Source organism: Monodelphis domestica, chromosome 3 (assembly GCF_027887165.1).
Source record: "Monodelphis domestica isolate mMonDom1 chromosome 3, mMonDom1.pri, whole genome shotgun sequence".
Lineage (NCBI taxonomy): Eukaryota > Metazoa > Chordata > Mammalia > Didelphimorphia > Didelphidae > Monodelphis > Monodelphis domestica.
This window is the reverse complement of record NC_077229.1, coordinates 342,553,342-342,697,520: the sequence shown is the minus strand read 5'-3', so window position 1 is coordinate 342,697,520 and position 144,179 is coordinate 342,553,342. Positions and strand designations below refer to the sequence as shown.

General features: G+C 37.2%; 1 long non-coding RNA gene and 1 pseudogene across 1 annotated transcript; both read right to left on the bottom strand.

The window, feature by feature from the left end:
* Positions 1 to 48,414: 48,414 nt before the first annotated feature.
* On the bottom strand, positions 48,415 to 52,016 carry LOC100616738 (60S ribosomal protein L9-like; annotated as a pseudogene).
* Positions 52,017 to 60,891: 8,875 nt separating this feature from the next.
* On the bottom strand, positions 60,892 to 120,382 carry LOC103092995 (uncharacterized). The gene is made up of 3 exons (XR_008917763.1): positions 120,093 to 120,382; positions 65,300 to 66,902; positions 60,892 to 61,887 (listed from the first exon to the last, which is right to left on the bottom strand). It is a non-coding gene; the product is annotated as an uncharacterized LOC103092995 (long non-coding RNA).
* Between the last annotated feature and the right edge of the window lie 23,797 nt (positions 120,383 to 144,179).

Genomic DNA, 144,179 nt, shown 5'->3' with positions numbered 1-144,179 from the left:
CCTTTTTGCATAATATTCTTGATGTTAGACCTATATATTCTTGATATTAGACCTTGATATTAGACCAGTGTTAGACCTAGAGTCAGGAGGACCTGAATTCAAATCAGACCTCAGACACCTACTAGCTGTGTGACCCTAGGCAAGTCCCTTAAACTTTGTCTATCTCAGTTTCCTCAACTGTAATGAGGATCATAATAGTTCTTACCTCACAGAATTATTAGAAGAATCAAATGAAATAATATCTGTACAGTGCTTGGCACAGTGCCCAGCACATACTAAATGCTTAATAAGTGCTTATTCCTTTCATCTCACCTTCTCTAAACTATTTTAGCTAGTTTTAAAAATAATATGATTAAGACAGAAAGGAGGATCAGTGGAATAGACTTGGGATAAATTAAGTCAGCAAGACAGTCTATGACAAACCCAAAGACCCCAGCTTTTGGGACAAATATCCACTATTTGATAAAAAACTTCTGGGAAAATTGGAAGACACTGTGGGAGAGATTAGGTTTGGATCAAGACCTCACACCCTACACCAAGATAAACTCAGAATGGGTGAATGACCTGAACATAAAGAAGGAAACTATAAGAAAATTAGGCAAACACAGAATAGTATACATGTCAGACCTCAGGGAAGGGAAAGATTTTAAAACCAAGCAAGACTTAGAAAGAGTCACAAAATGTAAAATAAATAATTTTGATTACATCAAATTAAAAAGGTTTTTGTACAAACAAAACCAATGTAACTAAAATAAGAAGGGAAGCAACAAATTGAGAAACAATCTTCATAACAAAAACCTCTGACAAAGGTTTAATTACACAAATTTACAAAGAGCTAAATCAATTGTACAAAAAAATCAAGCCATTCTCCAATTGATAAATGGGTAAGGGACATGAATAGGCAATTTTCAGTTAAAGAAATCAAAACTATTAATAAGCACATGAAAAATTGTTCTAAATCTCTTATAATCAGAGAGATGCAAATCAAAACAACTCTGAGGTACCACCTCACACCTAGCAGATTGGCCAACATGACAGCAAAGAAAAGTAGTGAATGCTGGAGGGGATGTGGCAAATTTAGGACATTAATTCATTGCTGGTGGAGTTGTGAATTGATCCAACCATTCTGGAGGGCAATTTGGAACTACGTCCAAAGTGCGCTAAAAGACTGTCTGCGCTTTGATCCAGCCATAGCACTGCTGGGTTTGTACCCCAAAGAGATAATAAGGAAAAAGACTTGTACAAGAATATTCATAGCTGCGCTCTTTGTGGTGGCCAAAAATTGGAAAATGAGGGGATGCCCTTCAATTGGGGAATGGCTGAACAAATTGTGGTATATGTTGGTGATGGAATAAAATTGTGCTAAAAGGAATAATAAAGTGGAGGAATTCCATGGAGACTGGAACAACCTCCAGGAAGTGATGCAGAGCGAAAGGAGCAGAACCAGGAAAACATTGTACAGAGACTGATACACTGTGGTACAATCGAACAAAATGGACTTCTCCATTCATCTCAATGCAATGTCCCTGAACAACCTGCAGGGATCTAGGAGAAAAAACACTATCCACAAGCAGAGGACAAACTGTGGGAGGAAAAGCAACTACTTGACTACAGGGTTTGAGGGGACATGATTGAGAAGAGACTCTAAATGAACACCCTAATGCAAATACCAACAACATGGAAATGGGTTCGAACCCAGAACACATGTGATACCCAGTGGAATCACCCGTTGGCTATGGGAGGGGTGGCAGGAGGGGGGGGGGGGAGAAAATGATCTTTGTTTCCAATGAATAATATTTGAAAATGACCAAATAAAATAATGTTTAAAAGTAATAATAATATGTTCAAGCAGCTAAAGTGGCAAAGTAAATAATGCGCAGGGCTCAGAATCAAGGAGACTTATCTTCATGAACTCAAATCTAGCCTCAGATACTTACTGGCTGTGTGGCCCTGGAACAGTCACTTAACCCTGTTTGCTCAGTTTTCTCATCTGATAAATGAGCTGGTGAAGGAAATGACAAACCATTCCAGTATCTCTGCCAGAAAAACACAAATGGGGAGATGGACATGACTGAAACAACCACAAAAGATTTCACCATGCCAATCCCTAATGACTTGTTAAAAGTAAATTCATTTTCCATTTGTGTTGGACCCTTGGTGACCTCATTTGGGATTTTCTTGGCAAAGATACTGAAAGGGTTTGCCATTTGCTTTCCCAGCTTATTTTACAGATGAGGAATGGAGGCAAACAGGGTGTTATAAGGTTAAAATGGTTGAGGTTATAAACTGTAATGAGTAAAATAATGGAAGATATAAATTATAGTAGATATAAGAGTGGGTGAGTAAATTTGTGACTGCGAAAAATATGTTTTCAAGACAGTGTCTTGTTTTAAATCAAATATAAAGTGGTCACCAGGGAAATATTCTGAATTATGAATATACCCAAGTCAACTGAGTTTTATAGAGAATTTAATTAATAATACAATGAGGAATTAAAGAAAGAGAGAAAGAGTAAGAAAGGAATAAGTATAAAGGGCCTTAAGCCAACATGGCCTAGACCTGAGTCTTAAGAGAGAGAGAGATCAGTCAGTCCTTAATCACTTACCACAAGATCTGTCCAAGCAAGGATTCTAGTGACACCAGGCCAGCATCATCTCAGCTGACTTCCACCAGTTCAATGCCTCTATCTGAAATGTCCCCGAGAGAATCTCAAGAGAGACCCTTCAAGGCAGCCTTTCCCAGCTGACTCTCCTTAGAGGGAGTTCCAGCCAGAGTCCTTCACAAAGGGAGTTCCAGCCAGAGACTGTCCCTTGAGAGACCTCCTTAGAGATTGTCCTTCAAGAGATTCTTCTCAAGAGCCCTCCTTAGAGCCTGTCTCTCAAGTGCTCCTTCTCAAGAGATTCCTTTTTCTTATATAGGGGGTTTTCTCCTATGTCACCTCCCCTAAGTTCTTCCATCTACCAATCACAGTAGACATTTTCCAAAGGTCAGCCCATTCTGAATTCACAGCTGAGTCAATAATCCTTTTAGTAAGTTTGAACCAGAAAAAACTTCTGAATAAGTTTTCACCTCTTTGCTCCTTGTAAATTCACAAGTTGCCTGACCTTTATAGGTACTTAGCACCCTATTGTATTAATTCTAAAAATAGGCATGGCTTAAGTATGGGTGTAAGCATTTCTCATTGTTCAGCAAGGAGTTTTCTCCCCTAAAGCAGTCCTAAGTACCTGTGGAGTAGAGGTCTTCCCATTTCTGATCTAAGTAGAGTTCTCACTGTCCAAATGGGGAGTGTTCCAAGTAGGGAATTGTTCCAATGGAGAATTCACCAATGGGGAAATTTTTAACATTCACAAGTCTGAGAAATTTCAAGATTCACAGTGTCTTGCCTAAGGTCATACTGCTAGAAAGTGTATGAAACCAACTTTGAATTCTGGAAGATGAGTCTCTCGGTCTTCAGGCTGGGCACCACACCCACTCTACCACCTAGCTGGTGAAGTCTTAATATATTTTAAAAGATTAAAGCCATGTTAATTAAAATGTAAATCACTTTTTACTCAAAATCTTCATCTATTGTCTTCTGGTATATTAGTTGTGAATGGAGATGTTGAGCAAAAGTTGGCCTATTTTAACTAACATGGCTAGTCGTTTTGGCAAATAATAGTTCTTCACCCAGATGATTCCTGTAGACAAATCCTTCCCTGTTGGGGATACTGATTGGCATACCACTCACTCACTTTAAGTAGAATTATGTAGCTAATCTCAACCTAAGACATACTTTTTTTTATCAATATAACTATTTTCCAGGGTAAAGAGAGTAGAAAAAAGATACAAACCTATTAATTAAAAAAACAACTTTCATAAACATTTTGACCCGACTGCATTTTGACTTCTCCACATTTTCTCTGCTCTAAACTTTTCTTTAGACACACAAACATACTATTTAGGGATCATCATTTATCTGAAATATAATGCAGATTATAGCCTATCTCCATTTTTGGTGCCCACATAGCAATTATGTTTTCTAGTGGAAAAATAACCAAGAAGAGATAGAAGAAATCCTTCTTAATCATTTTAGATTTTGCTGGAGTTTTCAGAAGGCTTTGCAACATTTCAAAAGATCAGTGAAAGCTTATGCCTATTGACATGATGCCAGTAAAGTATTTTTTCCTTGGGACAGTGAGGGACTCATAGTTACATTCTTAGAGGTCAGATCTAGATTTGTTTTTGGATAAAACTGGGTGGAAACATTAAAAATTAAGTTTAAATGGATATTTTGAGCACCTATTTTGTGGTCAGGGTACAAGACTCATGTATAACCCCATTGAGTTAGTTTTAGGACCAGCAAAGAGTAAGTCTAGCTTAGGGATGAGGTTATAAGGATTTCATTATGCACCTGCTGTATACTGCCTGCTTGCCCAAGCCTGGGATGTCTATGCTAAATGCTTTATTGATATGGGTAACAAACCATGCATCTGAATGGCTGAACAAATTGTGGTATATGTTGGTGATGGAATATTATTGTGCTAAAAGGAATAATAAAGTGGAGGAGTTCCATGGAGACTGGAACGACCTCCAGGAAGTGATGCAGAGCGAGAGGAGCAGAACCAGGAGAACATTGTACACAGAGACTAATACACTGTGGTATAATCGAACGTAATGGACTTCTCCATTAGTGGCAGTGTAATGCCCCTGCACAATCTGCAGGGATCTAGGAGAAAAAAACACTATCCATAAGCAGAGGACAAACTGAGGGAGTAGAAACACCGAGGAAAAGCAACTGCCTGACTACAATGGCTGAGGGGACATGACAGAGGAAAGACTCTGAGCGAACACTCTGATGCAAATCGTAACAACATGGCAATGGGTTCGAGTCAAGAACACATATGATACCCAGTGGAATCACGCGTCGGCCACGGGGGGTGGGAGGGAGGAAAAGAAAATGATCTTTGTCTTTAACGAAAAATGCATGGAAATGATCAAATAAAATTAAAAAGAAAAGAAAAGAAAAGAAAAGAAAAGAAAAGAAAAGAAAAAAACACTAGAAAGCATAGGAATAGAAGGATCGTTCCTAAAAATAATAAACAGTATATATCTAAAACCAAAAAAAAAAAAAAACAAACCATGCATCTTCCAAAGTACTTAACTTGGTCTCCATGTTTGTTTTTTGTACTTGCAATGTCATTGGTAAAGGGAGATCCCTGTGAGGAAATTAATGAGCACTTTGGCATCTGCTGGGCAACTTCTAACATTGGAGAGTTAAACAAGCAATGAGGAGTTTAATAATTTACTCAAGGTCACACAGCCAGTGTGTATTAAAGGCAGGATTTGAGCCCATGGCATTCTGATTCCAAAGCCAGTTCCTATATCAAACTTCTCTCACATAAGCTTTGCATGTAGTACATCCTTAGTAAACATTGGTTTAATTGTTCTGTGGTACATTAGTATTCTTTTATTTTGCATATTTTGCATGTTTATGGTTTTTTCGTCTTATATCTTCTCCACTTTAGGGGGAGAAATGTAAGATTTGATTTGTTCATGTAATCATTTCCCTTTAGTGGTTGCCTTGTCTAAAACTTCTAGCTAGGAATCTTTTCAGGGAAATAGCAATGGATTCAGGAGAACCTGAATTCAAATTTGTCCTCATACACTTGTTGTGTGACCCTGGGCAAGTCACTTAATCCTGTTTGCCTCAGTTTCTTCACCTGTAAAAACAAGCTGGAGAAGGAAATGGCAAGCCACTCCAGTATCTTTGTCAAAAAAAACCTCAACTGGAGTCACGAAGAGTCTAAAACATTGAACAATAACATGGAATGTGTACATTCTCTGGCATTCTCTGGAAGGAGGGCTGCTCACTGGGTGGGGTTTCTTAACTCTAAAGGTTGAATGTGAGTTCTGTCCAAATGATTTTGTATGGGGGAAAAGAGAAGTATTTATGCATCTCCAAAAGCTTATAACATCATAGATTAAGAACTAAAAGAGACCTCAGACAGAGATCTGTCTTTAATTCAAACCCCTCATTTTACAAATAAAAAAAACTGATTCCAAGAGACACCTATGCAAGATCTTCTGGAGATGAATAGCAGAAAAGGAATTTGAACCCAGGACCTTTGACTATTCTTGCATTTCCTGGTGCCACAGAACCCTTCCTTAAGGCAGTAAGACTAGCAATTGAAATCCCATGATGAAATTTCCTAGGTCACAAATGACAAACTTTGTCAATATTTACTCATTGGCATTATGAATAGAATATTGCTATTTATGATTCCTGCTTATTTTGGAAAAGGAAAATTAAACCTTTGTTTCATAAACTTTTCTTAAGTGACAAATTTTTATTTACATTTTTATAAGGTGAAGGGTATCAGTTTTAACTAGTCAGTTTTCCTGACACAGTTTTAAATATATACATGGCACAAAGGCACATTTGCAGTGATCTGTGACTAAAGTGGTCTGTTTGTGGTCCTCATTCCTCGACTCTGTGCAATAGCCTTCTAATGTCACCATTCAATTAAAGAGGTTCCCTCCAAATTTAACTAACAATCTTTTATTAATCAGATCTAATGTTCTTTTATTTGTCAAATCTAATCCTTCTTGACATCACCTATATTTGATAGTGTTGGCTACCCTCTCCTCCTCAACAGGTATTCCTTTCTAGGTTTTTGTGATCCTCCTACCTGTCTAACCACTGGTTCCTTGCCTTTGCTAGCTCAGCAGTACTCTCATGCCCAAAGAATAGTAAGAGTACCACAAAGATTTGTCCTAAGTCCTCTTTTCCTCTGTCTACAGGTTCTCTTGATGATCTCATCAGTTCCCATACCATTATCATCTTTATAAAAACAACTCGGAGATCCATATATATTCAGCCCTAGATTCTCTCCTGAGCTCTAGTCAAATATCACCAACTAAGTCCAATGGACAAATCAAATTTGATATACTGGAAGCATCTCAGACATAGAGTATCTATAACAAAATTTATTATCTTTACCTCCCAATTCTCCCTCTATCAAACTCCCTTTTTCCCCAAGGGCATCACTATTCTTTTAGACCCACATTGGCAAACCTATGACATGAGTACTGAATCCTGCTGGAGGAGGCTACTCTCTTCCTCTTCTCCCGCAGCTAAGGACATTTCTCATACCACCCACCCCTCTGCCCAGCAGCCCATTGGGAGAGTTTCCTCCCTCCCCTACCTGTAGTAAGGCGGAGGGGCTCACATGCAGTATAAGGATTGCATTTTGGACACTCAGTCTCTAAGGTCTCTTAAAGGTTCACCATCACTGTAATCTAGACTTTCAGTTTCATAAGCATAGGTACAATCTGCACTTCCTCATTCTCCCTCACCATGTTCTATCCATTTGCCAAATCTTGCTACTTCTACCTCCTCAATGTTGCTGCTATTTGACCCCTTCTCTGCTCACAAAGCCGCTACCTTAAATCAAATCTAAAATAGCTCTCTTCTAGATCATTTCAGTAGCCTTTGTTACAAGGGAATCACTTTAAAAGACTGATATATATTAATTTAAGGTCGCCAAGGAATTCAGCTATGTAATTCCTAAATGAAAAACTCAAGTCAGCCATCAGCCTTTTTTGGAGTTTAATTACAATAGGAGCAAGGTTTACACCTTCTAATTCATCCTTTCTACCCCAAGTCTTTTTCAACTCCAATATATTCTCCTTACACTTACCAAAATGATTGTTCTTAGTCTCAGAACACCTCCCTACTCAATAAGTTCCATTCATTCCCCTTCCTATTTTTCTAGCCTCATTAAACATTTCTCTCCTTCCTATCCTCTACAGTTTAGGTTCTTGTCCTCACACATAGCACTTTGTCACTTGTTTTTGTGTCTTTTCATTGACTTTCTCTTATGCCTGGAATGCACTATCCCTTTATCTCTACCTCATACAATTCCTCACTTTCTTTAAGATCCAACTCAAGCTCTATGTTCTTCTTGATCCCTTTCCTTATTTCTGCTAATACTCTTGTTCCCCAAATTCCTTTTATGTGTTTTGTATTTATGTAGTTTTAATTTTTCCTATATATTTTTTCTATAGGTACTTATAGATAGGTTCACATGTTTTCTTCCCAGTAAAACAGAAGCTCTTTAAGAACAAAAATTACTTCCATTTTTATCTTGGCTATTCTATTACATTGTACAGGGTCCTCTAAAAAACTGACTAGCATTGCTATTTATTAGTCAAGCAAAGCCCTACATTTCATGAAGCATAATGGCATTGTTGAGAATGGGACAGCCTTGGGAACAGAAGACTGACTCAAGTTATATCTCTGACATATTCCAATTCAATGCCCATGGAAAAGTCACTTAACAACAAGAAGCTCTTTAAATCTATGAGTTACAAGTTCAATGGGTAATGAGAATTTTTACATTAAGACTAACATAAGTGAATGTCAGGGCTCACCTCTCTCCCCAAAGTCTTACACTTTTATTTACAAAATCATCTTCATAAGTATAAGATCGAGGATTTTTGACTAGATTAAAAACTCATGTGAAAAATAAACAGGAACTTTAGTGAACCAAAAAACTCAATATGTCAATAGTATCGCATGACAATTAGAAAAGTGAAAGCAATCTTAGAACAAAAATGTAATGAGAGAATTTATCATTCCAATGTACTTTGATTCTACTCATCATTAGTTTTGTATCTTGTTATCAGTGCCACTGAACAGAATGATGTGCATTCAGAAAAAAGTCACCACTATGGTAAAGGGACTCATGACCATGTCATATAAGGACTGGTTGACAGGAACTGTGGATATTTAGGCTAAAGAATAGAAGGTTTGGAGAAACTGTAATATAAATTTTCAAATATTTGAAGGATTATCATGCAGAAGAACTAAATTTGTTCTACTTGGTCACAGAGGGCAGAAAAGTAGGACTTATAAGTAGTAGTTGTCAAGCAGGAGATTCCAACTTCATGCTTAGTTTTAAAAAAACTCTCTATCAATTAGAGAGAGAGCATTTTATGGTTTATCTATCTCTATGCCCCTTCTTTCCAGGTTTATTCCACTTGGAATGTTATTCTTTTTTTTTTTCCAATTCCAACTTTCAACATCCTTCTTCCAAAAAGCTTTTCCTATTGTAAGATTTTTAATAATAAATAAGAGGGAGAAAAGAAAAAAAGGTTCTTTCAGTCAAGTGGGCAGAGCAAAAGAGCCAGAGATTCACACATATAGGACTTTACCAAAAGCACAAGCTCTGAAAAAAGAGCACCACAGTATGGATCTGTAAAATGGAGATTTGAACCCCAGACTTCAATTCCCAGAATTGGGAACTTGGTAGTTCCCAGAATTCCCTATAATATCACCTGAGTCCTCACCTGAGTATGATAACACAATTTGTATTTAAACTGACTCTCTGCCTACTTTGGCCCTCTCCCTGCTTCTGCTTCTAAGCACACGCGTCTCTCAAGATGTAGTAAGTGAAATTGAATGGGCTTTTCAGCCCTCCTAGACACATGCTTTTCTTATTTTGTATTTTCTTTATTTCTTAATCTTTAATGAACCTCATAAAAATGCAATGCTTTTGGCAGAGAAACTAATTTTAACTGTTACAGTTCTCAGTGAAATTTATCTCCTAAGCATCCTTACATAAAATGAGAACGTTACTTAAAAGGATGCTGAGAATGTAGCTCAGGTGTTTCAAATTTTCCAGCTGCACATCACTCCCTGTGATCCTTTGGGAGATCAGTCTCCCCAATGGATCATTTTAAACATAATTTAGGTACATACAATTTTATACACTATCTTTCCATGTGATTTTTCTGCCCTCTAAACTCATATACTAGACATATGAGTGCTGAAACAGATAGAATGCTCAAAATTTAGTCAGGAAAATCTGAGTGCAAAATGAACCTCAGACATTTATTAGCTGTGTAAGCTTGGGCAAATTACTTAATCTGTGTTTGCCTCAGTGTCTTCAACTATCAAATGGGGATAATAACGGCACTTACTTCACAGGGTTGTGGTGAAGATGAAATGAGATATTTGTAAAGTGCTTACTGGCACAGAGTAGGTGCTATATAAATACTTATTCTCTTCCTTTACTCTTCCCTTTATTTTTACCTTTCATGTAACATTTATAAATTCTACTATAGATTGAAGTGATTTTTAACAAATAAACACCTCCAAAGAACTAGTTTTTTTATAAATCTATTTAATGCTGTTATTATTACTACTTGATTATAAGCTCTATGAGGCAGGGGATCATATTTGCTCACATCTTTGTCTCCTCTTACCTAGCACTTTGGCTTCTATACAGAAACATTCCAAAAATTGTTGTTTAAATCAAATTATCAAATTGAATAAATAAATAAATTCTATAAATGATTTCTTAATATATGCCACATGAAATCCTCTTGGCTTCTAAAACATTTGGCTTTTAAAGCCATTCATCACCTGGCCCCTTCCTATTCTTTCAGTCTTCTTATGCCTTACCCTGCCTCCACATACTCTGAGATCCAGCCGCACTAGCCTCCTGGCTGTTCCTTGACCAAGACATTCCATTTCCTAACTGAGCATTTTTGCTGACTGGCCCCCATTCCCAGAACTCTTCCTCCTCAACCTCAACTCTTACTTAGCTTCTCTGGCTTGCTTTAAGTGTCAGCTAACATCCCACATTCTGAAAACAAGCCAAAAAAAAAAAAAACCCAAGCCTTTTACCAAGTCTCATTAGTGTCCTTCCTCTGAAATTGCTTCCCCTTATCCTCTATTTACCTTATTTGTACATAGTTATTTTTGTGTTGTCTCCTCCATTAGACTGTGAGATCCTTGAGGGTGTTTGGTTTTTTATCGTTCTTTATATCCCCAGCATTGGCACATCAACTCTTAATAAATGCTTGCTTACTTGACATTTGATAGTATTTTCCATCTTGACAAATGATTCAAATTCATTATCTTATATCATACTCAAAAGGTCCTTTTGAAAGTAAGTAATTCAGGCATTATTGTTCCTATTTGACAGGTGATGGAACCAAGGCTTTTACCTCCTTTTTTTCTCACCAAATCAGGAGAATTAATGGAGGGGAAATTATTCCAGTATATACAGGATGTATAAATGTCCTTTAGTTCATGCAATATTAGCTATCATTTATCTTCATTGTCAGGGAAAATATTTTTTTTAATTTGCTTGATTATTGACCTATTTAGTTAAACATAGTTTTCATTAAAAATAGCCAGAGCACAAAGAATTGGAAATTGAAGTCATGTCCATCCATTAGGGAATGGCTGAACAAATGGTGGTATATGCAGATGACAGAATACTATTGTGCTATAAAAATGATAGGCAGGATAATTGCAGAAAAAGCTAGAAAAATCTACATGAACTGATACAGAGTAAAATAAGCAGAACCAGAGAACATTGTACATAGTCACTGCAATATTATATGATGATCAACTACGAAAGACCAAGCTACTCTCAGCAATCCAGAATAATTTTGAAGGACTTATGACAAAGAATGCTGTCTAGTTCCAGGGAAGAACTGTTGAAGTCAAAGTATTCTATCTTCCACACTAGTTTAATTACAATTTTATTTTAGGGGTTTTGGTTTTACATGTGTATAACATTACAACAATGACCAATATGGAGCTATATTTTGCATGTCAATACATATGTAATCCAGATCAAATTGGAAAGGGTGGGAGATAATTTGGATCTTATAATTTCAGAAAATATATGTTGAAAATTGATGTGGTCTTTTTAAATTCAGATATTTTATTTCCCCAATTACATGTAACAACAATCAGTTGTTGTTTGTTTGTTTAAAAAAACCTTACCTTTCATCTTAGAATCAATATTGTGGATTAGTTCCATTTCAGAAGAGTGATAAGGAGTAGGCAATGGGAGTTAATGACTTGCTCAGGGACACAAAGCTATGAAGTGTCTGAGGTTGATTTTGAACCCAGGACCTCCTTTTTCTAGGCTCTCAATCTACTGAGCCACCCAGCTGCCCCCAATCAGCTGCTTCTTAAAGAATTTTACATAGGATCTAGGAAAGGAGTAGGACAGGTTCAGGAATATATATAAACAGGGAAGGTAATAAAAACTAATATTTTAAGGGATTACAAAAATGGGAAATGATGTAGGACCTTCTGGATTAGAGTTCCATAGTAAACAAGTGTCTGTGTGGCATACTTCTGAAAGGCATATTTCAGGTGTATATCCTAGTATCCAATTTTCTGCCATGTTAGAGCAAAATGAGCTTTTGTGCCTTTCCTCTCTAAATAGCAAACTTCTAATTGCTGATTCTACCTGAGGTAATTGAGGCAAACTGAAAGATTTCCACCTGAATATTATCAAGAGTAAGCTGTTACCCTTCTCAGTTTCTTTGTTACTTATTTCCCTCATTTACTCTTCAGTTTTTATCCTGACCTTGTTTCTTTGCTGTGTCTGAAAAGAAAATCAATTTTCGATCAATTCTTTAAAAAGGAATTTGAGAGGCTAATTAGTGCCCTATGCAATAGCCAGTCAGCCAAACTAGCTCCAGGATATTGAAAAATGATACATGATGAGATGATGCACCTGTTATCCCTGGCAAACCCAGAGTAAAAGCACTTACACCTCCATCGATTGATGTATCCTTTATGTGCCTTTCACTTGAGCCAACTGCACTGGGCATTCTAATTCAGGAGACCCTTACTGAAGCAGTAGACTGAAAAGATGGCTTAGAAAGGGCAGTTACATGTAGAGTTCAGTACCTGAAGCCATACCTCACACGATGTGAATGCAAAACTTTTCTCTCTGCTACCTTTTTAAAATTCTTTCCTCATCTCTGAAATGTTGCTAAAGGCTAAAAGGACCTAGGAATTCTTACTTCAACCATTCATTAGATGAGATTCTGCATTTGAAGGTGTTTGGGGAGCTGAGACCTTAAGGATCATATATTATAAAATCAAAGGATTGTAAAGCTGAAAGGGACTTTATAGAGCACCTTATCCAATCCTGTCATTTTAAAGAATAGGAATTGAAAAAAGCATCACTTAGCAAAGTCACTGAGATAGTACTTGCCTAAACTCAGGGAAATAGGATTTCAGAGTATGGAGAATTTTCAGAGATTCAAATTCAACTTGTACTTGAATAGAAATTCTCTTTACAATATCCTTGACAAATAGTTATCTGCTAGTCATTTGATGGCTTCTAGTAAAGTAGAATCCAATTGTTTCCCCAAAGGCAGTCTATTGTACTTTGGCACAACTCTAGTTTCTGGAAATTGTTTCCTTAAATTAAGCCAAAAATCTTTCTCTTTGTAATTTCTAATCATTTCTCCCAGAATTAAGTTTTAGTTTTTTAGTTTTGTTTTGCCCTCTGAGGTAGCATGGAATAGTTCTAACCCAGAGATGTACTATTAAAGATTTAACAACTAGCTTCCTTAGGGAAACTGTACCCATGATACATTTTAAAGTTTAACCTGAATTTTTAAACATTTTCTTTATTTTTTTTCTTAAATATAGGCAATTGACAAAATAATCATTCAAATCCATAATTGTAGTAGTTGCTGATTTCCAAGATACATGAATGCTCTCTCTCAAAATTTAACAATAGGCTTTCTGAAGATGATTAGATCACACCTTTCCCACCCCCACCAAATAGTCTTTACTTGAAGACTATTGTCTGCCCTTCCTCCCCGCCCTCAGTCTTCTCTTTTCCAGGTTAAACACTCTCTGTTCCTTCAATTGTCATTTCTTTGACATGATATTGAATCCTCTCACTCTCCTGGTTGCTTTCATCCATACAAATTTCATTGCCCACATTCTTCCTAAAAAATGGCACTTTAAGAGAACATCATATGTTAGCTGCAGTCCGCCCAAACAGATCACAATCAAAATGTTCCCTCCTCACTCTGGACCATATGACTCTGGACATTAGACATCTTGACATTACATTAGGTTTTTTGACAGTCATGTCCTAATGTTGACTCAGATTGAGCTTATGGTCCATTAATGCTCTAGATCTTTTTCATGTAAAATGTTGTCTACTCATACCTCCCTCATCCTATAATTATGTACTTGTTGGTCTGAGTCCAAGGATACAACTTTACACTTATTTTATGAAGTTTTATCTTCCCAAAATAAAATGAAAAATAATTTTAATCCAACAGAAAAAGTTCAGCCTTAGAGATGATCTCCAATGAAAGAGACTCCCAAGGAGTCATAAAAGATTCTTTGATAGATGTAACAACAGAGATGGCCTTGATCCACACTCCTCTGATGCTAAATATCAAGCAAGGCATAAATCAGAGACTTGAGTTTATTTGCCACTGGAACGTACACAGCTCAGAGCCCTAATAGAAGAATGAACCCTTATATATGGGGAGTCCAGTGGCCTCTGTTTGCACATGCCAGTGTATGAATTATATCAGGTCCTGGAACTTTGAAGATACTCCTAAATGATATTCACAATCCTTCAAAAGAATTTTAGCTAAGAATCTATATACAAAAAGCTAATTAAATTGAAAGAGAGCTACTGTCCAGATTATAATACCCAGTTTGATGAACTAATCCTCGAACCAGGTCATCAGTAAATTTATTTTGCAGATGTTTTGTCTAGGCCCACAAACTGAACCTTGAATTAATTAAGAGGAAGTGAAAAGGCTAAAAATTTCATTTGGAAGATTGCATAATAATTCTTTCTGTAAGACTACATATCTATTAGAGAAAAAAAACCCACACAATCTCCAAAGAATCAAAATTACAGAGAATACAAAGAGCAAAGGAGAGAACAAGTTCAATAGGAATAAATGAGTTGTACAATAGAATCAATACTATGTAATGCATTATCTATCCTCCATTCCCTTTTGGGGAAGATTTGGGAAACATGAAAGACATAAATATAGAGTGTTAGACTGGGAGTCAGTAATTCAATTCAATGAGTATTTAGTGATCCCTAGATACTGGGGTACAAAGGCAAACCTAAAAGTGTTTCTTCCCATATATACACAAGGTAATTTAGAGGAATGGGGAGTGTGCTAATGACTGTGGAGCCAAGAATAGTCATTTGTAGGATGCAACACCTGAACTTTGCTTTTAAGGAAGCTATGGATTCTGTGAGATGGAGAACATTCAAGATAGAATAGATAAGTTTAGCTAAGAAAGTAGAGTGATAGAGTGTGAGAAGAAGAGCAATGTGGAAAAATCTTAGGATGGATAGTTTGTGTTTTATCACAGAGGCAAAAGAAAGTCACTGAAGCTAGAAGGAAGGAAAGAAAGAAGGGAGAGAGGAAAAGGAGGTCAAAAGAATGAGCAGCAATTTCGGTTGAATGGCGGTCTTAAAAGGTAGACTGCAAGAAGTTGAGAAATGAGTGGGATATGAGGAAGTAGATACAAAAATTTTAGATGAGTTTTTATATTCTTGTAGTGAAAGGAAGAAGAACTATACTATGATAGTTGAAGGAGATGACAGGATAAAATAAATGGATCAAGTTATTAATTAACAAACAAGTATTTATTAAGTGCTTACTATGCTCAATGTACTGCATTTAGTGCTGGGATATGAGAAAAGCAAAAACAAAAATAAAACAGTCCCTACCTTCAAGGAACCTACATGCTAATAGTAGGGAAGATAACATTTATAAAAGTAAAGACCTGGATTCAAAGCCTACTTTAGATATTTAATGACTGTAAGGCCATGGTCAAATCATTAACTTTTGTGACCATTTTTCCTCTTTGGTAAATAGGAATAATAGCACCTACCTTAAAGCCTTATTGGGAGGAACACTATCTTGCTCTTATTCTTTAATATTTAATGTTCTGTGTGCTATTGCACAGATGGATAAAATAACTGCTTTTTGTAATTGAATAAAAAAGTATTAGGATATAAGCTTCTCTTCTATAGACACTGAACACATTTTGGATACTGTAAAAAATAAATTTAGTTTATCTACTAAAAGTATTATATTTTTAGATTTTTTTATTTTTATTTTATTAAATATTTTATTTTATATATATATAAATATTTTATTAAAGATTATTAGAAATCAAGGATAAAGAAATACAAAATAAGAAGGCACATGCCTAGAGCACTAGCCCATTCACAATTCACTTACTACATCTTGAGAGACTCGTGTGCTTCAAAGCAGAAGCAAAAAGCGCAAGTGGGTGGTACAGTCAGTTTAAATACCCATTTTGTTCTCTGCCCAGGTGGGTATCTCCAGTGAGATTTTAGGGCATTCTGGGAAGTGCCAAGGACTTCTGGGGATTGAAGTCTGGGGTTCAAATCTCCATTTTTACAATACAACTCCACTACCAGATCACATTGACAGATATCGATATCACACTATTTCCCACATGATTTTGATTTCTCTTTCATTCCAAATCAGTTTATATAAAGGTGTGTAGTATGGTAGTATTTTTTTTTTTTGAGTCATTCTAATTTTTTGTGGATCAATGTTACATTCAAAATATTGTGGGTGATAGTTTGGAATGTAAAAATAGTCCTATTCCATAAGTTTGACTGAATTCCCCAGGTTATTCCAAGGTCTATATGTATAGTATAAAGACGTGTCATCTCTGCTCCTTGAAAGATAAGAAGCTTCTGATGAATACTTCTAGCTTAGGGCCATGTCTTGTTGAAATTTCAGTAGATATCCATTTTTTACAGCCGATGAGGATGTGGTAGAGCCCAATCCCTTGAATAATCTACATTAATCACCAATACTGGCAAAGACATGGTCCTGAACTGCCATTATAAATCCTTCATTTCTAAAAAACTGATGCTTTTTTTATTGACCAGAAACCCCTCACTATCATATATGTTCCTCTGCTCCAAGTCGCCATGTTGCCTTGTTTTTTACCTTTACAAATATATTTCTTTAAGTTAATGAGGTCCTATTTCTAAATGGATATTTACCTAAGAATGTTGACAGATTAAGTGACCAACCCATAATTTCATTTCATACAGTATAAATTAGTTCCTTTCCTTCTAGAAACTAACTGATACCAACCGCTGGCATTAATGAACTATTTGATTACAATGAGCTAGAGGGAAGAAGAGGCTGGGGTAATTTTGTGCATGGGACATGGCATATAGGAGCACAGCTATGAGTGGATTTTCACAGTGTGGTCTTGGGAAGCCAGAGCTCTATATGAAAATAGAACAGATTGGAAAGGGGTCCAAAGACGAAGACCCAAGAGATTTCATAAGTTTTCCTTGCCCCTTCCTGCTTCTTGGATTCAGCACCAAGATTGGAAAACTCTCCCCACTTAGAGCTTTGGCTCTCAAACACTTTCCCACAGCAATTCTCCTTCCAAAGTAGGTGTATGTTTTCTCAAAGGGGAGAATTGGCAAGAGGTACATAGAAGCTTCCATGTGTTGTTGGGTTAGAGATGAACATGTCTTGGTCCCTGACCAAGTGGAGCAAGAATCCAACCATAAACTGGCCTTTCTTTGTCACTAGGATATTCTCTAAGCATATCCACTTTGAGGGCTATGTGGAAATAAGTATACATACACAGCTACATCTGTATACATTTATGTATGTATATATATATATATATATATATATATACATATTTGTATATGTATGCATGAATAAAGGTAAATATGTGAATGTCTATATTGTGATATAGCTAGTGTTGTCATATTTATATACTATATGTGCATGTGTGTATATGGTAGACACATGCATACACATATATATGATTACAAACCTCAGAAGATTCACAAGATAAAATACACATACATAGATATGCCCCCCTTATGCTTGTCTTCTTTGCACCCCTTTCCTATCTGTTCTTGTCTCCATGTAGTCTTCTGTCTACTCAAAGACCCTACTATGATGTTCCACCCAGATTTGCTCTCCTCAAGCCACATGCCTTGTAATGTTACAATTGTCTGCTTTGCCCTCCCACCTCACTCTCACATTTACTTACATATAAAAGAACTAACCAGGCATATAATTTTTAGAGGAGCCAATGAGTTTAAACATTTTCAATCGTTTATATGAAAGGGAAAAAACCTGTTTGTGACATTTATAGTCTCTGTTCCCAGAGACAACTATTTTGTGCCTTTCTGTGTCTGCTTTCTACTAATTCTTTGCATTTTTACTTTAATTCTTAAAATGAAATTGTAGAATAAGAGGTAGAATATTAGATGTAACATGATCTCTGGGTCAGAAAATTATAGACTTAGAACTGGAAGGATCCTGGAAGGCCATCTGGTCAAAGTCTTCTGTTTTTCAAATAAGGAATTTAAAACCAAGAAAGGTAAGAAAATGTGTCCAAATTCTTACAGACAACAGAAGTGAGATTTGAATCCAGTTTCTCTCATCCCAAACTGGGTTTTTCTTTCTCCGAATTTGACTTTTTTCTCCTCTGGTAGTAATCTGAATGGATTACACTTAATCTTTATTTACCTAACACTAGCGTAACATTTAATAACTTTCATTTCTCTTTACTTCAATATTCTTTCAAGTTCAAGAAACTTTGTAAAAGAAACTTTGCTGTACTCAAGAACACAAAAGATACAGAATACAAGGAATTTATATTCTATTAGTCTAATAGGGCTTCTTAACTGGGGATTTATGAACTTAGAAATTACTTACAACTGTATTTTAATATAATTAATTTCATTTGTAATCTCTTGTATTTTGTTTTATTCATTTAAATGCATTATTCTGAGGATTCCACGGATTTTATCAGACTGCTAGAGGAGTTCATCATAATAATGAAAAAAAGCAGTTAAGAACCACTTCTTGGAACAGTATAGATGAACAAATATGGAATAAACATGAAGCAGTTTCAGGGGAAAGAAAAAGAATTTTAAAACCTGGGAGGATGAAGATGAAGGAGGCTGTCTTTGAGATAAGCCTTAGGAGGACCAAGAGATTCCAAAATCCAGGAATGAGGAAGGGAGATCATTTGTTCCAATGGTCCTGACCTCACCATTTTTCTTCCTACCTGCCTCTCCAGTCCTTTGATTCTGTACTAGCACTCCTTACTTTGGCCAGTAAATGTGCTTAGGTCATGGATCACAAACCTGGCTGAATGTTGAATCTGGCCCTTCTCAACCCAAGCATGTGACTTTTAAAAACTCCACTACCATTTGAAAGTTCACACTTGCTTAGTTTTCCTACTGGAAGACATAAAAGGACAAAGGAATTGCAAACACTGTAGATTATCTTCTGACATTCCTTAGAGCCATTTCCTTTTACTGTGAAATCTCCAGTATTTAGCTGGTTTTTATGTTACTGCAAAAGAGGGAGATATGACACTGTGAAATTCTTTCTGATTTTAGCTGTTTACATGATAGATTAACTAGACAAAAACTTGTCAACCTTTAAATTTTTTTAAGTCTTTAGATATCTTGGATCTCAACTGTGCAGAATGTGTTATTCATCCCTGAGGGGGAAATGTTTCAGCCTGATGAACTAGTCAAACCAAAATCCTAGCCTAGAATCATATTTATATAACATTCTTTACTCAGCTGAGGGACAAATAGACAGGAAAGGCTGAAGGTCATGGCTATATAAGTGAGCAACTAACCACAAAGGCTGAAGCTTGGTTCTTTGCTTTTCCTCATACCTTATGATCTTTAAAGAAGGTAACTGAGCAGTTCTCTCTTCATATCTGCATCAAGCCCACCAAAGCTACATTATTCTCTGTCTACACTGTTGTTGTTCAGTCTTTTCAGTCGTGTGTGACTCTTGGTGACCTCATTTGGGGTTTTCTCGGTAAAGATATTAGATTCATCTTTCTAAATTCAAATCTGGTCTCAACACTTACTAGGTATGTATTGGCCCTGAGCAAGTCACCTAACCCTGTTTATCTCAATTTCCTCATCTGTAAAATCAACTAGAAAAGAAAATGCAAATCACTCCCGTCTCTTTGCCAAGAAAAACCCAAATAGGGTCACAAAGAGTCAGGCATGACCAAAACAACCAAACAACAATAGCCAAGCAGATTATATCCCAAGGAAATGTGAAGCTTATATCTTGGGTGGGCTAGAGATTGGCATGAGCCGTGGATAGAAAACAGATCCCAGAATTCCAGCTGCTTGGAGCACTGGGTGATGATAACAAGTAGGGGAAAAGTCCTTTATTCCCTTAATGTGTCTATGCTAACAAATGTACTAAGTCCAAAAAATGTCATAGACAAGGGGTCCTTAACCTTTTTTCTTTCATGCAGCCATTTGACAATCTAGTGAAGCCTTTGGGAACTTACTTAAAATAATGTTTTTAAATAATTGAATGAAATGCTAAACTTCAGTTAGAGATTAGTTTAAATAAAGATGTAATTTTTGCCCATTCAAATTCAGACTCCTTAAAAATCTATGCTTGGATCCCCACTAGGATCCTGGATCCCAGGGTTAACCTACTGTGGCCAGAAAGGAGTGTGATGTCTACTCAGTTCCAATAGTTAAATTCTTATTCTCACTTATTGATCTAAATCTAAATTTAAATTATTTAGATTTTTGAAAATAATTGTAAAAGGCAAGCTCATAAAATCCTGGTATCAGGGTCTTATATTATTAAAATTTGTTTGATGAAATTCAACCATGATATAGATATATATACATATAGACACATATATGTATATATATATATATATGTTTATACACATAGTATGTATTGGTAGGAAGCTATTTTTAAAACAGTAACTAATCACAGTCACTCTGATTTCCTTATTACTCAGAAGGTAAGGATTAAAAAGAATGGTACTATAGTGTTAGCTAACCTGACCTAGTACTATTAGTGAAGGATCATACTAAATTATCTTCATTGAAATATCTAATAATAACAAATAAAGATAATAATAATAAATAATCTGTCTCTAATACTAAATAACATGAAAGATGTCCCAGCAGCTCATATTATAGAAAAATGCCTTAAGAACTAAATGGTTGGACATCCAACTCAGGAAAGCATATCAAGGAAGGAAACAATAATTTATTAAGCACCTATTATGTTTCAGGAATTCTGCTAAGTATTTTACAAATATAATCTCAATTGATCCTCACTTCCTCCACACTGAGAAGTAGGCACTACAATTATCTTTATTTTACAATTGAGAAAATTGAGTCAAACAGACGTAAAATGACTCATCCAGGATCACACAGCTAGTGCCTGAGTATCTGTAAGTATATTTGGTTGGATCTGAACTCCTGTCTTCTTGACTCCAGACTCTAGGCACTGAACCACCCAGCTATCTATAACATGAGATTTTCTGTTTCTAAATGTTAAAGACTTAATGGTATTGCATAATGGAAAAGAAAATGCAATTGCAGGCACAAGCCCTGAACTGCAATCCCACCTTCTAGTTGTATACCTTAGGCAAATGTTTTAGCTGCAGTTTCCTTCTTCACAAGTTGAGAGGGCTGGATTAGATGATGGACCTCTAAGGACTCTGCCAATGCTCTGTCTGTGATTCTGGGTCAGCAAAATCTCAGCTGGAAAATGTCAAAGTTCTAGCCATGCACTTTTGAAGATGTCTCAGAAATTCTTCTGGGATGCTATTTCCAGGTCCCTGGTTGCTAGAAAGGAATTGAGATTTTGGAGTGCATCCATCAGTGTGGGAGCAAATAAATTATGAGAGACATTTAGTAAAAGTAATGTTAAATGTCCTATAGGGTCTTTGGCTGAGATCTGAAAAAAGTCATGGGAAAATAAGAAATAGAGACCCCCATCTGTTTTTAGTCGATAGAATGTGTGTTTATGAAAGTCCTCTTTCCCCATCCAACACTCATGTGAATATCTGTATAAAGTCTTCTTTGATAGCCTCTTCCACCTTAGTTTAGGAGTATAAATTCAGTTATAATTTTCTTAAATATTACCTAGCATGATTCCCTTTTGTAGATGAGGAAACTGAGGCCCAGATAGCAAGTGATTTATACATGGTTCAATAGGTTTTAAGTGGAAGAATCTCAAAACCCAGAGAGTCTCCTTCCTACTCCTTCAAATATTACCTCTTACACTGATGTGATCTTTGGTAAGTCACTTAACCTTCATGAAGCTCAGTTTTTGAGAGGCAGCTAGGTGGCTCAGTGGATAGAGCACAGGGTCTACAGTCAGGAACACCTGAGCTCAAATCCAGCCTCAATTACTTACTAGCTATGTGACCCTGGACACTTAACTACTGTTTACCTTAACCCCCTGGAGAAATAAATGGCAAACCACTGCAGTATCTTTGCAAAGAATAACCCACAGACAGTAGCGTCTCCATGGCCAAGAAGAGTCAGACATGACTGAATGACTGAACAACAAACCCTTGGTTCCCTTACCTGTAAAATGAGGAGGCTAGAGATCCTCAGAAGTCCCTTTTAGCTCAATATCAATGATCTCTTATTCTTTTGAATCCAAATCCAGAGTTCTTTCTTCTATACCTAACTGTCCTTTTTTTCATGATCTGTGTGAAAGTACTTGGTATGGTGGCTGCAGCAGAGGATTTAGAGACAAAAAAAAAAAAAAACCAGGGGCTGAAACCCACTCAAGGCACTTAATGTATGAACCTAAGCAGGTCATTTCATCTCTCTGGCCTCAGTTTCCTCATTTGTAAAATAAAGGTGTTGAACTCAATGACCTTTAAGCTCCCATCTAAATCTAAATCTATAATCCTACCTAAAAAATGCTTTATAAAGTTTCACTGAGTGAGAAACAGAAAAAAGAAGGGCAAGACAGGTAAAAGACAGATATTAATAGTATAAATGGACAAATACAGGAATTCTTTCCATTTTTAAATCTGAAGTGGTGCTACTGATAAAGAATTTATTATGACATTTAGATACATAATGATCATTTAAGTGCTGATGCTGGCAATTATTTGCACTTATTGTAGTTTAAGAAACAGCTCATTTCCTCCTTCTCTGCCTTCTCAGACCTGAAACCTCCAGAAAAGTTTTCCATTTTGATACTAAACCACTATATATTCATTGTTAACCCAAGAGAGCACAAGGCAAAAAGACACTTTTTAATTTAAAAAAATAAATTCTTATTGCTTTCTTTTGTTTTATTGCATCTAACTTTCTCCTAGTATCCATCCCCTATAGAACTATCCCATAAAATACAGATTATTTTTAAAGGACAAAAAGAAGAGAAAAAATCAACAAAACCAATCAATATTTCTAAAATGTCTGAAAATATATACAATGTTCCACACCCATGGATCTTCCACTTCAGTAAAAGAGTCAGAGGAGATGTAGAAGAGGTTTGTTTGTTTTTTTTAATATAATGAAGGAAATCAGAAGAGTTCATGATCAATATGGTGAGCCTGACCATTGAGGAAGATATATACCTTAGTCTGTGGGCTTCTGAAACTAGGACTAATGATTAATGAATAAACACAGAAATAATGGTTCATTTACTGTGGCTCAGGAGAATGAACTCTTTAGAGGAACTGCCTGCTCTACAGTCTATAACAATGAGCTATGAAATTGTTCCTCTGTTTTCCTCTGTTCTTTTCTTGTACTTTCTCTTCTTTGTATGACCAGAGTAGCATATAGGAAGGGCAAGAAATGGGGAGAATTTCTCTTTTCTTCTACTAGGAAAAGAAAAAAGTGAGTTGTATGGGAACTGGATGGCAAGTTGTCTATGCATACTTACACAATCCAGAAAAAATGGAGTTCTGCACCACCAGTTCCCATTTGCCTTCTTCTGCCTTTTGGGTTCTTTTTCAGGACCCAGGATGAGACTGGTGACTCAGAGAATGTATGTTCCCAGGCTTAGGGATTAATTTATGAATAATCCTAAATTTATAATCCAAGAATTGGCATCCCATGAGATTTTGTTGAAAGTATGTTTCTCAGAGAAAGAGGGAAAGATCCTTCGCTGAAGAGTGGCTTACAAGAGTAGGGGCATTGATGCCACGAGAAGCCAGAAGAAGCCAGATTTTGCTAAACTTCCACAATATTCTTTTTGCAATTGGCACTAAGCAATTCTGCCCAGGGTCACACAGCTAGGATGTATATGAGGCTAGACTAAATCCAGGTCCTCTCTCCCCCCAGGCTGGCACTCTGTTTACTGAGCCACCTAGTTGCCCTTCCTCCATAGTATTCTTGTGAGTTATAAGGACAATACAAGTAAGGCAGTTAGTAGGAAGTATGTGTGCAGCAGGCTCACTAAACTATCTTTACCTCCTGTCCTTCTAGAGACTAGTGGGTTTAATAGACTGCTAGAATATTGTGTATTTCTACAAAAGTGCTACATATGTGACATTTTATATTTCTGTGTTTATTCATTAATCATTATGCCTTTTTTAGTATAAAGTGAGTTCCTTGAAGGCAGGGACTCTCACTTCTGGCATTGAAGCCTCAGTGCCCAGCAGGGAATGTGGTTCATGGTAGTCAAAGCGTATAGAATTACTAATTATTATTTGCACATTCTACTTTTGGAGTGGATAAAATAAAGACTTCCCCATGCTCAATACCCATTTTGACCACTCAGTGCCTATGAAAGACTTAAAGACATTGTCACACACTTGGTACAAGCCTAAACTCTAATTAGGAGATTTTCCTGGATTAATTCTAGATGGAGGCGAAGAGCCAAAGAGAGAAACTCAACCCCTTGGGGTCCACCTCCAAGACAGAATGTGGTCCATGTGACCCCCGATCCTTAGACAAAGGAGGGACATTATGAGTGACTCGGTATTTCTGTAAAGCCATGTAGAATCTAGGGAAGTCAAGGCTCTCAGTCAAGGAAAGCCTTTTTGTAGAGTAGCCAACAGAAGACAGTTAGTCTTAAGCACTGAAAGCTTACAACTTGTTTCAAAAAAAAATGTTAATCACATAAATAAGAGATGACTACAAAGCAAAAGCATTTTCTATTATGTCAGGAAAATGGCTTTTGAGTCTCTCTCAATTAGCTAGTCTTTGCTGCAGTCAGCACCCATCCTGAAAGCAATGTTACTAAAAAGGAGGGCAGATAGGATTATAGATTTAAAATTATAAGGGATCCTAGAAATGTTCTAGCATAATACCTTCACTTTATAAATGAGGTAATACCCTCAGTGGTTAAGTCATTTGCCCAGAGTCACACACTTAGTGAAATGTCAGAGTCCAATTCAAACCCAGGTCCCCTGATTCCAAATCCTGCACTTCTCTAATGTACAATAATACTTTCTTGAAGAAATGAAATGCTGTTTTTGCATATAGTAAAGGACTAGTCTGGGATCCATCCTATAGAGTTAGATATGTGCTCCGGTTCCTAGCTGAGGGGCAAAAACCTTGTTGAAATAACAAGAAATTCCTGATTGGTCCTCAGTGACAAAGACTTTGTTGAGACAAAGAGGCAAGAAGATGGACTTTGTCAGGAGGATCTGCCCCCTCCACAGTCTAACAGCTCCTCCCTTCTAATTTGGGCACCTTCTCTCTTGAGATTCTTTTCCAGCATTTTCTTTCCTGTAAATTATCAACAAGAATAGGGCAGAGGGTTTCTCTTCCCTCTCCACCTCACAGATTCATTGGAAGTTCATAGCAAAAACATAAGGCTGCAAGAACATGGGCTTACCTAATTAAGTGAAACCTGGCTATTATCTTCCTTAAAATCATGCACATCCACTGAGAGAAGGGACTTTCTTTTCAGAAAATGTAATCTTCTTAAAAGTAGCATTTAATATTTGTTTGCCAACATATTTTTGTTTTATCACTTTGGAATTTGGATTACTGGATGGTGTCAGGATATTATGCTATGAAATGTTTGTCACTGTTTCCTCAAAAAGGTTAGCTTATACTATGCAACATTTGAAATCTATAGATGGAGAGGTAAGCAAAGAACTCAAAAATAATCTTAAAAATGCAATAGATCCACTCAGTCAACAAGTCTTTGTTAAATACTATGTGTCAGACAGTATGCTAAGTCCTGGGGAAATCACAAAGAAAAGCAAAAAAGCAAGTAAAAGAAAATAAGTGCCTGACCTCAAGGAGCATACATTTTAAAGGGAGGATACAATGGCAAATAACAAGATATATAGAAAGGGGACAAAAATAATCTGAAAAGGGAAGGCATTAGCAACTGGAGAGATAAGGGCTGTGAATGGCCTCCTGTGAATGATAAGCTTTGAGCTGGATCTTGAAGGAAAACAGAGAAACAAAGATATGGAGGTGAGTGACCACAGCATTCAAGGAATGGGTTAGTCAGGGAAAAGACACAGAGATGAGAGACAGAATATAATGTTGGAAAAAATGCAAGTAAGTCAGTGTGCTATATTCTAGAGTGAATAGAGGGGAGTAATGTGTGAGTAGACTTAGAAAGGTAGGAAGAAGTGACGTTTTGAAAATTAAAATGCCAAACAAGACTTTATCTTAGATTCTGGAGGCAAAATGGAGCTGGTGAACCTCCTAAAGCAGAGGGTAACATGGTCAGAAAGGATACTTTGGTACCTGAGTGGAGGATAGAAGGGAGTGGGGAGAGACTTGAAGCAAAGAGACCATTTACAAAGCTATTATTGTAGGCCAGAGGAGAAATGGTAAGAACTAGAACTAGGGTTGTGGCTATTTGAGTGGAGAGAAGAAATATGTGAGGGATGTTGTGATAGTAAAAGGAAGCTATTTGACAATAAACTAAATAAATAGAGTGAGCAAGAGTGAGAAATTGAGGATGAGACTGAGGTGCAAGTTTGAGAATGGTTGTACTCTCAAAAAATAATAGAAACAATTAGAAGAGAGAAAGATTTTAGGGGGAATGACAACGGATTTTGTTTTGGACATGCTGACATGGTAAAAGAAGAAGTTAAGGATGCATGTGATGGAAGATCTCAGGAGAAACATTAGGGCTAGATATATAGACGTGGAAATCAGTTTCATAGAGATAATGTACCCCTTGAAACTTATGGAATTCCCAAAACAAAAAATCCCCCCCAAAAAAACAAAACAAGGTAGAAATAAAGTAGAAATTCTGAATCTTTTTCATGTCATGAACCCCTTTGATAGTCTGGTGAAGCCTATAAACCCCTTCTCAGAATCATATTTTTTGTCTACATTCACAATTGAAGATGTCAAATTTCAGTTAGTGGGTAAGTGAAGATAAAGATATAACTTTTCCCTATCCAATTTCACAGACTCCCCCACTAAAATCTATCCATTGACCCTTTGGGGATCTGTGGATCCTTGATTAAGAACCCATAGTATAGAGGGGAAAAAGATGATGACAGAATCGAGCTCAGGGGGACACCCAGATGAAGACCTAGCAATGAAAACTGAAAAGCATTGGGATTTGGGGAGATATTATTCAAAGGTATTTTATTTTCCAAATTACACATAATAATAATTTTCAATATATGTTTTCCAAAATTATAAGATCCAAACTATTTCCTTTCCTCCCTTCCCTCCCCCAACTTGGAGATGGTAAGCAAACTGATCTGGCTCATACATATACTATTATGAAAAGCATACTTCCATATTGGTCGTTGTTATAAGAGCACACTCATACAAAACCAAAACTCCAAAATAAAACCATAAATAAACTTATATGAAAGATAGTATGCTTTGATCTGCATCCAACTTCAGCAGTTCTTACTGAAGAATATTGTTCATAATGATAAGGAAAGAACCAGGAGAGAGCAGTGTCTTGAAAACCTAAAGAGAGTATCCAAGAGGAAATGGTGGTCACCACAGTCAAATGTTGAACAGAAGTCAAGAAGAGTCAAGAATGAGATTAAGTCAAAAGTCCAGGTCTAGCAATTAAAAGACTATGGGAAACTTTAGAAAGGACTATATTATCTTAATGATGAGGTTGGAAGCCAGATCTCAGAAAGTTTAGAATTTAGTGAATAGATAGTAAAGGCACTAACTCTAAAAAATGTATTCAGTTTATCCATGAAAAGGAATAAGATGCAAAGCAATAGCTGGAGGCAATGATCAGATCAAATGAGGGATTCTTAAGGAGGAGGAGACATGGCCATATTTGTGGGCATAACATTGACAACTTTGTCCCCCTCTGCTTGGAAAGTAGACATATGTTACATTTCACCTTTCCCCCAGGGATTTTGTAAAGAGATGTTTGGGGTAGCTAAGCTCCCTAGCAATGACTCTAGACCTTATCAATAATGATAACTAAATTATCAGGGGTCCCTGCCCCCCCCCCAGTCTATTTATCTCCTCAACAGTCAAATGAACTTTTTAAAAGAAATATTTGCTTTGATGGTGAAATAAAAAAGCACAGTTGGTTTCAGCTCCTATGTAACACAGTTTCAAGTTCCAAGTCCAAAACCCACCTTGAGTTTAAGTCTTAGACACCCTGGTTTTTCAGCATTTCCTTGCCAGAATGGCTGATTGAAACATATGGCCCAGGGTCCTGCCTCCAGGGTCATCATGGCTCAAACTTTCAGACCTAGTGAGGATTATCGCTAACACCTAGAAACTAGGAACAAATGAAACAGAAGAAAACAAATATCCCAGGCCTGGTTCTTAAAGCCATGAAATAAAAAGAAGAGAGGGAGGGATGTTCGTGCCTCCTAACTCAAAGGAGAAATGTGATCTTCATCCTCTAGACACAGGAAGAAAGAGTACTCAGAAAAAAGAGCTAGATTGTTCCAATCTGTTATTTGTAAAGATGCAGCCTGTTCCAAAAACTCAGCAAATCAAAAGAAACTTCTCCCATGAGTAAGGGAACCTTAAAGAAGCAGGATGCCTTCTGGGTGTGTGCAAAGTAAGCCCCCATTACATAAGCAGTAGGAGAGGAGTCAATAGCTAAGGATATAGAAGAAAAAAGGAAGGGTAGACATGAAAGTGGTGATAATTTGTGAAGAAGATACGTGTATATGGAGGAGTTTAAATAAGAAACAGAATGAGATACAAACTACTAAAAAAAAACAAAAACTTCTCAATGGAAATATTTAGTGACACCTTTACTGTTTTGTCCTCAAAATTATCAGTCTCTGAATTCAAAGGGGAGAAAAGGTCCTCATTAATTACTTTATATGTCTTTCTTCTGAACAACTTCAAAACTTTACCTGAAAAAAAGTAGATGATATTTCAGCCTTTCCTAAGGCACTTTGTGCTTCTACCATTCACTCATTGGGACTCTGAGTCATAAAATATGTTCTACTGCTTCTTAAATCTCGTGTGTGAGTGTGGACCTTGTCTCCTCAACTAAATTTTAAGTTCCCTGTGAGCAATTACCATATTTCTTTTGTGTCTTCCCACTATACCTATGACAATGCTGTGCACCTAGCAGGAGCTCAGTAAATATTTGTTAAATTAATGAATATCTTCAGATCATTTGAATGTCTCAGATGACAGCAAAGACATTTTCCCTGAAGAAATATAGAGAAAACAACATAAATTAAGGAAAAGATTGCAAGTCCCACATTTCTACAACCAAAGTCAGTTCACCAACCCTGAGAACCCTCTGAAGGCAAGCCCCAACATTTCTAGTTAAATCCCATGGCTTAATGCTGGTACATCATGGGCTAAAAGACAAACTCTAGCCAAAAGTTCATTGAATCACACCCATCTGCAGTCAGTAGGAAGGGGATCCAAAAACTTACAGTGGTTTTCCATAATTTCACAAGTAAAGGCAAAATATTTTTTTGTTTTACCATCCACCATTTTGATGATTAAGCCAAAATCTTTACTGCTGACTGTGTAATCTTAGGAAAGTCGCTTAATTATTGTTGGCTTCCATTTCCTCATTTTGGAAATGAGGAGATTGAACTAGATGGTCTTTTAGATCCTATTTGATTCTAAAGTCTATGGCTTTGTGATCTTACATTTCTAGCCTAATTCTCCATGACTCCTCTATGCTTTAACCAAACTAAATTATTTATCATTCCCCATATATACTCCATTCTTTTTCCTACCCCTTGTCTTCAATTTGAGAAATATATATTAAATATCTACTAGAGGAAAAAGTACTGTCTGTCACAGTACTGGGAATACAAAGACAAAAAGGAAATAGCCCCATCCCCCAAGGACCTTCCATTTTACTGGTGAGTTACAACATGAAAGCAGATGAGAAAATCCAAACTATATAGGAAGGTAAATTCTATGTGATTTCAAGAGAAAAAGAATAGTAAAAACTGAGTGGCAGAGGGAATATCAGGGAAAATCTTGGAATAAAAGGTAACAAACAAGTCTAGCCATGAAGAAAGCTTAAGATTCTACAAGGTAGAGCATTCTAGGCATTTAAGTAGTCTGCACAAAGGTATTAAAGATGAGAGTTAGAATTTCATGTACAGATAATAGTGGCAGGCTTTAAAAAACCAAGCCAAGAGAAACATACTAACAAGTACATTGAAAAATATGTGAGTAATAAAATTCTTCTGAAAATCAACAAATATCTATTAAGTCTCTACTTTGTATAGAAAACTGTTAGGCTCTGAAGGGACATACAAAATTTAGATAAAGCAGGATCTTTTATCTCATGGAGTTTAAAGCTTAATAGGACATATATATACATATATATACATATGTATGTTTTATATACATACATCTCCACATATATGTATGAATAATTGTAATATAAAACATAAGAGAAATGGAGAATCCCTAAGGTCCAAGGTGGTAGCAGTACTTGAAGAGAGTCTAGACTGTTCAGCATGCTGTGTTGTCATTCATTTGTTTCAGTCATGCCCAATTCTTCATGATCCCATTTGGGGTTTTCTTGGCAAAAATACTAGAGCTGTTCTCTGTGCCTACATCTGCCCTGTGCCTACATGTAGAAGGTCTTTACCTACTTATGCTTTCCACATCTTACTTTGGAAACAGTATTCAAATCAGCACTATTATTGCTTCTGGAAAGAAGATGAAAATCAACTGTCCTCTGAGTTCAATTACCATTCCTGTGACTCCCTACACCAAAACTCCTTTGCCAGGTAACTACTTCCCTACATTGGTTATCACCCTATATAAGAATATAAGTTGCCTGAGGATAAGGAGTGTCTAAATTCTTTTGTTTGTTATATGAAAAGTGCCTGGCTTGGAGTAGATGCTTAATAAATGCATTTTAATTGATTCCTTCATCATAACCTCCATGCAGAGTGAGCAATGGCTATAAACCACATTTCCATAGAAATATAGGGTTGTGATACAGATTATTTTGTAAACAGTTAAGGCACATAGGGCAAACATTATTATCTCTTTATTATAAATGAAGAAATAAAGACTCCTAGTGAATGAATGATTTACCATTAACTGCAAAACTAGGAAGTTGTAGATAGAGTTGTATCTCAAACATGTAGCTTTTGACTCCAAGTATAAAGGGAATTCGACTATAATACATGACTACATATGCACACCTATAGTCCACCTCCACTCCCTAAGGAGTAGATACAAAGTAGAGTTCATTAGCCTTATGAGGGAGGAAAACATAGGCAGAAGGAAGTGACACATGATCCCAGAACAAGTCTGCATAGAGGCTTCTAAAACTAGTACATACCTGACATACTCAGACATGGAGAAGAACCCACATAGCTCTGGGGATGAGCAGAATGAAGAGTGCTTTACCTTTTTGATTGCAAATTAACTCTTCAGTATTTACTCTGGAGTAAAGTCTGACCTGGGATGACATGATGAGGATGATGATGACAATTGGTGGTAGTAATGTTGGTGACTATGGTGGTGGTGATGATACCATTTATATAATGCTTTAAGATTTGATAATTGCTTTACAAATGTTTTCTCATTTTATTCTCACAACAACGCTAGGATATAAGTACTATTGTTATCTTTATTTTACATTTGAGGAAATTGAGGCAAGCAAATGTGTCTTGCCTAAGTTCACACAACTAGTAAGTATCCGAATCAGAATTTGAACTCAGGACTTCCTGACTCCAAGTATGCTTGAGAAGTCTAAGGAAATTTCTTAGGCAGGAGAGTCCATTTAGTCAATCATGTCTTCTAAAGTTTTTTTTCTCATATGCATTGTAATGGAGAAGGTTTCTGGGTGGTAAAAAGAAATAGGATCTAGGAGAGGCAGCTGATGCTTAAGGTTGACTCAGAGAGAGGAGAAGGGGTTTGAAGAATTTTCCCCCTTAAGCCTTCCCTCCTCAGATATGGCTGCTCTCACAGATTGGCTCTTGTCCCCCTCCACTACTAAGAGCCTGAAATGTTTCTTCTCAGGAAGATGTCTCTCCCCTGTTAAGCTGCTCCACTCACACTTGATTAAAATTTGGGAAAGGATAACCATTTTAATGTAAACTAGTTCAATTAGGGTAATACAAAGAAAATGGCTGGCAGGGAAAAGAATGGAAAAGGAAAAATGGGGAAAGGGGCCCTTTCTGTAACTACTCCTTTCCCTCCTCCAGTTTGAGGAAACTCAGGCTTTGGCAGCCTGAGCCCCCTGAGAAATGACCCTGAGTTTGGCCCCCTGGCCACAATTCAGATCCAGGGCACCAGGAGCTGTAAGGTAAAGTTTTGACCAAGGCTCAAAATGTTTTCTTCAAATGTTCCTTTAGTTTGAGAATTGGTGGGGGGAGAATGTCCAGTCACCAAGAGAGGAAAGAGGTGGATATCTCCAGGAAAAAGGCTTGGCCAGACCTCTCCTCCTAGGCTTCTCAAGGTTGAGAGCTATCCAACTGAAATCCTATCCAGAATCTTCTGTCTCCTCAACATTCCAGACCTCCTGGGACCCCTCCCCCATCAAGGTGAGCAAATCCACAAACTCTTCAGCCTGGAACTTTTTCTCATGTGCAAACCCTCTATCACAGCATAAGCAGGAAGATGCTCAGATATACTAGATGCTATTAATTTGGAGATGTGGAAGATGCTAACTTGTCAACTCTCTATTCCTCTAAAAGTTGCAAATGTGGAAAACTGTTGTATTTCCAACACATGGATATGGGGATAAGGTGGGAAGAAACAAACCACATCTCTGCAAAAGACCAAATCCTTGAGAAGCACCACCTCTGCAGCCATCCAAGTTCTAGGTCTGGCAAAATTCCAATCAGCAAAAGTCTGTCTTCAGTGCACAAGCCTCCTTCTCCTTCAGTCTGCTGGTGGCTTCACTTTTTCTGCCAGATGCTTAGGGCTCTCTTGCTTGTTCCATTGATTTATGGCCAGTTCTTTCCCAGGTTAATGTGTTTTTCCCCCAGGCAAAATTGTACTTCTTTAGGTCTTGAAGTCCTAAATTATTACAAAATATGTTAGAAGGAACCTTAGGGATCATCTAGTACAATGCATGCCTTATAAAACATATCTTCTACAGTATGACCAACACTGACTTATCAAGTCTTTATTTGAATCCTCTTATAAGGGAATCCATTACCTCCTGAGAAAGCTCATTCCATTTTGGGACAGTTCTCATTGTTAGAGAATTTCCCTTTATATTAAGATATATTATATTATGTCTGATTCTGGAACCTCAATCTCATGTTCCTATGTCCTGCTCTCTATGGCCAAGAATCTAAAAGGCACAAGGTGGATTTGGAGTAAAAAAGATGAGTTCAAATCTGGCCTTAGATATGTTGTAGCTGTGTGATCCTGACCAAGTCATTTATCTTTCTTTGTCTCATATGTAAAATGAGGACAATAACAACACCTACCTTTCAGGGTTTATGTTAGGATAAAAAGAGAAAATATTTATAAAACACTTTGCAAAACTCAATAATTGCTGTCATTATTAATTCTAACCTTTCATTCACAAAAGCTATTAAAATTCTTGACGTGGTCAGGAACCCTCTTCCTCCCCTTCCCCCCAAGTTTTCTCAGGCCAAATTCCACAAATTCTTCTAGCCAATCCTCATGTGGCTAGATCTCAAAGGCTTTAATCATATTGATCATCTTCCTCTCTCCCCTCTCCAGTCTCTCAATGCCCTAACTAAAATGTGGCACCAAGAGCCAAACACAATTCTTTCCATCTAGTCCAACCAGGGAAAAGTACATTGAAACTATTGCTTCACTGGTTCAGGATATTATATTTAACAGTGAAAATTAAGACCACATTTGACTAAAAGAACCTTCAAAAGAATTCATGAAGAAGTTGGCAGGTTGTGTTGGATATTGGGTGAACGAGAACCAGAGAATGCCCTCCCTAACTTCCTTTCCACATATGAGGGTAGAGTCTATGTTCTTAGGTGGCTTTGTCTATCACTAACCAAGTCCTTTTCTTGGAAGCAATATTTACTTATCACAGCCTTGAGACAAATAATTTCCCCATTCTAGGAACAGAAACTCTCTAGGAAGCTCTGTCTTGCTTAGAGGGCTTTCCATCATCATAACATAGCTATTAACAGTTATTCTCTCTCATTTCCTCCCAGCTGAACCTGACTTTATCACCATGACTGAACCAGGAGCTTTTGCCCTTTCTGTCTTTCATTTTCAGGTTCTTTTGGTGTGGTGTTTTGCCTCATTAGAATTTAAGCTTCAGGGTGGAACTATCTTTTTTTTTTCTTTCTATTCTTAGTGCTTAGCACAATGCCTGGCACATATTAAATATCTTTAAATACTTGTTTCCTTCCTTCTTCCCTTCTCTCTTTTTTCTCCCCTTTCCCCCCCCTTCTTTCTTTTCTTTCATCCTCCTGAAAAATCCTCATTCCCAATAATGCTCACCTACCAAAACAAATGATTCTCTACAGGCATGAAGATGAAGAGGGAGAAGAGTTATCTTTCTATAAAGTCATAGTTCTAGCAAAATGGGCAGCTAGGTGGCACAGTAGATAATACCAAGTGCTGGGCCTGGAGTCAGGAAGACATCTTACTGAGCTCAAAACTGGCCACAGATTCTTACTAGCTATGTGACCTGAGGCATATCACTTAGCTCTGTTTGCCTCAGTTTCCTCACCTATAAAATGAACCAAAAAAGGAAATGGCAAGCCTTTCCAGTTTTTTGCCAAGAAAACCCAGGCGGTTTCATAAAGAAAATGACTAAACAAGCATTCTAGCACAAATACCTTTCTGCCAATTTCTGATATGGGTGATAACTAGGAACCTACTTTCCCTGCCAAGTAGCTATTGCTGTTGGTTCTTGAAGATACTCCTGAAATATACTATTGGTGATGCTGTTTGGTACCAGTTAAGACTGCCTACTCATAATCATTCTCAGAAAACTGAATAAACCCTGAATAAAATTCATATCTCTCCTCTTAAAGGTTTTATTATCATGCCAGACAGTGCCAGGCTACACACATATGATGTATGAGATCAGCTTTGTTTTTCCCTCCTAATTGGGTCTGTCTTAAAGATTGTAAGCCCTCACAAGTTACTAGTAGATGCTGTCTTGAGTAAATATTATTATCAATTTTGCTCATAACATCTATTTGGTCAGTTTGGATGCCATTTATCTGATAAAGGCAATCATTCTTGTACTTCTTTCCATTTTTTTCTACCTTCACAATATCCTCTTTATATATACCTTTTTCTTCATTCATGCAACTTCCTTCATTGAACATGGGCTCATCCCCTCTCCCCTGTACTATCAGAATAGCATTCTAGTGAGTTCTCTGTTTCAAGTCTCTCCACACTCCAATCCATCCTCCACTCCTATGCCAATGATTTTCCAAAGGTCTGAAAATGCCATTTTCCTATTCAATAAAGTTCAGTGACTCTCTGTACCTCGGAGACCAAGTAGAAAGTTTCCAGTTAGCATTTAAAGCTCTTTATAACCTGGCTCTTTCTGGTTTCTACTTCCTACTTTACTGTCTTCCATGTAATCTATGTTCCACCTAGGTTAGCGGACTTGCTGCTTCTCACACGTGACCTTCCATCCCTGGTCTCTATGCCTCTTTACTGTTTGCCATGCCTGGAATGTGCTGCCTCTTCAACTTTATCTCTTAGTAGCTTTGGTTTTCTTTAGTAGTCAGTACAAAGCATACCTTCTTTAAGAGGCAGCTGCTAGTGCTTTTACCTCTGAGATGATTTTCCATCCATTCTTCATATGTCTTGCATTTACCTGTTGTCTCTCCCCTTAGAAAGTAATCTTCTTAAGGGCAGGGGCTGTTTTCACCTTTATTTGATATCCTCAATATTTGGTACAGTATGGGGGATATAGTAATATGCTTACTAAAAGAATTTTACTGGCTGGCTGACTGATATTTCCTTTCCTTTCATGGATTTCTCAAGTCAATACCATTTTAAAACTTACCACAGCTTCCTGAATGTACCTTTATGCTTTGCTGTGTTTAGCTCATCCCTTGTATTTACTTCTATCATTACTAGACATCTCTGTTTCCCCCTCATCACCTATTCTCTGCCCTGATCTTCTCGCCTACCAATTCTCATTAAAGACAAAACAAAACAAAATGAAGTATAGTGCCACATGAGTGAATCGACTAGGAAATATCCAATTAGTTGACAAATATTACCTACTTACTATATTCCAGCCACTGTGATAAGGGATGGAGATAAAAAGAAAGTCAAGAATAGTCCTTGCCCCAAAGAGCTCACAATCCAATGGGGGGAGAGGAATGTAGAGATGAAGGCAACAAGGAAACAACTATTTATATACAAGATATATAAAATGCACTTTAGAGAAGCACTCTAAAAGGGAAAAAACTACAGAAGTGAAGAAGGGTTTATGCAAAGAAAGGCTTCCTACAGAAGGTGAGGTTTGAGCTGTCTTAAAGGAAGCAGAGGCAGAGTGAGGAGGAAGAGCATTCCAGCCATGGGGCACACTAATTCAAATTAATTGCTTACAGATTTTTCTAATTTTCAAAAGCTAAAATTATGCTTTCACTCCTCAAATTTTCCTAGATAAAAAATTGTCTGCATTTATCCTTTGTCCCCTTCACACACTTGTGTTTATGTATGGCACCCACCCCATCCCTATTGATTGTATAGGTGTATTTATTTGATATTGAGCCATTAAAGATTTTTTAATGACCACATGATAAAAATAAAGGTAACTTCTTATTACACTAGAATGAATCCTTATATGTACTCAATAATCTATGACTTAAGTGACTGTTGTTATTTCTTGGCAAAGGGCATTTTAAAATGATAATTGTCTATATATTTTCTTAATATAAATATTTAGTATCAACATGTGTTATGGATCATTGCATAAAATTAGAAAACAAAGCAAAAAGATAAGAAAACAAAAGTGTTAATAATCCAGAAGTCTGATTGCAGCTACCTGGCATATCACTATTAAGGTGTACAAGAAAATTAAATATGGTGAAAATTTTCTTCAGTTTAGGTTTATCCCTAGTGTACTCAACCAAGTATATGTTATGTTACCAGATCCATAGTCCTGGAAAAGATTAATAAAACATGTTCAAAGAAAATTAAATAAATTAACAAACAAAACCTTTGAATTTATTAATTGAAAATGGGATGAAATGAAACAATCTCCCAAAATACAGGATTATATAAATAAGAAGAGAAATGAACACTGAGACAAACAGACAGAAAGAAAGAACAGTTGTGTCAAGAGTAATAGAGTGTGAGGGTTAGAAGGAGTCACCTCAGAAATCACATGATAGGATCGTCAAATCTTAAAGAGAGTAGTACCTAAAATACCATCTTTTCCAACAAAATCCTTTTAATAGCCTGACAAGTGCTTGTCTAGCCTTGGCTTTAAGATTATTATTTATAAGGAATTTATTACTTCTGGAGGCAACTCATTCCATTTGGACAGCTCTAATTACAACATTTGGCCTTCCCCCCCTAAGAAATTGAGATGCAATCTGCTTCTTCTCAAATCTATTACTCTTACAGAGCTTGTACCCACAAGGTGACTAAACCAAACAAGTCTAATTCATTTTCCTATCAAAGACTTTGAAATGCTTGAAATAATCATTTCCCCCCTAAATCTTCTCTTCTCCAGGTGAAACATTCCAGTTCCTCCACTAGCCTCTGTTCCCTTTATTGTCCGACCTGTAGTCCTCTGTATGCAGTCAAACTCATCAATGATTTTCCTAAAATGGACACACAGAACTGAACACAATAGTCTAGATATGGTCTAACTATGGCAGAGTAAGGGAGAAACCTTATCTTCTTCATTCTTATGTCTTTATGAATGCAACTAAGATATTTAATGTAGGGCCAAGACAATGAGTGCAATATAACCATGGCGTCAGGATTGCAACTGGGTTAAAGATCCTGCCTAGGGTTCATATTAGCCACAGACCAGTGTCAAGTCATTTAACCTATCAGTTTCCCAGGCAACTGTCCAAGTCTCTAAGTTACAGTTTAGTTTGGGATCTGCCTGGGCCCAGGGAGATTCCAGATAAGAATTCTCCATGATGATGGCATTTTGCTATACTATTCCTCCCTCCAAAGAGACAATTTTAGTTTCAGTAGCTACTTTTGACTCCTAATAAGTTTTTAGTCTACTAAAATCTCCATTTCTCTGTTTGTTTGTTTGTTTTTGTTGGGTTTTTTTGGAAAGCTTGTTCCCTAGTTTTGCTTTCTCCACTCTATATTTAAATAATTGATTTTTTTAACCTAGGTGGAGAACATTAAATTTGTTTCTGTTAAATTCGAGCTATCATTCTAATCTGTTTTGATCTTTGCTTTGCATCCTGATATATACTTTTTTAAAAATTAAAACCCTTGCCTTCTGTCTTGGGGTCAATACTGTGTATTGGCTCCAAGGCAGAAGAGTGGTAAGAGTTAGGCAATGGGGGTCAAGTGACTTGCCCAGGGTCACACAGCTAGGAAGTGTTTGAGGCCAGATTTGAACCTAAGACTTCCCATCTCTAGGGCTGGTTCTCAATCCACTGAGCTACCCAGCTTCCCAGCTGGCCCCCCCCCCCATATACACTTATTGATAGCAAACAGTTACACTCTTCTAGCCCCTAAATTAAGGACACCAAACCAGCCATGTCTCATTTCTCTCCAAGCTGCTTTCAGGACTTCCTCTAGAATACTCCTCCTCTCACTCTAATCCCTACTGTGTACTCCTCTTTCAGTTTCCCTTTTTTTTGGTTGTCTTCCCCATTAGAATGTAAGCTCCTCGAAGAGCAGGTATTTCCTTTCTTTCTACTTGAATTTGTCTGCTTTTTATGCCTGTGAAACCTGGATAGTCTACCACCACTAATATGCCAGAAAATGAAATCTCTTCCATTCGAATTGTCTTAAGAATATTCTGAAGTTTGCCTGTTAAGATAGGCAATGGACACTGAGATCCTCTTTTTGAGTGCAAATGCCAAGCATTCAAAAACTACTTCAGAGAGCCCAAATCAAATGGCCTGCCCATGTTGTCCTAAGGCAAAATTCAGATGATCTTAAAAGACTATTTTACAGAGAAATTGAGCAAGGCTAGCTCTCACATGATGGTCAGAAAAAAGCATACAAGGACAATCTCAAGGTATCTCTGAAGAACTTTAGTATTGATTTCATATGAGACATGGGAGACACTGGAATAGGGCCATGTAACCGTTAACATGTGGTTTGCGAAGACTGTGAATTGCCAAAACTGTAAAGGCTTCAGCCAAACTGTAAAGTAATTTTTAGTGTCTTGATTTAAAATCTAAATTTAAGTGGTCTCCATGGGAAAATTCCCAAATATGAAAATACCCAAGTCAGCTGGGTTTTATGGAAATTTTAATTAATACAAATGAAGGAATTAAGGGAAGGAGAAAGAGAGAGAGAGAGAGAGAGAGAAAATAGTAGAAAGGGGCCTACAGGATAGCGAGTCAGTCTTCAAGCAAGCTCCAGTCCTCCACTGAACTCCAACTCCAACTAACTTCCAATCCAAAAACTAAACTCCAACTCAATAAGTCCCTTTCTTTTAAAGAAATTTTCTCTTATGTCACCTCCTCTAAATTTTCATGTCTATCAATCATAATAAATGCTTTTTCCCAGGACTGCCCATTCTTAATTCTCATCTTCTTTTCTTCTCACCTTCTCTGGTTAGATTCAATCTACTGAGTACTTCACACCTCTTTTGTTAAGCTTGCCTTTTGTAAGTTGCTTGACTTTTTAGTGATTAATTTAACCTTTATAGGTACTTAGCATCATTTTGTATTAGATCTAAAAATAGACCTAGTTTAAGGTTGTAGCTTTACTACAAGATATGACATGTTAGGGACTTTTCATTGTTCAATCAGGAGTTTATAATTTTATCTTCCCCAATGCACTGTCTGAGTAGGTTGGAGTAATTTTAAAAGTTCTCAATACATTCCTGATCAAGTACCTCCATTGTTAAAATGGGGAATAGCTTAATCAAATCTTCAAAAGTAGAGTCTGAGCAGTTTTAAGATTCACAGCCACCTGGCATTGATGAAGGTGCTATACATACTTCATGAGCACAGGAGAATCACAGTATCACAAAGGAAATGGGAGCTGTTCAAATTCAAAAATATCTCCATCTTAAAGATTCTACTGTGAATGCTGGAGGGGATGTGGCAAAGTCGGGACATTAATTCATTGCTGGTAGAGTTGTGAATTGATCCAACCATTCTGGGGGACAATTTAGAACTATGCCCAAAGGATGCTAAAAGACTGTCTGCCCTTTGATCCAGCCATAGCACTGCTGGGTTTGTACCCCAAAGAGATAATAAGGAAAAAGACATATACAAAAATATTCATACCTGTGCTCTTTGTGGTGGCAAAAAATTGGAAAATGAGGGGATGCCCTTCAATTGGAGAATGGCTGAACAAATTGTGGCATATGTTGGTGATCGAATACTATTGTGCTCAGAGGAATAATGAACTGGAGGAGTTCCATATGAACTGGAACAATCTCCATGAATTGATGCAGAGATAAAGGAGCAGAACCAGGAGAACATTGTACACAGAGACTGATACACCATGGTACACTCGAATGTAATGGACTTCTCTACTAGCAGCAATGCAATGATCCAGAACTATTTGGAGGGACTTATGAGAAAGAATACCATCCTCATCCAGAGAAAGAACTGTGGGAGTAGAAACACAGAAGAAAAACAACTGCTTGATCACATGGGTTGATGGGGCTATGCCTGGGAAAGTAGACTCTAAACAATCACCCTAATGCATATATTAATAATATGTAAATAGGTTTTGAGCAATGACATATGTCAAACCCAGTGGAATTGTGCATCAGATACGGGTAGGGGGTGGGGAGAGAGAGGGAAAGAACATGAGTCTTGTAACCATGGAAAAAATATTCTAAATAATCTAATTAAATAAGACTTTTAAAAAAGAATTAAAGATTTTACTGAACCATTTGTGCATGACCTGTGGTAGAGCCTTCCAAACTCATTTTGGACTGATCAGCCAGGTGGAATCCTGACCCCCAAAATGTGACGTCATTGGTCCAAACAACAATGACAACAACATTAATTTGCATACATAGCATTTAGCACTGTGTTTGGCATATATTTAGTGCTTAATAAATGCTAGTTGACTAGGTGACTGATCCAGAGCTTAGAACAGTAACTGGCAAAAGTAGGCATTATATAAATGTTTGATTAGTTGATTGATTTTTGGATATGTATGAGCCCTATGTGTTGGTTCTGGCTCAACTAACTAACTAACTACTAACTACTCACTTTATGTTGGACAAGTCACCACCACTTCTCTCAGAACTATAAAATGAGAGTATTTCCTATATCTGAGTACTTAACTTTTAGTTTCTTTATAGTTTCATCAGAAGAGATATCAGTTGAGAAAGAGTAATAAGTTTGGAAGGAAGGGATAGAAAATCAACACTGCATGGAGCAAGAATATTTTTAGATAATTTTTATGGATATCATCTAGAGTATTATGTTAAACCCTTGATTTTGTTGGATTTTGTCCTGAGTTGAATTCAGTTTATAACTATGAAACTAACTTCTATATGATGTTAGTTTTGATATTTTTCTATCTAATAAAGAGCTGACTGTATGTCCCCTAAGAATTTGTTGAGTATCTAAATCTTGTGGATAACAGTAGTGGTATGTGTAGAAATTCTGATTTAAGAGTTAAATAAATTCTGACTTCAAGCCATGGAATATCAGTATCTGAATACCAATATTAGATTTATTTCCTAAGGTGATCAGAAGAAAAGCATAAAAACTCTATGTTCTAAGAACTGGAAACTGAAGGGATACCCACCAATTGGGGAATGGATAAATAAGTTATGGCACATGATAGTGAAGGAATAATACTGTTCCATAAGAAATAAAATACAGGTTAATTTTTTTAATGGAAAGACCTACATAAAATTTGAAGAATAAAACAAGTTGTGTGAAGGATATTAACCTGCCCCTTTTCTGGGGTCACATGGGTGACATCAACTCCTGTCGACTATCTGCTGACCTGGAGTTTGCCTGAACTTGACCCAGAGGCTAGGACAAGACAAGGGGAGACAGGAGGTTATAAAAAGGGCTAACCAGCAAGTTCATGATCTCTGTATCTCGGGTGTTTTGCCATGGAACTTCCATGCTGGGGTCTGCTGGAGCAGCCATGTGGAAAGTTGGATTAGGGCTCTCTCACTCTCTCTCTCTCTCTCTCTCTCTCTCTTTCTCTGTGTGTGTCTCTGGGTCTCTGGGTCTCTGTGTCTCTGTGTGTGTGTGTGTCTCTCTCTCTCTGTCTCTCTCTGTCTCTCTCCCTCTCTCATATTCTACCTATTCAAGTAATCCTAATAAATATTACTAAAATCTAAGGACAAGAGTTCTAATTTTATTAAAACAAAGCAGAACCAAGACATTATATACAACAGAAATATTGTTTAAAAATAGGATACAATATAAATAGAAACTAGGATACAATATAAAACAATATATATGAAACAAAATTAAAATATACATGATATAAACACAAAAAGAATGACTTATGTAGGTATAACTCCTGAAAAGAAAACTGATAAGTGGAAATAAGTAAGAAAGTTTAAATATATATATATATATATATATATCCTTTGGTCAAATGATGCCTTCTCTAACTGGAGGAAGAGAGGGAAGGAAGAATTTGTAACAAGCAAATAAAATTAAATTTTAAAAAAGAATTATGAGTGATTATTTCTGTGTATGAGTATTTCTGAAATATGAGTATTATTTCTCAAAAGGTAATGGAGTGGTATATGGTCGGTGGGTGCAGGCTACTAAGCATTATAAATGAAGAATTACTAAGCAAGGTGACTTTCAATGATGTGATCAGGGGAATGGATGCCCAGAAGGGAAAAAAGTCAGTCAGCAACAACAGCATAGTTAGCATTATTTAGCTTTTACTGTGTTCTAGGAACTCTGCTAAGTCCTTTACAAGGAACTGTGCTAAGTCATTTACAAAAATTATCTCATTAATAGTGAGAGGGAGGGATAACAGATGGTCATGCTATGGGATCTATCATATCACACAATGTTGAGATGCAGAGCAATAATGTAATTGCAAAGGGCTTTACATACATTATGTCTGTTAAGCCTCTCTATAACCCTGAGAGCTCAGTTGCACATCTCCATTTTAAAGATAAGAAAACTAAGGTTCAAGAAGGGTTCTTCACCCATGGTCCCACAACTAATAAAAGTCAGAGGTGGTAATTTCCTGGGCTCTAAGAAATGGCGAATATTTAACACAGAGAAGCATGGAAAGTCAGGAACTGAAGTAAGGAAAAATAAACAGAGCCAAGAAAGCAATTATGAAATGACAGCAACATAAATGGAAAAAACAAAGAGATAAAAATAAATGTTACAAAATTGCATAAAACAAGCTCTATTGCAATAAAGAAAAATGAGAAGATACTCCCTTCTGCCCCATCCCCAACAACTCTCCTGCATTAATGGAGGGTCCATGAGTGTGATGCATTACATACATCGATATATTTTCAGATTTTTTTCAAGGTATTGATCAACTCTGCTCATTTTTTTCTGTTCTTCCTCTTTTTTCTTTATTTCTTTTTTCTTTTTAAAACTTTCTTTGTTTTAAGAGATAACTCTCTGAAAGGGAAAGGGAGAAAAAACCATGAGCTGAAAGATAGGAGAGAGTAAAACGAGAGATATCAAATCTAGCTTTAAAAATTCAAAAGAGTCAGAGGTAAGATATGAATCAAGGTCTTCGTCACATCAGGTCTGACGCTCTAGCTATTACTCTCCTAGGTTCCCAACATATTGGCAGATTTATGGGAAAACGTGGACAAAGAATGGGAAGGCAACACAGACAACAAAAAACAGTAAATGGATTTACTATATGCTCCTGTCTACGACTAACTCTTTGGGCAATTGCAAGGAACTTTTTGGCTTTTAATATTCTAACCTGAGAAGTAAATAAATAGACTGACGGATTGTTGGTAGTTAGAGAAATTAATAAATGCTTAACTATGTGTCAAGTACTGTACTGAACAGTAGGGACAAAAATACAAGCAGGAAAATCAATCCCTATCCTCAAGGAATTTATACTCTAATAGGAAAGACAATTTATAAAAGAAGGAGGAGGATAACTGAAGAGATATATGGTATAAAAATAAACCATGAAGTGCAGCGGGCTCCAATAAGATATGGTGGGAAAAGCTCACCTATTGGAGGTAGGAGATGTCTAGGGGTAGTAATTGTTTATTTTTTGTTCAACTTTTAAGTAGGATAGAAATGAACAGAGATTAGGGCCATGGTGAGGGATAGCCAAAATATTTAATAATACAGGATTAAGTGCCAGATTTGGAGTCAGAAAAACTCATGTTATGAAGACTAGGACATGACTGAAAACAAAAAAACAACAAAAATTGTTGAACAGGGTATCTAAGCAACCTCAACAAGGTATACTTAAGTGCAGACCTCTGCTCAAACTTCTAAAAAGGCATTTGAAATTCATAACCATTCATTATAAGCTTGTTTTTTTTTTCTCTGACCTTTCCAAGTTTGACATTTTATAGACTAACAACACGAAATAAGAAATAATTTGATGATTTGGCCAGGTAGTTCAAACCCTGTAGAGAAGACTCAAGATTTCTTATTCCTGCAGGTCTTTGAGAAATTACACACTAGACTTGCTTGAATAACAACACATTTCTGTATATTATCTCTATCATAATAACACTGTTTCATATTCCTCCAAGGAAAAGGTCACTTAAACCTCTGTTCTGGGTGTCTCATGAAGGGAATAAAAAAATATATATATATCATCAACTTAGCCAGTTCCTAAAACATCTTCAGAAATTAAAGTCACCAAGTTCCAATTCCTGTTTTCCTTATTCATATCACATTTCTAGATCTGTCTCCTACAGTACAGGGAAAAGTCACATTAATGTTTTATATTCTTCATAAAGGATGTATGGCTATTAGACTTCTGACATGGAGCCAATGCTCTGGTGTGTTGGGCACTCTGCCATAGGAAGCCTTGACTACACATCTCTCTCTCAGACAAAAAGCTACCCTAGTCCATATGAAAATACGCCAGGTTCTAGAAAGACTTATGGAGACTGGAGCTGGAGATCTAGGTAACCATTAGTAAGTCTTAGGAAGGGAAGGGAATAACTCATTGGGATCTTATTGTTCTGCCCATAGTTATATTCTCAGTTTGCCTTCAGTGGCTACATAATAATCCTTTTGTGTCAGGAGTATGTTGGTCGACTGAAGTATTCTCTCACCTCAATCAGAATTCCATACATCAACATTTTAAGAGACTGGAGGCTTCTTGAGAAGTTTACGTTTAGAATATTTGACTTATTACCTAAGAATTCCATTTTCTACATATAATTTATGAGGTGGTTTTTGTTTTTTCCCCTGGACCTATGATTTCATCAGCACAGAGAACTCTGTTTGGCTTTTTTTTAACACTCACATTCTGTCTTAGAATCAATACTAAGTATTGGTTCCAAGGCAGAAGAGCTTCCTGACTCGAGGCTTGGCACTCTATCCACTATACCACTTAGTTGCCCTTCACTGTATTTAGTGTAGAGGAAAAAAGATGCATCAGGGACGCATCTTTTTTTCCACACAATAAACTCCAGTGGCTCCCCATTGCAACCAGGATAAAATATAAAATCCTCTGTTTGGCTCTTAAAGTACTTCCTAATTTAACCTATTCCTACTTTTCCAGTCTTCTTATCCTTCACTTTTCTCTACTTCCTCTGATCCAATAATACTGGCCTCTTTGCTATTCTTTGCTAAAGACACTTCATCTCTGAGCTCTGCATTTTCACTGGCTGTTCCTCCTGTCTGGAACTCTCTCCCTCCTTTCCTATGCCTCCTGAATTCCCTAATCTCAGCTAAAATCTTACCTTTTACAAGAAGACTTTATCAGGCTTTGCCAATCAGTTTGAAAGTTACTACTTTCCCTCAGAAATTATCTGAATTTATCCTGTATTCCTCTTGTTTGTATATAGTCATTTGCATGTTGTCTCCCCTCCATAGGCCACCAATGTCTTTATCTTTTATCAACAAAGCTTACCACAGAATATGGCACATAGATACTTAACAAATGCTTATTGACTTGATTTTTCCAAGGCACTGAAAAGATGGATCTAAAAAATGAAAGAGTAGCCCTTAGACTAAGTCCTTGAGCTACCTCTGAATAAATGGGTGCTTGTCAGACCCAAGACCAGGAGTAGTCAAAGTAGGGTGCTATCTAAGGTGTAATAATAAAGAAAGCACAATAAATGCATTTGTAAATGATATTTTTTTTATCAAAAACGTTTATTAAGTTCTTATTTTGTGCCAGGCACTGTGTTAAGAGTTTTTAAAATGCATATATTCTTAGAGCTAAATAATTCCACTCTCAATGGTACATGCAATGTTTACTTTACATTATAGTGGAAGCTCAAGCTCTCTGGGGGCTAATAACACACAGGAGGCCTAATTTTCCAATGCAGAATATGTGTGTATGTGTGTGTGTGTGTGAGTGAAATTTTCAAACCTTGCCAAGTGAACATAGATGCTAGAACTGGAGCCAAATTCACCCAAATGGTTATTTTCTAACCCATATGAGTCATTTTCTGACTATCCCCTGAACTTAGGAAATCCTTGGCTCTTCAAGACATTAATTAATATTGACAATGTTAATGAAGAGCCAGTTTATCTATTTAAACTAGCCACTATTTAAATAGCAGTGGTACACCATTTAAATGAGAGATATTCTATAGAAAATAAATCCAGCCTGAGGAATTAGAATCTCTGCCCTGACTGCTAAAATGCAGATGTCTTGAAAACAATTTAGGAATTGTTACATCAATAATATGGGAGAGCAAAAGAAAGAAGCTGTATCTTCTCACTAATTGCAAGATAGGTAGAGGAAGAGAAGAGAAGAGAAGAGAAGAGAAGAGAAGAGAAGAGAAGAGAAGAGAAGAGAAGAGAAGAGAAGAGAAGAGAAGAGAAGAGAAGAGAAGAGAAGAGAAGAGAAGAGAAGAGAAGAGAAGAGAAGAGAAGAGAAGAGAAGAGAAGAGAAGAGAAGAGAAGAGAAGAGAAGGAAAAGATGGAAGGAAGAGCTTTGTGATCATTTAAGTAGTAATTGTTTTGGAATTGGTCCAGGACTCCAGGCATCCTCAGCTCATATTCTAAAGAGAAGAGAAACATTCCAAATGCCCCCAAATAAAAAAAATCTGATTAAGCAAAACACAATCAGTAACAGTGATAGTACATAATAAAAAAGAGATAATCATAACAAATACAAAAGAAATTACAATGACTAATGAGCAGACCCTTCTGTTGATGATAAACATCACTCCTAGTTCCCTAACTGCCAGCTCCTTATCCAGGCCAAGAGAGCCTTCCACAGCCACAGTGAGGGTAGTAAAAACTTGACCCTAGCTTTCCAGACTGGGCCAAAAGGGGAACTGGAACAATAGGACCCTCAAAAAGCAATTGGGCCCATTGGCTACTTGCCCAATGGCCCATGAGACAATGGACTCTTCTTTCCACCTTTCATTGTATAGGAAGTCACTATAGTTCATGAAATTTTGGCAAGAAACCTCTCTTATGAGTTACTTTTCTAGCTAAACTTTATGGTGAATCTCAGGCTACCTATATGGCACCTTCTTGTTTTTCCTGCTTGATTCTTCTGTTTAATTCTTCCAAATGGCTCAACTACAAGATCATTAAATAAAAAAAAAAAAACTTCTTTCAATTAGTTATTAATAATTAGTTTGTATTAGCTCCTACTTTCCAATGAACTGGTCTAGATCATAGTGGTAACTCAGTGCTTAGACTTGAACCTAGAATGAAGTCAGTTGTAAGCTCCATTAAAGTAGGAAGCGTGTCTTATCTTCTTCAGAGTATAGTACAAAATAGGCACATGTTAAATATTTGTTCTATGAATGAGCAGGTATTTTGTGATTCAATGAGCTGTTTCCTTGCAACGAATCAGGAATGGGAAGGACAAGTCACATTTTCTTTTTTTTTTTTAACTCTAACCTTCTTTCTTAGAATCAATGCTATATTAATTCTAAGGCAGAAAAGTGGTAAGGCCTAGGCAAGAGGGGTTAAGTGATTGCATAGCTAGGAAGTAGATGAGGTCAAATTTGAACTCAAGACCTTCCATCTCTAAGCCTGGTTTTCAATCCACTGAGCCAAGCCAGCTGCCTCCAAGTCACATTTTCTTATTTAAGAATTCAAATCACTGGGACTGCTAAGTGACTCGGTGGATAGAGAGCCAAGCCTAAAGTCAAGAAGATCTGAATGAAAATAGAGCTTTTTGGGGGGAGACTAAAAGTATTTTTATTTTGACATCTGAATAAGTGTTGATTCCTCAGGACACTGCCTTTGTTACCTTTTCCAACTTATTCATCAACTTGTCGCTCTGTGGCTTTCTCAGAAACATAGATGCAATCCAAAAATTTTTTGATTTCTTATCCTTGTTTTTGACTATGGTGGCCTCTTGTATCAGGGCAGCTGAGTCTGATACAGGTTCAATATCATTTCCTTCAAGAATTAACTCATCTTTCTGGGCTTTAGAAACAGCACAAGCCACATCTGATATCATGCACGCTATTCAGATATATTTTTCAGTCAAACAATTTCTGATTTCAACAAGTAAGCCATTTTCTTGAATGATAACATTGATGGGGAAGTGAGCATACATAGACTTCATTCTATTTTTTATTTTTAACCCTTACCTTCTATCTTGGAATCAATACTGTGTTTTGGTTCCAAGGCAGAAGAGTGGTAAGGGCTAGGCAATGGGGGTTAAGTGACTTGCCCAGGGTCACACAGCTGGGAAGTGTCTGAGGCCATATTTGAACCCAGGACCTCCCATCTCTAGGCCTGGCTCTCAATCCACTGAGCTGCCCAGCTGCCTCCTAGACCTCATCTTCTAATGAAACCCCAGGGCTACATTTTAATCATGCTTTGTATATGACTAAAGATTGTGTACATGATAGCAAGTTCTTTTCTATTTCACTACCACTTGTCCACCTATAACCTTTTTTTTTCCCCCCAAAGAGATTGAGTTCAACTTTGATACAGTTGAAATCCCTTCTGAGGATTTCCTAGCTTTGGGTCCTGGGCAAGTCACTTAACTCCAATTGCCTAGTCCATTCCACTCTCTACCCTAGAACTGATATCAATTCTTAGAAGGTATGTGTTAAAGAAAAAGAATTGAAATCACTAAAATGCTTATAAAAATATGTGTTATTGTTGCTTTTGTATTTTGTATCATAATCAAAATTATTTTTACTCATGGTGTTTGTTCAGCATAATACAAACATTGAGCTACAAAGATGTTTGGAAAGAAAGGCAAAACCCAAATAAATAAATAGATAAATCTTGTTAGAACTTGAAAGGATCACACTTCTAGCCCAATGTTTCCTTTTTATAGATGAGGAAACTGAGATAGAAAGAAGTCAAATGACTTGTACAAAGTCATATATCTAATAAGAAGCCTTATAGCAACTAGTATCAAGACCAAAAAATTTCTCTGCTGATAACTCTTTGACTAAAGTCTCAGGCCAATAAGTCTACCATGTTCCTTTACTTCATGTGGTATAATAGAAAGAGTTTTTGACTGGGATCTAGAAGATCTGAATTCATGTCTCAGTTCCCCTACTAACCAGGTATCATTTCATCTCTTTGAGTTTCAATCTGCTTATCTAAAAAGTCATGACTACATGATCTGGAAGGTCCCTTCTACCTCTAACATTCAATTAATCTAAATCTCTCCCTCTATGATTTGGGGTTTTGAGGGGTCAGGCATGAACTAGAGGATGAAGAGTGAATAATAAAAAGGCTTTTATATATATTTATATTTATTTTAATAAATTTATTTGATAATATATAATATTAGTGCTCTGCTTTTCCCACACCTGGTACTGCCCTTTTTTTTTATCTTGAGAAAATTTTATTTAGTTAATTTAGAATATTTTTCCATGGTTACAAGATTCATGTTCTTTCCCTCCCCTCCCATAGCCCATGTGCAATTTCACTGGGTTTGACATGTGTCATTGATCAAGACCTATTTCCAGATCATTGATATTTGCATTAAGGTGATCATTTAGAGTCCACATCCCCAATCATATCCCCATCAACCTAAAAAAGACTTTTTAATGCAATGCAAAGATAGGAAGTTTTATTAATATTTAAATGTGAATGGTATTCCACCAGTTGGGAGATGCTGTGATCTAAACCATCACCCTGGAAGTAACAGCTCTTTAAGTACTACATTATGCAAATACACAGTCCTGTGGGTTTTAGATTGGATGCAAACATGCAGCAGGTGGCATGCTTTTCGTGACAACACATTAAAAAAAGGAACAAATGTATGCAAACAGCTCAAAAGCAACAAAATGTGGTCTCAAGCACATAACATGGTGGCCAAGTAGTATCTTGGATACAGCACTGTTTCCAGAATCAGGAAGACTCATCTTCCTGAGTTTGAATCTAGCCTCTGGCATTTAACTCATTTTATGACCCTTGGGCAAGTCAATTTAACCCTGTTTGGTTCAATTTTTTCATCTGTAAAATGAGTTGGAGAAGGAAATGGCAAACCACTCCAGTATGTCCGCCAGGAAAACCCCAGATCGGGTCACGAAGAACCAGACGTGACTGAAACCACTGAAAAACATTACAAGAGCCAGGTCAGGAGGTACATCTATGTACAGTTCTAACAGTACATGGAAATAAACATAGAATAATTATTTTATTTTCTTCAAGTTGACTCAGAGTCCTAGAACACCCCATGCATGCTTTAGGGACTGTGGAGAACACAGTCCTTTTAACTGAGGATCCTGAGTCACTTGATTCTTGCTCCCCCCTCTACCCTCATGGGAGCAGATATTAATGGAAAAGAAATAAAAAAAGAAGGAAGCATTTATTAAACACCAACTATGGGCCTGGCACTGTACTAAGTACTTTACAAATATTAGCTCATTTGACTCTCATGTCAACCATGGGAGGGAATGCTCCTGATATCTTCATTTTATAGTGAAAAAAAACTGAAAGAAATGTTATGTTATTTGTCCAGTGTCATGTAGCTGGCAAGTGTCTGAGGCTATATTTGAACTCAGGTCTTCCTGACTCCAGGTCCAGTGCTCTATCCACTTTGCCCCCTAGTTGGGTGGCCTTGCCAAACAGTGGACATGTATATTCTCTCTTGGAGAAAGGATGCTCATGCTTGCTTTGGGTGGTAGAAAGGACACTAAAGTTGGAATCGATTTTTGGCATTTTACTTTCAAATAGAATCAGGGTCTGTGATAATCACTTATAAGGTGTCACCAACATGCCAATTTATGCTGGATGAGTCCTTATGAAGCGAAAATTGGGTAGAGTTCCCAATTACTTTCCATAATGGCTAGACCAATTTACTGCTGTACCAGCTATGCATTAATATACAGAATGAGACATTTTTGAACACAGTCAATATAGGGATATGTTTTACTTAACTATTTGCATTATAAGGATTTTCTTTTTTTCCTCTTTTTTCCAAAATTGGAAAGGGGAGGCAATTGTATCAGGACCTGGAAGAGATAGAATATAGCTAGGTAGGCAGGTAGGTAAGTAGAGTGTCTCCTCGCCCCTCCCATAACAAAACTTACTCCTTTTTAAAAATTTAATATAGATGACAGCTGGGTAGCTCAGTGGATTGAGAGCCAGGCCTAGAAATGGGAGGTCCTAGGTTCAAATCTGGCTTCAGACACTTCCCAGCTGTGTGACCCTGGGCAAGTCACTTAACCCCCATTGCCTAGCCCTTACTACTCTTCTGCTTTGGAACCAATACACAGTATTGATTCCAAGATGAAAGGTAAGGGTTTTAAACAAAATAAAAAATAAAAATTAAATATACTTTCTGTACATTCCATGCTCTTTTTTTTTTTATCTTGGGTGGTGTAGCAAGGGATATTATCTTCTGTTGTGTTGTGGCAAAAATGGTGGCAGCAGATGTCAGCATTGCTCTTCTCCTTTCAAGGTTTCTAGTGCCTTGTCCAGGCTTATCTTGACTAGAGTTTGCATGATGGAGCAATAGTGAGGAATGGAGAGGATCTGAATATTTAATCTCAGATGCCAAGAGGTCCAGTGGAAGAAGTTGGGTGGCAGGGAAGGTGGAGGAGGGGACGTTGGCTTTACCCAGAGATTGGGAAAAGGGAAAAATAATTCAGTGACTCTACTTCGACTCTTTGTTGAGCTGAGACTCTTCTACTAAGAAACATGAGTCTAGAGATCTTGACAGTTATTTGAAAAGTCCTTTTGTGTGCTGGTCAGGGCAGTCTGTAACACTGACAAAGAACAGAACTAGAAATATTCTGTTGGGTAGTGCTAGGGCATGTTGGATTTTACCTGTCAAAAGGAAGGGCTGGAGGAATCTTTGATGGCCCTGAGTTCTTTTCCCCAGAGTGGTATGGGAAGGAAAGGGTTCAACCTCAGGTTAGTTTTACAAGTCTGAAGGAACTGTATGAGTCCCAGGAGGAGGTAGAGTGCCCTATTCCCTTTCCCATAGCAAAAGTTAATCTTTTTAAAAATTTAATATACTTTTTTTACATCCAAAAGTGGTTGGGTTTTTTTGTTGTTGTTTTTTAAATCTTGAGTCTGGCAAGCAAATTAAATGTGTTTGAAATTTGTCATAGTCTTATATTCCCCAGAGGGATGAAACAGCACAGTGTTACTATTGTCAGACCCTCCATACTAAATCCAGATTGACTGACTTCATCTGCCATAAAGGTTACATTTTTATGTGGTAGAAACTGGTTGATCCCCAAATCAGAGATTTCAATTTCACTAAGACCTAAAACAAACCCAAGTTTTCCAAATATCAAGAAAAAATCCAATATATATATATTAGATCTTCAAGAGCCTAAGATGTTTTAAAATTCAGAAACACACTGAATGAAGCAGTTTAAGCAAGAAGTGAATCTATGTGCTTTCAATAATATTTATAGCAGAATAAATCAATAAATCAAGACATTCTGTAAATGAAAGAAGTATTTCATTCTGTTTGACTCTCTACCTTTCACTCATAATGTTTTCATTCTACCTTGATTCACCCTCTTGCAGCTGTGCTGTCCTGTGCCAAGGGCACCAAGTAAAAAAAAAAAAGGTTAATCCTCCTACCTCCTGGCCCTTGCTGTGTAGATGAGGACACAGAAAGAAAAAGGGACCAGACTAATTGAGCACCTACTTTTCATAATCCCCTAGCTGCCATTAAGCACTAGACAACATCTCAGTTCAAGTCAATTCTCCCAGTGACTCTTGGAAAAGCCTGAGAAATGCACCCTTGGCATGGAAGGAAAGATAATTACTACCTCCTTTAAAAACCACTTTAAAATTGTTAAGACCTGCTTCTGTTCTAAGTCACAATCTCAGCTCTCCTGGAGGTCAAAGACTATGCCAAGAGTGGCACAAATACAAAGCTGAGAAATGGCTTTTTCAAGTAAGGGTAGGGCAGAAGTATATGACAAATCCTCACTGACTTAATAAAATCATAGCTCTAAAATTCTGTGGTTCTGAGATCAGTAAATATTTAACATCAGTGAGCTAGCCTTGTTAACAGTGAAATTCCCTGCTTTCTTGTCAATTCAATTCATTATAATTTGACAAACTTTTATAAAGTAACTGCTATTTGCCAGGCACTGTCCTAGCCTCTGGGTAGAGCAAAGATAAAAACTAAACAGTCCCTGTCTTCAAGGGGCTTATGATCTACTGGGACATAATATGTGCAGGGAGTGGTAAGGGTGAAAGAGATATAAAGGATAAAGTGAAGCAGTATTCTTGGTGGACAGAAGAAACACTATCCCCATCCAGAGGAAGAACTGTGGGAGTAGAAACACAGAAGAAAAACAACTGCTTGATCACATGAGTCAATGGGGATATGATTGGGGATATAGACTCTAAATGATCACCCAAGTACAAATATCAATAATATGGAAATAAGTCTTGATCAATGGCACATGTAAAAACCAATGGAATTACTCATTGGCTACCGGAAGGGGGAGAAAGGAGAGGAGGGAAAGAACATGAGTCATATAACATGGAAAAATATTCTAAATTAGCTAATTAAATAAAATTCTCTAAAAATCTAAAAGAGAGAGAGAAAGGAAGGAAAGGAGATCATTTGAGGCAACTCAGAGACTGTGTGTAGCAGAACAGTTCCTGATCAGCATTGATACAGTTTCTTTGAACAACCACTCTCAGACAACAACAACAACAACAAAAATTTCAGAGGAAATCAAAGGAAATTCAGGGTGAAATGAGAACAGTTCTATTGATAGGTATCCAGGGAAGATCTTGGAGGAGGTGGTACCTGAGCTAAACCTTGGAAAAGTAGGAGATGAGAAGGAAAAGTATTTTAGTCGTGGACACATTGATGAATTATTGAGTTCAGGAAACAGTGTAACATATAGGTCTCTGTCCTTGGAAAAAACTCCTTTATACGTGAAACCTTTCTTGATGTCTAATATTTTGTTGGCCTTTATTGTTTCAGAGTTAGATTGGTTCCTCAAAGAACAGTAAATGATGAATCATAAGTTACTTTCCTGTGGTATGATTTAAAAAAATAACTCAAGGCTCTTCATTTTGCATATTAAATGTGAGGGGGGGAAATGCCTAACCTGGTACATGTTAAAATTCATTGGTCAAATGAAATTGCATGTTGGATGTAGGAAAGGTGAGTGTAGGGGAGAGAGGGAAACAATGTGATTATTGTAACCAAGGAATAATGTTCTAAATTGACTAAATAAACTAATTCAAATGGGGAAAAAAAAATAAAAAGAAAGTTGACTTTGGAAAAAAAAATTCACTGACCACCTTTCAAACATTTGCACAGATTGAAAAAGTCTTCTTAAAGACCATTAGCTTGACTCTTTTCTCCCTGGAAGAGTTGAATGCTGCCTGCACAACTCACAGAGCAATCAATGAGTATAATCCATCAAGTATAGTTTTAGAGTAAATGGACTGTGAGGTCCCTTCCCACTGTGAATTTCTGTAATGCTGTAAGGTATGCAAATGCTACTAACTCAAAAGCAGGTCCTTTATGAAGGCTGGATTTGAACTCATGTCTCCTGACTCTAGGTCTAATGCTGTATCCCATAAACTCCCTAGCATAATTGTGTCATTGTGATTTTCTAGCCCAATTGCCCTTCTAGATGATTCCTGAACAGCATTCCATATTCTATTTCCCATCTCCTTGCCTTTTCATTATCTCTCCCCTATCCTTAGATTATATCTCCTTCTACCTCTATCTCTCAGAAAACTTAGTTTCCTTCCAAGCTCAAGTCAAATGAGCCCTCTTCCAGGTAGCCATATTTCATTCCTCTGGGTGTGAATATTTTCTCCTTCCTCCAATTATCTTGTTTTTATTGGTCTGTTTTTGTTGCTGTTGTTCATTTGTTTTCAGTCATGTCCAATTCTACTTTATCCTATTTGAAATTTTTTTTTTTGCCTAAGACACTGGAGGGGTTTGCCATTTCCTTCTCCAGCTCATTTTATGGATGAGGAAACTGAGGAAACTTAAACAGAGTTAAGGGATTCTCCCAGGGTCACACAACTAGTCGATGTCTGAGGCCAGATTTGAAGTCAGGAAGAAGAGTCCTCCTGACTTCAGCCAAGTGCTCTATCCATTGTGCCACCCAGCTGCCTCAGTCATGACATGTTGAATTCCCAGCAAAATATAAACTATTTGAGGTCAAAGATTGTTTCTGATTTTTGTCCTTGTGTTCTCAGCACCATACACAGAGAGTGTTTAATGAATGTTGAACTGAATTCAACTGAACTTCAATTAAGTTTGCACTAGACATTTCTAAAACATAAAGCTGAATTTAATCACATTTCATCATCGAAAGATACACCATGCAAGAGAGGCCCATCCTCTCCTCTCCTTTCCAATGAGTGACTATTTCGTTGTGCAGAACATAAAAAGACGTGACTGTATTCAGCGAAGACTCGCTCTCAAGCCTGAATGCAGCCAGCTTTCATGAAATCACAGGTGGGTGAGCCTTCATCAGGTTTGCATACTTCACAGCAAGTCAGCAGCTGAAGCAACAGAGACTTTTCTACTCTCTTTCTTTAACACATAAAACTTGAAAAAATTCAAGTCATTAATTTGACTTTTAATTCTCAGTAAAGCAATGTCTATTCTTTTTTCATTTATACTTCTAAAACTAATCCACTACTTTGTAAGAGGATATTTGCAGAACCAACGAAGGAGGAAGACTGGAAAAAAATAGCATCTGCCTTTCTTAACTTGTCATCCATTAATTATAAAATAATAGGGATAGTAAGATGCCTCAGTGGGTTCAAAACCAGGCCTGGTTATGGGAGGTTCTGGGTTCAAATTTGACCTCAGACACTTCCTAGCTCTGTGATCCTGGGTAAGTCACTTGACCCCCATTGCCTAGCCTTTAGGACTCTTCTGCCTTGGAACCAATACATAATATTGATTCCAAGATGGGAGGCAAGGGTTTTAAATATAATTATAATAATAATAATAATGTTTATATACCATCTACTATGTACCAGGCACTATGCTAAGTTCTTTATAAATCTTGTATCATTTGATCCTGTGAAATTAGAATCTTGCACCCCTGACTTCATTTCCCAGAATCCCTTTCCCTTCATGCCCACTTTACATCCTTACGTTGTATTAATAAAGTTGTGTGTAACTCCACCCCTTTCATTCTCTTCTCCCTCATGTGCGGTCTGGGTAAGCTTCTCTCCTCTACTTCAAGTGATTATTAATAAATCATAAAAAATATAATTTGGAATATTGGTATTAATTTTTAATCTTACAATCCTCATATGCTAGGAGGTAGATGCTGTCATTATTCTTATTTTCTAGTTGAGGAAATTGAGGTAGGATGTGGTTAAGGGACTTGCCCCTAAATCTAGATTTGAACTCAGAGCCTCCTGATTCCAGGTCTAGTGTTCTAACCATATAAATACCATTATAAAGTCATGAAATAGAATTATATAATGGGCAGAGAACCACACCAGAGTCTAGAAGGCCAAGTTTAGAATCACTTCTCATGCTGACTAGTTGTATGGCTCTTAGTTATTTATTTAATCTCTTTTGTCATAAGCAATTCCCTAGGAAGTATCTATTAAGTCCTAGATGGACTTCAGGTATTGGTTAAGCAAAAGGAGTTCCCTCACAATACAAGCTGTTAAAATCATAGATTATTCTTGTACTCTGAAGACGATGTTATAAATAAATTGTGAAGTTGACTTTGCCAGTGACTCACTTTGCAAATGCCCAAAGAAGAGCTCCTTTGCAAAGAGACAGAAAAGCACTATTCACGTGTGAGCTAGTCAGTAGCTGAACAATACTAAATGTCTATGATGTGCTCAGTACCAGAGTCACTTTATGGAAAGATGAAACGGGATGTTGCCTAGGAAGTAGGACATGAAGGCTGCCAATTTAAATTGCCTCTTCCCACTTTCATCCAATCTAAAATTATTTCCTCTTGTTACTGGACCCTCATTAGGCACAGGACTGAAGTTACACCATTTCTGTAGATATCAAAACCCTAAGATTTTTTTTTTTAAACCCTCTCTGAAGGTTTTTGTGACAAATAAAATCAAGGGTCATGATATACTTGTCTTGCACTGTGTTAGGCCTTGTGAGGAAATATGAATGAAGTATAAGAAATAATGAACACAATAATGAAATGGACATTTACTATCCAGTAGGTTAACAATTAATTTCACATATATTGTCTCATTTAATCTCTATAAGAACACAATGAGGTAGGTTAAGTGTTAATGATCCTAATTTACAAGATGGGGAAACTAAGGTTCAGGAGGTTAAGTAATTGTTCTAGGTCATAAGGGAAATATAATTAGAAAAGCTGAAGCCTGACCAAAGACCTTTCTGACTTCCAGTCCAGGATTCTTTCATATTCTGGGATCATAAATTTACAGTTGGAAAGGCCTTAGAAATCAAGTCTAGGCCCCTCATGATATATGGACTTTAGCTAGCTTCCATAAATATAAAGAGATTTTATGTGTTATTTTAATAATCTATATTATCATAAAATAATATTATATATAGTTGTTAGATACATATAAATCAGAATCCTTAGGTTCCATATATAATATACTGTTTTGAAACAGTTTTGAACAGTTTTTCTATCTATTTTGTGTAGCTTGTCATTATTTTTTATTTTTACAGTAATTAGAATCTTGTACCCCTGGACTACATTTCCCAGAATCCCTTTCCCTTCATCTCCACATTGCGTCCTTATGTTTTCAAGATGTGTGTGTAATTCCTCTCATGCTCTCTCTCTCTCTCTCTCTCTCTCTCTCTCTCTCTCTCTCTCTCTCTCTCTTCCTCGTGTGGGTCTGGGAAACTCATCTTTACTAAGGCTATCACTTTCCTCTACTTCCAGTTATTATTAATAAATCTTGCAGAAATATAATACTTGGAGTATTAGATATTAATTTTTAATCTTATAATATATAAGCATATATTCATATATTTTATGTAATGTATATGAACAGAAACTGAAGATTCTGATATATATGTACAAACATGTACAGAGAGTGAAACAGAGACAGAGAGAGAGGGAGGGACAGAGAGGGAGAAAGGGAGAGGGAGAGAATAACTGATTTTCCTAAGGATGTATTTCCAATAGCCGGTATTGCACTAATTTGGTCTTGCAATGCAATACTACAGATTATAGAATCACATGAATATCACAAAGTATGATGCTGAACTCAAACTCAAACCTCCCTTTGAATGAAGAGGAAGAAGAGGAAAGCACTCTACAAATATCTCATTTGATCCTCACAACGACCCTAGGAGGTAACAATCATTATCCTCAATTTATAGTTTAAAAAGCTCAGGCAGATAGAGATTGGGACATGCTCTGGACCATACAGTTAGTGTTTGAGAAAGGATTTAAACTCAGGTCTTCCAGGTTCCAGACTCAACATTGTACCTACTGCTCCATGGTTTGTTGTTTTTTTTTTAAGATCCAGAGCTATAATTTCATTGGTGAGGAAATTCCCTTCATCCATATAGATCATCAACTCTTCTGCAATTTAATGAATCTTAGAGTTGTTTGAGCCACTGAGAACTTCTATGATTTTCTAGAATCACACAGCCTTTGTATGTCTGAAACAAGACTTGAAACCAGTTCCTTCTGACTACAAGGAAAATTCTCTAGCCACTGCATCATATAACCAAAAATATGTTTGTGTGTGGGTGTCTTTTCAAACTTGTGTTATTGTTCTTTTTAATGTATTATTCTTCTGAAAATAAGACTTTAGGAGAAACCAAGGTAGCATCCTACTTGGAAATCTGCAAGATTACAGAGGATAAACAATTAAAAACTACCTTAAATTAAATGAGCTCCTCTGAAATTGTTTGTCCTATACTGTGTATTTATTGATATCTACGTAATTACTAATATGTTTAAATTTTCACAGTTGCCATAAGATTGGTGTTTTGTTTTCAATATTTAAAAATGAGGTATATCATTGTCAAATAAAGAAAAAAAAAGCAAAGATTAGAATTAGGATGCAGTCACCACTTGGATTTATTCTTCCAACTTCTTAAGGTCAATAAAACAGAATCATAGAAGAAGAAAAAACAATTTTAAAAAATCCTTCTGGGGGCAGCTGGGTAGCTCAGTGGATGGAGAGCCAGGCCTAGAGACAGGAGGTCCTCCATTCAAATTTGACCTCAGATACTTCCCAGCTGTGTGACCCTGGGCAAGTCACTTAACCCCCACTGCCTAGCCCTTACCACTCTTCTGCCTTGGAACCAATACACAGTATTGGTTCCAAGGCAGAAGGTAAAGGTTTGTTTTTGTTTTTGTTTTTTAATAATAATAATAATTCTTCTACAAGGTGAAAAAAATGAAGTGAGAGAAAACTGGTCAGAAAAATAAATTGCATCACTTATGCTATACAAGGTCATTATTGGCCCTTTCTATTATTCTTCAAGATATTTGCAACAAAAAGTATTTGCCTGATAATTAACATTCTCTTGAGATGCTCAAATTCTTGATCCCCTTGGGCCATAATGGTATCTGTCATTTTAGACACTTTGCAGTCTAAACTTTGCACAGTGATTGATAGTGATCTCACGTGTAGAACTTCTGCTTAGAAAAAGACAGGATGAAATGAATCATCAATTGCAAATCAGTTGCCATTAAAACTTTCTTTAAAAACTGAAATGTATGCAGAATTAAATATAAGGTAATCAGTTCCAAATACATTAGTGAAGGGCAATTGCTCATTTGAAAGTCCTGAGCAAGACTGTCTTTTAATAGATATTTTTAGATTCTATCCTACTTATTTCTCTGGTACCTATCCTTCTTAGAGAGTAACAAGCCACACTTTGCTTATTCTCATAACACCTCTGAAGGAAAGTAGTACATATTGTCAACGGGAAATCTGGACACCCCAAGTTTATCCCTGCCCTTTGAGAGACCCCAGTACCAAGCACACCTGTTTGAGGTGGAACTACACACCTTAAACTGTCTGGGGAGCCTAGTGCAGGTCTTTGAACATAGTCAAAATGTTGTGTGCCTTTATTTGGTTTAGAAGCTTCTCCCATTGTATTAGATAACTCTCCGGAAGCCCAGCTCTTAGTTTGACCGTTTCCTGGCTCCCTGATACCCCTGAGGCTGGCTGCAGAGCGCTTTGGAGCCTGCTTACAGTTTATCTGTGCAGGGTTGCCAAACCTAGTTCTCCAGAGGGTATAAAAGACCCCCAAGTTCTGACCCTCTTCAGAGTTGTCATCTAACGTGGTGTCACTCCCAGGGATAATGTCCCCAGAGTCCCAGGGTGTAGGTTTTGGTGCCGGGCTCCGAGTAAAGAGCCAAATATGGGATTTATTCCTTTCTTATTAAAGACTTGGTTTTTCTGACTACTTAGGTAGTTCTGTGTTATTTCCAAGTTAACAATACATAGAGCTAGAATCTATAGCTGGGAAATGGCAATCCAAAGATAACATATGTTCTTCAAAATCATACAATAATAAAATTTCAATTTGGGTAATGGCAAATGGAGAAATGACTAATTTACTAAATGCCTACTATGTGATAGTCACTGTTTGTAAAGATTAAAATTTAGGGGAGACTGAGGCAACTGAGGCAGGTAGAAATTAGTTTCTCTCTGCAAGGAGTATTATATTTTTTAGAGGTTTATTAGAGATTCAGGATTAAAGAAAATACAGGATAAGAAACACATGCCTAGGCCAGAGTGGCCTAGACAAGATAATCTCACATCATGGAAGAGACGCCTCTGCTCCAAAACGGAAGTCCAAAAGAAACCACAAAAGCCTTTACAATCAGCTTAAATCCTTCCTCGATCTCGGCCCACCTCAGAATTGCGTGAGATTACAAAGCATTTTGGGGAAGTGGAGCAAGGGCTTATGGGGATTGAAGTCCTGGATTCCAGTCCATTTTTACATGTTTTAAGTGCTAGAGATGCAAAAGCAAAAAACAAATTTGTCCCTAATCTCAAGGAGCACTTGGCACAAGACATTTGACCTGACTCTTCTGACCAAAATGCCTATCTTCCCCACTATTGCCTTTGTAGGCAAGATATAACAAAAACAAATGTACAAATATTTTCCCCATCACACCCTTGGGAGAATTGACTCAAAACTTAATTCAGTTCCTTCATGGCTTTGGTAACATGAAATTCACATCCTGATACATCATGACTACTTAATGAATCTTCATCTAAGTTCCAATGTCATAGATCCAAAAGGTTACTCCATTGTTTCTTGAGGTATTTTTGATGCTGAGCTGGCTGTAAAATCCAGTCCCGAATGCTGACGGTACTGAGGAAGGTCACAGAGGCTCCACTCCCTTCGCCTAAATTGGAATAGAATAAATTCAGAGATTAAAGATGAAGGATAAAAAAAAAGATGATGGCCCATTTCTCTGGGGCTATGTGACCTAATAGGGAAGATAAGGAAAGGGAATAGAAGGGAAAAAGCTTTGCTAAATGGTTCTTAGGTGCCAGGCATAAGCACTCTAAAGATATTTTCTCAGTCTTCAAATCTCTTTAAGGTAGGTGCTATTATGACCCCCAATCTGCAGTGGAGGAACTGAGACAGGAAGAGGTTAAATGACTGGTCCAGAGTCACAGAGTTAATCAAGTGTTTGAAGCTGGACTTGAACTCAGGTCTTCCTGCTTTAGACTTTATCCACTGTACTATGTGATAGGTAGAAGGTCTTTTTCCTTTCAGCATTGTGCCTCACTAGACTCTGTGAGAAGAGTCAGTGAAAAAAGCCAAGAGAGGAGATGAAGCAAAATGGAGGTAGCTGATGCTGGTGGATCTTTCTAAATTTCTTTAAAGCCAATCAAAGTCTTTCCCCACATACTTAACCAGCTGGGCTCATGTTCCAACCTCTCACCAAGACCCTTCTGTTATATTTCATTATGATTCTCCTCATCCAAACTCTTTGCCTGCTTCTATGTCCAGAAATTGCACAGCTGAGTGAGCTGATAGGAATCTATGCAAGAACCAGAAACTTATGACACTAGTGTAGCTTTCTCAGGATCCACATGTGAGGAGGGATCCAGGATCTATTTTTGTTGACTGCCTGAAGATCAAATGAGTTCTCTATGGCAACATTTTCAAAATCCTTACAAATATAAGAGATTAGAATAGATGTTGTTGGGTGATCAGAACACAAAAAGGGGAGCTAAACCCTTACAGATTCCTATTTCAACTGACCTGCTTACTTACATGTTCCTTTTTGCTTCTCTGTCTCCTCAACTGCACACAAGATAACGTTCAACTGAAGTTTCTTGAGACTAAAATGCTATAAAAAACAGTTCTTGCCTATATCCTAAGGTTCCTAATTGGTTGATGGATCCATAAAGTGTAAGGGAATAATGTTATGTTTTAAAATTCATTTATATTCCACTATACATCACACAACTGACTCTGAAAGGATTCCCAAAGGAAGGTAGTGCCTAGGAGATAAGGACTAAACAGAAAATTACATCATCAGAATTCTTTAGTAGAAGACAGAATAACTCTATTTAGGGATTAAGTCTTTAGAATTATTTCTTCAAGAACTCCAGCAACTACAGTGAGAAAGATTAACTGATCTTATGCTTTGAGACAGCAATATGAGACATATCTGTTAGGGACAGATTAAAATAATATTCATCTTTAATCTTAGAATTGTATGTCAAGGGGGCAGCTGGGTAGCTCAGTGGATTGAGAGCCAGGCCTAGAGACAGGAGGTCCTAGGTTCAAATCTGGCCTCAGACACTTCCCAGCTGTGTGATCCTGGGCAAGTCACTTGACCCCCCATTGCCTATCCCTTACCGCTCTTCTGCCTTGGAGCCAATACACAGTATTGACTCTAAGACGGAAGGTAGGGGTTTAAAAAAAAAAAGAATTGTATGTCATAGCTCAAATTTCTCCTTATTTTTATTATGAAAATCTTTGTGCTATAGAGAACCAAGGGCTAGAGAAAAGGTGGTAGGAGGACATAGCTTCAAGTAACAACTCTGAGGAACTGGCCATGTGACCTTTTTTTAATTACATTTTTTCCAATTACCTTGAGCTTGGTTACTTAGGCTATCTTCTCTCCAAGACTATAAGTTGCTAAGAAGATTCCAGCCTGATTTGGGAGAGTGAGTTCAATAACCATTGTTAAGGTCCTAGCCTATCTTATTTTGGGTACATTTTTCATTTGTAAAAACAATTTCCCCTATCAGAACTGAATAAATTGAACCAAAATATAAATAAGGAAGAAGTAAGGGAAGTGAATGAAATGTTAGAAAAATTAAAGCTAATAGATATCTGAAGAAAATTGAATAGGGATAAAAAGGAATATATATCTTCTTTTCAGCAGCACATGATACATATACAAAGGTGACTAGGTACTAGGGCATAAAAATATAGCAAACAAAGGCAGAAAAGCAGAAATAATAAGTACAACTTTTTCAGATCATAATGTGATAAAAATTATTATTAATGAGTTCATGGAGATGGAAATTAAAAATAAATTGGAAACTAAGTAATCAATTTTTTCAAAACTGGTGGGTTAAAGAACAAATCATAGAAACAACTACTGATTTTATTGAAGAGAATGACAAGGAGGAGACAACACATCAAAATCTGTGGAATACAGGCAAAGCAGTACTTGGGGGAGGGGGCATGCAGGAATTGATATCCACCACTGCTTTATATCAACAAAATACAGAAAGAAGAGATCAATGAACTGGGCATGCAATTTTTTTAAAAAACTAGGAAAAAACCAAAGCATTTATAAAAACAAGAGTTACCAATTATTCTTATTTAATTCATATACTCTTGTTTTATTTAGGTAGCAATGTATGCATATAAATGTGTACACAGTGTTGTTTCCAAAACAGAAAGTGCATGCACAGGGAGAAAAATAGCACCCTTCTATTTATAGAGCTTAGTTCTTTAATTATAGTCCTTAGTAAAGGGAGTGAAGGATTATTACCTTGGGTTTCTAAGCTGATCACAGACCAGATTTCTAAGAATATATCCTACTCCTTTGAACTTGTGATAGTGCTATCTGTCCAAATTGAATGTATATTATTGCCTTGCTCTTTCTTTCCTGCCCAGAATTCAGGAGGTCACTTAAATCTCCTTAAGAATGAATGTCTTAGAATGGGGTACTAAATTGTATGCAGCTGTTCTAATCCTGTTGCATCAATAAAACTCTTACTGATTACTGGGTGAGTCTCAGTAGAACAACTTCCCCTTTCCCCACTATAGTTTAAAGCAGGGATTCTTAACAGTTTTGTGTGTCACAGACCCCTTTTTCAGTCTGAAGAAGTCAATGGACCCTTTCTCAAAATAATGCTTCTAAATTTCCTAAGGAAATACTAAATTTCAGTTAGAGGTTAGTGAAAAGAAGGATGCATATTTGTATTTTTCTCCATCCAAGTTCATGGACTTCCTAAAATTGACCCAGAGATCCCTTGAGTGTGTTTTCAACTCAGGGTAAGAATCTCTGTTTTATGTTAATCACATAACAAAAATGTTGAATATTAAAAGTGTTTCCTCACATCTCAAGAAACTCAGCTTGAACTAAACTGAAGAACTGAGTTATAGAGGATGAAAGTCAGTAAGAAACTGTTTATAAAATTCTCAGATTCCCATTATAAAAAAATAACAACAAAACCCTTATCTTCTATCTTAGAATTTATACTAATTATCATTTCCAAGGCAGAAAAGCAGTAAGGAATAGGCAACTGGTTATAAATGACTTGCCATGGGTCACTTACCTAGGAAGTATATGAGTTCAAATTTGAATCCAAGACCTCCTGTCTCCAGGCCTGGCTCTTTATCAGCCACCTGGCTGCCTCCTCCATTATGTTTTAAATTGGTTTCTTCATATTTATGAGTGAACTTCATAGAAAGTAGAGTTAAAAGGACTTTATTTTGCTTTCTTTTTTAACAAGTCTTGATAGCAATTTAAAATAAAAGTAAAGGTATTTATAGAAAGATCAGACCCTTAAATAAAATTATACTTGGTTTAAAGCAGGTTTTCTATGACTTTTATTACACATAGGATGAACATTCTCCCCTGTTCTTCTTTCCTTTTTGTGTGTTTTTATTGTATTTTATTAAACAAGTTCATTTAAAAAGTCAGTATTTGACATCTAGTACAAAAACTGATAATGTTTTAACTATGTTTTTATTTTTGCATTTAATTCATCATTTTTTAATTTTTTCATTATATATATTTTTTTCTTTTTTAATAGAAAATAAAACCCTAAATACAGAGCTTCATAGTTCAGGAAAACAAATTCCCACATTGTCTGTTTAAAAACATGTCTTTTTCTGCCAAGTTTATCTTTCCACTCGGCTTAGATTTTCATCCCCTCCACATACTCTTTAATCAAGCAACACTCTTGCTGTTCTTTGCACAAAATGATGCCAAGCTTTTTCTCTGGCCATCTCTCATGCATGGAATTTTCTCTCTCTTCATTTCTGCCTCCTAGCTTCCCTGACTTCCTTCAAGACTCAGCTAAAGCCCCACTTTCTGCAAGGAGCCTTTTTAGTCTTTAATCTTAGTGCCTTCCTTCTAAAAATGCCCCAACTTATCCTTCATATCTTGTTTATACCATCCTTTTTAGCTTCCTTTTGTATGTTGTCTTCTCTACTAGACTGTGAGCTCCTTGAGAATAAGGACAATCTTTTTGCCTTTATTTGTTTGGCATATTATTTGGCATCATGCCTAACACATAGTAGGTGTTTAACAATTGCTAGTTGGCTGACCAACACTGTATTTTAATTTAAATTCATCACCTCTCAATCAGGTAAGTAGTATGTCATCACACAATAAAATATTATTATATATTATGTATTATCTACTCTGTTTTAGTCTCTGTTCTAAAATCTGGAGAAACACATAAGAAAAAGAAAGTCACTGCCCTCAAGGAGCTCAGAGTCCAAAGGGGGAAGACAAGACATAAAAGGAAGCTAAAAGACAGGGTGGAGAAGAGGGATGGAGAAGGTACCAGGGATCAGGGGAATGATGATAGTGGAATCAAATCTAAGGAAGAGAAGTTGATAGGAAATGAAGAATTGGCTGGGCTTCTGGACCTTCTTTATTTGAAAATTTGGGAAGGATATTTTTCTCCTCTTTTCAGCCATCCATTCACAGGGTCAGAGGCTACTGAAGGGCCAAGAAGTCCAAGATCAGTCTTACAGTCTCTGGGATGATGCGTTTTCTGGTCCATTCTTTTGGACTCATGGTTTACCATTGCTTTGCTTGGAGTTCTAAAGTTTTTCAGCCTTGCTTCAAAAAGATGTTATCATTTTATAAGGTCTTGTTCTTCTCACTTCTCTCTGATTAGTTCACAGGGCTCTTCTCAGTTTCCTCTGAAATTGTCAAGTCAAAAGGATAGTATCTATTATTTTCATTTTTTATTAAAACCCTAACTTACTATCCCAGTAACAACTCTAAAGCAGAAGGGCCAGGACTAGACAAAAGGAGTTAAATGATTTGTCCAGGGTCGCACAGTTAGGAAGTATCAGAGGTCAGATTTGAACTCAGGTCCTCCCAACTCAAGGCCTGGCTCTATATCCACATAAAGAATAACAGCAGAAAGAAAACATCAGATTCAATATGGTGCAATAAAATGTTAGATCAGGGTCAGAGGAGTGGAGTTCAGATTTCAGTTCTGCCATTTACTAGTTTTGGGACCTTGGGCAAATCACCTAATCTCTCTGTGTCTCTACTTCTTCAGCTGTAAAATAAGTGACTTAAACCAGATAACTTCTAAGGTTCCTTACAGTTCAAAAACCTTAGCTCATAGAGTGGCCAAAGACTTATTTCCTAACTTTCTTTCTTAAGACTTACATCAGATATTCACATTAGAGTTCCTCTGATAGACCTCCATTGTTTATCACAGTTCTTGGCACATAAAAGGTACTTAACAAAATTGGCTAATTTCATGCTTTCTCCTTAGAGTACGGTAGTATTTCCCTAAAAGTCACAACCTCATATTAAATGGTCTGTTTTTGGAGAATGCCTAAATTATGCAGTTCTACACATATCTAGCAAGCTGAATAAGAGTGAGGATGACATACTTAGATGTCATATATGACTTTCTCTTCCTTTCTTGTTTTATTTTTGTAAGATCAGTTTCAAAGTAAATTTTTACAAGTCAGACTTTATATTATTTCAGTCCTGTAATTCATCAGTAGAGATATATTCACCAGCAATGCAGGCTATAACCTTGTTCACAATCTATCTGTGATTGTTGCTAGAATAAATGACTGAGTGAATAAATGAATGAAAAAAAAATTTTAATATGTAGTTCTAGATTTTTCTCCTCCATACACCCTCCTGTATTTCACTTTTCCAGAATAAGGTAAATGGCATTAACTTAAGCCTCCACAAATGTGTTGGACCAACAGAAGGATTTGGTTTAACATTTACTTTAATTGAAGGTAAATACACAGCCTTTAAAGTCTAATTGCAGTGTTCAAAAACAATAACCTTGAATCACTGACCCCACATGTACATTAAGTAGCAAAATGACCTCATAGCTCTCCTCAAATGGTTCAGCTTCACCATTTTCCCACCAGGCCTTAATTAAACAGAGAATCATGTAAGGTCACTACATATGAATAAAGTAGAAAGTTAGGAGACTACTCTAATCCCATTGGCATTTCTTTTTGTGTTCAGAATTACATGTTTTTTTGAAAGATACTTAAGAGTTCCATTTCACAGTTGACTGCATTTTCTAAGTGTTGAAGTTAGGCAATTTGCCATTTCTTAAAGCTCACTAGGCAGCCCTTTTAGGGTATATCATAGGGCCCAAAAACCCTGGGGGAAATACACCACCATAAAAAAAAGTGATTATTCAGGGATAAGGAAAATGGTGGATATAGTTGAAAATAAGATACAGTCACATATAAATTCTCTAACCCACTTTTTTCCCCCAGAGATATAATACAAATGCACTCTTCAACTCTGGCCACTTATCTCAGAAATGCACTACCAATCACAGAAAAAACTGAGTTTGAAAGTACTAACTTCCTCTGGGAGTATTCTTTGAAGTTGTGAAGGAAATGCCTGAAAGGACCCCCTTTTTGAGGCAAATTTGTTGCCTCAATTGAAAGCTCAAGGAAAAAAAAACTAGTAAAAGATGAGACTTGGCAATACTTGTCAAGTTGATAGGCCAAGTAGCTGTAAGGAAAATAATTTCAAATCGAGGGGTAGATCTGAGAAGCAGACAGGAAATGATTCTATTTATCTGTGGACCTGAGTGGCTAAGAAGAAAAGAGCTGAGTTTACTTCAGCAGGAGAAAGAGGATGAATTAGCTAGAAAGGAGAAGGGCTCTTAGCATCAGAGTGAGATGAAAAGTCTGCTGAATAGAAGAGGAGTGAAAACCTACAGTACCTAGAAGAGACAATGTAATGCTTTTAACCTGGTACAGACTGAGTAGAAGGAGACTGTGCCTCCAAATATACCTGTACTAGATAAAAGCATATTGAATCATAAGGTAACTAGCTGGTTCCACAAAATTACAGCTTCAAGGAAAATAACATTATAGAGAATAGTTAGTATCACAGGAAAAAAATAGTTGTAGACAGGCTTAAAACTTATTTCCAGCAAAATATACATAATGAAATTGAGAAGAGCCTGAGGAAGAAAATGGCTTCATCTAGGGTATTTTGCCCCTTTGCCTTTTCATTTATTTGCACAGAAGCCAAAAAGAATCATGGGATTGGTGAGAGGAAAAAAAGGAACCCAAAACCCAAAGCACACTTGGATTTTTATTAAAAAGGAAGCTCTTAAAATGATTCTGAAAGGGTGCAGTCTGACAATTAATTATACATTAAAAAGGAGTCATGAGGATTTATTGACTCTAAATCAGATAACAATTTGGAACAGAGAACATGACTTTGGTCAGAAAAGGAAGACACTGTCTAGTTTTGCTTCAAAGCTGGCTACCTGTCCTACACTCCAAAAGAACGTAGATCTTGATCCATCAAGACATGTCTGTCCTTTTGGATGGGAAAATTTTTTATTATAACCTATGTTCTGACAATTGAAAGACTCTCCTTTTAGGAAGAAAATCGCACCTCAGGGTTTTTTTCCCTAGTCTGAATGGGTCTAAGTCCATAAGCGAGCCGAAGTCCCCACGCTTTAAGTTAAAAGAGATGACAAAGACTAGTCTTCTGGGGCTAAGGTAGCATTTCAGCTGAGAAATCTAGCTGCAGCTGGAAACTGAAAGCAGAGAGAATTCCCACAAAATTGTGCCAGCTTGTACACAGTTGCTGCCTGGCAACAACTGGCTATAGAGTTGAACTGAGGCAAAGCATTGAAGAATGAGAGTAACTGACTATAGCAAATCCTTCGAGCTCAGGATCCAAATTTTCCCTGCCACCATAATATCTACTACACCAACTATCATACAGTTTGTTTTGACCCGGCAGACACTTCATAAAAAATAACCAGACAATCCCTCCTATAATAGCATAACTGTCCAAAATCAGTTCATTTCTTCTTAAGAAAAAGGGATAATGTATCCTTTAGCTCTGGCAGTATGTGTGACTTCAAACGCTAATTGTCTGCAATTAGAGTTGCATTGCTTCTCCAGGGAGACTGTTATTTACATTGTACTCCTAAATACTGCTCTTCCAGTTCTGCTTTCTTTACTGTTTCATCTTATATGTGGCTTCTTATGACTCCCTAAATTCTTATTGGTTACTCCTTCTGGAAGGAAAATTAATATTGTGTTATGTTCAATGATTATAATTAGTTCAACTATTCCTTATTCATCCCTTAAAGCATCTCTAGGTGGGACAGCAGATAGAATCCTGGGCTTGAAATCAGGAAGACTCATCTTCATGAGTTCAAATCTAGCCTCAGACACTTGCTGTGTGACCTGGGCAATTCACTGGTTGTCTCAATTCCTCATCTGTAAAATGAGCTGGAGAAGGAAATGGCAAACCACTCCAATATCTCTGCCAAAAAAACTCCAAATGGGGTCACAAAGAGTTGGACACAACTGAACAAGAAAAACTTGGGAAATTACACAACTGTAACTATTTAACAACAACAACAAAAAAAAACAAAACACGTTCTACAAACATCTAGAGGGGTAGAGTAAGACAATCAATGAAAGACTTTGAACTAGCATCCCTTAAACCCAGAGATACAAAAGTCAAAAACCTGCAAACTATTTTAAAAGCTTTTTTAAAGCACTTTGAGCGGTTTCCCCCCTTTGTGTTCTACAAATATAGGTGGTGCATTAACTTGACCATTCCATCAAATTAATGGTCAACTCCTAGGGCATTAACTTGAGCATTAATTTCTTCTGTGTTTACCAGTTGAGTAAAATATTAACTCTTTCTAGTGAATAGAGCTGCTTCTGAGAGTTGAGAGCTCTGTTTGTTAATGAATTATTTGTGTTTAATATCTCAGTGATCTTCCACAATCTGATTATAGTGGGTTTTTTAGGTGAGGGTTTTACAATGCCTTTCTGTGAAAGGTCAGTCTCACAGAATGGTGGACTAGGAATCAATAAACATCTATTAAACACTTACTATGTACCAGGTACCGATGCTCCAAGTGCTAAAATTGGGGAGATTTTGAATTCTGTCTCTCATACTTACTGACCCTACTTCTTTGGGAAAGTCACTTAATCCTCTCAATCTCAGTTTCCTCATCTTAAAAGATGCATGAAATTTGTGTCATTGACCTCACAATGTTCTTATGAAGATTATTACCTTATATAAATTATATAATCATATTATATATTATATAAAATTATATAAATAAATATTGATCAGAGAGTAGAGTGAAAGGATCTATATATACAAATACTCTATACTCCATTCCCTCAGGATGCAAATAACATGATTCTCAAAATGCAAGAAAAGTGAAAAAACATGGCCCAAAGTAAAAAATAAAAATAAAACAAAAATTGAAGATCAACTCAATAATCTTTCATTTGTGGCATCCTTTGTCCTAGTCCTGCATTCTTTTATTTTCCATACTTTGAAAACTGGTCAGGGATAATCCTATGTCCCTATACCTGTAAATGCCTTATCACCACATGTGGAGGAGAGCTTTTTCTAGTCCCAGGGCAAGGAAAGGCCCCATAAGTCTGAATGTTGCTACCTTTGGTTCCCCTCTTCCAAAACCCAGTAGCCAGATAGCCTTCGCTACCAAACAGAAGAAAATGGGGAGCCAATAGAATGAAGTAGAAAAAAGTGGAGTAGTGATACAAATTCAAGTTTCCTAGAGCACTCCTCTCCTCAGTAACTCAACTTGCTTCACTCTACAACTAATTCTTATTAAGAGTAGTTATTCTAGGGACTCAGAGTAGTCATTTGCAAACATTATTGTAGAGTTCTGAAGAGAGGGATTATAAAGGGTGAAGGAACAGTCTAATTATCATGGAAACTCTGCCTCAATGCCCTTATTTCTCATTCTCACCCTCTAAGTCCCTGGACTTTGTTCATTCTTGCTATCTCACACTGTTTCTAAGGGATAGAAAGATAGAGAGATGTTGTTCAGTTTGTTTTTTTCTGTTATGTCTGACTCTTCATGACCTCATCTGGGGGTTTCTTGGCAAAGACAATAAAGTGGTTTGCCATTTCTAGCACATTTTACAGTTGAGGAAATTGAGGCAATACAAAGTTTAAGCAATTTGCTCAGGGCCACACAGTCTGAATTCAGATTTGAACTCCTGATGAGGAGTCTTCCTAACTCTAAGTCCAGCATTTTATCCACTGCGGGGTTTGTACCCCAAAGAGATAATAAGGAAAAAGACTTGTGCAAGAATATTCATAGCTACGCTCTTTGTGGTGGCCAAAAATTGGAAAATGAGGGGATGCCCTTCAATTGGGGAATGGCTGAACAAATTGTGGCATATGTTGGTGATGGAATACTATCGTGTGCAAAGGAATAATGAACTGGAGGAATTCCATGTGAACTAGAACAACCTATAGGAATTGATGCAGAGTGAAAGGAGCAGATGGCTTAGTAAAGTGGCTGGATCTAAAACCAAGAAGACTCATCAAACTGGATAAAAATCTGATGTCAGACATTCACTATGTGACCATGGGTAAGTCACCTAATCCTGTTTTGCTTCAGTTTCCTTATATGTAAAGTGAACTGGAGAAGAAAAAGGCAAAATACTCCAGTATTTTTACCAAGACAAACACAAATGGAATCAATAAAGAGTTAGATATATCCAGCCATACCCACCACTGGATTTGTACCTCAAAGAAATAAGAAGGAAAAATATGTGTACAAAAATATTTATAGTCGCACTCTTCATGGTGGCCAAAAATTGGAAAATGAGGGGATGCCCTTCAATTGGGGAATGGCTGAACAAACTGTGGTATATGTTAGGGATGGAATACTATTGTGCTCAAAGAAATAATAAAGGGGAGGAATTCCATGGAGACTGGAACAACCTCCAGGAAGTGATGCAGAGTGAGAGGAGCAGAGCCAGGAGAACATTGTACACAGAAACTAATACACTGTGGTGCAATCAATTGTAATGGACTTCTCTATTAGTAGCAATGCAGTGATCCAGAACTATTTGGAGGGACATATGAGAAAGAACACTATCCACATCCAGAGGAAGAACTGTGGGAAAAGAAACACAAAAGAAAAACAACTCTTTGATTCCCTGGGTCAATGGGGATATGACTGGGAAAATAGACTCTAAAAGATCATCCTAAAGTAAATATTAATAATATGGAAATAGTTCTTAATCAATGACACATGTTAAACCCAGTGGAATTACACGTCAGATATCGGAGTGGGGCGGGGGTAGGAGAGGGAAAGAACATGAGTCTTTCAACCATGGAAAAATATTCTAAATCACCTAATTAAAATTTTCAAAAAAAAAGAAGAAAATATAGCACTTATTTACATAACTGTTATTTGTGTTTAAAACTTTATAGGAACATAAGCATAGAAGAACTCTTTAAAAGAAAGGTCTAACATTATTTGAAATGGTAAAACCCTAGAAAATTTTTACCATCTAAACAAAGACAAAACACTCTCTCTCTCCATCTAATATTATTTGACATAGGTCTAAGAACTTTAGCTAAGGGAAGAATATAAAGAATACAGGAAAAGGTATTGAGTGATAATACACGAACAACCCAGTGGAATTGCTTGTCAGCTCCAGGAGTGGGGAGGGAAGAAGAGAAGGAGAGAGCAGTAACCATTGGAAAATACTTTAAAAATAAATCAATTAATTAAAAAAAAAAAACAAGGAAACAAGCTTAAAGATAAACATTGACAAAGAAAAGACAAAATTATTCCTATTTAAGGATGGCAAAGAATGACAAAATCCTCAAAAATATGAGGATCAACAAAGGAATGAATTGGGATATTACTAGCTTCTGCAAGGTGGCAGAATGCAAAATAAACCCACAAAAGTTACCAGCATTTATATATAATACTAACAAAATAAAGAAGGAAGAAAAATAAAAAAAATTCAATTAAAAATAACTATAAAATGCATAAAATATTTGGAAGTTGACCTATTACAACAAACACAAGAGTTATAAATATATTTATAAACACTAAAGAAATAGAGGGTTTATATACCTGTTACTTATAATTGGTTCATGACAATGTAACAAAAATTATATTAATACCTACATTAGGTAAAGGGATTTGTCCAAAGTCTGTTAGGAGCAGAACAGGGGGGAAAGCTCCATTTCCTGACTCCCATCCCAGGATTCTTGCCACTATGCAACAAAAAGAAAGGTTTTTGTGACACTACTCTTTCTTGGATCTCTGACCACTGCTCATGAATCTTCATCTAGGTCATGCCTGCTAACCTTGGGTTTCCCAGAGAGCTCTGTCCTGGGTTTTCTTCTTTTTTCTTTCTAAACTACTTCACATGACAATCTAATCAGATCCAAGGATTCAGTTATCATCTCTAGCTGAGAATTCTTAAATCTACTTCTGTAGTCCTAAGCTCTCTGCTGACCTCTAAATACTCATCTCTAACTGCCTAGTGAACATCTCAATAATCTTAGCATGTCCAAAATTGAATTTATTATCTTCGTCTTCCCCCCTCCAAAATCCAGTTTCCCCAGGACTCATGAAGGTGTCACCATCTTTTCGGTCACTAGGCTAACCCCATAGGAGGAGTCCTCCATTCCTTTCTCTCTCACTCTCCTCAGAGTCATATCCAATTTGCTGCCAAGACCTGAAGACTTTACTCACTTTACTCAAGATCTCACATGTGCACTCCCATCTCTCCTCTGACACTTCCACTCTGCTAGCATAATCCCTCATTGCCTCACCTGTTAATTGTAATGGCCTGCTGGTTGTTCTGCCTGCCAGGGATCTCTTAACCACTTCAGTCCATTTTCTACTCCATTGCTAGTGGTAAATCTTTACCACAGGTCTTACTATGCCACCCTCTGTAAACTGCAGTGGCTCCCTATCACCTCCAGGATTAAATATAAAATCTTCTCATGTCATAACTTGCTCCACCCCCCCTCACCTTCCAGCCTTCTTACATGCCTGCATGCACATACACGCAGCTATCTAGTGAGACTGACCTCATTGTTAATGTATGAATAAGACATTCTACCACCCAGGAATTTTTATTGGCTGTTCCCCATGTCTGGAATGCTCCACCTCCTCATTCCTGCCACATAACTTGCCAGGCTTCCTTCAAATCCTAGCTAAAATCTCATTTTCTGGAGGAAGCCTTTGCCAATTCCTCCTACTAGTGCCTTCTCTCTTTTAATACCTCTAATTTATCATCTGAATATCTTGTTTGTACATAGTATTTTTGCATATTGTGTCCCACATTAGACCATGAGCTCCTTGAGAACAATGACTGTCTTTTGCCCTTCTTTGTATCTCAAGAACTTAGCACAGCAATTGGCACATAGTAGGTACTTATTATAAACTGAATATCAATTGGTTTGGTCAGGCAAGGACTCAAAGAAAAGAATAAAGGGATCAGGAGACAGAATCGAGAGGGGGGAAAAGCAAGCAATTCTGAGTTCAAAGGTATACAGGCAGTGAAGTATTTTTGTCTTTTAAATGGAGATTTTGTTCAAAGAGAAAATGAAAAGAGAAAGCACTAGCTTCATCAGGACCTGTGACACTAAGAGAAAGTAAATTATCTGTCAGGGGTGAGGTCAGAATGGAAAAATCTGAACCGGTACATTAAGTTATGCCAAGTGGATTCTGTGACTAAGCTAAGTATCTATAATTTGCATATTTGTATATGCCTCATGCCCCCAAATTAACCTCTTGTAATAAAGTGGATTTAGCTCTCTAAATGGTTGACTAAGCATGGGAAGTGCAAAGGAAGGGCTTGGGGTGGGTAGAGCAAAGAATTGTGTAGTAATGCTATAGTCCCAAGGTTACAATCTAAAAAAAAAAAAGATTCTTATTTTTCTCTAAATAGACTTATTTTTTTATTAAATGTTATTTTTAATTGGCAAAAATAGATTTCTTTGCCATACAACCCACATTTAAAAAAGAAAACAAAATCCTTGTAGCAAATATGCATAGTCAAACAAAACAAATTCCTACATTGGCCATGTCCAAAAATACTTGTCTTATTCTAGGCAGCTAGGTGGTACAGTGGAAAGAGCACTGGACCTAGAGTTAGAAAGATCTGATTTCAAATTCAGCCTCACTAGTTGCATGTCCCTGAACAAGTCATTGTTAATCTCTGCCTCAGTTTGGTATTCAGTTATTTTCAGTCATGTCTGACTCTTTGTGACCCCACTTAGGGTTTTCTTGCCAGTGCCATTTCCTTCTCTAGGTCATTTGACAGATGAGGAAATTGAGGCAAGCAAGATTAGGTGACTTGTACAGGGTCACATGTTAGTAAATGACTGAAGTAAAATTTGAACTCAGGAATGTGAGTCTCCCTGGTTTCAAGTCCAAGCACTCTATACACTGTGCTACCTAGCTACCAGGACTTGTTTTTTGTGTTCTCGTCAAAGACACATAGTAAGAAACTGTCCAATGAAACATTGCTATGAACAGGGCCAAAATAAGAGAGATGGGAAAGGTCAAAATGCATATCATCAGGGAAAAGTATACAATAACACAAACTAGGGGAGACAGGACTCTAATAGCAAGCAGTGTTGCTCTCACTGCAAACTTAGAGAACAGGAGACCCCAAATCTGAAATCCATGGAAGCAGCGATAGCTTCTGGAGCAAAACCCCATTATTCAGAAGTTGTAGCAAGAAATGAGCATTATACCGCATGATGCCAGGCTCTAGCATTATCTAGTAAAAAAGAGATGAATTTGGAGGATACCCCAGGGAGGAAACATGAGGGCATAAGCATAATGGGCAAAAAGGGAGATGGTAGAAAGGAAAAAGAAAACTTTAAAATTTTAGTGGTGGAGAAACAGATAGTTGGGCAAGATGCCAAGGGAAGCAGCTTAAGTACAGAACAAAAGTCTATAATTGAGATGGAGAGAGAAATTGCACTGATAATAGCAGACGTGAAACAAGACATTTATGGTTCACAATACATGGGCACACAAAACTACATGGAGAAAAGCAAGGAACAGATTAAATCCTTTTTGGAAAATTTTTTAGCTTGCAGAATGGATCTTGGCAGTGGAAAATCAAAAGGGGATAGTAAATCGTTCATACAGCACCTTAAGTATCCAGACCATTCTGACAAGATAGCCAAATGAGGCATTGTTGCAAGACACTTTGGAGCTGAAAAAAAGCATACATCTAAGAGGGGAAAGAAAGGAAAATGAGGAGAGAACTAACTTAAATCCAAAAGCCAAAGACTTTTACCCACGAAATCCTATAACACTCAAAGATGTCCTGGGGATGGGTTTAGTACAGATCAATACCAAACTTCCAATGACTGTCTATTCCTTGAACCAGAGGCTGCAAAACAATGTAAGGGAGTGGGAACAGAAGAGTCTTTGATAGTGAAACCTCATCCAAGCAGTTCTCCAACTGAAATTTACATAATCACAAACCTTTCCTCTGAGCAAGCTGTTAAGCTCACAGACAGCTGTGGTCCAAAGTGATACAGAGCTAGTTAATAATAGTATATTGAATGAGGGTGCAATAACTAAAGAGGGAATGGTAGATTGTACTATGACATCTACAAAACCTGAAACATCTACTAGTTATACAAGTACATTACAAACCCTGGGGAAAGAAAGTAAAGATGATCATAGGAAATCTGTGTATATAAACACCATAACAGCTAATTTACAAGAAACTCCGGAACCATATCTTGGGGCAGAAGTGGGAGAACAAAAGCACAAACCTCTCACTGATATAGGGGCAAGTGAATCTGTATTGAAGTCATTCCCAGAAGATACCATAATAGAAGGAATGGTTTCTATGTCAACAGATTCACAAGAGGGAGTAGATAAACAAGAACCTGATCCAAAAGATATGGTAGAACCTGTGCACTCTAGTAACATAATAGTAAATCTGCAGGAAGCAGTAAACCCATAAGAATCAAATTTGTCACCACAGAACACATAATTAGAATATATTACTGGGCCACAGATAGAAAAAGAATTGGGAAATACTGAAATAGGGTCAGACCAAGACACAAAACCTGGGTTAACATCACCTGACACAGAATTACAATAGGTCACTGAATGAAAGCTAATGAAAGACCTGGAGAGTACAGAAATAGGTTACCAAGAGTCAGACTCAGACCCAGATGATTCAGTACCAAATGGTATAATAATAGTTGAACAGAAAAGTGATGAAGAACAGGAACCCTATGAGTATATCAAGCTCTATGATAAAGTTCACAAAGATTTAGATGAATGGGACACAAATTGGCATAGTGAACACCTGAATTCAGAACAAACAAGTTTTTTCTGACTGATTCTGATTCAGTAATTAAAAACATGGGAAACTCTTTATCAGTAGAGGAAATACTGTTACAGGAGTCAGTAGTAATGAAGAATTTTGTAAGAAATATGACTTAGGGAACAGTGACACTGAATTGGAAGTAATATGATATAGAACTGGGTAACAGAACTGGTTTGAGTTCTATAGGGCAGCAAAACCACACAAAACCTTATAAGAACCCAGACTGGTACTAGGAATAAGATCTGGCACTTAATCCATGAAGTTACCTTCATCAAATCAGGAAAAACCCTAAGCCCAGAGTGACAATCCTTAGCTAAAAAAAAAAAAAACTGAGACAAGTCCATGAACCCCAGTAAATGTAGATGAGAAATATCCAAGATGCTATTGAAGCATCTTGCCCAAACAAAATTATTACATGAAATCTAAATAGAATAATGCCCAAGACAGATAGTATAAATTTGGGTTAGTTAGATTAGGGAAGATTAGTGTAGCCTGTGAAACACAGGAGAAGTGGTTCCTTGTGGAACCTGGGAGTTTATTTGGGTGGATTTAGAATCCCTTAGAATTATTAAACCTATATATGTATTTCAATCTCAAGCCTAGACTAAAATATCATTAACCTCTACAATCAACCAGATAGGAAGAGAATAATCACCTTACAATCACACATTAGGAAAGTTACCTACATTCATTACATTAAAAAAAAAAAATCTCACTTGCACACATGAGGATGGCACAAACATCCTGTATAAAGTTTCACTCACATGCATAAAAATGTTCACTCTTACATGCACGCACACATTAATCTTACACATACGCATGATCCTGTAGTTCTGGATACCTGAGATCATCTTTCAACATGAGACGACAGGCAAGTATATATCCTGTAAAGGAGAAAGCACCCCAGACCTGTGACAAACTTCAAGCAATACAAAAGGATGGAAGATACATGGACAAATGGAAAGAACTTTGAATCAAAGACATTATGGGGAATGAACTTCAGGAAAATGGGTCACATAAGATTAATTGCTGATCATATTAACTTCACATATATGGAAGTACATCCACATATACATTGGAATAAATATGCATCAACCATGAAATATCTAGAACACGAACAAATTTCACATTGACATTAGGGACTATGCTGTAAATAAGGACAGCCCATGAATTTTATCTCTAAATAGATCTGTAGTACCAGAAGATATATATGTATATATGTATATAAATAAAATGTGAAATATGTAAATGTGCAAAAATAGCAGACATGTATATATATATGCATATATATGTATATATATAGCATAATAATGATCTAATCCAGTAATATAGATAGAAAGGAGAGTTAAAATACTAACCGTTGACAGGGACAGAGTAGTTATGGGATGAAAAGGGAATATTGTAACTAGAGAGGTAACATAGGGACAGAATAAATCAGATTTCATGTAGATACAAGTTAATATATATGTATATATACACACCTATAAATGTTATGAATTGTTACATTGGAATTAACATTATATAAGGCATGAGATAGTTCAATTTTAGCTAAGGTTCGAATTTTATATTGATTGCAATAGGAATGACTTTTGTATTAAGAAATTGTTATATTGTAAAAATTTTGTTGGCACATAATCCTAACCCTCTTCCCACAATTCAGTTTTAGCATAAGATAGGAACTTGGATCAGCAAATAGACAGATTAGGATAAGATTTATTATTTTGGGAGGGGGGAGGTTAGATGGGTTAGATTAAGTAGCATAGATAGATTAGAATAGACATAGAAGATAAGTAACTGGCGTGGGCCAGGGTGGCACCATGCGAACAACAGGAAATAGAGGATTTGTGATAGAGGCTGGCACTAGAGGAAAAAGTGCCAAGCTGAAGAGTATGTGAAATTGATCACCTCAATGGGGGAGGGGCCACAGAAGTAAAATTCTGAGGAGAGAAGACTCTGACTGGGAGAGCAGTGAGGGTCTCTCCGTCTTAAGACTTCGAAGGGAGAAGGTGGGAAAAAGATTTTCTCCAGAGGGTTACCCACTTTTGCTGCTGGTGACTGGAAATCCTTCCCCACAACACTTCCCAATTGAAGGGACTTTCTGAAGAGAAACCCGAACAGACTTTACCTCAGCTCCTGTTGCCCAGGGGTGAGTCAACCTGACTTTCTCTTGGGGGGCTCAGGCTGCCGAGGCCTGAGCATCCCCAAAACTCGAGGATGGAGGAAAAGGGTTTAGATAGAGACAGGGACCCCCTTTTCTCACTTTCCTTTTGTATTACCTGATTGAGTTGACATTAAAAGGTATCTATTCCCCAAGCTGAGTGTGAGTGAACGGATCAAGGGGAGAACTTTTGGTTTTTATGAAAACAAAATGAGATATTTGTGGAGTGCTTTGAAAACCCTAAAGCACTATATGAATAAAAAATATTAATCTGCTTCCTCAATCCATCACTTTCTCTCAGGATGTGAGTAGTGTGCTTCCTCATTAGTCCTCTGGAATCATGAATTTATCACTACAAATTTAGAGTTGGAAGGCATATTAGAGGTCACCTAGATCCTTTAAAAATAAGAGAAAGGAGGCCCACAGACATTGTAACTTATCCTACATCACAGAGGCAATAATAAATGGCAAAAGAGATTCGAATCCAGATTTTTGGTTTCTAAGGTACAGAGAAATTATTTCTGTTGAAATGTTCCTTTTGAAGTGTCAGATAAATCTTAAAATATCAACTCCACTCACTATTCACTCTTCAAGAAACTTTAAGGCAATGGCCTGAAGTCCTTAGCAAGTGGTTGAGTCAGAAACACTCAAAAGACATATTTTTAAAGAATGTGTCCCATTTTAAGTAGTAATTGGGTCTAATCCTTAAAAGGTCACAAGGGTCAAGATTAATCACTTGATCCTTCAGAGAAATTCTTTTGATCCTAAGTTAACACTTTGCCTCTGACCAAATATATGGTATATGACTGTAAATGTGAGCCAGCTTTCCAAATAAAGCTTTTCTGGACACTCACCTTTATTTTGTCCTTACTGTTTTACTGGAAATGCCAGGATTATAAATCCTTACCATTTCATTTTGCCTGTGGTGATACAGCTTTGCCTCATTGTCAGGAAATTCAATAAATTTACCCTTCAGTATGACATAATTTATAGAGTAATTACAATCTATTTATAAATAATTTCATTACATACACAGCATCAACAGAATCTTTCAAGCTATAGATTTTTTTGCACATTTTTATCACTCACATTTCCTTGCTTCCTGCCAAGCATACCACCTTATCAGGGGCATTTACTTGTCTCCTCACCCTGTCTGGAAGAGAAATATCTATAAACAGTATCCAGAAAGGCAACTGAGCCTCTCTTGTGGATTCAACTATCATCTCTCTACAAATGATTACATGTTTGTATGTATATACAAATGGAATCTATATACACACATATAAATATATATGTATGCATGTATGTATATATGTGTAGACATGTATGTGTATATCTAGCCCACTAATAGAAGGTTATTACATTAGCCTCTCAAGTGTAAAAAGATGAGGACCTCCACCAAAGTGGTAACACTGTCAGAGGAGAGAATAGGACATGGTAACAGAATGCATATGACGGTGGGGGTAAGAGTAATGAATCCCTCTTCTACACCCTTCAATCCTTTCAGGATCCAGCCTTCATTTTGTTATGATTCTTCCCTCCTTGGTTTTGTTGGTGTTCATTTTTTGTACTAGAAGGGGGTCCAATGTTGGGCTCAGGGCACTCTGTTTTTGACTATGGCTCATCAGTCCATTATTGGTCATATTGGTTGGGCATAAATAGTATGAACATTTGGGATGGAGTTGTCTCTAGATTTGCTTATCTCACATTTCTTTTGAGCTGGTATTCTCATAGAGCACAGTACATTCTTAGGGAAGGGCACTAGGCTAATGGAACATAGTGCCTTCTTACAGATGGACATACCACATTGGATGGTCCTTTGCCATTGTCTTCCATGTCTCACAATCGATACTAAAGTTATTCAGAGAGACTTTGAGAGTATCCTTTTACCACTTCCTCTAGGCATCTAGTTTAAGCACTTAACTTTTACAAGTTCTCCAAAAAATAGTCTTTTGGGCAAACCTATTTTGGCATTGGGGCTAAGTGGCCAGTTCATTGGGGTTGAACTCTCTGCAATAGGGTTTGAATGTTTGGCAATTCAGCCCAAGAGAAGACTTCAGTGCCCAATAACTTATCTTCACACCTTCAGGATTTTCCTAAGCCAATTCAAATGGAAGCAATTCCATTTTGTGGTATAGCCCTGGTATACTATCCAGGTTTCACAAGATATGATCTCCCAATCCCATTCCTGCATGTTTTTTCTGATGAGTTAGATATACGTCTATACTTTATATGTGAGTCTTTGTTCAACCCACTTTTGTCCATTTTAGGGAAGAGAGAAGTTCATCTATTATCCACTCCCTCCAACCCTGACCCCATGTTTGTACATTTTTCCTATACTCCATTTATGAGAAACAGCTAATTCCACTCCCTTCTTCCTTCTTTTACCTTAGTGTGTGCCATTTTTATTCTCAAAAATGCCCAGAACAAAATCAGTTCACCTCCCAGGACCTCTATTTTGTTTGTTTTGTTTTATGTTTTAGTTCCTTTAACACTCTGTGAAGATAATTTGGAAAAGCCATCTGTTTCTTCTCTCCCTATTAGAATGTTAGAATAACTTATCACTTTATAGCCCCTTCCAGTTGCTCAAATAGTTTCACCTTTCTAGGTTTTTCTGGACTCTTATGCTTCATTTCTAAATTCCTACTCAGCTCTGATCTTTTCATCAGGAATTCTTCAAAGTCCTCTATCCCACTAAAGACGCATTTTTTCATCATTGCATTATTCTCAGCTTTTCAGAGCAATTCTTGATTGTAAGCCTGTCTCTTTTGCCTTTTGGAATATCGTATTCCAGGAGTTTTTGTTTTTAGCAAAAAGCATTCAAGGTCTTGTGTGATATTGATGGTAATTCCTAAGCACTTAAATAGTTTCTTTCTAGATATGTTCAGCAATGCTGTTTATTTTTGTTTTGTTTTGTTTTAATGTGTGAACCCTGATCAGAGCTTGAATGAAATGGAAATGATTAACTTTCCTCTGTCTTGTGAAACTGAGGAAAGCTGGGCCTTATTCTCTGCCCTGTCAGGACCTTCCAACATTCTTCAGGACTTTCCATCTTCTCTGCCTCTACAACAGAGATTTTTAACCTTTTTTTGTGAATTAAGATTCCTTGGAAGTCTAATGAGGCCTATGGATTCCTTCTCAAACAAATGTTTTAAAGATATCTTTAAAAATCAAATAGCTAGCATTCATATAGTGCTTTAGGGTTTGCACATATTTAATTTTTTCCCCTTTAGGTAATTTAGGAACCACTGAAGTTACTGGAGGAGTGACATGATCACCTATATCCATTAGGAAGAACATTTCCTGAAGGATGATAGAAGGAAGACAGGAGGCAGAAACAAGTTAGGAAGCCATTATAATATCTAGGAGAACAGTAATGAGGACCCAGACGTGCAGGTAGGGACCATGGAAGTAGAAAAAAGGGTATATAACGAGGAAGCTACTGGGTTTTACCCAGGAAAAAAAGAATCACATAAGTCAATAAAACTCTCTGAATTTCAAGTTTGAACTAGATGAGCTCAAAGGAACCTTCCTGATCTAAATCTTTGCTCCCTAAGATCCTTAATTCTGGCACCCCTACCTCACAGTGTTGTTGTAAGGTACTCTATAAATACACACACACATATTTTAGATATTATATTTATAAGTATGTTTATATATTATATGTTAATAGATATTACATACATTGTGTGCTTACATATATTTTGCAGAATACTTTATTCACAATTTATGTTTATAAACATAAAAACTCCAAATGGGATCATAGAGTTGGACGTGACTAATCAGTTAAACAATAACAACCATCCTACAAAATGCTTAGGAGAATAATACATAAATCAACCTATTGACTCTTTTCACTTCCAGAAAACAGAAAGTCTTGTCCCTTAGAGGTCATCTCTGCCCAGTCATTAAACATTTTGGCCCAGCCTAAACAGAAGGGGTATTTAAGCCCTATTCCCTTCTCTCCCCTTTCTCTCTCTCTATATATCTCTAATTCCTTTCTTGCTCCTATTGTAATTAAACTCCAAAAAAGGCTGACGGCTGACTTGAGTTTTTCAATTAGGAATTACATAGCTGATTCCTTGGCGACCTTAAATTAATATATATCAGTCTTTTAAAGTGATTCCCTTGTAACACTTGGCAAAGATACAGGAGGGATTTACCATCTCTTTCTCCAGCTCATTTTACAGATTAGGAAACTGAGGCAAACAGGTTTAAGTGACTTGCCTAGAGTCACATAGCTAGTAATTTTCTGAAGACAGATTTGAACTCTGCTTCTTCTGACTCTAGGGCTGATACTCCCTTTGCCACTAAGCTACCCTGATTCTATAGAATACCTTAATTCTAAAATGTAATCAGATAGATTACAGAAAACCACAAATTTTCTTTCATGACAATCTGTTGAGATAGGAGAAAACTTTATTTTAGTAGTGCTCTTTTGGAGATACTCTCTCCAGGGTATCATAAGAAAACACCTGCCATAGAATAGTGGTCAGGTGAGTAGAATTTTGCATCAATGCTGCATTTAAAGGGAATAACAAACACTAACACTTTTCCAGCAGTCTAGAAAGATCCATGTTGAACTGAAACTGGTCTAGCTCCACCAAGCTCTGTCTCAGACTCCCAACCCCTATATTGGCCTCCCAACATCCCTGGGTCTCTGTATTCCATAACCCACTGCTTTTCTAAAAAAGTAGATCTGAAAATTCATTTTATGCCATTTGTTCCAATTGGGGCTTGAGGGAGAGGGGGACAATGTTAGTTACAGCATTGATCAAATGCTTCAGCACTTCAAAAGATCTGATTTCAACCTATTCATGGCCCTTGCAGTGGTTTCTGCCAAGGGTAATAAAGCCCTCCTCTTACTACCTTTAGAAATGCAGAATTCTCCTATGCCTCTGCCCCAGCTGGGAACGACCTCCTTCCAGTGGGATTGGGAGGAACTGGAAAGAGTTAGATTATATGCATGAGGATTAGAGGAAGGAAACCTCAGGAGGGAAACTAAAAGGCAGGACAAAAGAGATTGTAGGAGTTGTGAATAGTAAAAGCCTTGATTTCTGGTCCAGATTCAGAGTTTAGTCTGTAGCACTACAGGCACCTAGAAAGAATAATAAGCATTTCACAAAATTACGGGAGTGAAAAAGAAAAAAAATTCAAAAGGATGGTGATTTTTGTTGATGCTGATTTCTAAGGAGAGAGAACTCCTACGAAACTCTGACCTTGCCCCTGAGAGGTCTAAAAATTATTCATGGTTTAACCAGATTGTATAGAATTTCAAAATGCCAAAATCTTGGCACAGTGTCACCCATCCAGGAATAAACTGAGTGGCAGGCATTGGGCCAAAAGGTACTATGAGGCAATGTGTCTTTTCACCACTCTTTGCACATAACTCCCAGATCCAAGACTGAACTTCATGATGTCGGTCTATTGGGAGACCTGGTTTTAGTTCTTTCCAAGTCTGAAGGGCCCTTGGATAGCGGGGTTGGTTATACTCCTCTCCCCCCTTTAGGAGATGAAATTTCAAATAGTAGGGATCAGTTGTTTATTAAATTTGTTTCTCTTAATTTGTTCAATTTTCAGTTGGATTTCCACTGACCTATCAGATCTAGGTCAGTCTGGACTAGGAAGGATTCCCAGAGTGGAAGTGCTCAAAGGCAGATTCATAATTAAAATCCTAAAAACCAAACTGGACTTAGGAAGTATAGGCTGGCAAACTGGAAGACCCAGGTTGCAAGTGAACTTCAAAAATTCTGGGTTATGCAACCTCTTCATAGGCAAGGTTAAAGTCTGAGAATTATTTGGCAACAAGGTGGGCCTCAAGGAGGCATGGGATGCCGAGTTTTCCTTGGACACCCCAAACCCTAGAAGTGTTTCAGGTCAAATAGAAAGCAGGAAAATTCCTTTCCTTCCTTGCATTATTGTTAATACTGAGGAAGAAGTGACTCTGGGCATCAGAGACTCATGATAAGAAAAGACCCCCTGAGAGAAATATTGCCCTTAAATTCTCCCCTAGATTTTGGGAGGAACCCAGATAAATATCTCCCAGTTATGCTCTGATACCATCAGGTTGTTATCAAGGATATCTACTTGTCCCCTCACGGGTACATCAATAGATGATAATGCACAAAGACAATTGTCATTCTCAGTCACCAAGAGACTACCACTAGCTAACTTGTCCCCTAAACTATGCTCAGCCAACCCCTGTGTCTTTGGGACACAAAACATCACTCTATCCCGGATCAGATAGCAAGCATCCCCCACTGCTCCCTAACCTCTTTGCATTCTCTCACCCTGGTCATGCAGCCCCTGTGGTCAAAAGGGTATATAAAGCCCAGAACACATCTCCTCCAAGAGGCAGTGTCCCACCTGCACGGTCCTCCCAGCCAAATTCAACATGGATACCAAATTAATACATTTCTCTTTTTTATTTCTAAGCTAAGTTATGCAGTCTTGCATTCTTGCAAGTTCACCTCAAGTTCCCCCCACAACAAAGGGAGTGTTCTCAGAAGCTTCCATATTTCAAAGAGAATCAGGGTCCTAGGACCATAGATTGAGATCTGGGGGGGATCTTTAAGGCAATCAAGTCAAATCTCATTACCATACTGATAAGAAAACTGAAGGTGAGAAGTAAGTGTCTTTTCCAGGGTCACATAGTGTTGGAGGTAGAATTTGAACTCAAGACTTCTTGACTCTATAACTCTCTCTGGGAATGTGTATATGTTTGTGTACACATGTGTACATATGTGTGTATACACACGTGTGTATATGCATGCACAAGTATTTTGTGTCCATATACATGTGAGGATTAATATAAACATGCATGTGTGTGTACATGTATGTATGTGGAAAGAGAAAGAGAGAGAATACGATGGTAAATTATTAAAGTCTTTGGAGGTCAAAAAGCAGGTGGAGGAGGTGCTATTTTATCAGCCCCAAAACTCCTCAATAGTCACTGAAAAGTCTAAGGTTTTTTACAGAACTCATTCTAAACCAATCACTTCTGTGGCTGTTCTTCCAGCAGCCTTAATGTCTGAATGTGACCATTCTTCATATCTAATGATACGGCTCCTTTTCTCAAGGATATAAAGTCAGTTATCATTTTCTTGGCGTTTCTGAAGAAGAACAAAGGTCAATACAAAGTTCATTCTAACATATGTCTCTTTACTGGACACATAAGTAGGTTCTCATGAGATTTTTACTATTTCCTGTTCTCAGCTGAATTGGGAATAACTTGAACTCCAATGACCCTGAGTATTTTCTTTCTGTTCATGCTGGACAAAACCAAGCCGTAAGACAAATATCTTTAAGCCTGGTTAGCCTTCAGAAATACGGAGACTGAAGTTCTTTATCGAGGGAAGCCAGCTCACCAATATCAGACACCTGAGAACTCTCTTTAGTGTTGGGAATAAAAAGAAACATAAATTGTTTCCAGAGCTTCAGGTTTGGGGGGGGGGATATTGTTTTCAGGTGTTTTTTTAATGTATTTTGAAAGCTCCATTATGTTTCACTGAGGACAGTTACCTTGGTTTCCATGGTGACACTGAAATGGTGTGTAGGTGCAATTAAAGAGAGTGATTGCATTAATAGATGGTTTAGTATTTCTGCTGAATATGAAGCTTGCCCAATATTTAAAATTCTTCAAGCATTTCAAAGCCATCGTTTCTTTATGTGTATATTTAACATCATGTTTCTCTAACAAAAAGATCAATGGAGTTGATTTTTTCTGAAAATTAAAGTTCTTTTCAAAGAAATTAGTGAACCCTTCATCATGGCTTGCTTTTAACTTATTTCTTTAAATAATTAGTCCTTTATTCATTACCAGAACTAGATGGCTCAGTAAAGTGGCTAGATCTAAAACCAAGAAGACTCATCTCCCTGGATATAAATCTGACATCAGACATTGACTATGTGACCATGGGTAAGTCACCTAATCCTGTTTTGCTTCAGTTTCCTTATATGTATAGTGAACTGGAGAAGAAAAAGCCAAACTACTCCAGTATTTTTACCAAGAAAAACACAAATGGAATCAACAAAGAGTTAGATATATCCAGCCATACCACCACTGGATTTGTACCTCAAAGAAATAAGAAGGAAAAATACGTGTACAAAAATATTTATAGCCAGTCTCTTCATGGTGGCAAAAAATTGGAAAATGAGGGGATGCCCTTCCATTGGGGAATGGCTGAACAAATTGTGGTATATGTTGGTGATGGAATACTATTGTGCTCAAAGGAATAATAAAGTGGAGGAATTCCATGTGAACAGGAAAGACCTCCAGGAAGTGATGCAGAGCGAAAGGAGCAGAACCAGGAGAACATTGTACACAGAGACTGATTCACTGTGGTACAACTGAATGTAATAGACTTCTCTACTAACAGCAATGCAATAATCCAGGATAGTTCTGAGGGACTCACGAGAAAGATAACTATCCACATCCAGAAGAACTATTGGAATAGAAACACAGAAGAAAAACAACTGCTCAATCACAAGGGTCAATGGGGATATGATTGGGGACGTAGACTCTAAGGGATCACCCTAGTGCAAATATTAATAATATGGAAATAGGTCTTGATCAATGACACATGTAAAACCCAGTGGAATTGCTTGTTGGCTATGGGAGGAAAAGGAAGGAGGGGAGGGAAAGAATATGAATCATGTAACCATGGAAAAATATTATAAATAAATTAAATAAATAAATGTTTAAAAAAGAAAAAATAAAATGCCATGTATTGAAATTCTTAAAAAAAAAAAACAGAGTTTGGCATGACTGAAAAACAACTACACAACAAATATTCTACCAGTCCTGCAGTTGGGAAAGAAGGAAGGCCAGCTGTCTCTAACAACATACAAAGTAAGGAAATTTATTTCTGGCCCTCCAGAAATTTCTGATCTTTCTTCAAAGGGGCTAAGGCAGGAGGCTTGGAAGTTTATTTCCACTGAGTTAGCAATCAATAATAATAATAGTTGGCATTCATATACTATTTCTAATTTGAGCCTCACAATAGCCTTATGAAGTAAGGATGCTGCAGGTATTATTTCTCATTTTGCAACTGAAAAAAGCTGAAGGTCCAAGAGGTTAGATGACTTTCCTGTGGCAACACAAGCTAGTAAGAGTCAGATATGAGGCAAGAAACTAAGTCTTACTGATTCTTGGTCCAGTAATCTACCTACTAAAGCCTGTGCTCCCCCACCCCACTCCCAGGGACATATTACAGAGGAAGAGGATACAAAGCCACTGTGAATGAATAATAATAATGGAAACACATCATTTTAGCTCTTTAACCTTTTCAAAGAACTTTCCTCACAATAACCCTATGAGGGTTTCTTATCGGTGAAATGAGCATAATATTAAGACCCAAAAAGGATCAAGGGACAAAGCTAGACCTTGAACTAAGATATCTTTTGACTTTAAATCTAGTGTTCCTTCTACTACTCCATAAAACCCCTTAAGACTTAGCTCCTTTTAAATCTCTCTAACTCAGGGATTCTTACCCTGGAGCCCACAAATTCTTTCTCTCTTCCCCAAAGAGACTATGAACTTAGATGGGAAAAAATACAATTATCTTTTCCTTAACCTCCAACTAAAATTTATCATTTGCTTCCATTATGAATGTTGGCAAAAAACAAGAATCTGAGAAGGGTTTTAGATTCTGAGAATAGACTTCCCCCAATTGCCAAAGAGGTCCTTAGGCTCCAGCAGATGAACAAAGAGCACCATGACATGAACACACATTTTTTAGATGGTCTCTTGTCTGCTAACATAACTGTTTATAGATTTGCTCACTGAGGAAAGAACCAAATGAATTATTATTGAATCTAGTCAACAGCAGACAGAATCAATGTTGTAGTTTGTGACATTAATTCAATAAACAACTATTTTTATTCACCAGCTGCTCACCTGAATTTCTGTTGAAAAAGTTGAACAGTGGTTCTTGTGGAATAACAAAAAGGTCTTCATATTAGTCAACTATGACAAGCATAAATATTAGCGACCATCCCTAATGGAGGTTAGGGAAAAAAAAAAGTTTACTAAACTCATATATTCTCTGAAGTGTTCCCTGGTAGTGTTCTCTGATGATCCTATGGTAATAAAGTGAATTAATGAAGATGAAGATCTTGGCATTAGTGGTGCCTTCAAATGGTCTCTGTCACCTCTAAAACTGTAGAGCAGATCTATGAACAAATGAATTGGTTGGTTAATTTTTTTGTAAAGCAAATAAACAAACAATCCTGAAAGCATTCATATAATTGTCTCAGCTCCTGTACCTCAGCCAAAAGGATCTTACTCTTATTACAGAAGGGGCATTCACTAGGCAAATAACATGAATGCTTTCTTTTTAAAAATTTTAAATTTGCATTTGTTTTATTTGCTTTTTTTTCTTACTCAATCAGGATGGAAAGTTCCATGCAGCATTTCTGTATAACTATTAATTTCTTATAGGAGAGGTGTAAGCAATCTCAAATTATGAAAACAGGAAAAATACCAAGGAATAAAATATTTAAATAGTACTTTAAATTCAGATCATCTTTAGAAAACTTATGCATCACCGAGTCTCTATATAAATGTGCATATATATATATAAAATTGAAAGGCATTTTAACTTTGTTAGGAAAAGCATTCAAGATAAAATGTGTACTGGGGGCAGCTGGACTGAGAACCAGGTCTAGAGACAGGAGGTCCTAGGTTCAAATCTGGCCTCAGCCACTTCCTAGCTGTGTGACCCTGGGCAAGTCACTTGACCCCCATTGCCTAACTCTTACCACTCTTCTGCCTTGGAGCCAATACACAATATTGACTCCAAGATGTAAGGTAAGGGTTTATATATATATAGCTTATATATATATATATATATATATATAATGTGTACTGATAAGAGAGAAAACTTGTCATTTTTGACCCAAAGTTTAGTCATTGAAATTGACTACAAGAGATAAGTGTTATGAAATTTGGTCCAAATGCTCTCTCTCTTTCTTCTATTTTCTCACTCCTATAACCTGGGGTATACTTATAATTGTTTAACATCCAGCTCTTTGGAAAAAAAAAAACATACCTATCACACACTTTTAAGTTTAATCTACATTATTAATATTTTCTTTATCACTTTTGCAAGTCTAGATGATCACCAATCAAGGCCCAGTTTGTAGTACTTGGTATGAGAAAATTGAGAGAATTGAAGGGATTAGAATAGTAAATGATGAATTGTGGGAACTGAGTGTTCTTCTGACTTGATTCTGATGCTAACTTTGTTTTCTTTATTCAATTATTGGCCTAGTCCAACATCTGTCCTATGAGAAAAATTTATTCAATTCTGGGAATTGAGAGAAAGCCTAATTGCATTGTCTGACCTTAGCTCTGCATGGCTGGGAAACTGGACCACTCGTACCTGCTATTTAGAGACCCTTAACCAAGGACCTAGCTTATGTTGACCAGAAATGCAGTCAGATGATTAAGGAATTTTCTTATTATTGTACATCTCAAAAAACCCATATGTTTTATATGAAACTGGCCCAATACTGATCAATTGGTTAGTTTCCATGTTCCTTGGATAGTTTACAGATATTGGGAGAGGAGTAGGACACCTCTTTTTTTCCTGAATCCAGAGTATTGCACCTATTCATTCTCCCCCTCCCAACTTGGAAAGTCCTTAATCTTTCATCTAATTAGAAATCAGCTTACTTAATATGCATTTTCTTTTTAATTAACTGGTCTTAATTGTTTTTCTATATAAAAGTTTGTTTTCCTCTATATTTGGGGCTCATTCCTAAACTGAGGAAGAGGCTTGGTCCTCATTGGTTGGCCAATTAGCAAGCATCCCTTAATAAATCAATATGCTTTAAAGATCAAACCTTTGTTTCTTCTGTCATTTCATTTCTTGCTGGTACAAGGCAGAGACTATTTCACTTTTGCTTTTGGATTTCCATGACCTAGCAACATGCCTAGCACATTAAAAATATGTATTTTTGGTCCAGATCAGTGATTTCAACAGCATAAGGAGCACCTGATGAAAGAAGTTCCTTCTAACAAAGCAAACTAAATTGTTTAGACTGCCAAAAGGTTAAGTGATTTACCCCAGATAATATAGCAGTCATGTGAATTCTGAGGTGAGCTTTCAAGCCACTATTCCATGAAAAGAATGAAATTCTCTGAAGGCTATATTTTTAGTTTTAAAATATTAATTTATTAATCTGCCACTCAAGAAAATCTAGCCAGTGGACACCCTCACAGTACAAACAGACAGCCACAGAACTGTAGCCAGGAAGCCAAGCTGAGCCAGAGAGAGAGCAGAGGCTCAAGTGCAAGCAACTAAGCAGCAATGAGGAGAGCTGGGCCAGAGAGAGAAGCCAAAGCAAATACTAGTAGGTAGTCAAGAGACCATACAAAAGCCACACCCTGTACTTCAAAAAAAACCTACCAATATATATCCCTTCTGATGTCATCACCCAGTCCCTCCCCAGGACATCTCTGACTGGAGAATGAACAGTCACACAAAAGATGAACTGAGACTTCAACTCCTTCCTCCCTACTTTAACAGGGTAAGAGTTAGGTCTTAGGAGCTGGCAACATACCCTTTCCTCCTAGACATAGGCTGGACCACAGTAGAGAGTGTTTACAGATAAATAAGGAGCAAGCCTCCACCCTGCCTATAAGAGACCTAGACAAAAGAAGAGAGGATCCAACCCAGTTTTACACCCTTGGTATAAGGCATATGGGAGCGTGGGGGTGGAAAGGAGAAAAATGATTTTTCAATAATTTCCCATCCATCATGAATTTTCCACATCCATAGTATTTCACATTTGGTTCATAATAAGCCATTAATAAGTATTTATTAAACAAATAAATAAATATACATAGTTCTATCCACATATTTGGACATATGTGCATTCCTATAGGCATGTATTACTCTTGATTATCCAAGTTACTCATCTCCTCAAGCTGTCATCACGGAGATGGCTTTTGACTTTGAAGGCATTTCCTCAGAGAAACAAGTGCAGACACAGAGGGACAGACAGACAGAGAGGAATATTTAAGAGTCCATTTTGTCATAATGTGTGTTAGCTTTCTACTTGGCAGAATACAGAGGAGAGGAAGAGCAGAAGAGAGGGGGAAGGAGAGAGAGAGAGACAGAGAGAGAGTCAGAGAGACAGACAGACAGACAAACAGACAGACAGAGACAAAGACAGAGAGAGAGAGGGACACACACACACACACACACATACACACAGAGAGACAGACAGACAGACAGACAGACAGACAGACAGACAGTCAGAAAGTGAAGAGACAATGATCAGATATAGGCATGGCGTGGATGGACTAGATCTGGGGCCAGTGAACTGAAAACAGATAAGACAGACATGTGACTGGTGAAAAACAAATCTAGTCCACAGTACATTGTACCCCTACTATAACCTAATGGGGTGTACGGGGTGCTCAGGGAGGGGTAGTATCTCTGGTATGTAGGGCTTGTCGTGCCCTCCTAGGGCAGCTCTCCAGCCTCTGACCCTCACCTGACACCCAGCTCTCACTTGTGGCTCCCAGTAGCTGCTAACATGCGGCAGCGGCCACACCCCAGGCAATGGCTTCGACAGGCGGCTAAACCTTGTGAGAGTAGCCATCGGGTCATCGACCCCTGGTGAACCAGGGCTTTGCTCACCCAGCATGTGAAGACTGCTTCCGTGGAACAGGCGGAAGAAACCAACAAGAAGGTTCAACGGCTGAGAGGGCGACACAGCAAAGCACTGTGGAGTGCTCAGGGTGTGTTGGAGCACAAAGGACAACACGGCCATCCAATGCAGCTGAGGAAGTCTCCAGGTGTAACGACCTTTTGTGCCAATGGACCCAGGCTTCCAACGCCGAGAGAGTGGGACTGTCACTGTGCACCAACTTTTCCACTTAAATCTCCTTCATGCACAAGTGTCTTTGTGCACACTCATCTATGCACCATGGATGAAAATGCACAGACAGTCATCATCCTAGATTACGGAGAGACTACTACTACTATAACCCTAATGCAAGGGAGCCATTTTGCATTTAGCTCCCAGATGTAAGAGGTAAACAAATGTTAATGGAAAATACCAGCTTTCTCCACCCTATGGGAGAATGAGCATTGGACAGAGAAAACAATCATCTAGTATTTAGAGACTTCATTCCTTTCATTACTCATTCTCATTTTAATTTTATCTGCTGCTATTGTTTTAAAAACTAGATGAATATCTAATGAGTTTATTCAATTATAAAAGAGTAGAGTAGGATTGAAAGAAAAGAAGTCAAGCATAGTTGGCAGGGAGAGTGGGATGGCCAAGGGGGAGACGGATTTTTATTTCCAAGCACAATCTCAGGGCAGAGCTAATGAGAGACAGAGTGTATTTACTATTGGTAATTTTTATATATTGCTATCGTGGTATGATTTCCCTTTCCCTTTTTGAATACAGAGAGATAGAACAATTTCTATGATGAAATAAGACTGAAAATCCCATGGAATGAAGGTTGTTGTATGGTTTTTCCCAGTTTTTGTCACTGAAGCAATTGAAGATGCTAATTTTGCTTGATTGTTAAGGATTCTTGACACACATGTGCACGCACATAAATGCACACACCCATATCAAGTTCTTTTCTTAGAGACCCTACCCCACACAAGACATCTCCATCTGAGGCATATATACACACACACACACACATACATACATACACACATATATGCCTAATCTTTCTCCTCTTCCTAATTTTCCTGTTATTATCAAAGATATCACCATACTCCAAATCACTCAAGCCCACAACCTAAGCAATATGCTCCACCCTTCGTATCCAATCTGTTGCCAAGTTCTCTCAATTTCACCTTTGCAACATCTCTTCAAAATGGCCCCTTCTCTCCTCTACCACACACGACCTGCACCCTGGGCAGACGGTTCACCTCACAGCTAAACTCTTGCAATAACCTTCTGATTGCCCTTCCTGCTTCAGGTCTCTCCCCACTCCAGTTTACTCTCCTCATTGCTGTCCAATTGAATTTCCTAAAGTTCAGATTTGACCATGTCACCCCCTTACCCCACCATCACCCCACACCTGTTCAGTAAATCCCAAAGTAAAAATCTTCTGGCTTCTACAGTCATTCACCTAGCCCCTCCCTACTTCTCAGCCTTCTTACTCTTTGCTCCCCCACTCTTATGCTATGTTCCAATGATACTGCTTCTTCACTGGCTGTCTCCAACTCTGGAATTCTCTCTTCCTCTTCGGTGTCCTGATTTCCATAGCTTCCTTCAGGTTCCAGTTTAAAATTCCACTTTTCTACAGAAAGCCTTTCCCTATTCACCTTTATTCATGTGCTTTCCTAATGTAATTATCTTTGTATCTGAAAAATATCTTGTCTGTGCATGTTGTTTACATATTGTCTTCCCCATTAGACTGTGATATTTTTGAAAGTTAAAAAACTTTTGTTTTGTTTTCCCAGGGCCTGATACATGGTAGGTGCTAAATAAATGAGTATTGACTTGATTTCAACTATCTAGCCATAATACATATGTGAATCTAAAAATATTCTTAAAATTTGGCAGAATTATGAGAGCCTGGACCCTGATAATCAATTGTACCACAAACCTGATTGGTCAGCTGTTTATTATACTCTCCAAAAACAGCTTAGAACCACATGGTTCCAATTCAATTCAACAAACATTTATTAAATTTTTATTACAAGCAAGATTCTTTTGGGGATGTAAAGACAAAACCAGGATAATCCCTCTTCTCAAGGAGCTTATATTCTTTTGGATAAATGCAAAGTATGTGGAGAAATAAGTAAAGGGAAGTCAGTTTGAGGATGGAGAGAGCGCTAGCAACTGGGACAGTTGAAAGGAAAGGATCAGAAAAGACTTCTTGTATTGTAGAAAGAAAGAGACTCTGGCTGCACGTTCCCAGGCATGGGATTTGGGAAGAAAGGATGTGGTTTGTGTAAATGCATGTAGCTAGTGGAATATGAAATACCAAATACATGGAAAAACTGGTAGCCCAGAGCGAATGAAAGAGAATGATGTGAAGTAAAGTTAGAATGGCGAATGGGGACCAGATCACCAGGGGCCTTAAATGCCAATTCAATTCAATCCAGCCAATATTTACTAAATGCCAGCTATATACAGGGCATTGTACTAGTTACTGGTAATATGAAGAAAAAAAATACCTCCTTGACGGAATTTCTATTTCCTGGGGGTAGACAACGTAAGAAACATAGAAAGAAGTATACCACAAAGAAAGCTGAGGAGGGTTTTCTTTAAGACTCAGCTCACACATCTCCTTGTCAATATAGATATTTCTTAGTCCCCTCAAGATACTATTGCCTTTCTCCCTAAGATTACTTCGTATCTACTTTTTATGAATTTTTAATATGCCTATACAAGTACATGCTGTCTCCCCTGTTAAAAGATGTTTCCTCAGGGAAGAGACTACTTTGCTTTTTGTCTTTGTATCCCAAGCACTTAGCACAGTACTTGGCAAATCTTGTTGTTCAATTATTTACTCATATCCAACTCTTCCATATGGGCCATAGCACATTGATGCTGTCATCCATGGGGTTTTCTTGGCAATCTTTCTCCAGTGGATTAAAGCAAATAGGAGTTACTTGTCCAGGGTTACACAGCTAGTGTCTGAGGCTAGATTTGAACTCACGTCTTCCCATCTCCAGCCCTAACACTCTATTCACTGAGCCACTTGGCTGCCTCTACCTTAGACTGCATTAACAGAATATAGAGTATCAAGAATAACAGAAGTGATACTATAAACCACTTTTTCCTCTTGGATACTGTCTCTTCTCTAGGATTTTGTGACATTGCACTCTCCTGGTTCTCCTTTCGGTTCAAAAACTCCTCAGTCTTCTTTGCTAATTCTTCATCCCTGCCATACCCACTAACTAGAAGTGTTCCCCAAGACTCTATCCTGGCCTCCCTACACTTTTAACTCTACCCTGTCTCACTTGGTGACCTCATCAATTCCCATGAGTCCAAAAATCATCTCTATGCAGATGATTTCCATATTTACTTATATGTCCCTGGTCTCTCTGCTGAGACAGTCATATATCTCTGACTACCTCTCTTGAACCTATTGAATTGTGCCTCCTATGGGCATTTTAAACTCAACATGTGCAAAATATAATTCATCAGTTGCCCATAACCAACTCTTCTTTCTTTCAAATTTCCTTGTTACTGTCAAGGATGCCATCATTCATCTATTAAACTAGGTCCAAAATTTCAGTGTCATGCCTAACTCCCCACTCTCACTGGCATCACCTGCCAGCGATGGTGAACTTTTTAGAGACCTCACACCATATATGAGCCCCCCACTTACCCCAGACAGGGAAAGGACAAAGTGCTCCCATTGGGCAGAGGGGTGGGTTAAGAGAGAAATGTCCTAAGACATAGTAGAGAGGGGAAAGAGAATAGTACCCTCTGGCACACGTGCCATAGGTTCACCTACATGAACCTATATAGTCTATCATCAAATACTGTCATTTCTACATTCATGATGTCTCTCATATAAGTCTTTTTGCTTTCCCTGTTTTACATCAAGACAAAACCTACTCTCAACAGAAGATCTTCCCCAGACCCTGGAGATCCAAGCTACTAATGACTTCTCCTTTCAGATTATTTTCCATGTACTTTTCAGGTAGAGACAGCTAGGTGGTACAGTGGATAAAGCATTGGGCCTAGAGTCAGAAAGAACTGGGTTCAAATTTGTATTCAGATATTTAGTAGCTGTATGACTGGGCAAGTCACTTAACCCTGTTTGCCTCAGTTTCCCCATCTGTAAAAATAAAGTGGAGAAGGAAATGGCAAACCACTTCAATATATTTGCTGAGAAAACTCTAAATGAGTTCAGGAAGAGTAAGATATGACTGAAATTATTTAACAACAATAAATTCTGAATATGTCTTGAACTTCTTGTTCACTGCTACTTCCCACAGTCTAATATATGCTCCTTGATGGCAAAGACTTCTCTTTGCCTTTCTCTGTATCCCCAAAACTTAGCATAGTGCCTAGGATATAATAGATGTTTAGTATGTGCTTAATGACTAACTTGATGACTAGGTTGGTCCATGGTTAAAGATATGGGAAAGAGTAGGGGGTATGTGAATGTAGAAAAAACCCTCCTCTGCTCAAAGCTCTTACCAAAAGATATACAATAAATATCAAACTTTAACTTGAAAAAGTTTGCTTGTGGTATCAGAAGGGTTTCAGTTTGTGGTTCAAATGAAGTAGTATGGTTTTCTGCATTCTCACTGCTTCTTACAGATGAAATTGTGCTTAAACAAACTCAAAATTCTTCCATTATGCTCAAATTGTTCCCTAAAGCACAATAGCTAAATTACTATATATGATTTGACTGATAATGAAAATAACTGACATTTACAGCTCCCTGGAAATTTAAATTACCTTATATTCTACAATTATCCTGAGGCAGTTAGGGAGGGCAGGGCCTGGAGTCAGGAAGACCTGAGTTCAAAAGTGGCTTTAGATATTTAATAGTTGTATGACCTGGGCAAGTTACTTAATCCTGTTTTCCTCAGTTTCCTCATCTATAAAATAAGATGGAGAAGGAAATGGCAAACCACTCCAGTATCTTTACCAAGAAAACTCCAAATGGAGTCATGAATAGTAAAATACAAATAAAATGTCTGATCAGAAAAAAAAAAAACACTAGAAAGAGTAGTTTACAGGTATCACCACCATTTTATAGGCGAGGAAACTGAGGCCCACAGAGGTTGAATGGCATACCCAATATACCAGAGTTGGAAACTGAATCTTTCTAATTATCTGCTATGACCCAATGACTTATATTAGAGCTAAAGCCATACAATAAAAAAAAGTAATATCATGGCAGGATTCTCCTATATTACAAATCACCTAATTACCTGATTGGAGCACCAAATATAAAGATAATTGAGAAACTCCTTCATACAAAATAAATATTCTCTCAATGCAGTGCCTTCATTTGGTCCACAAATAAATAGCTTAGTTGAACTTCATGTATTCTTGGTTTTTAAAAGCTTATTCAACTGTGGAAATGACAAGCAGTTCCTGCTCCTATTTCATGTAGGCCTGAAATCTGTTTAATGAAAGATGCAAACAGAAACAAAGCCTCCTGTGCTTCTTTCACAGCTTGCCTCACACAAATCCCACCAGCACCTGGAGGTTCTTTGGATATTTTTGGATTCTAGAGGAAACCAAAACCACAGCCTCAAGCTATATCTAACTGTATCATCCTTGGATATCTAAAAGAATGATGTTATTTTAGATAAATATTCAGATAACATTAGAGCAATATTATCTATTTATCTAAATAAAAAACAATAAATATTTAGATGAGAAAGTGCATTTTTGCCTAGCCTTGCCCCCAAACCTGGCACACTCCACCCCATTTTCTCCCATATCCAAGTCTATTTTCTACTTATTTTGGCTCATTTACATAGTAGGAATGAAATAGAGGTCTATGGATATGCCTGAGTAAGTACACGTGTTGAAAAATCAAATGAGAGCACAAAAATTCTAATGGGAGCAAACTTTGGGTTGGTACGTTTTAAATTAAGTGAATAGTTTCTGAGATGTAAAGAGATAGGAGGCATGAGACAGATCGAAGAAGAGATTTAGGCATCAAATCTGTCTTGAACTATAAACATATCAGGGAACTTAAGGGAAGTTCAATTCATGTGGCCACAGATAAAGATAGCATTTACGTGTGGATATAAATGTATTCTATAGAGATGCTAGTGATATAGATATACATGTAGATAAAGGTATGGTTACGAACAAAGTTTATACATGTAGATTTGGATATAAATATTGAAATAGCTATATAGGTTGATATATGAATATAGATAGAGATAGAGGTATAAATAGGGAAAACCTTTGAGTGCTGGTCCAGAATTCATAGTAATCTAATAATCTAAACAAGCATTGATCTTGGCGGCCATGCCTCCAACTTGATGAGTACATGAAGTATTTGCTGGCTGAAGCAGTTTCTATTCTTTTAGATCCTCCTGGTTGAGTTGACTATTTTATATTGGTTAAACTATTTTAAGAAATGGTGATAATCAGAGCCAATGTCATTGCTGTTATTCATTTCTAATTTCTCCATAGTCAAAACATCATTAAAATATGTCAAGCTAAAGTTATTCAATCAATCATTCAACAACCTTTTATTCGGTGTCTATTAGGTACCAGACACTAAGCTAAACAATGGGGATAAAAAGACAAAACGCTTAAAAATTTCAACCCCCAAAGAGGCTATCAGGGGAGATGGCATATACACATATAAGTATAAAGAGAGACTAAATATATTCAAAATAATTATGATATAAAAACAAGGTAATTAATGAGAGAAGGATAATAGCAACTGGAGAAATCAGAAAGGCATCTTGGAGAAGATGGAACTCTAGTTATGTCCTGAAGGAAGTTAAGGATTTTATGCCAGAGGAGAGGAAATTTAAAGCATAGGGAGCAGCTACTGCAACATATAGAACTGAGAAACTGTATGCTGTGTGTTAAGGAAGAGGACAGTTTGGCTGAGCTACAGAGGGCAGGATAGGGGAAAGGTTCAATGAGACTGGAAAGAGGTTAGAATCAAGTTGTAAAAGATTTTAAAAGCCAAAGGGAGTTTCTTTTTTGTCTTAGAGACAATAGGGACCGCTGATATTTACTGAGGAGGGGAGCTACAGGGTCACATCTGTATGTAAGGGAAATTATTTTGGCAATGGTGTGGAAGATGAATTAGGGTGGGAAAAGTCTTGAGGCGGAGAGAACAATTAGGTCGTTGCAATAGTTCAGGCAAGAAGTGATGAAGCTCTCTGTTAGGGTAGTGACTTTGTTAAAAGAGAAGGGGAAAGATGTGAGAAATGTTACAGTAGTAGAAAAATAAGATCTGGTAACTGATTGGATATGTAGAACAAAAGGGAAAGGGAAGACTTTTAACTAATTCCACATTTATGACCCCAGAAGAATGGTAGCGCGCATGACAGAAACAGGGAAGTTTGGGAGCAGGGTCTGTTCAGAAAGATCATGAGTTCTGTCTTAGACATATTGCAGAGAGTTGCAAAGGAGGTGTTCCCCCGCAGCTTCCTCATTCTTCCACCAATGAAAGATTATAAGACATAAACTGAAATGTTACTGGGGACTGGCCAAGGAGGCTCAATCCTTGAAGCTTGCTTCTGGAATTTTCTGATAATTAGGAATGGAGGCGTTCTGAAATTCATATTAGAGAATGTACAGGTTATCTATGAGTATAGTCCTGGAAGCACATGCATTTGATCAGCTTGTTTCCAGGATGGAGCCTTCATTGACTAATCCCACATTACACTTGTTTAAATATCTATCTATTTCTATCTTGATCTTTTCTTCCATTTTTGTGTTGATTTTTATACCTAATCAATGGATTGGCTGCAGACAGAGATGAGAGATCTTAGTCAAATTATTTTCTGCCTTGTTTAAGATACAGTCCATTTATATTGGAAGTTTGGTGCTCAACATTTCCAGCATACTTTTTAGAGTAAGTATCCACCCTGAACAGGCATGAGGCTTCTGATTAGTCCAAAAGTCCTTGGTCTCTTTTTATTTCTTAATTCAGAGCCATAGTTAACAACATGGTTTTATTTTTACCTTCATTCCCTGAAAATTCTTTTTAACCAAAGTCATTGCCAAAGGACATTGACTTAGTTTTTAAGAGTTTTTTTTAAAATCTTATCAGTTTCTTAATTCTGCATAGCTTGTTGGGGGATAGGGGGGAATGCAACTATCTTCATAATGATACTTCTGTTTATATTCTCCATGAAGGCTTCAAAATAAGATGCCCAACTTTCTCCCTATGACACAGTATTTCTTCAGGTGTACAATGAAACTAACTCTTGTAAAATATAAGTTATTTCAGGACAGGAACAGTCTTATTTTTGTATTTGGGTCCTCATAGTCTAGGACAGAATCTTGGACATATCAGAAATTTACAACTTTTTTCTTTTACTGCATCACACAACCAGTATGACTCAGAGGTACATGTCCTTCCTGGCCTTGCAGTGAGCTTTCTAGCTATTATGTCATGATGTTCCCCTCCCATTTAGAGTGCCAACAATTAAGGAGAAAATTACACATGGTTTTTAAATGGCGTGATTATTAGCACTGCATTAAATTCACTGCAGAAATAGAAGAAGCCTGCACAGGACTAAGACTCATTTACTATTTGCCTTTGTTTTTTGGATTGCCATAGCCAAAGAGGTGATCACCTTGTGACCAGTCTCCTGATGATGAATTTTCCATATTCAGAGAAACTGGTCCTCAGATTGCAAATACAAGTCACCAAAACCTTGATCTATTGATTGATATAGCTATGCCTAAAATAATACCCAATAGGGGAATGAGCTGCCTTGTAAGGTTCTCCCACTTATTAGAAGTCTTAAAGCAAAGATGACCCCTTCTTAGGTATAATACATGCACAGGGGATTTTTTTTTCAGATATAGGATAAATCATTCGCCATCTAAGCTTCATTCCAACTCTGAAATTTTGTTCCTAAGAGTTTGTGAAGTAACATTTGTTAAAAGACCATAAGTGGTTTTGAAGAAACTATGGAGATATTTCTGGACATTATTGATTCATGGTCAACATCCTGCCAGGATAGTTAAATGTCTACATCAGAACTCTGCTATATGTCAAAGCTGATGTGATCATTTGAGAAATGGTATGTTGCCATATTCCAGAGATTGGCATTGGCTCCACTAGTGTAATACTTGAGACCTTTAGAGAAGGAGGACTTAAGTATATATTTGCTTTTCACTTATTTCAATACTTGAAAGAATTTCATCTGGTAAATGTAAACCCTCCACTTATACAGATTATAATCCTTCTCCTTCTTAGAAGATTGGCTTGTGTGTTGCTATAGCAAAAACAAAACAAAACAAACAAACAAAAAGCTATCACTTAGGGGGCAGCTGCGTAGCTCAGTGGATTGAGAACCAGGCCTAGAGACGGGAGGTCCAAGGTTCAAATCTGGCCTCAGACACTTCTCAGCTGTGTAACCCTGGGCAAGTCACTTGACCCCCATTGCCTAGCCCTTACCACTCTTCTGCCTTGGAGCCAATACACAGTATTGACTCCAAGACGGAAGGTAAGGGTTTTAATTAAAAAAAAAAAAAAGCTATCACTTCAAGACCAACCTTCTGCTGATGAGCATCTGAGCCTCTTGCCTGGTCCTGGATGATGGATACATCATCTATCAATTAAGCTTAAAATATAAAACTCTCTAGCTTTTAGTAGAACCTATAGGGTTTGTGCTGTGTTCACATATGCCCTCAAATACTCAAGGTCATCTCTACATGATGATGAGGTATTACCACTGGATTGATGTATATTTAAAAGGCAGAAAAATTTAATAAAAATAGAATTGAGCTCAAACATTTCTACTTTTGCTCTAGTCATTGGTTATGTAATTATGCTTAAAAGGATCTATTTTTGTCACTGACATTCAACTGTTGACTAAATATAGATTTACCCTTAATGATTTTTTTAGGAAACAAAAATGAGAAGCTACTAAATCTTGAAAATTCAATAAATATAGAAATAAAATAAAGGAAAAATCATTTTCTTTGAACTCTGCAGCCTATAAAGTAAATAATTTATCACTTAAAAAAATAAATTGCCAGGTTGATCCCATTGCATTTAGGGAATAAGAAGACTTTCATCTTCTGTTGCAAATCTGACTCATTCAAATTTTTCTACTCATCCAAAATACACCATGTAGCAGGAAAATTGTTTTCTAGAAAGAAAGGCTTTAATTATATAGAAAACATACTTTATTTCCCTTATTTTAACAAAGAAAAGTATTATTAACTTTTCTCCAAGTTTTGTTTTGTTTTTTAAATTAGGAAAGTATTCTCTGAAATGTGCCACTTAATAGAGGCAGGGAAAGGAAATGGTTCAAAGAAGTGTTATCTAAAAACAGCCCCACTGGAAAAGTACCAGTAATATATTCAATTAGTATTCATTAGCGAGCTATTATTAATTTTGTAAAGAATTGAAATATAGAGCAATATATTTAAAACTTAAAACCACGTCATCTTCTTAAATAGGATTTCATTTTAGTTTTGTAATCTCAGTTAAGGTGTGGACTAGGTAGGCAAAAAAGGCTTGATTCTCCTGTTTCCAGTGAGTTGATCGGATTGGACCATAAAAGAACTCTATGCCATAAGTTCCTTTCCAGTTTTCTAATCCAATGAAATATGGGAAACTTGAAGGAAACAAATTGTATACACCATTTTTTACCTAAAACATGATCCCTATGCTCCCTTTCATCTCTAGATTCTTTGATCCTATGACCTATGCTTTCATAATTCTGGGTTTTCCTTCCACCAGGGCAGATTACTATCCTCCCCTTGTATTAGTCAACTATTCCATGAGTTGCTATGGATAAAAAAAAAAATTAATTAACTTTGAGATTTTCACAGCTTATCTAGGCTGATCAATCTTTGGATTACAGACAGGCTTTATTTTCAACTGGCTTAGCTCTAAATGACACAGCTTCTGATGTCTCTAGCTACTGGTACTCTCCTTTCCAAAATTCCCTCATATTTTTAAAAATTAATTCTGTTTATATGTGGGCATTTGTTTTATCCAGCAATAGAATAGACGCTTGTTAGAGTAGAAGCTGTTCATCTTTTTTCTTTGAATTGCCATCACCTCACAAGGATCTTAGAACACAGTAGATGCTTCATAAATGTTGCTAATTGATTGATTAGAGAATTTGAAATCACTTTCACTTCAAATGAGATATCAGAGGACTCTAATTAAGATTATTTAAAAGTGCAATATAAATAACCCTGAGTTTGGAGTCAGAAACTGGTTTCCAATCCCCATTTTGAAACATATTAGCTGTGTGTCATTGGGCAAATCACTTTACATTTTCACATCTATATCTTCATTTGTAAAATGTGGAGATGGACTAAATAATCTCTAAAATCCATTCCAACTTTATGATGCTCTGGTAGGTTTAGAAAACCCTTAAGCTTAACTAAAGCAATGTGATCTATGAACTTGATCCTTGAAAATACTTTTCAGAATACACAATCTTCCAAGTATTAACAATTCAGAAAGTTTCCTTTTCTATCACAATATCACCTTTAAAAAAAAGGATCATCTGCGTTATAGGGCATTTCATCAGTGTGGCCCAGAAGAATGCCTGTGATCCTGACTTTTCTCACAGTGATATTTAATATAAATATCCAATCTCTACTCCTTTGCCTTTATAGACATTTATGATATCTGTTTGAGGTCATGAAATGTAATCTAGCAATGATTTATTTCCCTCCCTTCTCCCCAAGCTTATTACATGTGAACTATAACACAAAGAGGAAGGCACCTGGCAGTAGCCTCCATTCCAAATTATTTTATTTTCCTTTGTTTCACAGTGCCTACTTGCCAGGGGCTGCTCAGTCAGTCCTAGTTTTTATATTCCTTTTCAAGGTGACCTACATTAATAGTCCCCCTCTCCCTTCCTCTACTTCAGTATATTTTGTTTTTGTTTTGGGTTATTTGTTTATTTTTAAGTTGTCAGGGGAAAACCTTAGGACTGGCTTTCTTGAGCTGCTTATCTCCGGAATAAAATTAGAGCTTTTTAAAGTGCTTAAATGTGTAACCCTAGACAGAGTGCCTTAGGAAATTCTAGGTCAGATAAACCATGTTTCCAGAGAAGGTAGATCTAGAACAGCCAACAATTAAATAATATTTCATTTTGTTCTCTCTCCTAGGCCATTTGTTTAAGGCTTTATGGGCTTTCAGCCACCAGAAATGCTAAATTAACTTTCTTAGCCATGCCTTCTGTGGTTTTCTTTTAGAGAATGATTTTTGCAACAATTTACAGAAAAACTTTTCCAAAGCTTGGACAGGTACCTTAAATTAGGAAGTGATTGATACAGATTGCCATAAATTCCTGGAGAGTAGAAAGGGTAACAGGCAATTCAATTAATTCAGTCCAACAAATATTTATTCAGCATTTTATGTGTCAGGCTCAGTGCCAGGTAATGAAGCTAGAAAAAGAAAAAAGAAAACAGTCACTGGCCTCAAGAAGCTTACCTTCCTTTGGGGTGAACAACATGTGCATAGATTAGTAAATATAAAATAAATTCAAGGAATTTCAGCTAAATGGGAGCAATGTTAAAAGGGGATGGAGGGGGTTGAATATTAAGAAAAGTCTCTTGCCAGAAAAGTCACATGAACTGGGACTCTTGAGGAAGCTAAGAATTCCATTGGGCAGAGATGAAGAGAGAGAACATTATAGTCAAGGATCAAAGCCTATGTGAAGCACAGAGTTGAGACAGGAAATGTTATTAGGGGATATCAGGTAAGCCCCTTGGCTAAAATGTAGAATGTGGGGAGAACTGTGGAGAGAGAGGGAGAAATTGGCCCAGAAAGTAGCTTGGAGACAGATTTTGAAGAGCTTTAATTAATCAATTGATCAATAAACATGTATTAAGTGCTTACTATGAGTTAGGAACTATGCTAAACTCCAGAGATACAAAAAGAGACAAAAGACATTCCCTGTGCTCAAAGAGTTTACAATCTAATGGGGAAGACAACAAGCAAGCAAATATGTACAAAGACTTTTATCCAAGATAAATAGGAAGTAATTAAGAGAGGGAAGGCAAGAGGAGTTAAGGAAGTCTTCTAATAAAAGACCTTGTAATAAAAGACCTTCAATAAAAGTATTTTTAGTTGGGATGTAAAGGAAGCCAAGGAAGACAGTAGGCAAAGCTGAATAGAGTGTTTCAGGACAAAGAAAATAGCTGGAGCCAAGAGTTGGAGTATCTTGTTCATGGAGGCTGGAGACCAATGGCACAGTCTGTATGAGTATATGGCAGGAAGTAAAGTATAAGAAGTCTGGAAAGGTAGGAGAAGCCTAGGTTATAAAAGGGCTTTGAATGTCAAACAGCATTTGGTATTTGATCCGGGAAGCAATAGGAATCCACTGAAGTTTATTGAGTAGGCAGATGGCAAGATCAGACCTGATCTTCAGGGAAATCACTTTATGGCTGAATGGAAGTTAGACTCTAGTGGGGAGAGTCTTAAGGCAAGCAGACTCACCAGCAGATATTGCAGTAATCAAAGCAGGAGGTGATGAGGGGCCCTTACTGTGGCAATGCCAGAGAGAATGGGAATGTATTGAAGAGATGTTACAAAGGTGAAATCCACAGGCCTTGGCACCAGAATGGATATGGAGGCTGTAAATGCCAAATGGAGGAGTTTATATTTTCTATAAGGAATTGCTCTAGCTTCTCGAATAGGGAAGTAATATAAGTACATGAAGGGCAGCTGAGGAGAAAAAGGAGGAGAAGGAGGATTAGTTATATTCCCCAGATGGCAGAACTGGGAGTAATGGGTTAGATGTTGCAAAGAGACATATTTAGACTTGATATTACAAATCTTGAGGTAAGGGAGAGCAGAACCAAGATAGCAGTAAAAAGGAAGTAGATTAAAAATTACAGGATATATTAAAAAAAAAAACATAGACATTGAGCAGAAAGGCTGTTTGTTATGTGAATTTGTTTTGTTTGTTACATTAAAGTTTCTGGGTATCTCCTTCCTTCTCTCTACACTAGAGAAGGCATCATTTGATAAATATATAAATGTATTTATATATGCACATATATGTATATAAATCTCTCTCTTTCATATTTCTATTTAATAGTTTTTTCTCTACTTTTGTGAATTTAATAAGTATCACCAAAAAGAAAGAGAGATCAGATACCCAAAAGGACTACCCTGAAAAACTACTTTAGAGTCCAGGTAAGTTATTTCCTGCCAAGATTATGGTGCTTAGGCAAGCATCCATAATGACTCTTGACCTCTGGACATATCATTTTTTTAATCAATGCTGGGGACAATCAGACATTTGCCTGCAAAATTACTTACATTCTTTTCATGCTTATTCAAGAGTGAAGCAGCAAGAACCTTTTAACCTGGAAATTCAGTCCGTTGTCCTGGTAGCACTAGAATTTGCTTGACCTGCTTTGTGGATGTAGGCCAGTCCTGCTCCCTTTCAAAGGCCCAGAGAGTTATCTTTCCATCATTGAAATTAGAGGTGCACCTGATACAGCTAGCCTAGTTGCTTCCCGGGGGGAGGGGGGGGGGGAAGCACAATTCCCCAGATCCCCAGAGAGAAATTTCATCTAAAAGCCAAACAAACCAATCCTAGGATTTCAGAGGGAAAGTTAAAGAAAGTCAGTTGCACACTGCCCAGTCTGCAGGCTCCTTGAAATGGTGTTCTCTTTTGTGCTGTTTTGTTTGCCTTTGCAGTGTTGAAAGGCTCAAGGGCCAGAAAGTTTATCAGAAGGTAGGATCTACATGAATTAATAACAGGAATTTTATCCATAAAACTATTGAAAGTAGAGAATGATATATTGAAAAACAACAGCTAATTTTGTAAGTTGGACCCTTCAGGAGGATCAAATTACTATTGTCAAACTTTTGGCAAAAACCAAAGGACTTGGCTCATCATTGGTTAAAACAGCAGGATCCAGCAGTAGGTAAATTTAGCATTTTCAGGATTCTTTGGAAATGTTTCTTATTGGTAATCTAGTTTCAGCCTGAGGTAGACCTCAAGTTTTTCAGTGTTCAGCGGCATTAACCTCATTTCCTGTTTCCAGGTTAAATAATGTACAGAGTTGGCAGGTCTGCAGGCTGACTACTCACAGTTTGGGGTAAAATTACAATGGGAGTTGTTCTCATGTAAGATCTGATAAGCCAGTTTCTCATTGTCACCCGGGCATCTTAGAGAACAAGGAAGGGCTTGTGTTATTCAGAAAGGGCTCTAGGAAAACTTGTTTTTCTGGAATATAACAGGCTAAGGAATCAAAATTCCTCCCGGAATAAGCTAAATATCAGCCAGATAGATAAGTTTTATTGCTGTATTAACCAGAACCCCATCCTGACAGTGCAATTATTTTTTAAAGTTATAATGAAAAGTCAGATTACATCTACATACATGTTTTCCAGAAATCTGTGAATTGTGTCATTGAGCAAACTGGTAAAATACCATAAGTCAAAAATGACAGGGAGAAGGTATCATTTCCAGCAAGAAAATTGGGCAATGACATTTAGTGCCTAGAATGTGATGCATCTCTGTTTCCATATTTAAAAGCACTTGGAATAAGGATATGGATCAAAAGCTACAGAAAAGAGCTGTGTCTACAAATAAAGAGGCAATAGCCTACCAGTCACCTAGATTTTGAACTGGTTAGATTATATCTGCAAAGTTATGAGCAGTTCTGGACACTACACTTAATAAAGATGTTGATAAGAGACCAAAAGAGGATAACTGGGTATGGCAAAAAGTCAATAATAGAGTTGCCTCATAGATGTGGTAAGGAAAGAAGCTAAGAATGCTTAGGTTAAAGAATGAATAGAGCAATAAAAATTAAAAAAAACATGATGTTAAATGCTGGGGACACAAATGCCAGAGTGATACATCCTTATCCTTAAATTGCATGCCTTCTAGAAATATAGGAGAAAATAAATCTAAGCAATGGTGCCCAGGAAAGGGAGTTGGGGTGGGGGCGGACAGTGGAGTCCTAAGTGATTGTTGTCATGCCCTTTACAGAAGCAATGATAGCATTATTAGTGTTGTTTTGATTCTTCTTCCAGGGGACTTGGAGCATTGTTGGGAGCCAGTTAGACAGGTCATGGGTTTTCATTCACTCTCTCACCAATACTCCACTAAAGGACTGGAGTTTGTTATAAGCAAGAGAAGGTTAGAGCAAGTTGCAGAGGCAAGAGACTAGCAGGGAGAAAAGTAAGGCAGAGTCAGTTATTTGAGGTGCAGGCTCTTTCTCTGGTTTTGACCTAGAGATAGCCTGCTTTTCCTTAGTGGCTGATACTACCTTATACTACCCTGAATTCTCTCTCCTGTTTTGCTGTTTTGCTGTCCAGCTGCCCTACCTGCACTGCTATCTGCTGCTCTACCTGCTTTGCTGATTTTACTTTTATTTTGCTGGTTTTATCTTCAGCGGTTCTTGGTGATCCTGAACCACCTGGCATCTGATTGGGAGACCAGGCCTGGGTCCTTTTGGATCTGGGACCTTCCCTGGGCCCTATCAGGCTTACACAGACCCTTTCCTTAAAACCAGCCAAGAGGAGGCTTGTTGTAGTTTAGCCAGGATTAGAGACTGGGGATTTAGGCAATTAGAGAGGATTAGAGTAGGGAAAAATCACTCTGAAGAAATCTCTGTGAAGAGATATTTAGATCTGGGGGGAGGGTGTAGGTAGTTGACCTTAGTTTAGGGTTATCCCAAATTCCCATTTCACCTTTCCTTGTTTAATAAATCCAGCATCCAACCCTGCTATCGAGTGGTCTGTGTGTGCCTGCACTGGGCTCTATTGGCCTTCCCAAACCTGTTAATCTCCTGATGCTGGTCCAAGCCTATCCATCTGGTCCCATTCCCTAAATCACCCTAACAAGTTCCAAAACTATGTGAATTAACTCTCCCATGGAAGGGCTAGAAGTTCAACCACAGGGTGCTAGCCCAGTCTCTGGTGGTCCACTCAGGTGCTGTTCCCAAGACTGGACAAAGCATGAAAGAGTGGCTGGGCAGAGAGTGATAAATCTTAAGAACATGGTAGTATGCTCCTATAGTAACTGGTGACAGAGAGGCTCAGTGGTGAGTTTCCATTTCTGGAGTTTTAAACTAAAGGCCAAAGCCTACCCTAAGCATGGAACCAATATGAGCTTGCAGAAGAAGGCATTCAGCTGCCTCAAGAGAGGTGAACCAGCTCAGGTCAGAAATGGAGTAGGTCAGAGATTCCAGAGCAGCTCAAAGATCTTGAATCAGATCCGCAGTGAAATATTTGAAGGTGGCTATTATGCTGCTACTTGAGTGTTTTGAGGTTTGGCCTCCCAGTCTTACTGGACTGACAGCATAATGACCATTCACAGTCATGGCAGGTGGTAGGGTATTCCTTATTAGAAATCTTGAGCAAAAACTGAATGACCACTGACAGATGTGTTGTAGAGAGTTAGTTATATTGCAAGTACAGATTGAACTGGCAGCCACTGAGGGCACTTCAAAGTCTGAAATTCAGTGATCCCACATCTAGGTTTTAAAGTGTTTTACTTAGAGTTCAGAGAGGGGACACCAAAGGTGGAAAAAATTCCACAACTTCTATCAACTTCAGATTTTGTAAGGGGGAAAAATTTTCCCCCAGTTCACATGCAATCCAATTGACGTTCTCTGTAACTGCTCAATTTTAGATGATTCATGTACTGTGACCATATCTTTAAACTATTTTGATTCCTAAGAAAGAACTACTGAAAACAATCAACTGATAGTGTTTAAAACAATTATCTCCTAATTTGAAAATGTCATACTCCTGCATAATATTACATTTAGAAGAGTGACTTTTTTCATAAATGTTATTTTTAAAAAGATGTATAAATGATAGGAGGATGAATGGTTTTATAATATTGGTTACAAGATGCATATTTCAATCTTGACTTATGTTTAAATTCAAGAACGTGCAGAATATTATAAAAGGCAATAATGCTAAGTATGTTTCAAAGTGAATATAATTCTGAATAAGATATAAAACAAATGTATTTATTGATATAACTAAAGAATTAACTGTAGTCTTACAGAGTATCATGTGATTTATTTTCAATATTATTATCCTAGCATACTCATGACTCCCCAATTAGCAGATCAATCAAATACATAAGCAATTATTAAGTGCCTGCTATGTTCTAAGTTTCTTTATAAATGCAAAGACAAAAATTTAGCTGCCATCAAGGGACTTACTTATATAATTAAGGTAGATGTTTACATTTTAAATGGTAACTCTCCAAGCTGGTAGATACTCCCAATACCTAACTCATTTATACTCTATATCAGTGATAGCAAACCTTTTAGAAAGGGTACGCCATGCCCCCCCACCCCCATCAAGTGTCCAGTGTGCCCTGCCTCCCTCTTACCCCACACAGAGGAGGGAGAAAGCACTCCCGTTAATGCTGCTGGGTAGAGGGATGGGTGAAGTTTGGAATGAATGTCCTCAGCAAGCCTAGAGAGGAGGAGGGGAGTGATCACAGCCCTCTGCTCCCCTCTAGCTCTGCCACCTGTGAGTCACTCACCTTGCCCCCTACATGTTCCCATTGGGCTGCTGGGCAGAGGGACAGGGGATGTGAAAAAATGTCATCAGGTGAGATAGAAAGGGGGAAGGAAGCAGCTCTGTCTTGAGTCCCCTGCCTTTCTAGTAATACACTCTGGGTGAAGGGGGAGAGAGTGGCCTTGTACCCACAGAGAGCACTCTGCATGCTATCTTTGGCACCCGTGTGATAAGTTCTTCATCACTGCTCTATATCCTCATGAAGTTTACTAGGATTTCTAGCTGGCTGAAAAGGTAAAATTTCTTGAACTGTAACCCCCTTTCTGCAGAGCCTTCACAATCAGCAGTCTAAATTAGCTTTGCCTCAGAGGGTTCATTATTTTCGATATGATCACCCTTTCATCCAATATGCTCCCCTAAGTGACCTCAAGTACAAATAAAAATGAGTTTCCCCTTACCAAAGTAGAAAAAGAAAGAAAGGAAAGGAAAGGAGAAAAAAGAAAAGAAAAATAAAGAAAAGGAAAAGAAAAAAGTTGGAAGAACCCTAATCTTACATAAAACCTAGAATAGAATAATTATGCTAATAAACTCTTGTAATATAAGGAAAGGAGGTATTCAATGACTGGCTCGAAAGCATTGGACATTTTCTACCATAATTTAAAATAAGCCCACACATCTATGTTATTGCATAATTATTTCAAATTGCTTTCTGACTTCATGGTACTAGGTACTTCTTTTCATCTGTTAAAATTTTAAAGAGCTAAGTATTTAGGGTAAAAGCAAAAGTTTAGGCATATATGCAATTAACTCTCACTTTGAATGATGGCCCAACTTTTCAAATATATTTTAAGTTTTGAGGTATGCTTGGACTTGTATAAATGTGGTCTCTTTGAGCCTAGAGTTTCTTTCTTCTCTAAGTTTTATTAGAACAAGGTTCAAGAATTCTGTGGAGTGAGTAGAAGCTCTATCTACATTAAGCAGTCTTTCACTGGCCTCTTACAGAACTTCCTCAAATTGTAAAGCTATTCTAAATATGTTGCAATTAGGGCTAAAACTCCAACATTATCTCCTATTCTGCTGTTTGATCAGATTGGAAATTTGTTGTTACTGTTGTTGTTCAGTCATTTAAGTCATGTCCAACTCTCTGTGACCTCAATTAGGGTTTTCTTGGCAGAGATATTTGAGTGGTTTACTATCTCTTTTTCTAGCTCATTTTACAGATGAGGAAACTGAAGGAGATATGAGTAAGTGACTTTTCCAGGGTCACAAAAATAGTTTCTTGGGACCAGTACTCTATCCACTGAGCCACCTACCTGCCCCTCAGAGAGGAAAAACAAAAAATAATAACTAAACTAATTCAATACATTTTCAGACCTATTTATAGTAAATTACATTCCAATGATTATGTCCCACTTTTACCCAGTCATGGTATTGATCTATTTAACTTATTTGTCTTCATCTTCAGGGCTTCAGAAATTGTGATATCATTAGTACACATAGTACCTCCACCAACGCAGGTTACAAATACTTCCTGAATTGTGGCCAAAAGTAAACATGACCTAGTGGCCAAGCTTCCAAAATAGGCCCTGGTGATAATTCATCTAATATGTGATTTCATCTAATTTATTATAATCCCACTTTGATTCTTCATCTTGACATAGAAGTGATCTTAGTTTCTATGTCAGTAGAGTCTATTTTCTGGCAACCATTACCAAACTGGGAAGGGTTAAGTATGAATTCAGAAGTGGGTTGTGCTCCTCTGATAAAGAACATACCTAATGATTTTGTTTACCTATAACTCACGAAACTGAGAGACTGCAACAAAGAGAATAGAGCTGGTCTTTAAAATGGCAGTACTTGAATTTAAGGCTTTCCTCTAATAAGACAAGTCATTTAACCTGTCAGTGCCCCAAAGCAACCATTGCATTGCAGTTGCTGTTCTGGGTTCTTATCATTTTCTCTGGCTGACTCCCTCCCCATCACCCCATATTCTCCCTTCCCAACTCCCTGAGCTATTATCTGACATACTCTGCTGTAAAGAACTGTCAACCTGCCCTGACCAGTTTTGAGTTTTTCTTAGTAACACACCCTAATAATCTGGAACTGAGATGTCAATCAGGGACCCCCTGCCTGAAGCAATGAAGCCCAGAAGGTTGGCTCCCTGGGAGAAAGTGGCTGATGATACCACTAATATATGGGTTTTCTTATAGCATTCCAGGTATGAATTATCTCTCCCCTTCAATGCCTGGTCCACATATGTTCCCTATGTGTATGTCCTATGAATGATCCCTAGATCTACTCTTCATACTGATGGCAAATTTATCAGTCAGAACATATACTTCATGTCTGAGGAAATAGGGCAAGATGGATGATCAATTGTAATTTTTTTTGTATACTCTATTATTAAATGCTTTTGCTTGGAGCAAATGTATTCTTTGGCTTCTAATAAAATTTAAAAATTGATCAGTTTTCATAAGCTGAAGTTTTCAGTTGATATAGATCAATATGGTTCTTTGAACTTGTGGCAACTTTTTTGGGTGCTCCATTGTAAGGTGCATTGCTCCAATTATTACTTTTGTCTTTTAAAAGTTTATCTGTGACTTCTAGTTTTGGACACCCTAGTATTTACTGCAGGCATATTTTTTAAATTCTTGTCTTTTAAATTATTATGGGTAATAAAATTTCCCAACATTTGTTGCCTTGTGTATGTTGTTTTTGTTGTATTATTGTTGTTGTTTTATAAATAAGATCAACTACCATAAAATAATTATCATACTATCATGTGTCAAATACATCGAAGTGTTTTGTTTATTAACATTGTTGAACTGTTGGTACAAATTGTGATTTAGTATTGGTTTTAGTAGCTGCCATACTTATCCTGAGGTGGGGAGCTTGGCATTCTTTCATGGAAATGGACCAGAACCAAGGATTACTGGTTGTGGAAATGTCATGATTCTGCTGACCATGAAATTGTGTGGTTTTTACAATGTGTTGAGAACACATGAAGACATTTAAAATGTGATCCAAAAAATACAGGAACAGAGAAATTAATAATAGTGTTATGTTCACTGCTTGAAACAATGATACATTCTTATTTTACTGAAGAGACAGCTGCTAATGGGAGCATTTGGGCACTGTAACATAACAATAACAACACTCAAGAATTAGAAAACAAGAAACTTTCCTTAAGAAAATGACTGAGAAAAAGTGAAGGGCATGTTGATCGAGCATAACATTACCTGGAATGGCTCATGTAGGATTTTCAGTAGTTTGTGATATAGTGCTAGCATCAGCCAACCCTTGAACCACCAGATGAAGTAGTTATAGTTAAAGATGGAGTATAAATTATTAATATACCAACCCTATAGCAAAGGACTCTGTTCAAACAGGTATGTTCTTTTGGGACATTAAGAATTGGAAGGAGGAAAGATATAGTCTAACTACCCCATTGAGGAACCCTTTGATAACTGAATGGAATATGCCAGAGGTATGATACAGGAGCAGCATAAGACTAATGCAAAGAAATTTGGGAAATTATTGGAAAACCTCATTATAAATGCATAGAAAATGTATTTGAAAGTCTGAGGGTTCTAGATAGATAATATGATAATTCAGAGAATATAGATGGCATTATTTGAAATTCTCATTTGCTTCCCTTCCCCTAATTCCTATTAGGAATATGATTGAAGTCTCTCTTCCTCATACATAACACTCCATTTCTCATTCTTTGATTTGGGCTTGTTATCTATCAGGTCTGAGATTTTTTCCTCCTGAACTGTGACTCACAGATTTTCTCTCCACCTTTCTGAAGAAAAATCAAGTTCTGCATAAAATCTTAACTGAATTTAGTGCCTTCCTTCCCAAATTGCCTTTCATTTAATAACTTTGCATATATTTTCACTCTTATAGTTGTTGCCTCCCTCATTAGATTGTAGGTTCATTGGGATTGGGATTGTTTCATTCTTTGTACTTGTATTCTCTGCATCTAACAGTGCCTGGAACATAGCAGGCACTTAAATACTTGTTGATTGATTGATTGACTTTGTATTAAAGTTGAAAAAATTACAGATGGTTGTGTTTACGGGTATGGGGCCTCTGAAGTGCACGGAGCATGCACAAGCATGGCTCGAGTTCCAAGAACAAATGTGTGTGGGATGTCTTATCATTTATTGATTTACTTTCAACCAAATTAAGGTGCCCCATGATAGCAAGAAAAGGAATTGAAATATCTCTATCTTTTGTGAATAAAGCACAAGTTAATTGGCTTTAGTTCCACAAATAATTTCCATTGAGCAGCTTCTACCTCATGGGACTTGGCTAAAGCATTCCCACCTAGCAAAGTTATCATGACAAAGATTGCTTGCTTATCAGTCTCATCATTAATTCTAACAACTCAGCAGACACAGCTAGGAATTATTACCTCTACACAAAATTCACCTTTATAGGTTTTTGCCTCATTTTTGGACAGGGATAAATGGCTTGGGGAGAAGAATATAGGAAGTTGTACATAAAGATTGAATAGAATAATACAATTACCAAGGAAAATAAATGTATAAGAGAACAGAAGAAGAATGCAGAGGAAATGGCCATCTGACAGAGGGTACTTTTCATGATCCAGTACCAGGTTACCTGCCAACAATGCAAAAATATACCGGCATAACTTTTCTGGGCAAGGTTACACATATCTACCTAGATAAGCTATCTGTAGGAATAAAAAGTAACAAATAGAAGATAAATGTGGGAGGAAGTTCAGATAATATAAGCCAATGAGATATCATAATGAAAGGTAAGGAAGCAAACATCTTGCTGTTCACCTATTTGAGAACTGTAGTGAAATTAAAATAGAAATAAAAGAAAGCTGTCTTAAATTCCTAGGAAATGATCCTCCAAAGAAAACTGCTATTTTCTTTGGGTAATCATTATTCAGAAAAGAACAAGATCTATTTTGTATTTATGTTGTAGTTTTCATTCTGATATTATAAAGGTATATGATAGTTATGGAATACTATTGTGCCATAAGGAATGATGAACTGCTGGATTTCTATAAAAACTGGAAAGACCTCCATGAACTGATACAGAGTGAAATGAACAGAACCAGGGGACATTATACACAGTAACTGAAACATTGTGGGATGATCAAATATAATTGACTTTGCTTCTAAAAGCAATACAATGATCCAGGAAAATTCGGAGGGACTTTGTAGCATAGCATGTTGGCAACTGGGAAGTATGATTGATGTATTGATATTGTATTACCAGACACATGGTCAGACCTCTTGATGGTCATTGTATGGAAAGGGACAGGCGGAAGCACTAGCAAAGGATGGGGCAAATTCATGATCTGAGTCTTGGCAGCCACGCTGCCTCAGCTCAGAGTACTTTCACTAGCATAGCGGTTCTATTTGGATATTGCTCTGCTTGGACTACACTCATTTGCAAACCACTGGTTGGATAATTCCCCACCTCTTTGGTCTCGTCATTGTCAATTCAACCAATGTTAAAAACCTGTGTCATGTTACGTATTCGTTGATCCACATTCCTAAAAACCTTCAATAAATACTGGGGGAACTAGCGGGAAACTCTCTCTTACAAGCACACTTACCAGCCCTTTACTAGCTCTCTCTGACTAGCTCTCTAACTAGCTCTTTCTCCCTTCACTTCCTCTCTCCCTCTGTTCCCTCCTCTCCTCTTACCTCTCTTGCTTCACTGTATCTCTTTCCTAGCAACACAGATGCCCCCAGTGCCTCCTACTAATGCTCAGACTCCATTGTCTATAGGAGGCACCAAGGAGTTGAGACTCTCCCCCTTTCATAGCGACCCCTGTCGCCCCCGAAGCTTCCTATTAATGTTCAGACTCTCTTGTCTATAGGAGTATCAAGGGGTTGATACTCCCCACCTATTCTCTTATTCCTCTTATTTCCTCGGAGTTCCTGTTACTCCCCATGTGTTTCAACTCTAGCCTTTGAGTCATTATTATTCTCCCATTTCCTTAGCCTCCTCTCCCCACCTCAGGTTATTACCCACAGATAAATATTATAGGACTCCCATGGGGGGTCACTATAGACTTATGAGAAAAAATGCTATGAGAGTAGAAATCCAGAAAAAAAACATATGATTTATCATTTGTTTGTATGGGTATATGATTTGGGGTTTGGGTTTTAAAAGATTATTATGGAAATGGGATTTGAATGATAATATATTTATAACCCAGTGAAATTGCTTGTCAGCTCTGGGACTGGGGAGGGAGACAAGAATCATGTAAACATGGAAAAAATGAAAATCTAAAACAATTAAATTAAAGAAGATTGCTAGGGTTTCTAGAAGTCTAAAAACAATGGAATTACTACAATATCTGTGTTTTTAATATCTCAAGATATTATTCAATGATAATTTACCTTCATTATGATGACCTTGAGGTACTAAAAAATCCTGACTCATAAAAGTAAGATTTAGTTGTGTTCACTATCCTTACTAGGACTAGTAATGTACCAAATCATTTTAAAAGTTTCAACAATAATGATAAAGAGAGTTTTCAACTCGACTCCCCATTTACCCATAAAATCCAGTTAAAGACAATAATTTCTAAATGTTTTTGCAGTCTTCAGAGGATTAATCAAGGTGTAATTTAATATGTAACAATTTGGGTTGCAGGCAGGATTGCCCCCCAAAAAAAATTATCCCAGGTTCAAGATATGCTGACTCCATAGCTACTAAAAAAAATAGTTAATAATCTTTCACTGGTGTTTTTACTTTTACCAAAGAAAAGTCACACTAGTCTAAGGATTGTACTAATAGAACATATTCCCCAGAAACCTGGGTCACACTTTCCCACAAATATACCCAGTTGGAAGAGTGAACATAGTTAGCAAACACATTGGTCAGGGTGCCCACATGGATGGGTATACACATGGGAGAACAACAACCCAAGTTTTTGATATAACAGGACCATTGATATCATCTGATGGAACCTCCTCATATATGGGCTCTTCAGGAACATAATCCCCTACTATACAGGACTCTACTTAGCACAGAGTTTTTAAGTTTTTCCATGCTTCCATTTTCTTACTTTTCATTGGCATCCTCAGTTGAGGTGCTACCTTCTCTAAGAAAGTAGCTCTATCATCTTGTAGCTTAAAGACCAGAGATTTAATTGAATTTGAGCTCTTTTAGGGACCTATGCAAATGCATACCCAGTAGCTATTGGATCAAAAATCCTCAGCTGCTTTTCTTCCCTAACCTAGGGAGATCTAACCCTTTCCAGAGTTTGGAGTATGAGCCATTTTTTCCCTCCAGAAGATGCATCCTTTCCTTTTGGGGCCAAGTTTTTTTGGTTTTGTTTTGATTTTATTTGATTTTGTTTGTTTGTTTTTTTAACCCCTTGCCTTCTGTCTTAGAATTAATATTGTTTATTAGTTCTAAGGCAGAAGAATGATATAAACTAGGCAATGATTGTTAAGTGACTTACCCAGAATCACACAGCTAGGAAGTATCTGAGGTCAGATTTGTACCTAGGACTTCTTAGCCTCTAGTCCTGGCTCTTGATCCACTGAGTCATCCAGATGCTCCCATTTTGTTTTTCTGAACAAAGAATAGCCATTCAGGTCAGTAGAGATGGTAGACACAATTTATTTTCAAATTCACTTCTCTCACTATTAGCAATAGTATTGTCTCTAGATTCCCTTTCAGCACACTGCAGAGGGCTGTCCAGGTCTCAGGCCCCTGGGTTTAGTTCAGCTCCCCTCCCTCCCTCTTAGGATTCTTTGAATCTACCATTCAAATGAAAGTTCAGAGAGAAGTCAAGGAACAAAAGTTTAAAATGGAATTTACAACTAGGCAATGCCTTTCCCATCCCAAATGCTTCCCTTTATTATGTATATATAGCTGACAACAAGATTCCCAGAGGCTTTGAGCCTCTATTCATAGAGTGTGGAAAAATGAATGCTAAGAGAGGCAGAATGGTAAAAGGGTGAAAGAAGGCAAATAGTCAATCCTCAAAACTTCAGTGAAAGAAAGAAATATTCTGACTTTCATTATGCAAGAAGAATGGAAACTCATACAGAATACAAATGCATGTCAGAAGCACATTTGAAAAAATACTTAAGTGAAAATAAAATCCAGATGCTTAAGAATGGGGGGAAGGGGAGGAAGACCTCTTTCTGTTATGGTGTGTAAAGTCATGTGTTTTAAAAGTTCATGTTTATGTGTGACCTTATTTCTGTCATTCCCTTTAGATTAAAAAGTCAAGGAACCTCCAAAGTAAGAATAAATGCATGGCTATGTAAAAGCCAGTTATATATAGGCCCCAATCTCTGATGTCTCTGATGATTCCAGGTATCAATAAAAGTTGAGATTTTTGTCTTATTGATATGTACCTTACATCATCAATGTCAGAGAGTTGGTACATGATAGAATGGAAAAAACCATGAATTTGTAATCAAAGGACCTGGGCTCTACCAGTACTACCTACGTGACTTTAGATACAGCTTTCCATTCTTCAGTGTCTTCATCTATAAAATGAAGGGTTAGCTTATCCCTCAGGTCCTTTCCAGCTCTGAAGTTATGATCATGTAATCAGTGCCGCACTATTTCAAAGCACTACATTAGGTTGCAGGATTGGAAGAGACATAATTAAATTTCAATTTAACTTAACAGATATTAAGCATTGTCAACATGGAAATCTAGAGATCCCCAGTTTATTTAGTTTGAGTATAGAAACCCCAGGTTTTGACCTTGTCACAGGAGAGGTTTCCCTCTGAGGGAAGGTCCCACTTCACCAGACAGTGAACTTCCTGGTAGTTTGGGTGGGAACAGCTAATCCCATCCAATATTAAGCATCGCTTTTGTCCCTATGGTTTCTACCCCCTAGGCTGAGGTCCAAGACCAAGGTGACCCAGCCCTAGGCAGAGTCTTTCCCTTTTGTGTCCATTGTAGAGCCCCAGCCCCACACTATTCCTGTCTGGAACTCCTCATTTTCCTTTCTCACCATTGTAAAGTCAATCAACTGTCCCTCTAATCCTAAACCCCCCAGGTCATCTAGAGTGATATATAGGTTCCCCAAATTCTTTAGTTCCTCGGACTCCAAGTCGGTGGCACTCCCAGGGGCTGGTGACCAGGGCGTCTTGACTCTGTGCAGTCTTGGAAAGCAGCTCTGTTGTCTTATTAGTAGCGCTAACCCCTTTTCCCTTGATTAAAGAGTGATTTTTGACTATTTAATAGTTCTGTTTTTTTTTCTAGTTGACAGCATCTACTATGTTCTTGGCACCTTGCCTCACATTGAACACACACACACACACACACACACAATTCCCTGCCCTTAAAAAAAGTAAAACAAGGTCACTGTTTTCAAAGATCTTATAATTTAGTGTACCCAACATCTTACTAATTAGAAATCTCTATTAAGCAGATCTTCACTTTTCCAGAATACTAATTTATCCTCATAATGATGGCCCATAAGCACTAGAAGATCTAAACATGGTTTCTGAATCATGCAGTGACAAGGTCAAAACCTGGGGTTTCTACTCTCAAACTAAATAAACTGGGGACCTCTAGATTTCCATGTTGACAACATGTTTTCTGAATCATGAAGTAAGGAACAAATTATATTCAGCATTAAGTATTTTTAAGTGTACCCTCAATCCTTTAAATCTGATCGACTGTATTTTGTGGGAGAGCTGGAGATTAGCCTGGCTGGGGAAGGATGCTCCCTCAGGAATGACAGGCTCTGATGATTATCTTTAAAAAATAGAGAAATGTATTAAGTTGAATGTAAATTGAATGACCAGAGACAGGTTCAGCTAAAGGTCTGCCTCCATGAAGTGACTTGATACAGAGTTTTATATTTTATGGGGACCAGAAACAGGAGTAGGGGTGGTATAAGGGGTGAGGTGAAAACCCCAGGTGGCCCTGACCACAAAGGAGGGTGAATTGCATATCTAGGGGAATGAATTGATGTCTGACCTGCAAAGGGAAGGTGCATATCTGTGCTCATCAGGAAACCAGGGGAAATTCATTTCTCAGAGACTTCTTTTATCATACAATTCCTTTTGTTCTTTTCTTTAGCCTAAGAGGCAGGGGTGCAAGAATGGGGAATTCCTCAGGTACTCCTTGACCTGGGATTCCTCTGGAGTTTTAGGGTATCCAGAGGACCCTGTAACCCAGATCAGGTATTTCCTAACTGTATTTGCTAGTATTTCTGATTAAACAAAATACCTTATTTCTCAAACATGCCTCATAATAATTTCCTGTTTTGTCTGGGGAGTTTTGGGATGTGAGGGAGATACCATTGATATAAAGAATATGAAAGGATATAAGGAATACCCAACAAAGAAATGACCTCTACCAATTTGAATTGACAATTATTCTGCAATTTACCATCTTAGTTACTTGGATGTCCAGAACGTACAGTTAATATGTTTCAGAGGTCACACTTGAATTGGAGTCTTCTGGACTCCCAGGTTAGTTCCCTCTCCATTATGCCACACTTTCATGTATGCTTTACTAATTCATATTTAGATAGGGTATTTGAATATATAAAAAGGATATTTAAATAGCATTGGTGACTGTGAAACAGTACCTGATGATTAAATGAAACGTATAAAAAATATGAGTCCAGTGTCTATAATTTTATCTTCTTTCACCTGTTTGTTTTCTAAAATAGTTGTTTCAATGAAATATTCAACTTTTAAGAATTGATATCAAGTTGTCCAAAACCTTCAAATCAGTCAAAGGGAACCTTGGAGCAACCCATCTGTTATGGGCATGGAACCCTTTTGGGTTCGGGAAGGATACCTTTTGCAAGCATGCAATGACTCCAAACTTAGCTTAAAAACAAAAAGAGATTTATTAATTTAGAAAGTAATGTTGAGAGTGGCCAGGGGGATAGCAAGGTAGAACAGCAAGATGGGGAGCAGTTCCTTGGGAGGACAGCATGAAAGGAAAGGCTGTTCCTCCATGGGGACAGCATGGATGGAGAGAACATCAGTTCTGGGGTTTATATATTCTTTAGATGCTAGGTCCTAGTGTGGACAAGACCAGAGTGAGTGTTAGTCCCTCAGATATTTGGTGAAGTGGGGTGGTCATCTGACTGGGGTCTGCCTGGAGGCATCAAGATTCATTTCTTTGTCCACCTTAAATCCAGAGGACAAAAGAGGGTAAACATCTCAGGACCCTGGGTGGGGTCATTGGGTGTTTCTAGGTTAAGAGTCACAAGGATGCAAGGGCAAAGGAGTTTCCCTGACAATAGTTGGCCTGGGTTTCTGGGGGTACAGTGCCCATGTCACCATCTACTTAAGCTGGAATCATGCATACAGCTAACCCACTCATTTAGCCTAAGAATTCAGCATGTATGAGCTGATTGGGGCCATTTTTATTTTCTCTGATTGTTCACAGGTAGGCTACACCTTTTCTCCTTCCCAAGCACATGTTGTCCAGGAAGGGGGAAACAGATTAGGGCTTTTTCTGGATCCAAATTTCAATGTAAGATCTCAAGTATCTTTAAAGTTTTCACAATGCCACTAAGCATAGCTTTGGAAACACAAAGGTATACTGTATCATCAAGAGGGAGATGTTGTCAGGAAATAGGATGACATCTGAGTGTGAGCAGAGCTGGGATCCAGGGACAAAGAGAGGGCAGGAGCAGGAAGGACATGACCAGGGTGATGAAAGGTCTCCAAAAGTAGAACAGAGGAGAAAGAGAAGACACGTCATGGAGGTCCCAAGGTGGTTGATTAAGCCACTAAGACTGAGTATAACCTAGTTGAGGGCTTTTGCCACAGGCATAAAAGGAACTGGAAGATTTTTTTTTTTCTTCAAATGAATGTGTGCCAAGCAGTTCCTAAGAGAGGCTATTTAATCTTGGGAAGCCTGGTTTAATAAAACTGAACAACATGAATTTGATAATTGAGTATATGGCTTATGTCATGGAAGAAAAAAACTCTATATTCTGTTTTAGCCAAAATCTGTCAGATAAAATTGATTAACATATAGATATTTTTGTTTGAAGCAAAATGTAGCACGTATTCTGCTATTCAGAGAATATTCTGAGAAGCAACTTCCTCCTCACATTTTATAGTCATCATGAAACAAATTACTATTGCAGAGTAAAAGAAAAAAATATATTAAGGATTTTTGATCTACCAAAGAGTGAGACATCAAATCAATGTGAGCTCATACCTCAAAGCTCAACATATCCAGAATTGAAGTTATTATTTCTTCTCTCCAACGTCCACCCCCCACCCAACTCAAACCAGTTCTTCCTGGTTTACTCATTATCTTTCCATTAATGGAACTTTGGAATCAACTTTGACCCTTCCCCATTCTTCACCACCCCCACTCAATCATTTGCCAAACATTATAGGTTTTTGCCCAATATTGTCTCTTCTATCTGTTGCTAACTTTCTATTCCTATTGCAACAATTCTAATTCAGATCCTATTTGTTTGTTTGTTTTTTAAACCCTTACCTTCCATCTTTGAATTAATACTGTGTATTGGTTCTAAGGTAGAAGAGTGCTAAAGGCTAGGCAATGGGGATTAAGTGACAGTGACTTGCCCAGGGTCACACAGCTGGGAAGTGTCTGAGGCCAGATTTTAATCTCTAGGCCTGGCTCTCAATCCACTGAGTCACTCAGCTGTCCCCTTAGATCCTACTTGTTAAAGAAAAAAAGAAACACCTTTATGGGAAGAAAAGGAAGCCTTGTATTAAGGGTTGATTTTTCAAATCATCAGAAGCCTTTAGTCTTCTACTTTCACTTTTCTCCTTCCAAAGATTTCATGTAGTTGATGTCTGGTTTACTTCTGTCCTTAAAGGGATCTGGATCATGTTTACTGCTTGTCAAAGGGGTGAGTCTTTTAGTATAGCATTGTTATGGGATATGGATGTGTACCCCTGGGGTTCTGGAAGGATACTTTTTGTAAGCATGCAAGACTCCAAAACTTTGCTTAAAAACAAAGAAGAGAAATTTATTAATTTAGAAAGTAATGTTGAGAATAGCCTGGAGGATAGCAAGGTGGAACAGCAAGATGGGGAGCAGTTCCTTGGGAGGGCAGCATGAAAGGAAAGGCTGTTCCCCCATGGGTACAGCATGGATGGAAAGGCTGTCCCCCAGAGGACATCAGTTCTGGGGTTTATATACTCTTTAGATGCTATGTCCTGGTGTGGACTTGACCTAGAGTATTGGTCCCTCAGGCATTTGGTGGGGTGAGGTGGTCATCTGACTGGGGTCTGCCTGGAGGCATAAAGATTCATCTCTTTGTCCAACTTAAATCTAGAGGACTATCAAAGAGGATAAACATGTCAGGACCCTGGGTGGGTCATTGGGTGTTTCTAGGTTCAGAGTCAGAGGATGCAAAGGCAAGAGAGTTTCCATGATAATAGTTCGCCTGGGTTTCTGGGGGTACAGTGCCCATGTCAGCATAGCATCAAAGGTGTGCTGACAAATGCTTAAAAACTAATGCTAATTATCAGGAGTGGGGCAGTATATACATGACATACTTTAAGTTTAATCTGCATTATTAACATTTTCTGTATCACTTTCTTAAGTCTTAAGTCTGGGCAATCAGCAAAACAATAAACCAATCATTTGCAGATTTCTGAAAAGTAGATGCTCATACTGAAAATTTAACAATCTCCTTTGTCAATACAAGCAGAGTCCAGGCCCAACTGAATAGAGCTGAGCTGTGCTGCTTCTATCTCCTTAGTCACATTTATCTGAAGGTTTATTGCCTTTTACCTAAATTATTACAATAGAATTACAATAGCTTTTTAACTAATATTCCTTTCTCCAATTTTTCCCTTTCTTAAAAATTATTGAAATGTAGCTGTTGGATTTATCTTAATATCACAGACCTTAGACCTTATAGATCCAATAATCAACCACCTCTTACCCTCTTGACTTCTATCATTTACACATGAGGAAACTGAGGAACAAAGAGACTAAGTAACTTGCCCCAAATCACATTATTTGTAATATTGACAGTAACAGTAGCAAAGTCAGGGCTTGAACCATTGTCTCATGAATGAGACCATGTGCTCTTTCTTCTTCCTAAAGCATAGCTTTGTTCATGGTATTCCTTTGCTCAAAAATCTTTAGTTCCAGACTCACACACACAGATGAATATAGAATAAGGAACTCCTCAAGGCAAGCTTTCAAAGTCTTTATTCCATAATATGGTCCCAAATGATCAATCCAGCCTTAGCTCCCACTCTACTCTCTTATATACTCTACACACCAGCCAAACAGAATTCCTCAGGACATTCATTGAGCACCCTGTGCTTTTGTATTTCAACATTTATTCTGGCCCTACCTAGAACACCTACTTCCTACATTCCCACCTGTCCAAATACTATCCATTCCAGAATAGTTCAAACACAACCTACTTCAGGAAGTAGTAGTCTTTCTCAATCAGGTTTGATTTGACTTCTCTTTCTTCTGAACCCTCAATAATGATCTTCCAGTGACATTGTATATTTTGCATCATGGAATATCAAGGTCACCAAAGAACAGAAGCTGAAGATCACCCAAAGGACAAAGAAGGAGGTGAGTGGGTGTGAGATTAGTCCCAACACATTACAAACAGACAATTGTTCTAGAGGAGCAGCATAAAGGATGTCATTGGAGAGACAGAAGCCTAGAGGGAAAAAAGATGAATTGATATTCAAGGCAGGTAACTTGAGCAAAAGATAAGCAATAAACTCTGTGTTCCATTGATCTCCCTTATAAAGACAAAAATATATGTTGTGTATATCTGTATGTAGGGGTATATGTGTGTTTAATCTGTTGTCTCCTAATTAGAATATAATCTCCCTGAGGACAAGGGTAGTCTCACTTTTGTATTTGTATCCTCAGAACTAAATAGAGTATGTGGCACTTACTAGGCCTTTGATAAACATTTGCTGATAAAAGTCTCTCCTTTTCTCTTTGAAATCATCTTTTTCCTTATTTCTTACAGTACAGTAGAATCATGTTACATCTTTGTGCTATATTGTTCCAATCATTCCCCCACTAATAGGTACTTCCTCTTATTTTCTGTTTCTTATTAACACACACAAAAAAGTTTCTATAAGTATTTTTTCCCATCTGGCACCTTTTCCTCTTTCTTTGATCTTTTTGAGGAATTGACTTAGCAACTGTAAAACAGGTCAAAGGGCATGAATTGTTTAAAAATTTTCTGTGCATAATTCAAATTACTTTCCAGAATGGTTAGAATAATTCATAGCAAGATGGAGCAGAAACTAGGGCAGCAGCGGCCTGTTCACCACAACAGTCCTCTCCTACCAAGAATAAAATATTGCCACAAAATGAATATAGGAATGAAAGAACCAATAGAGACAGAGGGAAACAACCTTTAAAAAAAGAAAGCCCCAAAAGGTAGGCAAAGATCATCTGGGGAACTGGGGTGAGAGGGGAGCAGAGCTAGCAGGAGGCATAGCAGCAAATGAAGAGCAAGACAAGAGCAAACCACATCCCCCACCACCCCATACATCTGTTCTCACAGGTTCTGAACTTAAACTCAAGCTAAGTCAGACCCTGAGATCCTGCCAGGCAATTAGTGTTCCAAGCCAACTAACACCTCTAGAAATTACAAACCTGTGGAACAGTCTGGAGTCCCAGCTCAAGCAATCTGGGTTAAAGGGAGTCAATCTGTGTGGGTCCAGAGCAAAGTCAGGAATCCCAGTCTGGGCTTGGGGTGAGGACATAATTCATGGTTTAGGGTGAGGACACAGTTCTCAGGGGGAGCCTCCCCAGGATATTTTTTCCCAAAACTAAGGGTGGGGCTCTAGGAGAGGGCAATCAAGGGTGTCCCTGACTGAATGGAGAATACCTTGATACCAAAAACCTGAGCCTAAGCCTGGGGATAGAATCTGATCAGAACCTGACCTGATCAAGTTCATCCTGAGATCAAAAACTTACACCCAAGCCTGAGGAAAATCTTTAAGCTATCAGCATCTTAAGGGTCAATTTAATGAGCAAAGGATGGGGACTCTCAGAGCTTTCAGCCTTCAGACCATCAGGTAAACTAGTAACAACCCAGAAAATAAGCCAAAAATAACATCAAGTAAAGACTGAAGTTTAAGAAGATACCCCAATTTCCCCCCAAAACAGAGCCTACATATAATTAGATAGGAAAAACAAGCAAACAATCAACAAAGCACCTAATTCTAAAGACTTTTGTGGAGAAAAAGAACAAGGTGCAAACACAGAGGGGGACAGCAAAAGCAAAGGAAACACACCCAAAGTCCAAAAGAAATATATGGTGTGATATTGAAATCACATTCAAAGACTGATATATATTAATTTAAGGTCGCCAAGGAATTTACCTATGAAATTCCTAAAATGAAACACTCAAGTCAGAATGGAGTTTACGGTAGTTTAATCACAAAGGGAGTAGGAAAGGGAGAGGGAGAGAAGGAGAGAGGAGGAAAAGGGAGAAAGGTTAACTCAACCTTCTGGCAGAGCCAGAGGGAGTTTAGGCCCGAATGCCAAGGTAGAGAAGAGAATCAGTCCTTGACTCACATGACCGATCTGAAGGAAGGCTGTCTGTGGGCCTCCTCCCTGCCCAAGCTCCTAGCATGAACTACACTCTAGCCCTCCTCACAGGAAGTCCCGAAAACCCCAGAGGCTGTTCTCTACCTCACTTCCTGCCTCTCACATTTGACCTAGGACCGCCCAGAAGTCTGTCCTTTTTTTGCACATGTGTGTTGAGGGCCATATTCTCAAATAATTAAATCTTGGGTTTTGCTGCAGCCCTTCCTAATCTTGTTACTCTGAGTAGGGTGGAGATTATAGTTTCCAAGACCTGATTCTGTTATTCCAAGTATCTATTGTTATTGATCAGGAAATAGCTAAATCTCATCTTCTAAAGAATGGTCTGAATAGGGTGGAGTAGTTTTGAAATTCACAATGGATTGGACACAGATTCTGGAAGCGCTCAAAATAGACTTCAAAAACCAATTATTAGAGGTAGAGTAAAAGTGGGAAAGAGAAATTAAAGTGATATAAGAAGAATTGGGCCAATTGAAAAAAGGAGAACCAAAAACTGACAGAAGAAAACCAGGCCTTAAAAATTACAATTGACCATCTAGAAGCTAATGATTTCATGAGAAATCAAGAAACAATAAAGCAAAATTAAAGGAATGGAAAAAGAAAGGAAAACATCAAATATCTTATTGAAAAATCAACTGACCTAGAAAACAAATCTAGGAGAGACAATTTGAGAATTACTGGAATTATTGAAAAGTCATGATGAAGAAAAAACCTAGGATATCACATTACAAGAAATTGTCAAAGAAAACTGCCCAGAAATCCTTGAAAAAGAAAAGAAAATTGAAATTGGAAGAATTTCCAGATTGCCTCCAGAAAGAAATTCTCAATTGACAACCTCCAGAAATGTAATAGCCAAATTCAAGAGCCACCAAGCCAAGTTAAAAATATTTCATATAGCCAGAAAGAATCTATTCAAATACCATGGAGCTACAATCAGGATCACTCAGGACCTAGCAACTTCTACATTAAAGGATCAGAAGGCATGGGATATGATATTCAGAAGGGCAAAAGATTTGGATTTATGACCCAGAGATATCCAGCAAAGCTGAGTACTCTTTCAGGACAAAAAAAAAATGGTCATTCAATAAGACAGAAGATTTCCAAGCATTCCTGAGGAATAAGCCAGGCTTAAATAAAAAATTTGAAAACCAAAAAAATTACTCTCAGTAGTAGAGAAGATAAAAGCAATTTACTTAGAAAAAGGGTAGAAAAGTAAGCTGATTATGAGAATATGATGTATATGATATTATACAATGATATGATATAGATGTAAATGTGATACGATAGAACAATATATATGTATGATATGATATGTATGCATATGAATGACGTAAAAAATAAAGGGCTGAAAGAGAGGGTTGCACTGAGAGAAAAGGGAAGGGAGATATAGAATGGAGAAAATTATATAACATAAAGAGGCAAGAAAAATCAATACAGAGATAGGAGGATAAAGATGGTGATGGGCAATGCTTAAACTTTACTCTCTTTGTTACTGGCTCAGAGAGGGAAAAATGAGTATACTCAGTAGCCCTAAAGTGAATGGGATGAAGTCACCCATTAGATGGAAACACATAGCAGAGGGGATAAAAAACAAAAATCCTACTATATGTTGTTTACAAGAAATACATTTGAGACAGTGTGACACACAGATTTGATGTAAAATGTTGGAATAAAATTTATTGTGCATCATCCAAAGTGAAAAAAACAGGAGTAGCATTCATGATACCAGACAAAGTCAAAGTAGAAATTAATCTGATTAAAAGAGATAAGGAAGGAAATTACATTTTGTTAAAAGGTACTATAAACAATGAAGTAATATCATTACTAAACATCTATGAACCAAATGGCATAGCATCCATATTTCTAAAGGAGAAACTAAAGAAGTTTAAGGAGGAAATAGATAGTAAAACCATACTAGTGGGAGACCTTGACCTCCCCCTATAAGAACTAGATAAATCAAACCAAAAAAAAAAAAATAAGAAGAAGAAGAAGAAAGAAGTAGGGGAGTAAATGAAATGTTAGAAAAATTAGAATTAGAAGATATCTGGAGGAAAATGAACAGGGATAAAAAGGAATATACCTTCTTCTCAGCAGTACAAGGTATATAAATAAAAACTGACCATGTACTAGGGCATAGAAATATTGCAAATAAATGCGGAAAATCAGGAATAATAAATGCCACTTTTTCAGATCATAATGCAAAAAATTATAATTAACAAGGGTCCATGGAAAGGCAAATTTAAAGTTAATTGGAAATTAAATAATCTAATTCTTCAAAACGCATGGGCCAAAGAAGAAATCATAGAAACAATTACAGATTTCATTAAAGAGAATGACAATGAGTAGACATCATATCAAAACCTATAGGATATAGCCAGAGGAGTACTCAGGGGAAATTTATGTCACTGAGTGCCTATACCAACAAAATAGAGAAGGTGGAGATCAATGAATTGGGCTTGAAACTTAAAAAATTAGAAAAAGAACAAATTAAAAATCCCCAAATAAAAACTAAATTGTAAATTCTAAAAATTAAAGGAGAAATTAATCAAGTTGAAAGTAAAAGAACTATTGAAATAATAAATAAGACTAGGAGCTGGTACTATGAAAAAACAAATAAAATAGAGTACTAGTCAATCTAATAAAAAAAAGAAAGGAGAAAATCAAATGAACAGTATCAAAGATGAAAGGGCCAATCTCATTTCTAATGAAGAGGAAATTAAGGTAATTATTAACAACTACTTTGCTCAATTATATGGCAATAAATATGACAATCTAGGTGAAATGGATGAATATTTACAAAAATATAAATTGCCCAGATTAACAAAAGAGAAAATAGAATTCTTAAACAATTCAATCTCAGAAAAAGAAGTTGAACAAGCCATCAAGGAACTTCCAAAGGAAAAAATCCCCAGGGCCAGATGGATTCACAAGTGAATTATATCAAGCATTTAAAGACCAACTAATCCCAATACTATACAAATTATTTGGCAAAATAAGCAAAGGAGTTTTATCAAATTCCTTTAATGACCCAAATATGAGACTGATTCCAAAGCCAGGCAGAACAAAAACTAAAAAAAGAAAACTACAAAATTAAATTTTATGTTCAGTTTCTTATCTCTTTGGAAATGAAACTTAAACCAAATTATCTCAGCTTTTAAAAAAGCCATTGTAAAATATAAGCAACTTTCTTACTATTTGTTTTTAAACATCAAAAATCTCAATTTCTCCCCCAGCTTGCAGAATTTTTTTTATCACAAAGACTCAGAATTGGAAGGGATCTCAGAGTGTCTTTAGTTATAAAAGATTCATAACATTAGAGAGCTGGAAATAGAAGAAGCCTTAAAGGCCTAATAGTCCAACCCTCTAATTTTAAGAAACAGAGACTCTGAGGAGTTCATTGACTTGCCCAAGATCATACACAGGTAGTGTCAGAAATAAGATTTGAACCTGTCTTCTGATCCTAGATTCAGTGCTCCTTTCATCTATCCTGTATTGCATCACACACACACACACACACACACACACACACACACTTACTTAATCATGCCTGATCAGAAGATAGGTAGTTTTTATTTGAAGACCTACAGAAAGGGGCAATCTAGTTCCTCCCAAGACAGCCCACATTTATATAGTTTTAATTATAAGAAAGTTTTTCTTTTTTTTTTAAATACCCTTTCCTTCTATCTTGGAATCAATACTGTGTATTAGTTCCAAGGCAGAAGAGTGGTAAGGGCTAGGCAATGGGGGTTAAGTGACTTGCCCAGGGTCACACAGCTGGGAAGTGTCTGAGACCAGATTTGAACCTAGGATCTCTGGTCTCTAGGCCTGACTCTCAATCCACTGAGCTACCCAGATGCCCCTTTTTTCTTTATTTCAATCTCATATTTACCACTATACAGCTTTTGCCCATTGCTCCTAATTTTCCCTCAAGGGTCAAGTAGAACAAGTTAAATCCTTCACCTCCATGACTTTAGCTGTTATTTATCAATAATGTCTAACTCTTAGTGACCCCATTGAGGTTTTATTGGCAAAGGTGCTGGACTAGTTTCTCATTTCCTTCTTCAGTTCATTTGGAGTCTAGCAACAAACCTATAGGGAGGTCCAATGGATATTATTTTCACTTAACAAATGGGGAAACTGATTCAGAGAGTTTATTTTTAAAATGAGGCTACAGCATGTGTGTGTGTGTGTGTGTGTGTAAACTGAGGCAAACAGGGTTATGTCTTGCTTAGGATCACTAGTATATATCTGAGGTCAGATTTGAACTCAGATTTTCCAAACTCCAGATCCATTACTCTGTCCACTATATCATCTAACTGCCCCTACATGACAGCCTTTCTGGTACTTGAATACAGACATCATGTCATCTATCCTCCAGGCTAAACATTGATAGTTCTTTCAATTAATCCTGTTATGACCTGATCTACACCATCCTGATTTCTACCCACAGTATACGACTTCCTTTTCCTTCCTTAAAAAAGAGAATTATCACTTTTAGTTTTGCTTGTTTTCAGGAAAATAACTATTGGAAATAACTACTTTTCTTTTCTGTTCTCTTTATATAAATTCCATGCTCAATTCTTCCTTAATTCCTCAACCAGCCCCTCATTATATGCATTTGATTTGCCTATTCTCCTTGACACTTGTTCTTTTTCTCTTTTTCTGCTTCTTTGTGTTACCTTTTACTGTCTAAATTTGTCTTTGATTCATCAGTTAGTCATTATCACTGTGCAGTGTTACTTTTTAAAAGTGCAGCTTCCATCCCCCCCCCCCCCCCCCAGAATTTGGCACACTCAAAAGCGTGACCATTAACTTCCTGATTCATGTGGCTGATGCTATAGATCTTTCTTTTTACAAGGTTGAACATGTTTTAAAGCTTAGAGTTCTTCAGTATCCCACTTTGTGAGGTAATATGCTTTCTCACATTTTATGTCTGGCAATAGACTATAGAACATTTGAAGATTAAGGAATCAGTAAGCTCCATGGGCCAATGTCATCCTTAGATATTTGTATCCCTTTTAAAAGATGACTTATTTCAGGCATAAGCAAATGAATAAAATTCTTACATTTTTCTGTGTAAACAGAGTATAACACATACTGAGTAAAGCAAAGGTTGAGTCACTTTTCTTATAAACTCATTATCCTGAGCTATAAAGCAATGTACTTGGCATGATCTTTCAATCCAATGAAAGTCCAACCTTCTAGGTTTGGTCTCACACCAAACTTGTTAAGACAAGTGTATGAGATTTACTAGAGTTGGTTACTGTAAGGAGGAATTTTGCAAACTCAGAAATCTTCCTATAATTTTCTACATTTGAAACATAGATCTAGAACTGCCAGGGACTTCAGAGGTTAGCAGTTAAACCCTCTCACTTTTCAGTTGTGGAAACAGAAGCACAGAAAGATTAAAATGACCTGTCCAGGATGGCCCAATATGTGTAAGACACTGAGCCTGAACATAGCTCCACCAGACTCTAAAGCCAGCTCTAAGAAGGACACTACACCAAGACCCATGGAAACTATTACTGCTTGTTTGCTACCTTTCATTTAGTGATCTCTTTTGAGGCTGTTTTTAATGACCTACATGTCCATTAGGAATCATCTCTACTGACAAGATATGTCACAAAATTTGGGCATTGAGGCAACAACTCATGTAAAATTCCTAATCTTTTAGGCAGCAAAGCAAAGTGGATGGAGTATGAGATTTGAAGTCAGGAAGAACTAGATTCAGATCCTCTCTCTCTCTCTCTCTCTCTCTCTCTCTCTCTCTCTCTCTCTCTCTCTATATATATATATATATATATATATATATATATATATATATATATATATATATATATATACATGTATATATATATATATATACGTGTGTGTGTACGAGGAAGATGTCTTCCTCGTACACACACATGTATCCTCTTTAAAATAAACTCTGTATCTGAGTTTCCCTATCTGCTAAGTGAGAATCATAATATCCATTGAACTTACCATTATCCATTTTGTTTGTTGCTAGTCTCCAATGTGATAATATATGCAAAGTTCTTCACAAGCTTTAAAGTGTAATACAAGTGGTAGTTTTTATTTCTAACTAATTAACAAAGATTCTAAGAAAAGAAATTATTTTTAGAGACCCAATGAAAGAACTTTGCTATGTCAGAGTTTATGTCAAAGGGCTCAAGTTCTATTTTAAGTGAAATTTTTATCAAAAGCAAAAGGCAAAATAATTTCTAAAGAAATGACTTAAAATAAAATGTTTTAAAAATATTTTTGATAAAATTTTCATGAATTAAAAAGGAACTTTCCTCCCACAATACATTTTCAGGACACTAATACATTGTTGGTGGAGCTGTGAACAGATCCAACCATTTTAGAGAGCAATTTGGAATTATATCCAGAAAGTTATAAAACTGTCTATACTTTTAGACTCTGTAGACCCATTGCTGGGTTTGTTTCCCAAGGAGATCAGGGGAAAATGGAAAGAGTCTATCTGTTCCAAAATATTGATAGCAGCTCTCTTGGTGCTGGAAATTGAGGGCAAGTTCATTAGTTTGGGAATAGCTATAAACAAATTATTGTATATGATTTTGATGGAATAATAATACGCCATAAGAAACAACAAGCAAGCTAATTTTAATAAATCTTGGAAAGAACTGCATGGTATAATGAACAGTGCAATGAGTAAATCCAAGAGAACAACAACATTTAATACTTGAAGAATAAGTTGTAAATGTTACCTCCAAAAAAAATACATTTTTTTACCTGTTCAGTCATGCCGCCTTTCCAAGACCTTCCCCCTCATCTCTGACTGTATTTTTTAAACCAAATTTGAATGTCCCCAAACAAATCAGAACTTAATGTGGGCTAGAAAGGATTGGACTAGAGGCCTAAAGGTCAGACTTTAAAGAAACTTTATAAGACCTAAGAAGGAGACAATTGTCATTTATTTCCTCGGGAAATACAGAGAGAAGATAAGAAATGCTCTGTAGCATAGAGTTCACAAAATAATAAGAATGATAGAAGCCTATTACTGCCCACACTCTATACTCAAAGCCTTTTAGTGGTGGTAAAGGAGAGAGAAAAGTTTTCCATTCTTTTGTGCGTTGAAAGAAACTGGTGGTTTTTTTTAGTAATGAGAATTGTTCAGGCATATCTCCTAAGTTAATCAGTTCTTTTCTCTTCTGCTTCTACCCTAAAATCTACATTTATAAATCTAGTTTCATTAGACACAAAAGGTAAGACAAGACAAATCTTGAAGTAGCCAGGTCTTAAGTCATAAAGGGCATTAGAGTACTGAAACCAACATCTTTCCAGTTGTACCTGAGGGAGTCTTAGAATTGTCATCTAGTTTACAAGTTTCAGAGAGCTTAAATAATTTGTTCAAGGGTACTCAGGTAGCAAACAGCAGAACCGAGTTATGAATCTATATTTCTAATTCCAAATCCCCCACACATCCCACTCCACCACCAGTAGTAGTAACATTTAAAAATATCTAAGTGGTTATTCTGTTGCAACAAATTGTTCTAAAAAAGACAAAAAATAAAATGAAATAAAATGACTGCCATCCTCATGGAACTACTTCCTCCCATGATCTAGACATCCCACCATGTTTTGAAATGGTTATATGTCCTGCTAGAATAAAGTTGGAGATTAGATTCTAACTACTCTGACCCCAAATACTTTTCTAAGATTCAAAGATAGTAAACTGGCTAAGGAATGAACTGCACTTTAGGGAAAGTCTAGAAGGTGTGGGGATGTGAAGAATAATCTATTCTCTGGTTTTTCCTCCAAAAATTTCTTTTAAATGAAGGGAAAATTTGGAAAAATCTTAACAGAGTACACCACCACATAGGCTAAAAGAGAAGCATATCATTACAGAAATAGTCTGGACTCTAAAATATAAGCAAACTGAAGTAAATTCCATCTTTAAGCCTAGAAGCTATCAAGATTTTTCATGCCTTTAAGATTTTCAGACTCTTATTGTGTAATAGGTAAATATTAACATGATATTTAGGGGCTTCTAGAGATGGGGAGGACTGTCCTTCCATACTGACCTTACCAGAAAAAAATGTTTGCATTTCTTGGTCATTGGCATGTAAATTCTTAGAAGGAATGAGTCAAATTACAGATTATTATAAATATACAATAAGATTTACAAGCGGTTTCCCCTTAAAATAAAGTGGGAATAGAGATTTTTAAAATATAGATTCTACGTGAAAGATCTTTATTTTTTACATTTGGTTCAAGCTGCCATGTTAATTGGACAACTGAGTCAATTAAACAGAAAGTTTATTTCTAAAATCAAAATATCTTTAGGACATTCTTGGAACTGAAATAAATTAATTTCAAATCATACATAGATATCTACCAGCTCCTACCTTTGCTGCCCTAAGAACTGTTAAACAATGAATGTGGTTTCCAAGAATTCTATCTATGTGTAGATTTGTTTTTATCTCATATTTGACCTCAGGTCATTGTTGTGGAATCGTTGATAACTTCTATCTAGTCATTTAAACAAGATTTTGATAGATTAAATAGCATTTATATGTCTGTGCTTCCTCCTAAGGAACTTAGACTGTATTTTCACAAAAATAAGTTTGATTATCTCATGAATATGAGTACCAAAAGATGATTTTCATTCCTTCAATGAGTAAGACAGAAAAAGAAACCCCTAGGTTTTGATAGTGACTGACCATAAGAGTGTCACGTGCATTAAACAAAACAATTGCTATTAAAACTCTGCTTCTATAATGGAAATTTCCTTTGCTTTTCTGCAGGTGGTGTTCAGAGAGGATGAATCACTGGTAGTGTTCACTTTTCCATGGTTTGGCAACCAAACAGTAAACAAATGTCGGAGGAATTGGCCCCAATAACTGCTAACATTACCATTGCTACTGAAATTGGAATAATGGGCTCTGTGTTTGGGATGTAGACGTTTATTGTCGTTTTAAAATTAGAGCTGATAAATATAGAAAACTCATGCGGCCAGCATGAATGTTAAAGAGACACTGTGACTGACTCTAGTTAAGATAAATACAATAGGTTAATCTAAGGTTAGATCAATGAAAAGACTGTCTTAAGATTATGTAATAGATACTTTAGACACCTTTAAAAAGCTAGAAAAAATTTAAGTCCTAATTATGGCCTGTTTCTAGGGTATAGTGTGGGGGGAAATTCAGCTTTTACTTGATTTTAAAGAAAACCTGACTTTGAATCTCAGCTCAATCTTTCTTGGTCATTTTGGTCAAGTAAATTAATTTCTGTGAGCTCCAGTTCCCTTTTTTATAAAATTATAAGGAATTTGACTGGGATTTAAATATTAAAAGCGGATAAATGAATATAAAAATTTCAAGTATGTGCTAAGGATTAAGATGTAGATACCAATGTAAAATTCAAAGAAGCAAGACTGAAAAACTCATCCAATAAGGAAAGTAATAACAATAAAATAATGGCTACCATTTATATTGGACTTCCTAGTTATGGAGCACTGTGCTAAATGCTTTACAATTATTATTTCATTTAATCATCACAATGGTCCTGCAAGGTAGATACTATTATTATCCTCATGAAGAAACTGAGGCAAAGAGAGGTCAAGTGACTTTCCCAGGGTCATGTAGATAGTAAGTGTCTGAGGGGAGATTTTAACTCCAGTGTTCCTTACTCCAGGCCCAGCACACTATTTACTGTACCATTTCCTGCAGTAGTAGTAGTAGTAGTCTCTCGGTAACCGAGGATGATGATTGTCTTTGTGTGTTTTTGCACAAAGACACTTGTGCATGAAGATTTAAGTGGAAAAGTCGATGCACAGAGACAGTCCCACTCTCTCGGCGTTGGAAGCCTGGGTCCAGTGGCATGAAAAGTCATTACATTTGGAGACTTCCTCAGCTGCATTGGATGGCCGTGTTGTCTTTTGTGCTCCAACACGCCCTGAGCACTCCACAGTGCTTTGCTGCGTCGCCATCTCAGCCGTTGAACCTTCTAATTGGTTTCTTCAGCCTGTTCAGCCGAAGCAGTCTTCACATGCTGGGTGAGCAAAGCCCTGGCTCACCGGGGGTCGATGACCCGATGGCTACCCTCACAAGGTTTACCGGCCTGTCCAAGCCGTTGCCCGGGGTGTGGCCGCTGCCGCATGCTAGCAGCTACTGGGAGCCACAAGTGAGAGCTGGGTGTCAGGTGGGGGTCAGAGGCTGGAGAGCTGCCCTAGGAGGGCATGACAAGCCCTCCATACCAGAGATACTACCCCTCCCTGAGCACCCCATACACCACTTCCTGCACTGAGTATATAAAAGGTATATTTCTACCACAGTTAAATAACCAGATTCTGTGTTCTAAGTGTTCACTGATTTCAGACCTGGGAAGAAAGTGAAGTGATTCAAATAATACTTCTCCACCCTCCAGGCAGAGGGGAAAAATGAAGTGTCCCCCAAGAAACATGGGATAGTGGATGAAAGACAAGTTTTATCAGAATAACAGAGAATGGAAAAGAAATAAAAGGAAAGAACAGCTATACAAGTAGCACTTAAAAACAGTTCTGACTCTTCCTAAAAAGTAGAGAGATGGCTAAACTGAAGAGGGGAAAGAAGTTCCACATCCTTCCCAAAAATGATATGTCAAAAATATGGAAGCTATCAGAGTGGGAAACCATCCATTAAGGATCAGAAGAAGAAGAAAGGTACTAGTGCCTTGTTCCAGAGTGCACAAGTACATCTTCATCTCTTAATCTGATACCAATGAAGAAGTCTATTCCCTGGTCATGTTAACAAGATCTATCAGAACACTGCAAGATTTATCTCAAAGAATGGCAACTACCAACTTTCAGTCATTCGCATGACCAAAGAAGATGCTTCTAGAAGGAACCTGAGAAGTATTGCCAATAATTATGAAATCATGGGCAAGAAACTTCATACCAGAAGAGTCCAGGTTGTGTTTTCTTCACTGTTGCAGGTGAAGGAAAAAGATGCAGAAGAAAAAAAATCATTCAGAAAATGAACAACTAAATAAGGAGATAGCATCAGAGAATGGAATTTCTTCCTTTATATATAAAATGGAGATAATAATAATGGCATGTACATCACAAGGTTGTTGAGCTGATTAAATGAGATATCTCATGATAAAAAACACTCTGCAAACCTTAAAGTACTATATAAGTGCTAGCTATTGCTCTTATAATTATCTGGATAATCCATAAAAAGGGAAACCAAAAGAATGTTAAATGAAAATGGATAGAGAAGGGAGTAAAGAGTCTGTGTATGCCCCAAATTAAATACTATAGAGAATAGTCACTATGAAGAAAGAAAAATCGCAGCTGATGCTCAGAAATTCATAGGAAACAGAAGCCAGCAATAAAGTCTATGGCCTCAGATATTTTTATACAATTGGTCCAAAGTGTAGGAAGCAAACAAGAATTATAAATCCTGATGCAAAAAAGGCAAATAAATATTACCTTCATAGGTAATACTAGGACCCAGTGAATCAGTCTCTGGGCTGCATATATTATTTAAAAGAACCATTAATTGATAAATTGGCAAAGGACATGAATAGGCAATTTTCAGATAAAGAAATCAAAACTATTAATAAGCACATGAAAAAGTGTTCTAAATCTCTTATAATCTGAGAAATGCAAATCAAAACAACTCTGAGGTATCACCTCACACCTAGCAGATTGGCTAACATGACAACAAAGGAAAGTAATGAATGCTGGAGGGTATGTGGCAAAGTGGGGACATTAATGCATTGCTGGTGGAGTTGTGAATTGATCCAACCATTCTGGAGGGCAATTTGGAACTCTGCCCAAAGGGCGACAAAAGAATATCTACCCTTTGACCCAGCCATAGCACTGCTGGGTTTGTACCCCAAAGAGATAATAAGGAAAAAGACATGTACAAGAGTATTCATAGCTACACTCTTTGTGGTGGCCAAAAATTGGAAAATGAGGGGATGCCCTTCAATTGGAGAATGGCTGAACAAATTGTGGTATATGTTGGTGATGGAATACTATGGTGCTAAAAGGAATGATGAACTGGAGGAATTCCATATAAAATGGAATAACCTCCAGGAATTAATACAGAATGAAAGGAGCAGAACAGAAGAACATTGTACACAGAGATGGATACACTGTGGTACAATCAAATATAATATAATATGATATAATAGACTTCTCTACTAGCAGCAATGCAATGACCCCAAACAAATCTGAGGGACTTATAAGAAAGAACTATTGGAGTAGAAACACGGAGGAAAAACAACTTCTTGATCACATGGGTTGATGGGGATATGATTAGGGATGGAGACGCTAAACAATCACCCTAATGAAAATATCAATAATATAGAAATATATTTTGATCAAGGATACATGTAAAACCCAGTGGAATTGCTCATTGGCTATGGGAGGGAGCTGGGAGGAGGGAAAGAAAGAACATGAATCATGGAACCATGGAAAAATATTCTAAATCAATTAAATAAATAAATAATCTTAAAATAAAATTAAATTAAAAAACCATTATAGGTAAGCAGTGAGAAGAGGGGGTAATAACATTGTATAATAAGAAAGTATACCTACATATACTTTCTTCAAGGCAGCTCAGTGATTAGAGCACTGCCTTTGGATTTAGGAAGACAAGTTCAAATTAAACCTCAGACGATTTACTAGCTGTGTAACCTTGGACAAGTCACTTAATCTCTATTTGCCTTAATCCACAGAAGAAGAAAATGGCAAATCACTCTAGTATTATTTTCCAAGAATACCCCGTGGATAGTATTCATATACCATGTGGTCATAAAAAGGTCACAAGTGAATGACTGAATAATAAGAGCAAATATTCACATAAGGAAAATCAGGAGGAGTGAGTATCTGGGCAAAGGTCAAAGAAAGGAGAAGCTAAAGTGATTTTGTCATTGTAGTACTCTGTAGACAACCTAGGCAGAAAAAAAGAAAATGGATGAGGAATTTAGGGAAAAGATCATCAGCCTGGAACAAAGGCATAATGCAGTACTAATGAAGGACTTTAATTATAGACACACATTTAAACTGTCCTTCTATTAAAAGCAGAACAAATAGAAATTTCCTTCTTCCCAACCATAAGAATGGAGATTTGAACCTAGGACTTCAATCCCCAGAAGTCCTTGCTCTACTTCCCAGGATGCTTTGTAATAGCACTGAATTCTCACCTGGGCAAGATCACAAATTATTATTTAAAGGGAGTTCTCCACCTACTGGGTCTCTTTCCAACTTCCACTTCAGAGCAGACGAGTCTCTCATGATGTGAGTGAAATTGAATTGGACCTCTTGGCCCACCTAGCACGTGCCTTTCTTACTTGTATTTTCTTAAATTCTTGACCTTTAATAAAACTCTAAAAAATAATACTCCTTGCAGAGAGAAACTAATTTCTACCTTGCCTCAGTTTCCCCACATTTTTAATCTTTACACAACCAAAGAAACAAGAGGAAGAAATTATATTCAGAATCTGATTCTTACTAACAGAGAAGAAGGAATGAGTTCCTAGATGGAAATATCATAATGATAAAACTAGGGGGAAATGACTGCTCTAATCCACTCCATTCTCACTGGAGAGATAGGAATATGGCTACTTGTAATTGTATTGACATGAGAGAACTCCCAAGTGAGGAAGCTGCCTCTCTCAATGCAGGTTGGTGCCTTTTCTGAAATTTATCATCTTAAAGAATTACCTTGAATGGGTCAGCCCACTAAGGCCAATTTCTATCTCCTACCTAATTTTGTATAGGGAAGAGGGGAAAAGAGATTTTGCCTGTGAACCAACCTCTGACTAGAGTACTGATAAGTTAAGTGACTTGCCCAAAGTAAGATAGGCAATATATATCAGAAGAGGTATTTTAACCCAGATATTCTTGGCTCCTGGGGCTACCCTCTATTCACTATAATTAAATTTTCATCTTTCAGTAAAAAAAAATTTTTTTTGTTTAAAATTATTTATTTAAAAATCATTTTTAATCATTTTTTAAATTTAAATTTAAATCATTTTTTAAAAATTTATTTAAAAAATGGTTACGAAATCGCATGTTGCTTCTTATGTTAAAGGAGAAAAAATTCAGGTCTATTCTACCATGCAGCCTAGGAAAGCTGACTGCAAAGGGATCTGAGGCAAGATAGAATCCCACAGAATAAGATGCTACAGGAAATGTTAGCCCAAGAAATATGAGTCTCAATAATGACATTTTGAAGACACAAAGGAAATAATTCAAACAAGAAGGGGGTGGGAAGGAATATGTCCTAAGAAATGACTACAGATATGTAAAGAACTTGCCAAACACCTTAGAATTTAAAAAAGAAATGCTCAGAAGATGGAAGGAAGATCAGGTTAAAAAATTCCTATGAGTGTGACATAATCTAAAAATTATGTTAGAAATGTAAAGCTCAGAATGAGCAGCGGCTGGGAAGGGAATCGAAAGATAACAAAAAGTTTGAGAGTTATTTTTTTAACTACCCTTGGGGGAAAAAAGAGAACTATAGGAAAGATTAGACCTTTGAGATATATGGGACTATGATTACTGACAAAATAGATGGAAATTTCGTTCTAGTTTTGTTTCTTTCTCTAAGATGAATGATCTCTATACTCTGAGTGACAAAATAAAAATGACCAATTGGAAAGCTGATGCCCATGGCAAGGAAGAAAGAATTTCATCTCCTTGAAAAATTCAAGGCACATGGTACAGGTGACTTACACCCTTGGACACCAAAAGAACTGGCTGATATGATTGCTGAGCCACTATTACTGGTATTTGAAGATTATGCAAAGTGGGGAAAGTACTACAAGATTGGATAAGGGCAAATGTTCATCTTTTTTTTTTTTTAAAGAAAAAGAAAAATCTACTTTGTTGGAAGATTTCAATAGAACTAAATTAAATTATTTCTGTAAAGCACTTTACAAAGCATTTGAAAATTATTAAAGTAATGTAAAAGTCAGCTATCATTGTTACATTATTTTTCAAGAAAATACATTAGTAGCCTAGAAGGGATGTGTTGTTTTATCTTTAAAT